Source organism: Mytilus galloprovincialis, chromosome 2, assembly GCF_965363235.1.
Source record: "Mytilus galloprovincialis chromosome 2, xbMytGall1.hap1.1, whole genome shotgun sequence".
Taxonomy (NCBI): domain Eukaryota; kingdom Metazoa; phylum Mollusca; class Bivalvia; order Mytilida; family Mytilidae; genus Mytilus; species Mytilus galloprovincialis.
Genome location: NC_134839.1, coordinates 39,872,520 through 40,016,698, shown reverse-complemented (window position 1 = coordinate 40,016,698; position 144,179 = coordinate 39,872,520). Strand labels below are relative to the sequence as shown.

At 32.2% G+C, this 144,179-nt stretch overlaps 2 protein-coding genes and 4 long non-coding RNA genes across 6 annotated transcripts; 3 read left to right on the top strand and 3 right to left on the bottom strand.

Annotated features, from left to right (window-relative positions):
- Positions 1–15,637: 15,637 nt before the first annotated feature.
- Positions 15,638–16,675, bottom strand: LOC143063585 (uncharacterized). Its single transcript, XR_012975053.1, has 2 exons — positions 16,443–16,675; positions 15,638–15,855 (listed from the first exon to the last, which is right to left on the bottom strand). It is a non-coding gene; the product is annotated as an uncharacterized LOC143063585 (long non-coding RNA).
- Positions 16,676–55,290: 38,615 nt separating this feature from the next.
- On the bottom strand, positions 55,291–59,662 carry LOC143063584 (uncharacterized). The gene is made up of 2 exons (XR_012975052.1): positions 59,477–59,662; positions 55,291–55,820 (listed from the first exon to the last, which is right to left on the bottom strand). It is a non-coding gene; the product is annotated as an uncharacterized LOC143063584 (long non-coding RNA).
- LOC143063583 (uncharacterized) lies at positions 59,629–81,702 on the top strand. The gene is made up of 11 exons (XM_076235802.1): positions 59,629–59,734; positions 62,498–62,755; positions 63,874–65,459; positions 66,339–66,450; positions 66,906–67,124; positions 67,520–67,623; positions 68,264–68,397; positions 70,976–71,159; positions 72,255–72,542; positions 72,880–72,999; positions 75,542–81,702. Exons 2-11 carry the CDS (start codon positions 62,538–62,540, stop codon positions 77,242–77,244), a joined length of 4,668 nt encoding a protein of 1,555 aa, XP_076091917.1. The 5' UTR covers positions 59,629–59,734; positions 62,498–62,537; the 3' UTR covers positions 77,245–81,702.
- A 16,852-nt stretch (positions 81,703–98,554) lies between these two features.
- LOC143062034 (uncharacterized) lies at positions 98,555–136,450 on the bottom strand. The gene is made up of 6 exons (XM_076233886.1): positions 136,145–136,450; positions 121,247–121,384; positions 120,061–120,224; positions 112,818–113,040; positions 111,983–112,126; positions 98,555–98,867 (listed from the first exon to the last, which is right to left on the bottom strand). Exons 1-6 carry the CDS (start codon positions 136,368–136,370, stop codon positions 98,722–98,724), a joined length of 1,041 nt encoding a protein of 346 aa, XP_076090001.1. The 5' UTR covers positions 136,371–136,450; the 3' UTR covers positions 98,555–98,721.
- On the top strand, positions 125,685–128,601 carry LOC143063582 (uncharacterized). Its single transcript, XR_012975051.1, has 3 exons — positions 125,685–125,851; positions 126,963–127,152; positions 127,962–128,601. It is a non-coding gene; the product is annotated as an uncharacterized LOC143063582 (long non-coding RNA).
- A 1,240-nt stretch (positions 136,451–137,690) lies between the features above and the next one.
- Positions 137,691–138,968, top strand: LOC143062241 (uncharacterized). Its single transcript, XR_012974629.1, has 3 exons — positions 137,691–138,073; positions 138,598–138,676; positions 138,932–138,968. It is a non-coding gene; the product is annotated as an uncharacterized LOC143062241 (long non-coding RNA).
- Positions 138,969–144,179: the final 5,211 nt, after the last annotated feature.

Here is a 144,179-nt window from a genome sequence, read left to right as displayed (position 1 = left end):
CTGACATGCCAGCTCCAGACTTCAACTAAACTGACTGAAAGATTATGATTTCATCATATGAACATCAGGCACAATCCTTCCCGTTAGGGGTTTAGTATCATACCATCATAACATGTATGAGAAGAACATAACCCGTGTCATGCCAACAACTGTTTTTGAATAAATGTGTTTAGTTCCGATGCAAAGACCTTATCAATGACTCAATGAGTTTATTTATCATCGGTACATGTATCTATTTTGATGATTGCAAGGCTTAGCAAGGATCCTTATGATTTTATAAAATCATTAAAAAATCATCAAGTAATAATAGAATTTCAATGTAAGATTTGTATTTTTCTCTAGCTTTTCGTCCATTTCAAATCTTTAAATCAAGCTTACATGTATGTGTCAGTCTTGAAACTGGAGAAAATTATTTAATACATTTAATATGTATGAAATTGTTATTTTACCCAAAAAATCATATTATTGATTCATAATATTTCTACCAAGTGACATTGGCGCATGCTGCATACAATGCACTTACAAATGGTCTACTTTCATTAGATTAGATCTCTCATTTATTTTTGAATAAAATACTTTTGATATTCCCACTGGGAGATTTCATTTTTTTATAGTTCGTTAGATCTAAGATTTCTCATGTAAAGATACATATAAAAACTATGAATTAATGTGTTGTGTGAAATTAAATAAACAAATTAAATACTGAGTGAAAATCAAAGTCAATTTAAAGATTTAAAAGAGAGGGAGGTTACTTATAAGAAAAACATTTAACGCTAATTACCTGCGATCCATCATCTTTTAATTGAAATGACAATTTTCTGTTGAAATTGAATATAAATTATGATTTGCATGACGAAATATTGTGAAAATTTAATTATATTTTCAAATAAATTAATTACTGTCGTGTATTACTGTTTAATATTTCATGCTTTGAAATTCGATCTGCTATTTGACTAGTTTGTTTACAGATCGTTTCAAAATCAATTCGGGTGATAGAAAAACAACAATAAAATAGCTATTAAAGTCAACATGGTTAAATAATTTTGTCACATAATTATCTATTTTTAATGAAATGAACATCATTAGCGATGATATTTATTCCGCATTTAAATGATGTGTCAATTATAGCATACATACAAAAAAATATTAATGAGAAATTTAAAATGAGATGCCTGGGAATATTTCTGAACTATGAATGCTAACATACATCTTAAACTTATAGAGTTATATAATACACTAGTGGGGCTCTATACAAAGCACAACACATTTAAGTAGATATAAGAAGATGCGGTGTGAGTGCCAATGAGACAACTCTCCATCCAAGTCACAAATTGTAAAAGTAAACCATTAAAGGTTTAAGTACGATCTTCAACACGGAGCCTTGGCTCACACCGAACAGCAAGATATAAAGGGCCACAAAATGAGTGCTTCATAATTGTTGGACTCGGAATGTCTACAATGTTTATGATAGTACAAGAAAAAATCTAGCGTTCAATTGATAGTTGGTAGCTTCAATGTCTACGATAGTGAGCGAACAGAAAATGAAGCTGCATGAATGTCCATTATAGCGCACGAAATATTGATAGGCGATTGTCTAAAATATTGCACGAAACTTTTATTGACGCTGGTGGGCTATAAAGGTGCACGAAACCTGATTTATTGACGCTGATTGTTTATCATAGTGGACGATACATTTATTGACGCTGGTTTTCTATTATAGTGAACAACACATGTATTAACGCTTAATTCCTAAGATAGTGCATTAAACATTTATTGATGATCTAGGATAATGCTCGAGACGTTTACATGTAAAATAAGATGTTGTATGATAGGCAATGAGACAAATATCCAACAGAGTACAAGTGGCATTACGGCCTTCAACAAGAAACAAAACGCAAACCGTATAGTATCATGAAGCTATAACAGACCCCAATATGACAAAATGTGAAACAATTCAAACAAACAATAACATTCATGAAAAATCAATAAATAATATGTGACTTAACATAGCCCGAATAATTCAGTCGTTATATTCCGCTGCTCTAAGGTGGTTACTCTCCTCACGTGGGAGAAAATCGGACACGGCTGGTTTTACATGCCTCGACCATTACCGAGCAGAGCAGGAGCTACTTATCGGCGGACCTGAATTAATCTCGGTTCTTTTGAAAGTATTTGACCTGTTAAACAAACTTCAGGTTTCTTTGTGGTGTTTTGTGAGATCTTGGTTTTCTTATCTTTGCTTTTCTTTCAAACATGGTGTTATCTGTGGTTTGTATTGCACGATTGGTATCTTTCAATCCCTTGTTCCTAGAATTTAACATAGAATGAAATTCAAAACAGTGTGGCTGTGGCCATTGATTGACACATTAAATTCATCCATTGACTGGGACAATTTAGGTGAACGTTTGTATGTAACGACCACTGCTCACTATGTACTTTTTAAAGACACTTAAACTATGGGGTCACCAAAGGTTCTCAACACCTTAATAAAGTAATTCGAAAAAATTAATCAGAAATAACACGATGTTTTGATTTATATCAATTATATAAATCAAAACATAAAGGTTATTCCTGATTATTTTTTCGAATTATTTTATAATTAAAGGCGTTAAGAGACCTTTGGTGACCCCACAGTTTAAATGTCTATCGTAGGTACGTCGCGAACAGTGGTCGTTACAGACAAACGTTCACGTAAATTGTCCCAGTCAATGGATGAATTTAATGTGTCAATCAATGGCCACAGCCACACTGTTTTGAATTTCATTCTATGCATATCCAGCTTTCCTGCAAACATGTCTTGGGTGTTAAAGTAATAAATTAGTTAGGAAAGCCAATTTTAAAAACGCAGAATATCAAAACAAATATTAATATTCAATATTGCAAGGAACATATTAAATTATTACAAACATTAAACTATAATACAGACATACTACAATCGTATATGGAATACTGTATTAATTCGATATTACATTTACAGTCATGTTATATAGAATTTACGGTATACGGTATATATTACATGTACAAGTACATTTAAAACCAATTAATTTTAAAAGTCAGTACAAACTTGGAAACAATCATAAAAGATTAGCCGAAAAAATACGACAAGTCATCACAATGACAACAAGAAAGACAGTCGTAAAAACAAATTAACAAACACAACAAGGAAAACTCAACATTGAGCATATTAAACGAACTCTTAGAAGCCGCTATAGTAATCTTTAATAAATCCCCTTCCCTTTCATGAATGTGACCTACCGAATTAGACTATTTACCGGATTTTTTTTTATCACATAAGCAACACGACGGGTGCCACATGCGGAGCAGGATCTGCTTACTCTTCCGGAGCAGAGATCTCCCCTAGTTTCATGGTGGAGTTCGTGTTTTATTCTTTAGTTTTCTATGTTGTGTCATGTGTGCTGTTGTTTGTTTGTCTTTTCATTTTTAGCCATGGCGTTGTCAGTTTGTTTTAGATTTATGAGTTTGATTGTTCCTTTGGTATCTTTCGTCCCTCTTTTAATCTTTAAAGAAGTTTTTGCTCCTCGAGAAAAAAAGAGATACTGAGGGAGGTAGAAAGTTATGAAATATGTGACTCAATGCGAGATATTAAGTCAGATTTGAACACTGCAAAGGTAGATAATTACATAAATAAGACAACATATGATGCCAAATACTAGATACTCTTTCTTTTGGTAACAAATCTATAATTTTGTTATTTTTAGACAAAATATGACAAAATTTATACACATTTATGAAACAGGTTTTTCTACAATTGGACGCTACTGCTAGAACTTTTAGTATGATTTCATCACAATAAGTCAACTCATAGATCCAAGAAATATCAAACACAAAAGAAAGGCTTTTTCCACTCGAACGTTAGAGATCATGAATAGAAACTTGCACCTCATTTGATTTGATGTCTTCGTCATGAACGTGTATGAAATATTTGCCACTGGGCGTTAAGCAATCAGCAATTAAGCAATTGTTTGATGCCTCCAGCTTTACCTTGCTGCACATTTACACATACCAAAAAACAAAATTTCTACCTATATTGATAGTAGTTATACAATGTGTGTACAAGATACCTTTATGTTCTATGGAACCATAAATGGACATGTTTAAACGTAAAATATGGGGGTTTCTATCACACTGAAACCATTACGTTTCTAGTTTTTTTATTCCAATACAATAAATTAAACCAAATACTTTAATTTTGCGTCTTGAAAGGTTAGAGATGTTTTTTTGTGATTGTTAGTTGTTTTTCCGTACTTACACCTTTACCACATACGCACACCACATAGAGGTCTTTTGCAAGTCTATCGAAGTCCATTGTGCTTTGAGCTAGCTTCCAGTGAATGCAAGTACTCGAATGTTGGTACTTTGTGTCTTATTTATCTTGTTGGTTTGGGTTCTTTTTGTGTTTGGTTCCGATTTTAGTTTTTTTTTATGTCTTCGTAGTGTTACAGCATTGTCTTAGGGTAGAAGTATAGGGTGATCGCTCTCAAAGATGTTGTACCCTGCCCACTTTTTTTTTGCCCATTCAGAGCTATAAAATATATACATGTTATAGATTATTCATAAGATTTAGATATACTACAGTGTACTTGATTTATAAAGAAGAATTTTATGGTTATTTGATTATTAAAGGAATAAAACCCTGGTATTGATAAAAGCTTTGCCAGCGTAATAGAAATAATAAATGATGTTTGACCATTTTAAACCCAAAGGTTTGGCGCGTAGATTGTTAAAGTAAAAGTTCCCAAAAACGAAAGTTTGGAACCCGAAACTTCATTAAAGTGTCTTATAGATAAATTAATTTTGCAGACGTATTTTAGTATCATATTATGATTGCAGTAATTGGTTAAATAGATTAACATTTTTTATTATCTATGGTGTAAATCATAATTAGCTCATAAAATGTGCCATTTTCAATGCACTTTAATGCAGAAACTGGTATGCATATATCTTAATTGGTAAATTAATAGGATAAAGAAAATTGGTCAACTGTGTATCAATCAACAGACACGTCCAATAAAGCACAAAATGTTCATTTCTTTCGCATTATATGTCAATATCAGAACTCCGAAATAGACATGGTAAGCACGTGAAGGCTTTCGGAAATATTTGTAACGGGTTTTGTTAATTACCCAACCTAGACGGCCGTCTTCATTAACACGTATATCCTACACATAGAATCTTTGTCTAATTGAGAGAAACTAATTTATTTCCCAATTAAAACATCATAATATCTCTCTTCATAAGAGAATATGTCGATTTTCTAGCATTAGTTACTGCGAAAACATGTGCCAAAATTTGGCGCGCGTGTCGTAAAACGTTGAGATCTTTATCGACAACCGGCAATGTGAAGACAGCGCCCCTGAGAAAGTGTTGTGTTTTAGTTAAAATTTGACAGTACAAATGTTTTTCTAAGCTGTAAACATATGTATTGGTGATAGAGTTGTAATTAACGAGTTTCAGGAATGATAATTATATTCCCTGAAAATATCTCAGGAAAATATAGTCTACATTATGACGCCTTTTCATTTATCTTCTTGGTGATATATACAATTTTAAAACCGAATTACATGTACATACATGTATGTTATTATATTATACGCATACGAACAGATAAGAGCCGACCGCAATTTCTTGCTGTATTGTTGTGGTGGTCAGTTGTGCTTAACTCTTTGACATGTATACTTTCTACTTTTAAAAGTCATTGTTTCAAACTACTCTGACGAAAAAGCATGTATGTTGATGCATTCCTGTTGTCTATTGCCTTGTAAGCTGGCACATTAACAATAAGACAAAGCTTGTCCGTCGGTGAAGTATATATGTATATCATAAATGTATTTCCCCACTCAAATGCTTTACCAATGATGGGACATTACATACTTGTGTTACAAGTCAGCAATTACTAAAAAAAAGTCTTATTCTATTTCCAATCTGTTTTTCTGATAATTAATAAACATTGACCGTAAAGCACGCCATAAATCATTTTAAAAACTCCTTTCTGATCGTTCGAATGGAACTGCAAAAATTCCTTTCGGTGAAAACATTTAATATCTGAATCGAAAGACTTCAAATATTTCATCCAATATTTCGGAAGGATGTTTTCGAATGCATTATGAGCACTTTTAAATAAAAAAAATAAAATTAATTTAAAATCGTTTAGAAAAATTCAAAACTAATAAATTATTTGAAATGCAAAAGATATGATATACAATTGAACGTTGATGATATTGCAATGATTAATTTAAGTAAATATTCATAACTTTAGATACAATTTTTACGAATATTTTTTGAGATAATTAAAATATGTATTTCAAAAATGAACAATGAACTTATATTGAAATTGCTTTTATTGCTGCGTATTTTATTTATTCCACCAGAAAAAAGATCCGTGTGGCTGTCGCCAGCATACCCGTGATACCGGAACGAGGTTATCTCGAGCATCCGGAATTTCAGTCATAGTCGATTAAATGTTTGTATGATGTTTGAAATTGAGATTAAAGCACCTGGCTAAGAACAATGATGTTTAACTACTGAAACCCTACTGCTATAAAATTTGTCATGCATAGAGCAAACGATCGTATTGTCATTCTGACAACATCATTTAAAACCAAATAAATTGTAGATGAAATGATTTTTATATTGTCAAACCAATATGATTATTGTGGAAAATTGTTTTATTATTAATTTTTCACAGCAAATTATTCAATATATTTACTTTTTATTTCACTATTTATTAGTCGGAACAAAGTTGTTATGTTCAATGATCGTATATCTTCATACAGTTTTTTTCAGTTACAAGCATAAAATTGCTTTTGACAAGCCAACTTGAAAAAGCGACAATTAAAAGTTTTCAATTTCAAATTGTGGGAAACAAACTAAAAAAATCTGTACATGTTTATCAGACAATTTATAACTGAAATGCACCCGTCAAAAGAAGAACTTGACATGCGTCTACTTAATACATGATTATTCATGAACAAATGCAAATTTATAGAATACACAAATACGATAAAAGGAAAATTCTAATGATAAAATGTAATTGATGTCAGATATAAATAAAAAAAATGTCAATAAACCTCATTTAGACAATCATAGATATTATCTTGTAAAAAAAATATAAGTAGAATTATGCATATCACTATGTTAGGCAAAAAAATCTATATTTACAAAAACAAAAAATAAAAAAAAAAGCCAAAGACGTAGGCCACTAAGGAAATCTGGTGTCCAAGGACTTTGATGTAAGATCTGTTTTTGTATGATATAGTTCTTTATAAAACTAGCATTTTCTAAAGTGGTATATTATAACCTGATATTAAAGATTTTTTTTGTTCACTTAAAATTATTAATTGTGGATTGTTTGCTTGCTTTAAAACATCCTGAAATATAGTGCATACTTAAGACATTAGCAAATGGAATTGGTCGATCGAAATGAAGTACGGTAATTTAAACCGTCAATGATATAAGAGGGCTGTACAGGGTATAGAACCAGATCACATACGGTCCCCTATAATATATATTAGTGGCAGATACCGGAGAGAGAATCAAGAAGCTGACAAAATCATTTAAAAACGATGTAAAACGCCGAAAGGACAAACAACAATCTACAAAACACTACATGACATAGAAAAACTACACTCTAAGAAGAACGAACCCCATAAAAAAACCTGGGGTAGTCTCGGGTTTTCCGTAAAAGGTAAGTATATCCTGCTCCAGAGGTGACATTCGTCGTGTTGCGCGTAGTGAGTACAAAGATTGGCCCAAAAAAATACTAGTGTAAAACCATTCAAACGGGAAAACCAAATTTGTCTATTCTTTTCCTCAATTCTTCTTTTGGACTCAAAACCTCAATTGCACATGCAAGTTGACTAATACCAATGAAAGAAATATTTAAGCTTAAAGTTTTAACCTACATGAATTTATCAAAGCAAAGCGTTTATCAAAGCTACGGTCAAATATGTTGGTCTAAAAGAGGTCGCCACGATATTAGCTATTGCCAGATAAAAGGCAAGGAAATTATGATTATTAAACAGTCTGAGTTTCATTGTACGTATAGCTGTGTGTTTGTCTTATCTATGTATTGGCTGGAGGTATGGGGAGGGATTGATATCTCACAAAACATTTATGTTTAACCCCGCCGCATTTTTGCGCCTGTTCTAAGTCAGGAACCTCTGGCCTTTGTTGGTCTTGTATTTTTTTTGTTATTTTAGTTCATTTGTATGTATTGGTGCCTTAGTATGACCTCCATTTTCACTGAAATAATACACATTTGTTAGTGGTCAGCTAAAGTCCGTCTCCGGTGCGGGATTTTCCCGCTGCGTTGCAGACCCAATATTAGCCTTCAGCTGCTGCCTGCTCTTTTGGTTGAGTTGTTGTCTATTTAACACATTCCCAATTTCCATTCTCTATTTTTAGTAAAGTGCTAAAACGATTATGCAAGGTATCAAAATGTCTATAAAATCCTAACTGCTATTTCGTTTGTGTCTTCAATCTCTGCCAACATTAAAAAATATATATTCATCCTTTGCATACAAACAAAATACTATGAGTGTGGTTATAACAATTAATCATTAATTACAGATGATTTGTATTTTGTGTTTAATTTACATAGAAATTTCATGTAAAATCAATGATATAAAATCCAAATTGGCAGAAATCTGGCAATACTGCTGTAAAACATGTATAATTAGGCTACAAGTATTAAAAAGCAAACAGTGTCGACTGCATATACTCTCAGATCTGAACTTGGTGGGTTTTTTTATTGTTAGGGGTGAGGGGTGGATATACACCCTGCCACGTCCTGTCTGAATTTTTGTTTGATATTTTTCTTTGTATTGATCTGATGAGTTAAGCCTTTTCAACTGATGTATATAGTTTGTTCTTATGTTGTGCTGTTACACCACTGTCCCAGGTTAGGGGAGGGTTGAGATCTCACAAACACGTGTAACTCCGCCACTTTCTTTATGTCAAGACCATCTAGTTTAATGATTTTCGTTTGTTTTTTTTTTTTTTGTTTTTTTTGGTAAATTGCATTTTTATATAAGTTTTAGTTTTCTCAATTGCATTGTGTCATATTTTTCATGTCGGGACCTTTTACAGCCGACTATATATACATATGGTATGGGGTTTTCTAATTATTGAAGGCCGTACTCTTGTATATTATTGGTTGCATTCACTTCATTTGAACTCTGGTGGATAATTGTCTCAATGACAATCCGCATATCACATCTCCTTATTTTTATATTGATACCAACTTTAAATACAAAATGAAACTGCGAAAGTTGTAGTTTTGATAAATATCGATGAACGTTTTGAAAATGATCATTGTGAAAAACCAGTACATCTTTACCATGTACAGATTTGTGTTATTTTCATTTAGATGTACCTTTCTTGTAGTACAGTGATCGTCCTGAATGTGCAAGAAACATTCGTCATTAGACGTTGAGTAACCAATAATTGATCAATATATCGCATTTATAACGTTACACTCTCTCGCAAAAAAGTAGGACTTACTCAAGTAATCTGTATCGGATTTGCGTATTTCACGAGACAAACAATTTTGTCGGTGAAAAATCAGTACATCTTCACCTTGTACAGATTTGAAATTTTCATTTAGTCGTACCTTTCTTGTATTACAGTGATCAGTGGCGGATCCAGAGGGGGGCGTAGAGGGCGTACGCCCCCCCACCCTTTTGCTTGGACTTTTTTTTTTTTAAATATGTAAAAATGATTAATCAGACTAAGACTTCGTGAAATTTGCCATTTCCCGTGTATTTTGTTTTTTTGCGACAATTCTTAACTTATAACGATATTTTTCGCTCGTAGCTACTGTAATATACTATTGGTTATGTCAAAGTCATGTGATTCAAAACGGTGGAGCTAACCAGTGCGTCGAAAAAAAACGTCATTCAGTCATTTTGAAATTCAGATTACAGTAACACTTGCTTATGCTGAGGGTGACAAGTATGACACCTTCAAAGCGATAAAGGATTGAGCAAGAACGTACTGACTTCTATTTCATAATTCCACCAAACAGAAAGTAATATTCTATTACACTCTCGTGAAAGTTCCACAGCAATATTATTTATCTACGAAAACATGTTTTAAGCCCAAACGCCCAGCCTATTGATAACATAGCTGAATAATGATCCCCAGTCAGTAAGCTCTAGATATATTTAAGGTCTTAGGTACGGACTATTTGATTTGAGCGGGGAGTCTGAGAAGTTTGAGAGAAAAAAATCTTGCCCAGATTTTTGTCTTAATCAAAAATTCTGTTCGTATATATCTGGATTGTAAACAATAAGTTTGTCCACTCATTTGCTATTAGAAACAAAAATTTCAAACATAATTATTTAGCATAAAATGAACATGATGAATAATAAACGGATGTTATTTTTTGGTGCCGGGGTTTGCATGTAAATCCCATATCTGACCGGAATATTTGTTTCGCCGAACTGTTGTATTGAATACCTTTTCAAGGCCCGGCTGCAACCTGCCTGCTGGGTGTGACCATTATGTCTCCATTTGTCGACCGTCATTCATAAATTCGTTGTCCTTTCAGACTCATTCGTAGACTTTGGTTAATTTGGAACCCTCACTTCCCTTGTTGGCTGAAACATTCCAACCAAACATTTGGACAAAAATGGTTTGTTTGTTTTTAACTCGTGTTTGTCGTATTGTAAATTTCATCGATAGCCCGGCGTATATCTTGTTTACAACAACAAAACAAATGTGAGGTTATACAAATTAAACAAACGAGAATTGTCCATGTCCATTTCTTACTGACAACTCCCACATCAAATATATTAGTACATAGCTTTCGATCTATCCAATCATTTTATGATAGACATTTAATGGGGAGAATACGGCATCAAAAATGTCCGACACTTTACAGCAACTATGAAATATACATGCCCAACTTTAGGAACCGTGTGAAAAGTTCATTGTACACTTATTTTATGTTTTTTAGCCTAAATAAGGTCCCAAAAAAATTTCGCCTCGCTCTGCTCGGCGAATTTATAATTTACTTCGCCCCCCCTTTCCAAAATCCTGGATCCGCCCCTGACAGTGATCATCATGAACGTGCAAGAAATACATGCTTTTGGACGTTAATTAAGCAACCAATAATCAATCAATATGTTGCATTTATAACTTTGCAGTCTCTCGCAAAAAAAGAAAGACTTGCTACATTAATCTGTATCGGATTTACGTATTTCACGAGACGAACATTTTTGTCGGTTCCGTTTGATCACATGATTGTTTACATCTGTTGTACCTTTCAGTGCATGCAATAGATACTTGTAAAAACACAATATGTATAAATCAGTCGTGTGTTCCTCGAGCTATTATATTTAAAACAACCGATTTAAATGATAATAATTATCTTTTAATCACGTATACGTTACTGTTTCTTGTTTTACAATAAAGATAAGATGATGATAATATGATAACCTTTTTACTTTGTTATTTGTTTACTTTATGATGACTAGATTTCCATAATTTGTTTTTATCGGTTATTCCCTGTTTTCTTATTTTTTCTGTTAGCTTTCTAATTGGTTAATCAAAGGATATTGGCGTTAAGACTTTATAAAATACCCGTAAAACAAAATGCAAGAAGTTGTTTATCAATTTGATGACTTTGATATCGAACTGTAATAACTCAAATTTAGATAAAAAGCATCGAAGATATTTTTGTAACATCATGCAAAAATTGGCGAAGGTTTCGCTTTGTTTATACAGCATCACTACTTCTTAACAGTGGGTGCCACATGTGGAACAGGATCTGCTTACCCTTTCGTAGCACCAGATATCCACCATATTATTTGAGGGGTTTCTATGTTGTTTTGTGTACTGTTGTTGGGTTGTATTTTTCTTTTTATCCATGTCGTTGTCAGTTTAATTTCGACTTGTACGTTTGAATGTGTCTCTATGGAATCATTCGTCTCGGTTCTACAAAAGTTGAGGCTTAAACTAACCAAAGTACACAAATAATTTCGCCCATCTTATACGTCTTGTACAGTTACCTCTGATCATTTAGTCCGCTATTCCAACGGCTATGGTTGACCCTGCATCAATTGCAATATTGATTGACAAAAATGTACATGATTAATTAATACATCTGCAATATATGTTTATTGTCGGGAAATATAATTTATTTGTACGAACTTAACAGATGTAGAGAAAGGCTTAAGTATACAACTTTTTTTGTATACTTGTTTTATGTACAGAATAAAAATGACTGGTTTCAGAATATATGTATATGTAAATACATATAGTGACATAGGCTCTCTGATAAAAAACGTAGATATTTTAATATCATCAATGCTTCTAGTGAAACAATGTATATAAGTTTATCTTATCACATATTTGTTATGAATACCTTAGGTTTTGCATATGCAATAACCTCAAAATTGCCCGGGGCAAAAAAGAGTATATTGATATTGTGCCCTCATTCCAAATGACCGATATGGGAGTCTCGGGATGATACCAGGGCCAATATGGAAAAGGGCATGTTATTATCTGTACATATTTTACAAGCTAGAGAAAATTCATGGAGATATGAAACAAAAACGAAAGCATTAGCAGTCGTGGTGCTGTATGGGAAACACATATAATAAAAAGCTGGTTGCTGAGGGGGCAGATATTCTCATCGAGCTGCTAGTATTTGGCTGCAGACTTTTCAAGCTATTAACCCTCAATGACCTTTACATATATGGCAATTCGCCTTTTCAGAATATACAGAACTATGGGTAATATCATTGAGCGTTCACCAAGATGGAAATAAATTTACGCCATTGGTGGAATTATCATTGTTTGTGGCGATTTAAACTAATCACAACGTTTTGGTGTATGTCTTTGAAAATGTTACCTAGAATGCATTGGATTCTGAAACGGCAAATAGTGTTCGTTGTTTCCATTTATCTGTCCTATCCTTTTGTGCTCAAAGCCTGGTAAACCATGCAGTTGACGAGTGGTTTCCCTTGTCCAACTACTTTTTTATATGATGATTCCTGGTCATGATTTAAGACCTCTTTGGAAAACATAGAATTGACATAAAAAAAAATAGATAGTTAAACATTTTGTAACGTTTCTGCTTCTCTTCTTGCTGACTGGATTTGAATAATCTATCTAACACCCAATCTGTAGTACCAAATATAATTTCTGACTTATTGTTAATTTTGTTGTTGCTTTTTTTTTTTATTCATCTGAATGATTACAGTGTGTTTTGTTTTTATAACAAAATGGACTTTTGTAAGACAAAATTGACTTTTGTGAGACAAAATTAACGTCACAAAATTGAAATTTGTCGTCACAAAATTGAATTTTGTCGTCACAAAATTGACTTTTGTGAGACAAAAGTGACTTTTGTGAGACAAAAGCGACTTTTGTGAGACAAAAGCGACTTTTGTGAGACAAAATTGACTTTTGTGAGACGATTTTGTCTTATCAATTTTGTCTTACAATTTAAGTCAATTTTGTCTCACAAACGTCATTTTTTTCTCACAAAATTGAATCTTGTCTCACACAAATGACTTTTGTGTTTTAATTTCCATATCAGGTAACCAAAGTCAATTTTGTATGCAAACAAGTTTATATTTGCATACCTTTTAGACAAAATTGACTTTTGTCATGACAAAAATGAATTTGTCATGAGAAAAATTAATTCTGTCTACAAAAATGAATTTTGTCTACAAAAATGAATTTTGTCAACAAAAATGAATTTTGTCATCATAAAATTAAATTTCTCATAAAACAAGTTGTATCAAATCGTTTTGTAAGACAAAAATGATTTTGTTATGACAGAATTGAATTTTGTACAAAACCACAAGAGTCCCATTCGGCGCCCGTATCCACATCAAGGAAAAGGACTTTATCACACAAATTATCAAATCTGGGAGTTGTTGTGAACTTTTAAGGTTAGCTCAGTATAGTTGGAGATACACTAGAGAATGGAAAGATAATCATCGTGTTTGGTTTAAGACGTTAATTTGCTGCATGAAATCTTCTTTGACGCACGAAAACCGACATAAGAATATAGTTTTGTTTTTTATATAAGCTTAAACTTGATTCGGTATAACATTGCTTATTCGTTCATTTATTGGTTTGTCTATATATAAATTTATTCATATTTGTGCATGTACGTGTGGTGTTTTTTTTAACGGGGGTGTGTGTTTTCCCCGTCCATGATACACAGCTATTTTAGTTTGTTTTGGTGTATTGATATATAAATAAATTTGGTGTATTTGCTGTCTTCTGATTGGTTAAAAGTATTAGTTTTATTTTCAATGTTGTCAATTTTTATGGCGATACGCCCACCCTGACGTTGTGTATTCATACGCCAACATGTGTGTACGTACGTTGTTATTGTTAATATAAATAATATAAAAAGTTCTTTGAGCCTTATTTTTGATAGAAATTTATTTATAATGAATGGCAATAATTTATTTTGAATTTATTGACCCATAAAATTAGTTTTTGACTCTTCACATTTTACATAATCCGCTTCGCGGATTATTCAATGTGAAGAGTCAAAAATTAATTTTATGGTTCAATAAATTCAAAATAAATAATAGCCATTCATTAAGTATGTAAATATGTGTTTTTGTGTAAAGTCGACCATTGTTAAAAAATGGGCATGTTAAAATACGCAGCCACAGCCGATCCATTCGGTCGGGATGGAGACGATTTAAATGCGATGTCTCGTGTTTGGAGGGTGCATATTGATCTCTGCACATAGAACTTTTTCAACAACATGTTTATGAGTGTGTAGGTGGCCTCTGCTCTTTGTTTCAAGAAAATATTAAGCCATATATGTTTCTTATACATGTATTTACCTGGGAACAACGGGCGTAGCTTTGATCGATAAGGTTTGAAAGTAACAGCAATCGTACCAGTTTAGAATAGAAAGCTGATAATCTGTATACAATGAATATAAGGATATATAGGTGTACGTCAATGGAACAACAATCTAACAACTAAAATAACCAAAATCGGTTCCCAATTTAGAAGACAAGAAGCACACAAAGATAGATTCAACAGTCATGTCAATTTCAATGAGATTAAAGTTCATTTCTTGATTGTCATCCCGTAACGAGATTCCAGTCGTATTCCGTAAAATGTATAATGGCAGTAACATGGAAAAATCAAGTGAAAATGTCAAATTAACAAGATATTGGAAACTTTCACTGAATAAAGTTTAGACACTGAAATGATCTAATTAACCCAACACTTTTCTATACAAAGAACTACTCAAGAATGGAAAGTTGTCAACAGGAAAACTTCAACTTCCGTCATAGAACATAAATATAGTTATCGGTTGTTCATCCAAATGAATTGATGCAAAATTATCTCGGAATGACGTACCTATGCTAAAAAAAGAATTGAGGGAAATGACATCAACAATAATAAGTGGACACTTTTGAAAGTACACTCTGGAATAAAATACTTTGTCGCTTTCGGTGTTCATTTTATATTTGATGGCCAACTATAAATTACTGTACTGCTTTGAGAAAGACTTAATGTAAAATAATAATTTTAAAAACTTCTTTACCAAATTGTAGTCTTGTTAAACATGACTTACTTTTTCAATTCATTCCAAAACAAAATTATATAAAGAAAAATTAAAAAATAGCTAAGAAAACATTTTATTTCACATGTTGCATTATTATAATACAAATATTCATTTCTATACATAGTTACAATTATTATCACAGAATTGCTTTTTATAACATTATATTGAATAAATTAACAAAATATTCATATGTACGCATGCGTTGTAATAACAGTCCAGTAGGTAGAGTAGAAGCTGTTGAGCACTGTCTTGTCATAGATATTGGTCATCAATTCCTGAAAATAAAAATAAATTAATTATTTGTTTTTTTAATGATGGCTATCCAATATAAAATATGAATTCTTATACAAGAACAATCACATCGCTTTTTTTTTTTTTTTTTTTTTAGCAAAATGCATTTGAAAATAGTTTAAAATATGTGTATGAAAAAGAATTGCTACAGCTGTATCAACTCTATTTTTTGTATTTGAACGATTGATAATTTATATTTATAAAACATCTTTAAACATCTGAATTGGTTAGAAAATGTAAAGAAAAAAATACTTATATTATGTATATATATATTTCGTTATGGTTGTATCATTTTTTGTGTGTCATGCAGCCTTTTTTAATACAAGTTGTAAGGCTTTCTTCGTATCTTGCAATCCCAAAAATACAATTGTAAGGTTTTCTCAATATCTTGCAATCCCCAAAAATACCAAGAATATATAATGGATTTACATTCTTCGAGCGATAGCGTAAGTTTGTGAATAACCGCAAGTGCAAATTACTTAATATGAAATGAAAGCAATTTACCACGCTCTGTCGCAATACATTCCATTTTTTCTACATATCAATCGTGATAAATAAAATATATACAAACCTTTTTTGCATTAAACGTCGACAGATCATCTTTTCCCCTAGTGGACTTATGTCAGCAGCTCTACTGTGCTTGTACCGGTCTGTTATCTTGACCACTTCTTTATTTCGTCCCTGAGATACTTATATCTATACATATTGGTCAAGTCAAGCGTAAGTACAAGAGACTAGAAATAAAAACATTATTTTCAATGACATCTGCTTTTGTGATGTACTTATCATTCCAAACTCCTTCACATTATTGCTCTTCGTCTCTGCCGGCTGTTACGGTTGAATGATTATAAAGTCCTTGTGACATTAAGTGCATCGCTAGAAGGTTATTTTCACCAGATGATTTCTTGATTTTCGCGCGTTTATTCTGGAACCAAATCTTAATCTGTCCGTCTGAAAGTTTTAATTCCAGCGCAAGGGCCTGTCGTCTGTCTTCTGTCAGATATCGATTGGCTTCGAATTCCTTTTTTAGACGAGATAGTTGCTCGCTTGTAAACGCTGTTCTTGGTCTCTTTTCGTCGACTTTCTTGCTCTTCTTCATTTTTCTGGATCTTGGTCCTACAAACAAAAATTCCTGGACATTTTTACAAAATATTTAAACATAGTCAAGATTTTATTAAATTACTTTTCAACCATTTTTCTCATTCCAAATCACCAAAACCGTAAAGAGTAATATGTTTAAATATTATATATCATTTCTATTAGATTTTAGTGTTTCCGCTATGTTGAAAAATTACCCCGACATTCCAGTTTACAGCAAACGGCATAACATTATTTGGTTGGCGTGACCAATTTAAACTTTTAGAGGACTGGCAAAATTAACATGTGATAAGTATATATTAAAGGTTGTTTAGAATATCAATTCATTTGAGCTAAATGACCATTTGTAGCCTTTGGCGCCCCTAATTCCCGATGTGTATTAATATTGACACTACTATCCCCTACCCGCTATTGTAACCGATGATCATCCTAAAATTAACTGTAATTTATTTGTACAAGAGTTAATGGACCTTTACAGGAGCAAATAGTTAGGTTTATAATGGTGTTTAAATTGACACTTTTGGTCTGAAACTATTGTGCATTGATAGGGTAGGAAGAAAGACAAATCCCTTGGGTCATTAGTCGGACCATATTTTCATTATCTGTCATTATTAACGTGTCACGACTTATGTCATTCCATGCGTCGTTAAAGTACTTATCTTTCCGATTATTCAAATTCAGAAAAATGTTTAAATCTTGGGAGTTAATTTTTGTTTATTCAACATTTTGAGAAATATATCTGATATATACCTTGGTATGCATTATATTTTACAGTTGAAATTTGAAAAGATGATAGTAAAAAGACGTACATTGGAAATTATCTTTGTTTACAACCAAAATACTAATATTTACTTTTTTGCAAAATTATTTCTATAGCTTGAAAAGATGACTAAATTATTGCTTTATTTATATTGATATCATATTTGCAATACATATTGAAACATTCTAACTTCACTTGCTGTGCTGCACGGAATAACTAATGTATCTTTAATTAGACAATTTGTCAGTGTACTGTTTCAATATATTGTCTGTAATGTGCATTTCCATGTGTTCCGAATGGATGTGACATCTGATCGTTTCCAGATATGACACCACGTGTTTTGAGTCGACATCTATCGAATGTTAAATGGGCCGTAAAATGTACCCTAAATCGAATTGTTTTTACATTTTAATTTGATATTGTTGTCGTATTATTGAGTTTAGTGAGAAGTTACTTAAAAATTTTGTCGTAAATTATTGACTTGCATTGCAAGCTATAATCGATGTACAATGGAAGAATGGCTATGGTATTTTTTACCTTTTATTTCCCTTTTTGATACATATTTTAATTCATCGAAGAATTTGTGTACACAGAAATGTTTAAAATCTGCATTTTATCAATTCAATGCATTTTATTTTCAAGACAACAATACAATGACAACAAATTATAGAAAGAAATGATTTATATAGTACTATGTAAAACCTTGAAGTAAATCGAGAATGAAGGGTTTTATTTAGAAGAGAAATGTGCGACATACTATTATAATAAATTTATATTTTAAACGGTTAGTGCACCAGTATAGAAAACTCTTTTTATTGTAAAATTGAAATTGTGTTATTCTGTTTATATAAACTATATATCATTTTTAAATAACTTATAAGTATATTCATATTCAAGGGAAAATTGAATATCCTTTATGTCTTTTAAATTATGACACTCTATATTTATTGAAGTACAATTTCCAAACAAGAGCAGTTATCTCATTGTTGTAAAATGTCTTTATTTTAATCCATAATTCTAAGGTATGTTTTTTTTGTATTTCAATTGATTTAAAAGCATAGCACGTATTCAAACATTTAGTCTAGTTTATATGTAATAAACCTAGACTATACGTGTAATTTTTTCTCCTAAATCCAAGTCATGGTTAGTTATTATTAAATGTTACTGATCGTTGTAGATAAGTCATATACCTAACTCCTAAATTTATATATTTTTTTGTAAAAATAAAAGAAGCAATTTCTTATATAAAACTATTTTTAGCCAAATTCGAATTGAATAGAATAGTGTTCCGAAGAAATGCACATTTCTATATGAAAATTTGTAGCATTATAAAATAATGCTTATGTGAATGATTAACAATAATAATTGCATTCAAAGTAATTCTTTCTTAATATCTATATATCATTATTTTGTTGCAATTACCAATGAAAATATGAAAGAAGACGAGAAAAACACTTATGTATATTTTCTTTTCTGAAACAGGAACATTTTATCAAATTTAAGGTGGAAAAAACTTACCAGATGATGGTCTATCTGAATACCGAGTACAATAAACCCAAGCAGGAAACAACATCGATCTTGATTCTGACCCTGGTGATACTGCTGGACTGGAAGATGATGAAGATGATCCGGACGACTTGTATGATTTTTCAGAACCATTCGGACTAGGAACAGGCACAGGATTGTTCTGTCTTGTAATTTCTACAAAAGCTGATTTTCTTTCACTTTGTATAGACCTCACTCCAAAAGCAGGTCTTAGTATAGCGTCAATTGAAAAGTTTGTGAAAGTTAGTTCCTGGTTTTCATTTGGCGACTCTCTGGAACTTTCATCTGTTTCCATAATGTCAATCGGTTCGTCCTCAGCGTCACTTATGACTTCTGTTTTAATTTTAACACATTCGATATTATCCATGATATGAATTGTTTGTATAAAGTTACAAAGTTTCTGGTTAAAAGTCAACAAATAAATAGATAAAGATTTTACTCTCATGTTCTTCTTATTTCTTCATCTCAAAGATGGGCGGAGTTATCAACTGTGAAATTGTCCTATAAGTAACCAATCTAATAATTCCGTTTGCCGTTGTAGGCGGAGCTTATTGTTGTTCATTTTACAGATAGCGATCGCGATGATTGATGATATTTACAATAATGTGTGAAAATAAACTAATGTCATATTAATCACACAATTTTCAATAATCATAATCATTATTGTTCAACTTATTGGCATCCTTAGATTATAAAGGCAATACATTTTGTGATATTATTTAATTCGAATCGATTTCGGATCAAGAAATAACATAAATCATTTTAGATGACAATTGTTCTTGCGGAGATGTTATTCAATTTTATAGTTGAAACTTAATTAGGTATAAAGATAATCACCCAAAAATAATTTTGATGTTCCTTTTTAGATTTTGGGTCAATGGAAGGCCTTTAGCTTCAAATTTCTAGAAGTATTTGTTTATGCAACGTTTTCTATGCTAAGGCAAATTAAGTCATTGAAACAAAACAGAAATTACCGTCCATCATTTTGTGATATTGTTTTGTAAAAATGAAATTAATTTCTCCTCAATTTACAAAATACATTTAACGACATAAATCACTTCATGCTATAAAACAGTTCAACAATAAAAAAAATATATAAAAAGTTAAATCAAGAGTGTTTAGCATAATAGGAAAATAAAAGTACAAACGAACTAAAAAAATATACTGGTTTCAATTTTCATAATAAGAAATTCTGAATCTGCTTCAGTTTTTAATTATGTCATTTAGTTTTGGCGCTACCAAACTTGTGTGTAAGCTTGATTTCATAAAATGTCTGAAAAAAACAAACCAAATAGTTTGATAAAATTATTTAAAACATTGACGATGAATTAAAATTCTATCGCGTATAGTGTGTTAATTATATTTTAATTCAATATTAACAGTCTGACGACTTTATGGCGCGTTAAAAGTATTTTCAAAATACCTAATTAATATGATAAGTAACGGAATCTTCCCATGGGGAAATGATAAGAATCCGGCAACTTAAAATCCCGTGAAATGTACACACGATAAAAAATGAAGTGTTACTTGTAAATTGCCAGAATCTTAATGTTTAAATTAAAATTAACAAGTTCCTAAGGCTTACAAACAACAGACAGCAATGATTAGAAATGAGATAGGATGTTGCTTAACGTTCACGCAATTGTCATAACAGTAATAAAATATTATAGGTGAATGATTTACGGTTGGGAAGTTAAATCAATGACACTTCTATCCTGAGAATCGTTGTATGTAAAAATGTTTTTGGTGTTTGTTTAAAATTAACATTTACTAATTTTATGCGTACGAAACGCCTTTGGACAATGGTAACTTTGACCTTTAATTAAATGCTGAATATTTTTGTTAAACAAAGTTCAAAAAATTATGCTGCGTCAAACAAATAAATAAATAATCATTTCCAACGAAAAAACCATAGAATCTAAGATGGATTTCGATTGATAAATTTATAAAATTTTGTTGTTATTCGATGAAGCTAAACACTTTGAACATAGATCTATAAAGCATAGTGTTTTGTGCTATTGTAAACCACACTCAAAGAAAATCTTTCTTTTACAAAACAATAACTTTCGCAACGGGTATAAAATCAATTCTTTATAATTGTGGATACCGGCAAAGAGTTGTATTAATATTACAATTTTTTTTAAGTAATCGGAAGTGTTGAAAAACTGCATATTACTTAATTTTCCATGATTAATTTGAGAAACCCGTCAAAACCATTAATTAACCGGTAACTACACGTATTGGTGTTAAACAGTGTGAAATAACATGCCGACCCATCGACACTTTGATCAACATCTCATCAGACGATCCCGATTCCATATTATTAATGTGTAGTTGCGTGACAGTCATTTGTACTAATTTGTAATAACTGTATTTTTTGCTCCTGGATATCAAAAAAGCATTTGATAATGTCGGTTGAAAATATCATTTTATGCAATAATGAGTAAAATATGTTGTTTGTTTTATATTTCGCGTGGTCTAAAGATAACAGTTTGCATATTTATCAAAATCCAAAACGCAGATGCTTTTTTAGAGCTTTGGATGCTCTGTAGTGTTTAAACACTTCCTTCTGTAATTAACAGAATCATGTATGTAAAAAGAAAAATTTCTATAAGAAATTCAAAATGTGTATGGACGTTTTTCTTATATCATACTATTAAAATGCAACGGTATCTAAAATTCTACTTCATTATATCAAAAATTAAAAAGCAATCAAAATGTTCTGAAAATTAATATCATTTCATATTTTTTTTTTTTTTTTTTTAATTTTTCATATGAAATATATAAATTTCTATTTCTTACTTAAATAATTTATTAAATATTAATTCACACCTTGTTGACACATTACATATTTGTGTTTACATATTAAAAAGATTAAATCTGTCAGTGACACGTGAAAGAGATGGAAGACGTTTTTTACAGATATAAAACAATTACTTCCTAATACAGTTAAGCAATATTTTGATAATATCTATTAACATTATCAATCAATTTATAAGTAGTTTGTAGTATTGATATAACTACTGGTATTATTTTCATATCTCATTATTACATGTATCATCAAGCTTGAAATAATTTTCAATATCCAACAGAAAAAAGAATCTAATATAAATTTATAATCATAATTTTAATAAATAAAAAAAACCAACATTTTTTTTATATATAATATATAAGTTAATTATCTACTGATAAAATTGATTTCAAATTTCCATAGACCAAACTAAATGTACTTAAATTAGCTAAATTAAATACAATACTGTATATATGTTTTTGAATAGTATAAAAAGTTCTTTTTATAGTATAGCTAAATCAGTTTAAATATGCTTAGTAAAATCCTCATCAACATGCACTTGTAGGTAAAAAAAAGAATTGAAAACAAAACAACAATTTTATAAAAGAGAGAACAAAGTCAACAGTTGATATCAAAATCAAAAAGGTCAACCATTATTTTTTTTTTAAACAAAATACCATGGAGAACATTTTCAAAGACTAAACCAAAACTAGATAACCATTTAAACCGTTTCCCCCTTCAAAACAGAATGATAAGAGAAATAATTCAACCATTCTAGGCAAACGCAAGTGCAAGAAAAATCCTCATCAACATAAACATATAGGTGTAGAAAATAATTGAAAACCAACCAACCATTTCTGTAAAAAGTCTATATTAAATCAAAAGTCAACATTTTCTTTTAGAAATAAGAGAACCTATTTTTATAAGCACAATAACTAGGAGAACATTTGCAACGTCTAAATAAAATTAGATAACCATTTAAACTTTTTTTATTTGCAAAACAGAAAAAGAGAAACAAGTCAACCAATCATGGCAAACGCAAAAAATAGAAAACCAATTTTAAATTTTCTTTGAAAAGAAAAAAGAATTATAAAACCAAGTTTAGAGTCCAAACAAAATTATAGAACCATGCAAAAATCAACCACTTCTTTAAGAATCAAAATAAAAGTACCAAGTCAAAATTTTGTAACCGAAAGTCAGCTGTCTCTTACAGAAACAAAAACTAGAAGTCAATGTAATCTTTTTCTCCCAGTTTGTGTGTGTGTTTAATCCTTATATGAGGCACAAGTCAACACCAACGCTGCAATCAATTTTAACTTGTTGAATATACAGTAGATAGATATACAATCTGTTTCTCACTATATAGACACATTCTCCATTTCCATTCTTTATTTTAGTTGCAGTAATAACGTGAAATATATTTTTCTTTACATCAAATTAATTTAGGTATCTTGCTGAAAGTATTTTGTGATAATCATAAAAACTATAAGGATTAATTAATGATCAAAATAATCTGAAATTACATGTTAACAATTTGGTTGTATCTTGCCAATTTATTTTTATATCAAACTTATGATGAAAATCTGCTTGCCTATTTGTATGGGCGTGCTGTCATTACATATATACTTTCCATATTCTTGTTTCGCATCTAATGTAATGTATGAACAACAAATGCATTGATGATAGTTTATATATAAATAATGAGTACGATATTTAAAAGATTTTTGACGATGACCTTTAATGTCTAACATTTACTGTCTTCAGAGCAAGGAGACTCTACAACCTCCTTGAGGAATAGTGGAATAGTACAATATATTTTCATCCGTTTGAACTGTCGTTTCGATCAGCTACACACTTTATTGATAGTTCAAAACAATTGTAAAACAAAAATAACGAACTCCAATGTATTAATTCAACAAGAGAAAGTCCATTTAAATAAACTCATCATAGATACCAAGACTGAAATTTTATATTTGAGCCAGACACGTTTGTCTACAAAAGTAACACTCAATCAAAAAATGTTGAAAAAAAACAAATAAAGTACTAAGTTGAAGAGCATTGAGGACAAGACATTCTTAAAATTTTACCTAATACAGCTAAAGTAATCTTTTCCTGTGGTAGAACAGCCTTAGTATTTCAAAACAATCAAAGTAAACAGCTAATTTATAATTATGAACATATCGATGATATGTCAAATCAACACAGAAGTGCTGACTACTGGGATGGTGATACCAACGAATGGCAATATCAACCAACAGAAAAACTGGGAAACAATGGTCATATTCCCAATTTGGAACAGACATTTTCCAAACCTGCTTTTTGGTCTATGTCGCAGATGGTGAAAGAATCGACCCCGAGGCTGTCATCAGCTCAGTAGTCAGTCACATGTGTTGACATGAATTTTCATTGATATAATCATAATTATGAATTAACTTTTTACAAAACTTTTAATTTTTTGAAATACTACTAGTATAAGGAAGAATTTAGAAAAAACCTTTCTGAATTACCCAATGCTCTTTATCTTCAAACTTTATTTGACTTTTTAACTTTTTTTATTCGAGTTATACTTGGTTAATGCGTGTCTGACGTTCACAATTTCAGGCACTGGTATCTATATGAGACTTCATATTTTTTACTTCCATGTTTTGAAAAGAATCTTGAAGTGTACTAATTTTTATCAATGTATGCTCTTTCGTATTATTCCCTTTTTCAACATATATATTTTAGGATAATATTTTAGGAAAATGATATACAAATTATAGTATTCCCTTTAATTATACTAAAATGAAATATCAATTAAGTTCTTTACAATCTACAAATAATCTGCATGCACTTGCACTCCTTTGATATTGTTTTAAGAGCTTTACATTGTCCAACATTGCTCTGACGTCCCATGGCCGGTTTTGGGGACTGATTGAGTCAGTGACGGAATAGGACGTAACGCATTCTAAATTCTTAAACAGTTTTACTTTTCCTATCAGCATTTCTAGATTTGCACGTTTGGTCAAGCTCACATATACACCTCCAATATTAGAACTGAAACAAAATGTATATATGAGAATTTCATATAAATAAGATAGAGATTCAAATGGATTGTTTGAGTAAAGATATAAAATTGCATATTTTTTACCTCATAGTACATTTATTAGAAAGGTCATTTCTACATAAGAAAATGCCTGTACCAAGTCAGGAATATGACAGTTGTCCATTCGTTTGATGTGTTTGCGCTTTTGATTTTGCCATTTGATTAGGGACTTTCCGTGTTGAATATTTCTCGGAGTTCAGTATTTTTGTGTTTCACTTTTGTTTATCAATGTCTGAACTAACCAATATTTGCAGTTATAGCGAGACATGAATCAATTTATTCGAATGGATACATTGTTTATTACTTTCTAAACTAAGTAGTAATACTTGCAGTAATACTGAGACATACAGTTTGAAAATGCTCGTATTATGCATCAAATTAATTAAATCATCTTGTCAAAAATGCCTGTATCAATTCAGGAATATGACAGTTGTTTTCCATTCTTTTGATGTGTTTGAGCTTTTGTTTTTGCCATTTGATTATGGACTTTCCTTTTTGAATTTTCCTTGGAGTTCAGTATTTTTGCGATTTTCCTTTTTCGATGTAGATACATATTACATTCAGAGAACAAACCGTCTTATGTATAACCTTTGTATAGTTTCAACCTTATGTGAAGCCCGATTCCATAACTTCATGAATACTATCCGAGACAAAATGTGTGATATTTATCAGTATAGAATTATGCAAATACAGAAGCACTGGTGACTTCGGGAATGGTACATAATACATATTCCTGGCTAATTTGCTTCAGTTGTATGTTTGTTCCAATTGGTTTACTCTTTATATTTGTTTTTGCTTGTATTCATGTACCTGTCGGAACTGCTCAATTCAACGCTAGCAACCGTTTTAATATGAATGTAGGTTGTACCACATTTGTGTCTGTTGGTGCAATGATTATTGTTTTGGAATTAATGTGATATGTTATTTGACCTTATCAACACTTTTTTTTATTCCAGTTACATGCGAGTCTTTTGTTGATGAATAGTTCATCTGGCATACACAATATTAATCCTGGCATCTATTATGAGTTTATTTCATGAATATCAATAATGTGGTCATTTTTATAAATTTCCTGTTTACAAAACTTTGAATTTTTCGAAAAACTAAGGATTTTCTTATTCCAGGCATAGATTACCTTAGCCGTATTTGGCACAACTTTTTGGAATATTGGATCCTCAATGCTCTTCAACTTTGTACATGTTTGGCTTTATCAATATTTCGATTTGAGCGTCACTGATGAGTCTTATGTAGACGAAACGCGCGTCTGGCGTACTAAATTATAATCCTGGTACTTTTGATAACTATTTAAACCACTGGGTCGATGCCACTGCTGGTGGACGTTTCGTCCCCGAGGGTATCACCAGCCCAGTAGTCAACATTTCGGTGTTGACATGAATATCAATAATGTGGTCATTTTTATAAATTTCCTGTTTACAAAACTTTGAATTTTTCGAAAAACTAAGGATTTTCTTATTCCAGGCATAGATTACCTTAGCCGTATTTGGCACAACTTTTTGGAATATTGGATCCTCAATGCTCTTCAACTTTGTACATGTTTGGCTTTATCAATATTTCGATTTGAGCGTCACTGATGAGTCTTATGTAGACGAAACGCGCGTCTGGCGTACTAAATTATAATCCTGGTACTTTTGATAACTATTATTTACAATTGCATTGGTCGATGCCACTGCTGGTGAAGATTTCATCCCGAGTGTATCACCTGACCAGTAGTCAGCACTTTCATTAATTATAATTGATATGGTCATAATTATAATTCAACTGTTCACAAGACTTAGAATTTTTGAAATATTAATGAATTTCTATCACAGAAATAAAATTACCTTAGCTGTATTTTTTTATACAAAACCTTTCGGAATTTTTGGGTCCTGAATGTTTTGTACTTTATTTGGCCTTAGTAGACCTTTTCAACAACTGTCTACACCTACAGTTGAGCACGACTACGACAGGTAAGATGTGAGGGGTCGTCTCAAAAATAAAAATTGAAAATAATACTATACTTTTCTAAGAGATTTAATGCTTGAAATTTATTTGATTGACAATGATATAACTTTCCAACAGAGTAAAATGGCATGGATGTTTAAATTAAAATGGAAAATACAAAGATCAACTCATTTTCTGTACGGTGAAAAAAAAATTAAAAAAAAAAAAAAAAAAACCCAGCGATCTCTGATCGACCTAAAGGAATAAAATATGAAGGCAAAGCATACTTTTCACCGTGTATAGGCCGTACACAGTATCAACATGTTCAGGACTTGGTTCAGGTGCACAAAACATGCGACGGGGTTTTACTAATCTAATTAGATAAAAAAAAAAAAAAAAAAAAAAACTTCCTTGTGCATGGTCATAGACGAAATTTAAAAAAAATCATTAGTACGAAAAAAAAATTAAAAGATTATAAATCCGGCAAAGATTTGTCAAGGAAAAAAGAAACAGCGAAACAGTTTCTGACCCGTTGACAACAAAATAAAATATAGCAATGACAGTGTAACATATAAAACCAACGATTCTTGATAAACACGGACCCCATAAAACTCTATTGCTAAGCAATTCCCGCTTCTTTCAAGAAACTCAGAGGTCATTTTCGAGAACAGGGGAACGGCTCTAAGATAAAAAGGACAATGTTTGTTGTTTTTTTCGGAACACGGGCAATTATATAAGTCATTGGACTCCCAATCCCTGCGTAGCACTATCCAAAAGGAATTTACAATGACAAAGCTGCATAGTAACTAGTATATTGAATAATAAATTCCATACGCAGGACTGGTATGTACTGCTTAAATGTTGATACATCTCCCCTTATTCTAGAAGGAAATACACCAACTTTAATTTAGGTATCTTGATCTTTTCCTTCGACCTTTGAAATCAATATGTTTTACCCCTCCTAAAATTGAATATGTACATCGGGTAAGGTTAAGATCGTTTACAAAAGTCTCGACCGTGTTTACAAGTGTTATAACATACGGACAGACAGTCCAGTAATAATGTTTCAGAAATTCTCAGAAATTTTCAGAAAAACTTTTACAGATACACATTTATTCTTATTGGCATGCGGCATGATCATAAAGTTGAAGAGAAAGCTAATCAGGATGCAGAATGATTGCAGTAATTTTTTAATCAATTCAACGTGAAATGTCGTGTAAATGCATGTATTAAGAATATTGTATAATAGAGAAATATTCTTGTTTACTTTTTGATTTTTTTTTATATCTTCTGTATATGTTCTGTAATTTTTTTTTATATCTTCTGTAGCTATATACAACCGCCAAACCGAATTTATATATCATAATCAGACGTTTTTGTCATTGAGACAACCCCTCCATTTTACCTGCAAACTGTAGGTGTCATTAGTCGATGTCGAGAGTTGTTGAAAAGGTCTAATAACCTTTGATTCTTGTACACAACCAATTAACAATAAGAAAGTCGTAAATTTTTATTACACTTTTGAAAATTTCATGAAAATTATCAGACATAATGTATCAGTATAGACTACTGGATGAATGGTACATCTAAACCATGTTTTCTTGAATAACTTTTTAACAGAAAAACAAAAGGCAATGTGGAAAACTGAGAGACAATGTTATAAATTATAGAAGAGACATATATGTCTCTGATTATAGACAGCGGATGGTGTGATTGGTAAATGTGTGTTATATAAGGTGTCTTGGACCTGAAAGTGGTATGATGTAATTTCTCATAATTATGAATTTCAATATAAAATAAGTAATCATAAGTGTATTTGATATATGTTGAAAACGTCTATGATACGCGGACAATATAGGGGGATGGCGTTTATAGTTTATTGAAAGATACTGGCAATAATCGACTTTCCTAAAGTAAATAGCAAAAAGCATCAACTCCCTTCGCCTATAGTGGTACACTGTTGAGTGAGCAATTCTCATTCCGATACCCTTTCATGAAGTAATTGATATTGCCATAAAATGTCTGTTTTATATTTATTTTCAACTTCGTATCCAGAATAGTTATTTCTGCTCAATAATTTTGCCATGGATATATTTTAATATTGTTCAGTGCTATGATTTTCTTAATTTGTCATACCCATTTTGTTGCTATGCAGAAATTTAAGCGATATGATTTATATTGTGTTAACATGATAATGAATAATAGATCTAATCTTACTGTTATTGGACCATCTGAAGACAGAATGAAAAAAGAAAAGGATTGAATAATCGATGCAAAATTCAAAACGAGTTTTTACAAGATTATTAGAAGTAAAACAATTACTTTATACTCACTTGTCGATAAAAATCACATAAATCCTCGTTTCACAACCAAGAACTTAATAATTTCTGATATTAAATTTTAAATTTTAAAATTATACTATGTGTTACATGATACTGTAAATCCATTGAGTTAATTTCACTTATGTTTTCATTGTAATGTGTGGAGCATCGTATGGTCCATGGGAGGCGATGGCAATGTTATATAGATTTATTGCATATTTAGTCATAATCTTAAAATATTTATTGTATTTGCATATAATAATTTTCATAAATACGACTTTTGATATTAAAATATTTGAAAGACTTATTTGAAAAAATGCCTAACATCTGAATTTTATACGCAAAAAATGAAATTTATCTTTACAATGTGTTTTTAATTCCCTATATCCTATGTCAGCCTTTTGTAGAAAAAAGATTTGCAATTGTGATTTATTCTCATAAAATTATTTTCATTCAAAAATATCAATGCATTACTTTGGAATGACATACATAACCTGACTTTCTACTTTTAATGTATATTGAGCCATTTCGAAATATTGAGGGATTAGTTGGGGTTCGTGATGCTCAATCTATAATGTAAAGTTTTTTAATGTCTTTATTTGTCTACTTTGCTTTTTTTCTGTTCTTCTTCCAATTTTTATTTTTAATTATCAATTTCTTATATATTCTTTATATATTTATAAGATATATCAAAAAGCGGCCCTTTCGGATTGTGCCTAGATTATAATACCATCTTTGTGTCTTGTTTCGATGAAACGCTCTTCTGGCGTACCAAATATAAGACTGGTATCTAAGATGAGTTGACGCTGGTCTTGTCTTTTTTCTCTTCTGTTTAGTCACAAGACAGCTTCGTTCACACTGTTCAGATATCTTAGGCGAGTTGTCCTACGCTACGGTGATCTAGGTTTGTATTTGACTTTTCCGTTTTGGCTTTATTTGATGGAAGCTTAGAAGAGCTGAAAACAATTGTTATCTAAAATTGGGGTGTTAAGTATCTTCTCGATAATTATTCCAGAAGAAAGTATCGTGCCATTTCATTCAACTCCAAGCAATATCTTACATAAAAGTAATTAAAATACTAACGAAAAAAAAATGAAATGCTTTCAAATAATGTGATTTTGAATATATAGTGGAAAAAAATGAATCCAGCACCTTATAAATTTCAACTTGCAAATTAAAATGTTTATATACCACAGATGTCTTTATCTCAAATGCGACTGTCGTGGTCTCGTAGGAACAGGGCATACTCGTGATTAAAATTAAATATTTTAATGTGCTTTAAATGTCAAATTTATACGAAATATGTAAACTCAAGTATAGTAGCGTTTAGACGGTATTTGTCGTTCTGTTCGTGTTTGTTCTGGCTTTAAATTGACACACAGGGTTTGTCGATAAGTTTGTTTTTTTTTAAATATCTTTGGCTTCACAAACAATTTGGTCTGCAACTGAAGTTATTCTAAACACCCGTATGGTTTTCTTGATTCGTATTTATATCACAAGTCTATATTTCAGAATCCTATTATCTAATCGAGTGTTAATGCTCTCTTTCTTCGATGTAACACCCATATATACGGGTGTCTTTTTCTATAAAATGCGGGTCTATGCTATTATTGGGTGTTCTCATGTTATATCATTATATTCAAACAATATTATCATGGAATGCAAAATTGTATAATTATAATAACAGAGATCATTTAACTTTAAAAATTTACAATGAGAAATAGAAATACATGAAGTATGAATTATGAATTATGCATTTGACTATTAGTAACAAAACATTATAACTATATCTATTTCTTCCTTTGTTGCCAAAAGCAAAATTTATTACAATGCTCTGTTTTTTTATCATGAAAAAGGACATGTTTTCAATCTGTGTCAAATCAATATTTGGACATGTTGTTTTTATAAGTTTGAATTGAAATGTTAAAACAAATTCCGTCTTTGCCAAACACATTTTTGACATTTGTTTATACTATTGAATAAACATGAATATTTAACATGATGACTTAATTGATTCATATCTATAAGGAAATATCTTTAAGATTCTTTGTAATAATTGTTTTTCTTCAAAACTATTAAATGAATAAGGAGCTGTAAATATGCTTGGAAGCGCCTAATTTAATTAATTTTCTCTTGTTTCAAAAATCTAGTGTAAGTGGTTTTTTTTTTTGTCGAATTGTTTCCGGACGGTATAAAAATTAATTGGCGCCAGCTTTAAAGTATGACAGCAATTGAATTGTAAATGACAGATTTGGAAGTACCTTTGTCTGCTGCACTACATATCAAGGATTAAGACGCCAAAAATACACCCGCAAGAGTAGCAGCCTTATTTTTGACATAGTTTATGTCATTTTATAGAGAAAATAGATGAATAAAATTATACCAGAAGAACAAAAACTGAATCAAAATTCAGCTTACGACCATCACGACTTGGCCGAAGTTTTAGTGTGATAACATAACATTACGTAGCTCAACTAGAACTTATTAATCAGTATTACCGTTTTGTTTATTTATTCTTGATAAAGATATTAATATGACATATTTACAAAAAACTCTATACATTATATTTGAAAATATTATAACCACCAAATAATTAAAATGTTATCTGATACCAATACAACAATGCGTCATACAGTCGGAACCCCTGAAACAACGGAAATGTTCGCATTTATCGGACCTAATCGTTGCTACCGGGATAAAAGTAACGACAACATTCAATTTTTGCAGATTATAAAATATTGACCACTTTATATTCTACTGATAAACGGATACACAGACTATGAGTAATTGTAGAGTCACCTTAAAACAATGTAATTATTTATATCATAATTTCCTTTGACATCACAAAGATTTTGGTTTTATGTGATTGCAAAGGTCAATCTTTATATCAAAATGGTTATGTTATTTGCAGGAGATACAAACAAAAACATTAATCAGAAAGCAAACTCCTGTTTGGTATATAACGTAGCTGCATTATCCATCATTAAGCTTTACTGACATATTTTAAATAGTCCCAAGATCATAAAAAGAAATATGAAAAAGAACAAGTTCCAAAAGTGAAGACAATGGCGGTAACGGTAAACCCTTTATAGAAATCTGAAACAAAAGCAGATGTTATTACTACTATAATATCTGAGAAATGGAAGTATTCACGTTCTTATATATGTACCATATTTTGAAATAAGTATATCCATTTCGATCCTAGTAAATTCAAACGGGGTTTGTAGATTAAATATAAATATCAATTTTGGGATTCAAGTGGTCGGATTAAGCTACAAGTATTTGTCGAATCCTTGATTTTATCAACAACGTTTTCCTATTATTAGTTTAGTGAAGACTTTGTGATGGAGTTGATTTTTTTTTAGAGTTGCTGTCTAATTTTCTCCTAGATGTATATTTTTTTCCGATATGTTTAAAACGTTGAACCTGATTTAATTCTAAGTTGCATTTTTATCTGGAAAAAAAAACTGTAATCAAATCGATTCCTCTTTAGGAGTTTCTATTTTCAATGTGTTTCTGGCATTTGATAATGTTTCAAGATTCTAAGCAGAGTTGGACTAGTGTTTATTTGGCAATGTCCTTTTAGTGATTTGTGTAGCTCATACCGTATCTATACGTATTTAAATGCATACACAATTAAGTATATGAATGATGTATGTAGTTTGTTTGCACACTGTATATTTACTATCGGATTTGGAGCCGATTCTAAGCAGAGTTGGACTAGTGTTTATTTGGCAATGTCCTTTTGGTGATTTGTGTAGCTCATACCGTATCTATATGTATTTAAATGCATACACAATTAAGTATATGAATGATGTATGTAGTTTGTTTGCACACTGTATATTTACTAACGGATTTGGAGCCCGAAATCATGACAATATTTTCTAGGTTTCCATTCGTTACATATTGTGTGTAATCTCGAATTAGTTTACATTTATGCAATGCTGTAATTTTGTCTATAATTTATAAAAAAAATCCATCTTAAACTGAATAATAGGATCGCATTGAACTAGCAGAAAGGTGTCGGTGTACATGTTTGCTCTGCGTTTTAGGCCGCATTGTCATTTTGCTATAATGAACTTCTATTAGAACCATGTTATTTTGATTTTGATTTTGTTCAGTGTGTGTTAGACTTTAGTGTTCTGTTTTCAATTATCAAAACTTAATGTAAAAAATTATTTAGGTAGAAATATAGGTATTGAAGTTGAAAATTCTAAAGTAAACTTTGCCTGGAAGTTAAATGAGTACAAACATTAAAGTGTCATCCGGAAATCCAACTAGAAATTTTGATTATATCAACTATAATTAAGATTTTAAATAAGTTAAAACATTGTATTTTGGTCATCTTAATGCTTTAATAGCACTATAACTGTCAACAAACTAATGTTACTATTCTTAAGGTAGATCTTATCTACAGGGACACGAGACAACGTTGACCATCCCTAAGGCATGTTGTTGTCTAACGGTCAGTTTACACAAACAGGAAGAAATGATGTAAATGTGTATACTTATTGTAATTTGTAAAGAAGTTAACCTTAATTAGTTAGATTTACCTGAAAGTTAACTTTGAAAGCTGTTAACCTACGTCTGATATCGTTCTTTTTGTCCGTATTTTGCTTTTCTAAAATAAGGATATTTTCAATCTTTATCGCTGTGCTAACTTCTTTGATTGTTTAAACACTAGACGTAACAAATGAAAGCTACAACTATATATAGATGTTCTACAACTATGTCTTAATGCAGAAAAATTTGTTCTTTTTATCTTTTAAAGTGAAAAAGTATGTATAACGGAGAGGTTTACCAAAAAAATCATTTTTTAACTGTACACTTTTTATTGCAGATACACATTTCAGTAATTATATACATGGAAAGAGGTGTTGGATGAGGCGATGACAATGAGACCCCCCCCCCCCCCCGTGTTGATCGCAATAATACTGTTTAAAAACGACGAAATTACAACATTTAGACAAAACACTACACGGTAAAATAGATATCAAATTTATACACAATGGCCGGTTTACTGATAACTATTGACACACTCGTTGTAATCAAATAATAGAGCTGGCTTCCATTCGGTGATGTTAAAATCTGTTATAGATGCTGTTTTCCATCAGTCAGCTTTATATTGGTCACAACAATACATTACATAATTAAATAAATCTAACGCCATATAGCATTTCTACAAAAATTGTCATTATTATAGGATATTGGTATTTGAACATTTGTTTTACTTTCACATAATTATAATGACATTATCTTTGTTTTGTAATGCTTCTGATGATGACAATTTAATCTAATATTTATCTAAATATTAGTGTAGTATTTTTTTCTCACGACGATATTACAAATAAAAAACATACTTGGTTTTGTAAATTGATTTGATATAATGAGATGAAAATTGTTATTTACCAGATAAATCAGTCGCTACGAATCAAGAAAAACGACATCAGAGAAAACCAAACGCTTAATACGAACTGAAAGCTAGAGATTGGTAGAGATACATCACGGATTTCATGTTATACAGTTTGATTTGGAACATTTTACTACGATAAGGTTACTTTTAAAGTAAAATGATTAAAGGAGAACTATAAATTAATTTGACGATTAAAAGATCTAGAAGGGTTTAACGATAATGAGATCTATGAAAAGAATGTGTGATACTGACACGAAATCAATATGATGATGCACCACGAATGTGTATTGGTTCCGCATGATTTTGCTTATTTTCGGTGTGTATTTATCTAACCATGTTGTGAAAAGAAAAAAGGTTATCATAAAACGCTGTTTAGTCTTTTTTATAATTAAAAGAATATATAGTACTTGTTTCATATTGTAATTACACAAGGTAAACATTGCATTTAGTGGTATTTGGATGTGTACATTAGAAACGGCATATGATAGTGCTAAAAAGGTGTATAGTAGTAAAATTATCCTATGTATTCCACCTACATAGAATTTAGCCATTCCTCGCTCATATAATGTGGCGTTCAATATGTACAAGTTTGGTTTCATTACAACTGTCCAACGCCATCAATTACGACGTCAAACACAAAGAGGTTTCGAAAAGATTTTATAAAAAGCATCAAACCAAAACAAGATGATAAGTTTTATAATCTGCAACTTGATCTCATAATTATTCATCTGAATAAAATATTTATTCAAGATTATTAAGAGGAAATTTTGACATTTCTGACCTTGCATTGAAACACAAGAAAAGACTGTATTGTGTTTCATTATTAGACATTTAAAATTATGTCAAGTTTATCAAATGTGAAGTACAGATATTGAATTGTAATTATATATTTATTCATTTGTATCTATCAATGAACAAAGGCCTTACTTACATTACCCATAAAATCAAATGAAAGTTCTAAATGAGACAGCTAAATCCTGAATCCCATATAATTTATTTCCTACCGTTTACTTTTATTTATTTTTCTTCCACATTACAGTGTTTGTGAGGTTGAATATACTTGACTCTTCCATGATGATATCTTACTAGACATTTGCGGAAACTGGCATACACCTACGATTAGGATTACAATTACACTTATAGGTAACATTTAAATCTTGAACTTTCTCAAAGTGTAAAAATAAACCGTTGATCAAAAACAATGTAACGATAGGGATGTTTTTCTGTAGTTGAACAACAATTTTTTTCTAATATATTTGCAGCAATAATATTTATATAATTATCCCCCATATGAACAAGGATGGGACTGGTATGCTCAAAACATGAGCTTATTTTAACCCCTGTTCCGAGACTGGTACTATTTAAATGAAAATGTAATATAGAGTGCACTGACGACGCAGGAGTCGATCTAGCCATTCAAAAGGGGATTCCAACCCAAGATAAAAAGGGGGGTCCGACGTGTGATATGTCCCTTTTCAAAAACATTGACCAGCAAGAAAAGGGGTATTCCAACCCCCGGAACATCCAGTGATCTCTCACTGCGACGTTGTTCATTTCAACAAAAAGTTTATACGTAAACCTATTCAATTGATTGTAAGGGATAAAAAAATACAAAAGTGTAGCAGGCGAGAAGAAATTGTTAACACAATCACAATCTATTTAAGTCGGCAACGCAACAGTTGAAGATACAAAGTTGTAATCGTGCAGTAGAGTATCATCTGAACAATATTTTTGCTGTTTTTTTTAGTACACTAACCATTGCATTAAAAGTACCCTGTTTCGCGGGGAAAGTCTATTTCTCCTGCTGATAATATATGTATCGTACATCAATCTACACCTTTGGTCTTTATAAATCCGTGTCTTCAAATATTCGGCTTTGTGAGGTCCTGGTGGTAAATCCAGAAAAGCGCTTAGGACACATGAAATTAAACGTGTTGCTTACATATTTTTTCCTTTCTTTTTTTATAGAAGACACCATTTGCTATTTTGTATCTGTATCTGTATTGTTGGTTTGTTTTTGTATTTTTGAGATGACCCTTTGTTTTTGTCACCTGCAATCGTAAACGGGTTTTATTTTTTCAAAACATGATGAACTGAAATGTCCACCACGAACATTTGAACAAGTCAAGTTGTTGCAACCGTGTTCATTGTATGTTACAGTGAATTCAGTTTACTTGGTCTCTTTTTATGGTTGAGGATATATGATTTGAAATACAGTTACACCTATACTTATTTGAGACCTTTAGAAAGGCTTGTTTTTGTATATAGCATGCAGTACAAAGTACTGAAATAAGTATGCAATATTTTAATACAAGTAAGTGACAGAGTATAAGGAAACAGTTGCAAACAGGACATACTATATGATTTTACAATTGGAACTTTTATTCGGTTTATAGATATCTGAGGACCAGTTGTAAAATAGTCTGTTTTAATTATTTCACTTGAATACTTTCGCCCTTTTCAGACCTCTTATGGTTTAATGAATCCAATATATTATATATGAGAGGAACCGTCGTGAACTAGATGTTGATTTTTAAAAATGCTAAAAAAAATGTGTGTTTTACAGCACTCCGACTGATACCAACAAAATAACTGTTCAGAACGATGATAAACTTGTGTAAAATTACATTGTCTTGATAGTTTTGAAAAAAAAAAAAAAAAAAAAAAAAAAACATAGTAAAACTAAATACCGTGGAAATATAACACTATTACCATTTTTTGTTCTTGTATCTGAAATGTACGACCACCAAACTTTTCATTTAATAACTTACGACAGATAAAGAAAAGTCGTCGATTTCTAGACTACATTCGCAAAAAATAACAACTCAGCAATAGAAATATCGAATTTAATATTAAACATTCTTAACTAATCGTGAAATATTTGATACCCACATTGAAGAAGAGAAAAATGTCCGCAATCAATCATGATCAGTTACCCAATATTAATATAGTCAACCAAGTTCACTTATAGGAACCTTACAACAATACGTGTCATCATTGGGCGGTAAATCTTTTCATAATTTAGACATAATACGGATGAAAACGACACTTCGGGATCAACAGAGTTTATTGAAAGAGTCAGATAGTTTCCTAATTACCCTAAATTAATCATATAATGAGTATAATAAGTAGGTATTTGGTTACATCACTTGGTGATTTTTAAGTAAAGACATTTATTTGTGAATTTTATATTAAACATTGCCTGCCAAAAAATGATAAATAACTTTAAATTAGGAGTAATCATTTAAGATTTATATTTTGGACATGATTTGAAAAAGTTGTTATATATGCATGTCATGAGACTGAAAGGAAAATTTTTACTCCAAACGAAACTTTTTGGTGACATATTCATGAAAGCAGTTAAAAAAAGAGCCGGACGTTACAAAGAGGACATTTAACTTATTATAAGTCACAGAGTTACTGAAAACGCCATGGCAAAAGCAAAAGACAAACAAGTATACATAAAACATTATAAAAGGCGTACAATATTGATTTCTGTGTAGTTCATTAGAATTGCCCGATATGTTGGAACGCCAAAAACGTTCAAACAATTTAGAGCATCAAACACTAACATATCCTAAACAGAACAGAAACAGGCGTCTAATGTTAACTCTGCAACCTTATTTTTTTGTATGATAATAAAATTATGAACTGGAAATACACATTAAGCAGCAAAATGGATCATCATTTTAGAAAAGAGTCAAAACTTAGCAGATTCAAAATTTTCCAATTTGCAACTGTTCAGTCTAATCAAAATTTGATATGCATTGAGCGCTTTTAAAACAAATAACCAACAATGTTAGGTTGAAACAATTTAACTCAGTGTCCTTTAAATGTATTTTCTTGTATTGCTGCGTTGCAGTTCCATTGACATAAAAACCTTTGATTACGGTAACTTTAAGGAGAATAATTGTGGTCCCAAATTTTATATAAGACATGTGTCAAATAAAAATAATATGAGACACTTTACTCTTCAACTTTGTACTTTATTTGGCTTTTTTTTTTCTTTCTTTTTTTTTATTAACTTTTTTGGATTCGAGCGTCACTGATGAGTCTTTTGTAGACGAAACGCACGTCCGGCGTATATATAAAATTTAGTCCTGGTATCTATTATGGGTTTATTAACTACCTGGTGAGCTCCCGAGGGGGTTGAATTGTTTTTCTTGTCATCAAACTTTTGGCAACAAATTTACGATAAATCGTATATGCTTCTTTATGGTGGTTTACTTTGCATCCCCCACCTCCCCAAAAAAAAAAAAATGAAAGAATTTTAGCAATCCATGTTTTAACGGTTTATTAAGGCCATAGATCAAATAGAAAAAAATAAAGTTCCGTTGGATTTAACTAACAGGACTGGTTGTTGTTGAAACTTTGTCTCATTTCTTGATAGTCGACTTCCTAAAATTGGTCGAAAATTTTCCAGGTGTTTTAAAGGATACAAAAAAATGGTTTCATTCTATGGAAACAAAAATGTTTGGACTTGAAATAATTCTGCTGAGAATAATGCACATATTTTATTTCAAAAGCTTTTATAAAGATGCTTAAAATCTTAACACGATTTAAACATAATTATCTACAGCATGATAAGGGCATGCGAGGATGCCAATGCACGTTATGTCGGTCAAAATATAACGTGTTTATTTGGGAATTTCTCGCTACATTGAAGACCTGTTGGTGACCTTCTGCTGTTGTTTTTTTCTATGGTCGGGTTGTTGTCTCTTTGGCACATTCCCCATTTCCATTCTCAATTTTACATGATAAAAACCACAGCATATATTTTTTTCGCCGAGCGTAACGAGGATCGCAACGCCTAGCCTTGAACATTGATTCACACCTTCACGGCTATCATATAATTGTTCTATCTACTTTAAGTTTAAACGGAATGAAACTTATAATATTCAGAGATGAATACAGCAACTTTCAAAGATAAATTTGCAAAAAACGCACACTTTGATTTCAAGAAAGAACTGTTAAAGTAATCGTGTACTTGTGTCTCACTTGTGCGCTTGAACTCATTTTAAACAATTTGTCAGAATAGTTGTTAAACATTGAACATCAACACTCATCTACTGACAGATGTATAATTATTTTTCCATCTTTAATGAACAGAAAGAAAATAATTGGCAAATAACATCCATACATCTATGTTATGATTTTACAAAAAGAGAGGAAATTAAATGTTAGATTTGTTTTGACAAGAAACACTAACATTGTTCCAGAATGTTGTAAAAAAGGAGTAAAAATAAGATAATTAATGGCGTTCATTAACTTGTTTCTATGAATATTCTCATTATTGATATGTTTTCTTGGAGTTTTTTTGTGGTATTTTAAAGCCAATTGGCGTGTGATTGGATCTCTTATAGAATTACTAATTCTTTCTGTACATCATTATAAAAATAAGGAGATGTACATCTTGTTCTTTATCTATTAGAATCCATTATTTCATCGGCCAACACTATGTATTGGATACCTTAAACGGTTTCAAAGGTCTTGAAACACATTGGTTATTTATTTGCACACATAAAAACACCAAGTATGTATCAAGACGTAGAAATACAGTTTTTAACAAAATACAATTGTCTATGTAATATATGTTAAAAAGCTTTCCGAGTCTAGTTTTAGTTGGGGATTCAAAATTTTGTTTGCCACAGCAGGCATCACTAAAGAAAATATGATCTTGGAAGTTGCTTATATATAAACAACAATAATGCTTGGTCGGCTTTGAATAAAACCGAAGTTAATTCTTGAAACAAGAAATTATGGACGGCGAAACAGTGGCAGTGAATCCAAGCAAATTGAGACGAAGTGCATTGAAAGGAAACATTTCCCATATTACAATTTAAAATGGAACCTATAGCATTTGATTCCACTACGCGGAACTTTTAGAAAGCATAGCAGAGCAAAAACATATAAAGTAATAGAATTTCAAACCACAAGCTGTTTTTCAAAGGAGAAATAAAGAATACCGATTGAAATCGTTTCGACTAAGAAATCATTATTTAGTAGACCATAAAACAAACATTAAAAAGGTAACAAACAAGAAAAAACATCAGTAAATTTGGAGAATCTAACTTATAAATGGAATCAACAGGTAGCTATGCATATCGTTGTCTTGTGGCGTATTTTAAATTTAAAATATCTATTAATGGATCGAATAAACCGATTCAAATAAATGATTTCAAAGAATTTTAATCAATTCATCATTTAAAGATGTGGAAGATTTTTTTCAGTCAGAAATTAGAAAAAATAACATTTTTAATTTTTAAAATGTTCAAAAGTATAAAAAGAGATGTTATCATATTTATCATTCCTTTCACAGGATTTAATGCCTAGCATTTCCTGTTAGGTGTCTAGGTTTTTTTACATATTTATTCTTTTCTAACAAAATGTTGGAGTCGTTTTCTTCATTTAAAGAATGCAATTAAAACGTTACAAAAACAACAAACGCGATGTAAATTTCAGTCAAGATTGTTGTCAAACATTACTTTAACATGTGCAAAGTGTGCATAACAAAAGGGCAGACGTCAAAACATAGACTAAAATCAATCTTGCTTGGAACAGGTGCACGTGCCTTTTTGAAGCAGTATTACGAAATTCTATTAACGATAATTTTTACGACATTTTAAATCTATAACTGTTAAAATTAAGAGTCAATGCTGGAGACAAATAAAAAAAAGTTATGTAAGCGTGAAATGTAAATGCAAGTTACTAGTCCTTGGAATGTTTTTTTTTTTTTTTTTGGTGCATGCAAGAAATACTCATGTCAATCAAGTGCATACACTTTGCCGCAATTTTATATATGTTTATTTAACAAATCTAGGTTTTTATACATAAGAAGTGATGATTTAGTGTAACATTAAAAATGTACCAAAATATGCAAATTAGTTTAAAATCGTATACATATAGAAATGTACTTCATATGCAAATTAGTTTAAAATCGTTTACATATAGAACTGTTCTTCATATGCAAATTAGTTTAAAATCGTATACACATAGAAATGTTCTTCATATGCAAATTAGTTTAAAATCGTATACATATAGAAATGTTTTTCATATGCAAATTAGTTTAAAATCGTATATATATAGAAATGTTCTTCATATGCAAATTAGTTTAAAATCGTATACACATAGAAATGTTCTTCATATGCAAATTAGTTTAAAATCGTATACATATAGAAATGTTCTTCATATGCAAATTAGTTTAAAATCGTATACATATAGAAATGTTTTTCATATGATACCATTAATAAGTTAATAGTCCTTTTTAAAACAACACTATTTTAAAGCATAACTATGAGTGACATACATTCTCTTATAATTGTATAAGAAGGCATACCTTTAAAAAAATAATTAAACTTTTATTGTCTAACTGTAAGATTATAAATGGTGAGATGTAAATAAACTAGGAATGTAATTAATAGATCGAAAGAATGGGGTTCGGATTTCAAGAAATATGATATAAGAATGCCAGCTCTAGCATTTGAATTTTCTGTAATAATCAAAAGGTTTGTTTTTTTTTTTTTTTTTCGAACCAAAAATATTCTTATAAGTTCTAAAATTTTGTGTTATAGAAATAGTACAGATTTTATAATTTTACACAAGATCTATATTTATAAAAAGTCAATAAAATCTAATTTATCTTTTGATTCTATTTTGTTGTTTGGTTGCTGTATCATTTCCGTATCCCCACATCTCCATATGTTAGGAATAATAATTATGTTCCATCGTCTTTCTTAAAATCAAGAGAGCTTATTTATCATATATAGTTGTACATGGGATTTTAGATAGTAAATGCTTTTGTTTAATTATAAATGACTTTCATCAAAAAGCTTTCATAAAAAGCGGTATTTATATATTCTTATAATTAGATTTAGCACTCAAAACGTATAAATGTCGGCTTCAATGCTCTTCAACTAGTGTGGTTGAGTCTTTAAACAAAACTCGCGACTAGCGTATGAAATTTTCAGCCTTTTATAATATTTTGTAATATTCATTCAATATGGTTTTAGAAATTCCTAAGCAATCGATTCGGCACTGCTTTTTCATAATTGTCATAGAAACGTGTTGATTATGTGTTTTCTAGGACACTGAAGCTTCAATATTTTTTATAAATTAAAACAAAAGATGCTACTGAACATCACAAATTTCCCTCAATATTATATAGTGCTTCCGTTCAGATTCGTTTTATAGTTGCAAACAGTAAATTTTATAACAATATATGAGTTCTGCTGACGGGTGCATAATCAAAATAAAAGTATTTGAATTATCGTATGAGGTTAATATTCAACCTTCAAGTTTATTTGTAAAGTTGCATGTATTTGTATAGTACATTGTCTCATCGTTAGATAAATATGCATCTTACTAGAGAGAAAATTAACATTTAAAGTACCAGTAGTTGTATGCGATAAGATATAATCCCAAACTTGTACCGTCCAATCATGAGCCGCACCAGATTTCATTCTTAGTATCATCTTTTAAACTAATAATCCGTATAAAACCAGAACTGAAATCGGTATCATACGGATATGACAGGCGAAAGATACCAGAGGGACAGTCAAACTCATAGATAAAAAAAACTAACTGACAACGTCATTGCTAAAAAATAATGATAAACAGACAAATAATAGTACACACGTATAACAGGTAACTCTAATTGATATTTGATTGATTGATTGATTGATTGATTGATTGATTGATTGATTGATTCTGAATTCTACATGTAGGTCTTGTGATAGATTGATTGATTGTTGATTGAAAAAGCAGGACGAGAAAAAAATAAACAAAATGAACACAATAGATATATCCTGTAATAGAGACAGAATAAATTGATAATTTCGCCTTATTTTTTTATTATAACAAAACATGAAGGCAATATGTTTTATAGTCATTTAAAATATCGAAAACGCATTTTTCAGCTAACACCTGTGTTTTTTTCATTTTAAACGCAATGTTTTTCACTGAGATGGTCAAAATGTACTTTTATTTTCAAACCGATTTAAGAAATAAACAATTTAAAGAGTGATTGTTAATTTATCAGTCTTGATAACGATCATAATTATATATGATTTATGTAGACTAGAATTTAATAAACTTCTATCATGAGCAAGAACTGCTTTCTAATGCTTTCTATTAATGACCATATTATTGTTACTGTTGGTTACATGTCACAGTCTTGTTAAAATGTGTGGTTAAATAATTGAGTTTCAGAACATTAATTACCCAACAAAATTGACACTTATTGAATAATATAGTCCTAATATGAGGGAGAATATAAAATGATTTGGCTTCAGCACTTTCTACTCAAACATAAATTATGCATATACGATGACCATAGATAGTATGATATTCGCTTATTTCTTTCAGTTGTCCATTGATGAAACCCGCATTTGTACTGCTGGATTGAAGAAGATAATCACATAATGATTAAAAACTTGACAAATGTTCAGGACTGCAGTCGTGTTGGGAAAAATTATGACAATTAACATAAACAAAATTCTACAAGTCATCACGATAAAATATCAATGTACAGATCTACAGCACAAGATCCCATAAGGGTTTTATCAAAGACGACAGAATGACGGAACGACTTATACACGTGTAACAATGTATGCTCCCGGAAACTTAGTATAATAAGGCATAAAAAAAAATACAAAATACTTTCGGAATGACTGATGGTTGGTTTGGTAAACGTCAAGAGGAACTATTTTTTGTTTATTCTGGACAAGAACACGTTTAAAATATACCTGTATCTGGAATGTAATAAGACTATTCGATCTAAAAAGAACTACCATTTGAAAAATAAGATATAGGTAAATACAAAACCTATGACATCTTGTGATGGGTTGTTGCCATAGTTCTGTTACTTGCAGACAACTGCAACTTTCCAAATTTTGGCTTAATGTATCCGCCTTGTTAGAACGGTTACGTCTTCGAAATATTTGTTTTTGTATCTTCACATTTTATAAAAAATAAAAAAAAACAGCAAAGAAACTATACAAAATACCAAACATTTATCAATGGTTTTTTTCTCTTTAAGGGTATTCTACTTTAATTTGTTACAGTAGCTCTTTTTGTATTTTTCTACAATGTTTGATATCTAGTCCTCCAACAATTCCGATATCAGCTCAAGATGACAATTTAATGACTCGTTAAAAGTGTCTTCAATCTTTAAAATAGATCCCTAGGGTGCTTACTAAATCTGATAACACTTAAGTTGTGAATTTATATACGATTAAAATGTTTATGCTATTGTAAATGATGAAAGGTTATCATTAACAAATTACAGAAACGTTCCTAGGGGTAGATAAATTCCGAGTTACAGAATCTTTCTGTTATACTGATCACCGTTTTTTTCACGGAATAAAAAATATGATAAATAAATGAAAGCTATCGTTAGAAGTCAATGAAAAAAGCACCAAAATTAAAACTAAGAATTATGTGGTATAATTGCCAATGGAACAAGGTAGATTAACTGTACACCGCCATCTTGGATTGGATTGTACAATAGCAGTACATTATCGGTCTAGTTCCTAGCCTAAATCTGCAAATTTTTAGACAGATGTGCAATTTATGTGTGATAATATTTATTTCTATAAATAATAAGTGATTTATGTCCATATTGTAAATGTCGTCTAAACAAATACTAAATGTTTGTTTTAATTGCATGGATCCAATTTTTTCAACTTTTAAGGGAAGATAACTCTTATATTAAAAAAAAGTCTGGAAAGATAGCGAAATTTTCATTTTTCATTTGCAGCGGTGATCCTTTTTCATCTTGTTATTTTCTGAAAGGTATAATAAAACCTATACATATTTTCCAATTCCCCACCCCCATCGGCATGAATCCGCAACGTCACATAATCTATATTTCAATCAAATTATTTTACAGATGTAACTGACTTACTTTCAATGGTTAATGCATGTATACATCTTGCGTGTATGTATGTTATATACTTGTTTTATTAGCGAATTGAGTTTATTTTCTTATTTACGCTTTAGTAAATTAATACTTGATAATCACTGTAAAACAAATACTTGTTAATATAAGACATAATTAGAAGATCAAGAGCTCGTAAAATGTTACATAATTCTTATTAAGTTTTCATTCATTATTTTGTGTTGTTGTTTTTCTGTGATAATTGAATAACAGCTCCTTTGCAACAAATTAGTCCATATTTATTTATTAATGCATTCTTTGCGAAATTAATAACGCTAATTTTTTCATCCAATAATACGGGACATTGACGCTGAATGAGTTAATTAATTATGTCTATACACCGAAACCGACACAGGAACGGATATGTTTATTTAATGCGCAATGTTTACAAGTGCAGCAAAATAAAGATTAGTTTCTTCAATGAGTTGAACATCTTGTAAAATTATATTATCGCTTTTTTACTACAACTAATTATACTTCTGCTGGTAAAGTCATTACTTACGAACTGGTTCCCGCCATCTTTTTAATTATGGTAACCAGATCGTCATAACGACAGTTCGGAACATTTCTGATGATAGAGTAACTATCAATTGTAACCAATAATTTCTGCTTTTCATATTTTAGCCAGGAAACACCCGGTGTTTGTTGAGAGATACTAGCCACACGCAAAAGGAACACAATTAAACTTTTAACAAAAAAAGTGTTAATTTGTTTATCATATATAACATTTTCTCAAAAGTCATTGAGCCCCAAAGTAAGTAAACCGAATTTTCTTGTATAATTCTGGTGCAACCGGGTTTTCAATCACAAAACTTACATATAAACACGTTTCCATCGAACAAATTACTTGCTTGTGTTGTTTGTTGTTGTTTCGGTCTCTGTTTTGAGGGATTTGGTTGTTATGGTGATTATGACGGGTGCATAAATTTGGCTTGAAGATTTGGATTTTAAAAAAAAATATATATACAGTTAAAGACTTAATCTGTAGGATGATATGATAGAAAGAATAAAAACATGGTACTTAGTATTGCAAATGCAATTGAACCTTGGACAAATACTAGTATATGACGTCTTTACATTACACCCGAGGGATGTGGACTTATTGATACTTTAGTCTGAACGAACATTACATTGAGAATGTGTCAAAGAGACCACAACCCTATAAAAGTGCAGAAAACAGTTAAAGGCCCATCGACAATGAGGTTTCAACACAGCGACTGCGAGAAAATCTCTCACCCAGGTGGCGGGCTTAAGCTTGCCCCTCAACAAAAATGTACTAGTATACTAGTTCAGAGCAAATAGATGTCACACTAAATTCCAAAACATATAAATAAAACAAAATCAAAAAATCAAAAATATACAAGACTAACAAAGGATTCAACAGAGGTTCCTGTCTTTGGACAGGCACAAAAATACGACGGGTGAACATGTTAAGTCTCCACCTTCCCTCTATACCTCTAGCCAACTTAAATAAACAAAAACACAGCAATACGCAAAATGATACTCAATTGAAAAAAGTCCAAGTCCAATGTTAGAATAGATAAATTAAAAAAACTAACCACAAGAGTGCACACACTGAAATGTCTCGCCTTCTTTACTAATCATTGATATTATGTTGATAGTCCTAAATATAAAGTTTTATTACTACAACTGTCACATAAACTTAACATTAACCAAGGAAACTAAACATTGACCAATGCACCATGAAAATGAGGTCAAGGTCGGTTGAACCATGCCAGACAGACATGTACAGCTTACAATTGCTTCCATACTTACAAATATAGTTGACCGATTGCTTATAGTTTAATAAAAACAGACCAAACCCCGAAACTTAACACTGAACAATGAACCATGAAAATGAGGTCAAGGTCAAATTAAACCTGTGCGACTGACACATAGATCATAAAATATGCCCATACACCAAATATAGTTGATTTATTGCATATAGTATTAGAATAAAAAAAAGACCAAAACTCAAAAACTTAACTCTGACCAGTGAACCATGAACATGAGGTCAAAGTCAGATGACACCTGCCAGCTAGACATGTACACCTTTCAATCATTGCATACACCAAATATAGTAGACTTATTGCATATAGTATTAGAAAAACAGACCAAAACACAAAAACTTAACTATAACCACTGAACCATGAAAATGAGGTCAAGGTCAGATGACACCTGCCACTTGGGCATGTACATTTTACAGTCCTCCCATACACCGAATATACAAGACCTATTGCTTATAGTATCTGAGATATTGACTTGACCCCCAAAACTTAACCTAGTTCACTGATCCATAAAATGAGGTCGAGGTCAAGTGAAAACTGTCTGACGGGTATGAGGACCTTGCAAGGTATGCACATACAAAATATAGTTATCCTATTACTTATAATAAGAGAGAATTTAACATTACAAAAATCTTAACTTTTTTTCAAGTAGTCACTGAACCATGAAAATAAGATCAAGGACATTGGACATGTGACTGACGGAAACTTCGTAACATGAGGCATCTATATACAAAGTATGAAGCATCCAGGTCTTCCACCCTCTAAAATATAAAGCTTTCAAAAAGTTAGCTAACGCCGCCACCGCCGCCGGATCACTATCCCTATGTCGAGCTTTCTGCGACAAAAGTCGCAGGTTCAACAAAAATGAAAATGATCAACATAAATTATCAAAGGACTAATAGCAGCTACCAGACCTTAATTAAACTGATTGAAAGATTATGTCTTCATCATACGATAATCAAGCACACTCCCTCTCATAAGGGGTTTAGTATCATAACATCATGAAATATACGAGAACATAACCCGTATCATGCAAACAACTGGTTTTAAAATAAATATTCTGTTTTATTCATAAGTTGTTATTTACTGACACTAGCCTTTATGATATCTGATATGTTTCTTACGTCGTAACTACAATCTCCTTCCCTTTTCATGAATGTGAACTACCGTATTAGACTATTTACCCGGTTTGTAATAACACGAGCAACACGACAGGTGCCACGTGTGGAGCAGGATCTGCTTACCCTTCCGGAGCACCTGAGATCACCCCCAGTTTTTGGTGGGGTTCGTGTTGCTAAGTCTTTAGTTTTCTATGTTGTTTCTTGTGTACTATTATTTGTCTGTTTGTCTTTTTCATTTTTAACTATGGCATTGTCAGTTTATTTTCGATTAATGAGTTTGACTGTTCCTCTGGTATCTCTCGCCCCTTCTTTGGTAACTTCGAGTACTCTTAGAGCGGTAAATTGTGTCATTTGACTTCATGTTCGTTGGGTTTTTTTTGCCTCTCACCAGTAAATGGGTCAAGCCGCTTCAAACTTATTTTTAAAGTTTGTTCGTATGTTGTGTTAAACTACTGTTTGGAGTGAACAGAGTGTTTGGTTAGTTTGTTGTTGTTGGTTTGTTTGGGTTATTCCAAGGGGGGGGGGGTATTAAATAATCTTTATCATCTTTTCTTACGCATGTATATTTGTCTTCCCTTTCATTCACATTTATTTTACGCATTTTGATTAGTAGATTGGTTGAATACTGGTATTGTCTAAAGTTATTCGTTTTCATCTCTTACTAGGTCATGATATTAATTGTCAACGCCAACCACCCCACCGATTCCCTCCCCCGAAAATCAAATGATCGATCGTCCCCGAAAATCATGCAAAAAACCATGCAAAGGATTATACATGGCCCTTAATCCTTTTTCGTCCTCTGAAAATATTTCAAGTTTTTTTTTTGTTTGTTTTTAAGGACAGTAATTTGAAAAGTGTTTTATTCAATTAAGTAACACCAGCCAAGGTCGTTAGACACTCCGATGTTCTTCGCCAATTTTGCCCCCAAAAAATTATGAATGTCTAGAAAAGTTGGGCATAAATTAAACAGACTATCAAGAGCTGTCTTCAAAATCATGAAATTTAGATAAAATAAAAAAGACACGCAGATTTTACTTAAGACATCATGCACGAACGAGGTTCCTGGTATGGGAGAGGCATATGAGAGGGTATTTTATTTATATCTGTGTTATAATATAATTATATAATGCAATTGAAACTCTAAAAGTGTCCTATACTTATTTACAAACAGATGCAGTGTACACCAGTAAAATATTGATTGATTGGTGTTTAGTGCCATTTTCAGCACTATTGTCCTATATCTTGGCGGGGATACCGGAAACAACCGCAAGAGAACACCGTCAACCTTCGGTAGAAAAATGACAATCCTATTCGATTGAGATTGGAGTCGAGAGCATCTGCCACGAGCGCGAGATTCCAAACTCGCAAACCTCAGTGTTGCCGGGCTAGTGATACAGTAATTCGATTACACCACATCGCGGTCATTGAGGTCCCCAATTATTAAAAAAGGTATTAGATTAGTGCAAAATCACAACTATACGAATAAAATCTAAAAATAGTATTATTTTAAGCATTGAGTGCTTCTTTTTGTAACTTCATTGGGGTGTAAAAGCGTTGACCGAAGTACATTAAATGTGCGCACGGTCAACGCTTTTACAACCCTAAGAAGTTAAAAAAAGAAGCATTTAAGACTTATAACTACATTTTTTTAGCTAGGATCGTGAAAACACAAATTATATATTTTTTTAAATTTCATTCACCTGTGCACTTTATTGCGGGAACACGTGTTATCCTGAATAATAAGTTTTATTGAGTAATACAATAGCTGAAGGAATTACACGTGATGTGCAGTTAGTCAATCAGAATACAGTATTATAATGAAACATACATCTAATGTAATTATAACAATATAAAATCATTAAAATTATATGTGTGGGGTATTTCTAAGAAACATATTTTCTAATTGACTTAGTCTCAAATGATCCAACTCTTGAGACAATTATAAGGGTTAGATTGTACTTCAAGACGTATATCAACTATTAAAACTGCCACATGTGGAGCAGAATCTGCTTACCCTTCCGAAGCACCTGAGATCATCCCAAGTTTTTGGTGGGGTTCGTGTTGTTTGGTCTTAAGTTTTCTATGTTGTGTCTTGTGTACTTTTATTTGTCTGTTTGTCTTTATTATCTTTAGCCATGACGTTGTCAGTTTATTTTCAATCTTTGAGTTTGTCTGTCCATCTGGTATCTTTCGACCCTCTTTTAAAAGCTTTCCGTATTTAATTTATTGAAATGAAATCCCAAACTTTTTATAAATAGATTAAAAACTGTTGTATATGCATAAGTGACGTTAATTGTTATGCTAAGACGTTGATATGCATTACCTTCCGCCAACATTTGCATTAGCAATTGAAAAAAGTCAATGAGGGCGTTTGTAAACCTAATCCACAGAAATTTATATTTCGTTTGTTTTCTTACAAACTTCTGTTTTAACATGTCACTTAACGAGTAGTGTAAGTTATCTTGACACTTACAGAAATTTACTGAAAATGATTAAAAGCTTTCGCCGACGTGCTGTCATCCCGTGTATGCTGCCGTCACGCTTCATTTTCAATCTTAACAGGCGTTCATGCGAACCGTACTGTAGTTAACATGCCGATATTATCAAGAATGCGCGTGTAATTTCGCGGTTTTAAATTAAATTTCTATCTTGTATGTTTGCAGTAAAAACTTGTGTCTTTTGAGAGAGAAAAACACACTTTTGTAATTTATGATGCATTAAGATACGGTAAATGAAGACGGCCTTCTTTTCAGTATCAAATTAAATCAAGTTGCTTTGCAATACAGGAGTGTCTAAATACCAAAAAAATACTAGACTTCGCGTTAAAAAATTACTGAAATGGGGATATTTTACATACAATTTTATGGAAGCGATAAAAAAAAATCCTTTATACATTTAAACTGACGGATAAACCTCTTTTTGAAGAAACTGTTTTATATATATCTTCATCTTTTCATTTATCTATCTCTAATCAGATTTCATTACAGAGTTTACAAAAATCAGTTTTCTTCAAATAATCACATTTTAAAAAAAAATATATTTTAGACTGATACTGCAGTTTAAACGAATCCTGGTTTTCTTTTTCTCGATAAAAAAACGTTGGATATTTATATAGGTGTTACTGTTTATAGCATTCTTTCGAAATCGACTCGTAAATCGATAAATTGTATAACACTGCAAGTCATACAAACGTAGATTTACCACCCATATAGGTTTCGGTCACAATCTGTCTTACTGTAACTTATGTATATGATGTGTTAAATTAATTTAAGATATTAAATGTTAATAGATCGATCTACAAATAGTCTTATTTTTTATCTGAATTTGAGACTGTGATAAGTTGAAAATACATACCACAAATATTTCTGTAGCAATTTTAACTGTCATTTGTAACATTAAATCTGAAATAATATAAAATGACTCTATTTAAACCAATCCTTTCAATAAGAAAAAAAAAAGATTCACCCGAAGAAATTTGAGATATAAATGTCACAGCGAGGAGAGGTGACATGATTTAAATACACTTAATAACAAAGAATTTTCATGACACCGAGGCAAAATGGCGATAATCCATTAAATAGTTAGATCTTTATCTACAAATCGGAAATGAGATACCAAACACTAGATCAAATTATTTCTAAAATTAACCCAGAAATATATTTTATTTATCTATATACCTTCATTTTCTTTTGCACTTTCACTTTATGACGAAGGCATTAAATAATTATTTCATAATGAAAAATTGATACACCTCCTTTTGAGTTTCAAAATATATACAAATAAATTGTTGATGTCTTAAATTAAGGTGACAGTACATATATATTGTTTGATTGATTTTGTAAAGCGTCCAGCGGAAGATGTTACATACATTTTCATGACGATTGCATGTAAAAGAGAAATGATTTTATCTTGCCTTCTTGTGGTATGAGTTGTAATGAACTACCCACAGAATAACCAGTAAGCAATTATGGGGCATCGTACGGACTGAAACAATTAGAAAATCCCATACCGTATATTCGGCTATGAAAGGCCCTGACATGGAAAATGCGAAACAATTCAAAACTAACAGTCGGCCCTTATTCATTACAAAATAATTCACAAAAACAAATATGACAGAGAGAAACCAACGACAACCACTGAGCTATAGACTACAGAATTTGGATATATGCATATATATATAATGCGGTGGTATTTGACATGTGTGTGAGCTCTCAACCCGCCCCTAACCTGGAACAGAATGGACAATAGGCAATAGACACATAGTTTGTTTTCATTCATAAGGGTACACATTCAGAAAAAATTTCATATGTCTAATTTGAATATTAAAGAGTTTATTATATAAATTTGAAAAAAGATTCAACAATTACACATTCCAATTTCAAAATGAGGACCGCAAATATTGCTGTTGAAGAAGACCGCCTTTTTACACGGCTTTGTTAAGTTTGGCATCGAATGACATCTTTAACATATCTGATTTATCAAAGGGGCATAAGCACCAAATTCCTGTTCACTGATTTAACTCAAACTCTCATATTTGATTAATTATATACTAAAACGTATATCCAAAGTATTAAAAGTCTAAAATAGGCAATTAACAATGCATGTGCTCAATAATATGGATCCGTATTGCGTTTGCATTTTAGTCTAGAAGCCATCTAATTAACAATCGAGGTGACCACCGAAGACTGCCGACGGTCATCTAATCCGATATAAAAATGAATAAAAACAGAAAGCGAATTAGTGCAAGCGGATTTTTCTTGTTCTGTTTAAATGAAAAATGAGAAAATCCATACCGTATAGTCGGCTTAAACTCCCCTTCCCCCCCCCCCCCCACCTCTGAAAAAATTAAACAGTCCAAGTGAGAAAATTTAAGGGCCTGCATGTATATCTCAGAATTGACAATGTCCAGCTTGACACCTAGCTCAAACATGTAAACATTATATACTTTTAAACCTAAGTGACTCTCAGTTTTATATTAGAATTGATATACTTTTAAACCTAAGTGACTCTCAGTTCTATATTAGAATTGATATACTTTTAAACCTAAGTGACTCTCAGTTTTATATTAGAATTGATATACTTTTAAACCTAAGTGACTCTCAGTTTTATATTAGAATTGAGTATGAAGTTCCTGCGTTGCCAAGGGGAAATACCATAAAACATATTCACGATGTAACAATAAATGTTTTATGTAAATTGTAAAATGGTGAAGTTCAGTGTAGTTTTTATTTGATTGACGCAAATGAAATACAACCTTGTGGCGCGACTCAAAGACTTGATTTTTTGTAAAAATTGGAGCAAATGTTATACGCCCAAAAAAAAAAAATTTAACATGCCATTCAGTTTTTAAGGTAACAACTCCATGTGTCAGTGCATTAAGGATACCACACTGCTGGGCGCGTATCATTTACGACAACTTTTACAAAATCAAATCTTTCATTTGCGCCACAAGGTTATATTTCGTTTGAGACATTGAATGAAAACTGCATTTGCGCCATATAACAGAATACATTAAAGATTTGTCTGACAAAAGCGAGACAACTCAAATGTTCAAAATGTCTAGTTACCGTCATGATAGTGATGGCTTGTCGTTCTATTCTTTTTTTTTTTTTTTTTTTTTTTTTTTTAAAGTGGACTTGTTTGTTTGCATTGACAATAGGACATATAACGTTAAAAATCCTGTTCCTTTTATGAATATTGTTTTCAACTAAGGTCGACCAATTTTTTTGCGGCTAGAGAAAAAAAACATGCTCATTCCATATAAGAAAAATGGTTGGTGCTTTACAAAACGGTTGAAAACCGATGTTGTACTTTTTATGGCAGCATAAGATATTAGCGGGGTAACTTTATAAAGTAAATCCCTACACCTCGCAAAAGTTGTGTAATTATCTTGACAAGAATAACATCATTTTGTTTCTTGAATATCTGAGGATATTTTTCATTGATTAATTTTTGGAAGTGTTATCATTAATGCACTATATTTTGTGTATATCAATGGTAGTGATAAACCTTGCATGAAGATAAGGATATCAAGTCAGTACCATAGGGTTTTGATTGATTTCATGCAATCCCCTTTCCCAAAAACGATGAAAAGGTTAACAATAGTTCACAAAACACAACATAGAAAATTGAAGACTGAGCAACACGAATCCAACCAAAACTGGGGGTGATCTCAGGTGCTCCGGAAAGGTAAGCAGATCCTGCTCCACTTGACGAATCCTTCGCGTTGGTCTAATTCGGTAGATTACCTAGAGGGAACACACTTTCCCTTGTTCTTTTGGAAAGAAAAACACTATTGCGTTACTCCGCTACTCATAAAAGATATTGTGAATAAATTAACACATAAGACATGGTAAAAACTCGGTATGTTGTATAATGTAGGCTGTTGTCTGCCCTATGGTCGGGTTGTTGTCGCTTTGACACATTCCTCATTTCCTTTCTCAATTTTATTAAAACGGGTGTGTTTCGAGTGGAAATCAGCTCCAATGTGTATTTAAAAGTAAATTATTTCCAGGCAAATGTGAACTGAAATATATTTTCCTAAGACAAAACAAGAGACCCCCTCAGCTTCTTCGATCGTAAAATGTTCGATGCTGTAGATTTAGAAACACATTCAACGGATCATTGCATGGGTTTTTTATTTTCATTTTGCTATATCGTAAGAATTTTTATTTAAGGCAATCAAATTGTTTTGGTGACACGTACACACTCGTTGCACCCTTGTAATTGTCGACAGTGGAGTAGACAAGCAGTGTTCCACATACTTAATTATATCTGCTCTCTACCCATTATCATGAGAGGCTCATTACAATGGAAAATGGTCTTCTGCTGTGGGTCGACGTTTCCTTCTAAACGATATCGTAAAAAATCCTAGTGACCTGTTTCGTTTATTTCTTATGTATGTTGGTTTCCATTCCGAAAGTAATTTGGCCACTTCTTTTGAACATAGCAGAAGGGATGTTATGTGTATGGCCTTTCAAGCTGGGTAATACGTTTCAGAGCCACATGTTTAAGCATTTTGTTAGGTGAAAGCAAATGGTGGAATTCACCGATTTCTTCATCAATTCGTCAAAAACGCCATTAACTACGCCAGTCCATGTGTACCACAAGACACGGAATTTGATCAGCACTGGTTCTTGTTGTGCATCTATCTGAAGAAGAAAAAACAAGAAATGAGTGATGACATTCAAATCAATTTTGCTATACTGATACGTTCATGACATTTCAACTTTAAAAGTACCTTACCGTGCTACAACTGTTTTAAAGACCGCTAACATATGCCTCAGATGAAGGGAAACAATTCTGTTTAAAATATTGTCCAAATTTCAATGATTGTTCTGCCTGAAATCAGAGACATAATACAAGTATATATATAGTTGTCGCTGATTAAATTGCCGTGTGTACATGTCTTCAACAGGTGCGTATTCAGGGGGACACCACCCTTCTATCGTAAAACAAAATGTGTTTTTATACATTTTTCAGATTTATACTTTTTCGATGGGTCCTTCTGCTGTCTCGTCCCTCTTTTTAGGGTGAATCTTCAAACTGCTATATGCCTTAAGCGATGTTTTTATTGACACTTAATTTAATTTAGGTATCCAATAAAGTGAAGCAGTTGGTTGAAATTCCAAAGAAACATGGAACAAGCGATTATTCAAGATGTCAACCATGATAAATGTCTTTGGCGTATCTGTTGAATTGTCAATAATTAATTCATATACACCAAGCAGTTTATGTAATGTGATTAGAAAGATTGGAAAGACCATCATAAATATATTTGATTATGAATATGAAACTAAAATGATCTGGCTTCTTTGATATTTTTTTGTTGAAAAGTATCGAAAATAAGAAGAGGTCGGCAAGAAGAGGCGCATAGTTCGTTCAAAAATCTGTTGAAAAAGTCTGCCTCCAAATTAAACAAATATGTTGTCAATAAGAAACTCCAGCATACTGATCACTTGCTCCTCTGTGTAGCATGTTTTACCTTTTTGTTCAATATCAATATATCGTCGCTGTTATGCAAAAACCTCGTATCTAAGGTTTTGATAATTTTACACCAGGCAGTAAAAACTGAAATCTTTTTATCGATTATTTAAAATTAAATATGTATGTTCCACTGTATGCAAAAATATCTGACCTTCTAACCAATCAATTACCAAGACGAGCAAAAATTTCTGCACCTATATATTGTAATTTCAAAGCTTTTCATTATTTCTAAGCTATATTAGAACCTAAAATTGATAAAACTGTACCTGTTATAATGTCAGCTGCCGTGACATGTGTTTTTCTTTTGAGATACGATATTTTCGCACAACAAAATGTGTCATCAATCCGACTACACTTTTTCGTCACATGTCAGAATTCGGGTTAATGATTGGTTAGAAGATCAGATATTTTCGCATACAGTGGAAGATACATATTTAAATTCTAATTAATCGATAAAAAGATTTCCGCAAAAAATTGAGATACGAGATTTTTGCATAACAGCGACGATATATATATACCATTTTGTATCCAAAGCAGGGGCGGATGCAGGAATTTTCGAAAGGGGGGGTGCTAACCCAGGGCACCCAGGGCAAAGGGGGGGGTGCAAAACATATGTCCCGATACAGATGCATTGATCGGCAAAAATAAAGGGGGGGTGCGCACCCCCGGAACCCCCCCCCCCCCCCCTGGATCCGCCACTGCCAAGTAATACATTTATAGGGTATGCTACCATATAATGTACATGCTTTTTCACGATTTTTTGTGTCCTTGAGTTACTGTCTCATTTACATACATAGTATGATATACACAATATCCGTGTATGCATGCTAAATAAAATGTAGCTGATACACATTCAGATATTTTAGGAAAGAAACGAAGCGTAGATAAATCACAAATCTACTATTCATAACATCAAAAACTAACAAAACAATCAATAAAGAATTCCGTTGCTAAGGGTCGTCTTACACTTGCAGTGAGTTTTTTTGTGTTTTTTTTTTCTTTCAGCTTCATGTTGAAAGCCTCACTGCATGCGACTTTGAAATGAAAGTGACAGTGCTCACTGTTCCTTAGCTTTTTGTGTGTTTTGTTTTGCTTTGCATGTACTGGTTTTGCGTCATGAATGGATACCTCATATCTTTTGTTTTTCTTACTTTTAGCATACGCCTTAGATTCGTACAATGAGAGACAACTCCATCTTTCTATAATTATAAATTTGAGTTTGTAAAAAGAAGACAAAAAACCAACAACATATTAATACTGTAGGCCTACTCAAGGCTTTGTATAGTATACAAATCCTTGGCATACAATATCAATCTGAATCAATAAGTCTCTTAATTTGACAAATATTCATTTATATATTTTTGTTTTGCTCGAGAAGATCCAATATCATGTATATTAAAGTTAGGTTCAAACTCAAATACATTTTTTTTTTATTTCTGTTTATTCTTTTAAATTACTTTCATCTGAAATTAAGTCCTTTTTTATTTTTACTTATGTTTTTTTAATATACTAATATGTAGCTGTTTACGATTTAAGTAAAAACTTTAATCATTGTTTAAAATAGCTTGTGAATACAACGATTGTAACATGAAGATAAATAACCAAAAATAACCAAACTCCAGGGAAAATTAAAAGCGGCCAAGTATGGATTCTAGTTCACATACACCTTATTTTTTGTCTCTTTAAAACTATATAAGAGAAGGCCAAGGATTTGTTAACTATACAAAGTCTTGAGTAGATATAAAAAAGAAGAATGTGGTATGATTGCCAATGAGACAACAGTCCGCAAGAGATTGATTAGGCCTACATTATTAATATGTTGGGTTTTTTTTCAGAAACAAGTGCATTTGTTTCTTGGATGGTAGTTCACTCAGTGACAAATATAACTTCTGATTCTTAAAAGGGAGCAATTCATTATCATCATTGTATATATCACGGGACTTCTAATATTATGTGCTTAGTAGGTTTCAGTTACATCGGATAACTTGTATTAGTTCTCTTATCTCACGCCTAATCTATAATAATACCAACTCTTTATATTTAACGATATGTAACAAAGCAAAGGTAAACTTCATACCACACAGCAGCAATATGCAGACCTTCAACGAGGGTCCCTGACAGGCATGAAAGTGCACTGCATGACATATCTTACGCGAAATATGCGACAGTCGATTTCGGCGTATTCCCTCTATGGTACCTCTTACATTAGTCTATACGTTTCATCCAATCAGACTATGTGTAAGAAAGAACTATTGTCAATTTATCCAATGAAAATATAGCTTACTAAAAATTAGGTTGTTCTCGAGGAATTCCTCGAAAATGTATATTTTTGAGAAACATTATTTTTCAGAAAAAAGCATTGTTTATTTGTCAAAGTGATACTATACTTGACTCAAACAATCCATGTGCATAATTGTAAAATGCATATATTCAAAAACGTTATATTACTGGAGAATTTTAGTGTAACAAGAAGGCACTACTCGGGGATCCATGTTACTATATTTAGTAATTTAAATCATCCATTTCAACGTTAACAGGGTTTGCACATACAAACTCATGGAGCTCTGCGATAGCGCACTACTTATCCATCATCAATGTATGAAACATCTAACTCTGCGAACTGAATTTGCAGTATCAAACGCATTTTCTTGATTTAAACATGAAATAAATTTTCCAATGAAAGGGATTCCCTTTGAAATTATGTTATGAATCAACCTCAAAACTTGGATGTCCCGAAACTTATTTTTTGTAGCGGAGGAACCTGTGTAAAAAGACAGCTATTTAGTATTGCATATTTTCTGAAATTATTAATGAATCTTACCTTTCCATAATTTGACAATATTTCCCCCGGTCAATGTTTACATTGTGGTCGATGAGTTACAACACAGGTGTCAAAAATGTGTCCCACAGCTTTACACATAGTACATGTTTGTAAACAAACCCTTAAGTGGCCTCCCAACCTCATAAATATTCATAATTTACACGCATATCTTGGCAGCCATTTTGATGGAAGACATTTGCAATCTAAAAATATTTCAAATATTTTGATAAAACATCATAATAATAAACGATGTGACAGGTGAGGCACCGAAAAACTATCCCCTAAAAACAGATCTATATTTCGGATCTTAAAAAATCCAGTTATTAGCAGTTGTTCCAAATATTTTTTTAGGGAACCCCCTTTGACTACGGTGTTTTTTCATCAATATTTTCGTTGTTTTTAAAGGAAAATTATGAAAAAGGAAGGTTATTATTTCGGTTAAGTCTTTTCTTACAATTTTAATGGACTTACTTCATTTTATCAAATGACTTTGACGTCACGATGTACACTATATGATCCTATATAACACAATCATTCGTGTTTTTGTTCAAAATGAAAATGGTTTTGGGAGTAAACGTCTAAAATGCGTAAAAGCGAAAATAACAACTTTAAATAAGTGAAATTGATGAATCTCCCTCCCTTAAAACAGAAATGTCCTTCACCAGTTCCTCAGACAGCTGTTCGTTTAGTACGGTTAGACAGTGGCCGAAAATCTGTATTATAAAAGTGCAATCACTTCACTTTACACAGTATAAAGCAAACTTCGTTGATTTAAAATACTTCTTGTAACAGTTACTTTAATATTTTGACATCCAACTTTTTTGACACGCAATGTTCTTTCCATAATGATATACTGCAGTCCCGCAATGCCGAATCCATGACAAATCGCCCCACTGGCAAATCGCCCCACACCTAATCGCCCCATTTTTTCACAAACTCGCCCCACTTTCTAACAAATCGCCCCACTCATGTTTACCAACTGGCCCCACTTATGAAAAAGAGTAAAATCCCATTGCAAATAGATAAAATCAAATCTGCTGTTACTCTGTTACTGAGTAATTGGAATCCTTCAATTGTATGAACAGGTTTCCTTTCAAGTGTTATACAAATAACTTATATAAGCTTACAAGTATAATGTTATTCTCAAATAATGATACGAAAATGTATTTGCAATAATATTTTAAATATGTAAAACATCATTTAATTTAAAAAAAATAATGATTTAATAAATTTTGGGTTTTTCTTATTCTGTGTAGATTAGTTTTTATTTAGTGGGGCTAGTTCATAGACCTGAAAATTTGATTTTTATCATACTGTATCCTCTGGTTAAAAAAAAAAATGGCAATATAAATAATCAGTAATCACCTTCAAATAGATTAAAAATCTAGAGGATCACCCCTTGAAATTTGAATGCCAGGATGCCCGGATCTGAGAATACATTGAAGTAGATTTTACCTTTTTTCAATAAGTGGGGCGAGTTGACAGGGGGAAAATTAACGGGATTAAACCCTTTTCACAAGTGAGGCGATTTTTTATAAAGTGGGGCGAGTTGGTAAACCAGTTTGGGGTGATTTTCTTAAAAGTGGGGCGGGTTGGTGAAAAAGTGGGGCGATTTGGTGTGGGGCGTTTTGCCAGTGGGGCGATTTGTCCTGCATCCGCAGTGCCTACATGTACATATATGTGCCGTCACAATATTTTGCGACTACTACAGCACTTTGTTATGCCTAATAGTCTCTGTAACGTAACATGCTGAAGAGATTATACTGTTGCATGTAAATTTTCACATTCAATTATGAAATGATAACTTTCATCATATTGCAGATTGTCTCCCGAGAAGTAATGTAGTAGATTAGCATTGCACCATATGTTGCAATTACTGATACATTACCTGTATTGACCTTATGAGGACACACACATTTTTGACATAGATTATGTCAAATAGATAAAGATATATATTTTTTACAGTTTCAGAGTACAATATTTCACCTTTTCGCTAATATCCACCCTGACAGAAAGTCAGAATTTACTCTTGAGGTGATGGCTTCCCTGGCTATTGTGATGTTAAGTGAGCAAACATCATATTAAATTTCAATTTAAACTTGTCTGTAGTTATTTATTGTGTTTATTTTAATCACCAATACCATTGTATACCATGGACATAGTTTTGTTTAAAAAAATGGTTTATTATTTAGTCAGAAGAAAATCAAATATATGCCAATTTCTGCATTGAAATACACAAAACTGTGACCTTACTGCTTGTCTTGAATACCCCTTTTGACTGGGGAATAGAAATATGGTCACTTGGTCTTCTTCCAAACGGCAGTAAAACGCTTGTTGAAGTGGGGCGTCCATTTGGCTGTGCGGTATGTATCAAGTTAGCAGTCACGTCCGGTCAGAAGGGGGACGTTAAATCCGATGCCTCGTGTAAGGAGAGTGCTACGCTCTTTGCATGTTAAGAACCCTTGCAACAACTCTTTGAGGGGTCCGTAGGTGGCCTATTGCAAGGCAAATTTTCTGGCCTATCCAATATACCCTCATTTTCCAGTGGCAGTCCAAATTTCCCCAGCCATCATCCAAGATGGCCTCTATTATGACAAGACCTACCTAGTAGTATTTATTGTGAACTTGTTCTTGTCCTGAATATGCATGAAATATTTGCCACTGGACGTTAAGCAACCAACAATCAATCAATCAATGTTTTGTTGTGATGAGAGCAATAAGCTTTACCAGGACTGTGGGGGATCTTGTTGAGACTTTTCAAAAACAAATTTGGAATACATGTATTGTAGCTTTGTAAAAAGTCGGGAAGCATGGGAAGGGTGGGGGAGAAATTGTTTCAATTGTAAAACTTCCTAGCTTACATGTAAATTTAAAATTAAACGCAAGAAAACCTCAAAGTATGTTACCTAATACTCTCTTAAGTTCATGTCTAATGAATTCATGTATTATACATTGTAAGTACTTGAATTTAAAAATGTTTTTAAAAAATGTAAAAATTGGAACTTTTCTTTATCTTTTCAGGATTATATCAGTCGCTTACTTTTACTCCGCTTAGGAGATAATGTATGAAGGAAAAAATATCCATTATTCCTCATTTGACAAGAAACCATTATGTTCCTTTAGTACTAAAGTATGTAATCAACATCGCTTGAATGGCTACGCCTTTTGTGTACGACACATCTTAGAGGATCCTACAGCACCTTTCAGAAGATGCTCTTATGTTGCTAAATCTAGTGGACAAAAATGTACCCAGGCTATTCCAAAGCATGAAGACAGAGAGTAAGTTAGTTCTTTTGAACAATGAGTAATTGAATTGATTCTGATTGTTGTTGCACTAGTAGAAACATACTACAAGTTATAATATGGTTCGCTACTGACCCCCTATTTGATCCATAGAGGGTTAGTAAAATCCATTTTCACCCTCTATGGTCTGTAGGGGGTCAGTAGTTAACCAAATAACGAATTTATGGCACACAACTTTTTCTTCTGCTTTTTGTTGAAAAATAAACAATGAAACACAAAAAAATTAATAGATGACGTCACCATTAACAGTAGACCTGACGTCATGAACCCCCTATGAAATTTACTAACCCACATGTGACTGCTTTAAACCAATCAAAACGTGATAATTCATCCGTGGTGCGATAATTATGCTTATTCATGACAATGGAAATACTACTGCAATCTAGTGGACTTGTATGTTCATCGGCTTTTAATTACCACACGAAAAGAGGTCTATCAAAAGTTATATATATATATGTCTTGCAGCAGGACACTTCTCATATACATGTATATTACAGACCAAATAAAGAGTGTATCCAAGAAAGGTCATCAGACTTAATGTCCCCATTCTACCATAATATGGCAACATGTGTTTTGTAAATAATTGTGGCTGAATGTCTTTAACCATGTAAACAACTCCATGTACATATAAAATATTGCTAGATCATCAGTAGATGATCTTACACCTACATGACCTATTGAGATTTAGATTTCTAAGATAAAAAAAATCTTCATGGTTGTCTTCAATTGATTTCAGCTGTTAATTCAACAGATTATACTAGAAATTTACATTTTTATCAGAAAGACAGTGTTAAGCTTCATGGTGTTCAACATGTTCAAGTAATTATACATTAAAAGTAGAGTTCAACATTACTTTATTCCTGGAATTGTCTTAACTCCACTTAAATACATTTGTAGGTCTGTCACCATCATAAATAAGTTTTTGAAGTATTAACCATGTTAAACATAATAACTGAACATATTTTAAAAAACAACAGACTTAATAACAAAAACATTTGTACAATCAGCATGTTTTCAAGGGATTATTGACGTTGGTACTGTAGGTTTCATATATATATATTAAGTATACAGAACTTTTAATATGTTTCTTACAGGTACTGCAATAACCATATGCAGGTTCTTGGAATGATACCTAGAAAAGAAAAGAAGGTGAAGAAAGATAAAATTACAGAAAATATGTTGTCTGATGTAAAGATACCGTTCCAAGATCGAGTTAAGTCACGATTCAATATTAACAAGCTTCAAAATGACAATGTTTTGCACTCAAACCCTGCAGATGACCCAGACGATCCGTATGCATTTCCAGATTCATCAGGAGACTCAAAAATCATTACAACAATTGTACAGCCCACAACACCTTCATCAGCAGGGGATTCCCCTTCATCTGTCTATCATCCGTTTGCTAAGTCACCAGGTGACTCCTGTGGCAGTGGGTCATCTATTGCAAAATTTTACCCGGAGTTGGCTGAAAAGTTGGAAAAAATAAGACCAAAGAATGATGCTTTAAAGCTGAAAGACAAAGGAAAAGACAAAAGTTCAAGAACTATGAATAGTTTACAAACTAGAATAGCTCAGAATAGAATAAAGTCAAAGCGAAGGGGTACACAAGATTCTTCGTCTCAATCACAGTCTCCTTTGCATTTAGGGAAATCCCCATTACACCCAGGATCATTAAATGACATATATTCAGGTTTTGCTAATCATATTGATTTGGAGAAGCCACAGAAAACTCCTCCTGCTTACAATCATTTTGATGGTTCTCCAACAGAGCCTACAAAAAGTGCTAATATTCCTGGAATAGAATTGAAAAGGCCTCCACCTTCGTACTTTAGACAACCATTTGACAGAGCTCCTGTCATGGCATCCGTAAATTCGCCGGTTGTTTCTATGGAAGAAAAGGTTGTGAAGACACCGCCAACTGTAAGTTCACAGAAGTCAGTTCAGTCAATCAATCATAGTGTTCAAATGGAAATACCACATGGAACCCCTTTACAATCACTACCTGGTATGTCTAACAGACTGCCCATTCCAAACATGCCAAATGCATTTAACCTGGATATGGCAACGTCTTTGCCAAACTTTGCTGCCTACTTGCATGCCATGCAAAATAAGAATTCTTTTTTAACAGGAGTGCCACCACAACTTATTCCTTCATTGAACCTCCAGCCTGGATCAGTTCCATTTATAAACCTAAATTCAGCGTTAGCTGCAGGTAATTTAAACCAGAATGTCGGAGAAAAGTTGGTTACTCCTCAATCCATTCCACAGCCAGACATTATTAAAAGGCCATTACCACCACCACCCCCATTATTATCGCCTTCAGGTCTTACCAATATTTTTCCAGCAGTTTGTGGAGGCTCTACAACTACGACATCAGTCACCTTTACAGCCCCGTCACAACCGATTAGACCACCACCTCCGCCATACAGCAGTGCTGTGGCTCAGGCTCTGAACAAGCCTCCTGTTGTGGCCGTAGCCACCAGTAAAACAACATTTACCAAACCTGTATTGAATGTGATACCTAGTGTTAACCCTTCACTGATGTCTGCCAAACCGGCAAAGATGAAACATGTTCTCTCAGGAGAGGAAATTGACAAAAAAATCAAGACAGAAATGGCCAAGAAGTACTACAATGCTTACCTCAAGAGGAAAATCTACAACCATTCTCTGTTGAAAGCTGGTGAGTAGAAAAAACAGTCATGTTAAGTGGGAAGTCATCTTAATAAATTTTTTGCTGCCTTATTTGCTTTTCATTATCTCAATTTTGTAGAAATTTAGGGAAAAACCTTAAAGCTTGTGGATCATACTGCAATTTTTGTCAGCATAATTTTAAAGATTGGTTAATCATGTTAATGGGTATATATATACACACTTATAAGGGGTATATATACACACTTATAATATGTAAAAACAACTACAAAATATGATTGATATCTGCTTTTGAATAGAAAAGAGAAGGGTTAACATGTACATGTATGTGTATGTGTCAGTGAGACAGGAACCCTTGTAAAGTTGTACAATGTTATAAGAAATTAAATTTACATGTCAGTCGACCCATTCATTTATATATTTACAATGTAGTAAATATGTTTTGAAGACTAGACATCTAGAAATGATATCGACAGTCAGTTATATTTTGTATTCTAGTTATAATTAGAGTTTTATAATTTGACTAGCACAAAATGACTAGTGAAAAATTTTAACATGAAGTCTGATCTGTAGACAACAGTTGTTGTTCCTCATGTTCCTTGAAAAGTCAAAACTTGACTATCTAGTTTATATTTCTGATCATTGCAGGAATGCACATCACCAACACACCTTTGGAAAGAATGTTTTTTTAACAAGTTTAATGCCATAAGCATCACAAGCATGATAAGAACAACCATACAATTAAAAACAAAATTATTTTATGAAAAGTAATCTAAACACATGTTTTGTTATTCATATTAACTACAATTCAACCCGCATCCCTTTTCTGGAACAACCCTATTATTGTACTGTTTAAATAAGTTATGATTATCTAATATAAAATTTGACCAACAATCATATGTTGATTCAGGCATAGACAGTTCAGATGATTCCAGTGATGATGAGAATAATGGTTTGTTACCTTGGCAACCTAAATGGTTTTGTGCATCATCTGATGAAGAAGGAATGGACGAAGAAGAAGAGTAAGCATTGTGTTAAATTTATATTTAATTTGATATGGAATGTTCAATGCTTTTTTAAATAGAGAAAATGGAAACAATGGTGTTACTGTTTACATGAAAATTAAAACAAGAACACAGTACATTTGTCACTTAATAATTGCAAAAAACTCTTTATTTTCTTATTCCCACCAGACACACGTACACATTAAACATGTACATAGATTTCAATATTAATAAACGAGTGATTTCAATTATGTATATGTACAATGTATTAGTTTACGGAATTCAAGAAATATTTATTGTTTTGTCATCGTCTTTAATGTGCCTGAGATACATGTATTTGATACTGGACATTATGCTAACAACAAGAAATTGTTTGGTCACTGTCTCAATGACTTACATTGTACACCACATCACCTTTTATTTATCTTAATCAATAAACAAACTATTTATTTTGTTGGTTTTCTTGTCTTCAGTCAAAATGATGTTATACGAACAACCAAGCTTGCATTATTGCGGGCCAGATTACGGAGACATTGTTCCCAGTCTCGGAAAGCCTTTAAAGGGAATGTTCATGAACAAGGGTCCAGTAAATCAGCTACCATGTCACTCATACAGTCTGCTAGAGAGAGTGGTAAAGCTACTGTATGTGTCATAAAGGAGAAGACACATGAACCACAACCAAGAGTGTTTAGGTGAATATTTGTATAATATGTACTAGGAGAAAACAAATATGTTGATTTTTATAGTTTTGCACAATTGAAAAACTCTTTGATACTAATTGAAATGCATGTTTTCCAATAGTTTACACATTTTTGAACTTATGTGATGTTTGGTCTTACATACATGCTTATGTCTTGCATATTTTAAATCTTCATGTATTTTTGATTTATTTATATTTGTAAAAGATCAGCAGCGGTAGAGAATATTCTTGGTAAAACGGTAACTTAAGTTTCAAAAGAGTGAAAATAGGAAGAATTATGTGCAAAAAAGGATTGCATAGGACAAAAAGATATTTTTAAAGAATATACAATTAATGATTTGACTGCAGTGATTAAAACAGGAAAAATACATTGTTTTATATTTTTAGGTACAAAAGGCGAGGTTTGGATAGAAGACAGTGTCTCTATAAGAATGATGAGGAAGAACAGTGCCCAAATTCAGTTGTTCCTTGTGCTAATCATTGTCTAAAACGTATCCTTTGAACAGCATTCATATATTTGTATATATTGTTCTTTTATATAGTCATTTAGGCCATCCAACAAGATGTTAAGTTGGATTGGCAAGTTATAGAAATTTTTGTATGAGATTTATTATCAACATACAATGTATTAGCCAAAATAACTAGTCTTTAAAGACTGTTGTATTATAACCCAGTCAAAAGATGTCAGGTGGGCAATATTGGGTATCCATTATAGCATATCAACTTCAATCTTGAGATTGATTTATAAAAGTTTTCCAAATTTGATTCAGAATCTCATATCTGAATGTTATGTCAAATTGTACTACTTGCTACTGTCATCACTGTTATAAATTTTCATTATTTAATATTGTTTCAACTAATTTCCATCATTTAGTATCATTTATAATGCAGCACATATCTAAAATATGCGTCTCACTTGAATTTATTTGATAATTTAGAAGAAATCTTTTGATAGTAAATTTAATTCCTCTAAAATTGCCTAATACGTGAAAAGGATGACAGTTAAATAAAGTAATTTCAATTTTCAATCTGAAACCTGCTTGAATTTTTCAATTTATTCAGTTGTATGGCAGCAAAGGAACAACTTTTTCCAAAATTGAAAGGAATATTTGTTTCCTTAACTGTGTACAGATATCATGTACAATATTGACCAGCAGTTATTTGACTACTGTACAGCCAAGACAGCAGACAATGTACAGTGTTGTATTCCTGTGATAGATATCAGCCATGAACTACCTCTCTGTGTTAAACATGCCAGGGAAGTGGTAAGTAGATATCAGCCATGAACTACCTCTCTGTGTTAAACATGCCAGGGAAGTGGTAAGTAGATATCAGCCATGAACTACCTCTCTGTGTTAAACATGCCAGGGAAGTTGTAAGTAGATATCAGCCATGAACTACCTCTCTGTGTTAAACATGCCAGGGAAGTTGTAAGTAGATATCAGCCATGAACTACCTCTCTGTGTTAAACATGCCAGGGAAGTTGTAAGTAGATATCAGCCATGAACTACCTCTCTGTGTTAAACATGCCAGGGAAGTTGTAAGTAGATATCAGCCATGAACTACCTCTCGGTGTTAAACATGCCAGGGAAGTTATAAGTAGATATCAGCCATGAACTACCTCTCTGTGTTAAACATGCCAGGGAAGTTGTAAGTAGATATCAGCCATGAACTACCTCTCTGTGTTAAACATGCCAGGGAAGTTATAAGTAGATATCAGCCATGAACTACCTCTCTGTGTTAAACATGCCAGGGAAGTTGTAAGTCAAAATAGTACAATTGAAAACTCCACATCTTATATAAAAATGGATAATTATACATTCTTTTGTTTGTAACTGTGGATTCATTTATTTTCGTGGGTTCTAACATTTGTGGATTCAATAAAAGATTTATTTTCAAATATTTTATTTGTTGATTTTACAAAGACTGAATACAAGCCTATACAAACTTGACACTTTGGTAAACATTTGAATTGTATTTAACTTTAACCCACAAAATCTATGAAAGTTGGTACCCCATGAAAAACAATCAATCCATCGATATTTTTTTTCGATTACACATTATATAGGTATTAGTGTTGTCAACGGTTAACCGGTTGAACGACCGAATACCAAATACCAAAAACGCTAACCGGTTAACCGGACTTTTTTGATAGATTTGATATAAATTTGTATTGAAATCAATAAATTGTTATGTTTTATTTAAAAATTGGCGTTGTGGTAATTATTTTGACAGATCAATTATCCAGTATATTGATTGGTATTGTTAATCCTAAAAACATAAAATTAATTAGAGCTCGGGACAGGATCTTAAAGAAACATAATTAGTATACATGTTTTTTTACAGTAACTTTAAATCAGTAGTGCGATTAAATTTTACTAATTACTTCAATTTATTTCGTTTTTGATCTAATAATGTGTAAACCTACATCTAAATGTGATACCTCCGTAGTGCAAGGCTTAGTCTTACTTTAAAAGAAATGCTAACTCAAAAATTGTGAAATACAAACCAATGTGAATGTACTCAATGTACATGTATACGTGATAGTACGAGTAAAATGCTTAAAGAAACAAGCAAACAAAGTAAAGAAACATGTCGTACGGTGACCTATAGTTGTTCATTTCTGTGTCATTTTGGTCTCTTGGGAAGAATTGTTTCATTTGCAATCATACCACATCTTCTTTTTGATCATTAATCATTTCAAATTGAAACACTCCACATTATTTTCGGAGACAACAAGAGAAAAGGAAAGAATAATCGGTTTCAGACATATTAAATTCTACGAGATCAAGAAGTTTTTTTTTTTTTTTTTTTATGCCCCACCTACGATAGTAGAGGGGCATTATGTTTTCTGGTCTGTGCCTCCGTTCGTCCGTCCGTCCGGTTAAAGTTTTTGGTCGAGGTAGTTTTTGATAAAGCTGAAGTCCAATCAACTTGAAACTTAATACACATGTTCCCCATGATATGATCTTTCTAATTTTAATGCCAAATTATAGTTTTGACCCCAATTTCATGGTCCACTGAACATAGAAAATGATAGTGCAAAGTTCAGGTTAAAGTTTTTGGTCAAGGTAGTTTTTGATGAAGTTAAAGTTACATCAACTTGAAACTTAGTACACATGTTCCCTATGATATGATCTTTCTAATTTTAATTCCAAATTAAAGTTTTGACCCCAATTTCACAGTCCACTGAACATAGAAAATGATAGTGGGAGTGGGGCATCCGTGTACTATGGACACATTCTTGTTCAATATGAAGTTGGTACAAAACGCTATAGTTAATATGGTGTATTCGATTATTACAAGTCAACCTTCGCCCGGAATCCTCACAGACAAGCCTTATAATGCCAAAGGACAAACTTCAATTCCATAAGCGTAAATTTATGACTTGGATGAAAGGTTGCCAAATTGACACTCATACCGCATCTATGTGTAGGGTACTATTGACAAGGCTTTCAAACACCAACTCAAGCAACCGGTTAATCGGTCAAACGAATATTCGAGTAACCGGTTAGGAAAAAGTGTACGATTTGACAACACTTATAGGTATTAAATAATCCTTTGTTTGAGATACATTCAAAGGAAAACTTGATAAATTCAACTTATAAAAAACATGACCCAGTAGTCACAGTAAAATAAGATTGGGGCAACTGAAGAAACAAAGATGACATTTTTAATCCATGTTTAAAAAATTGTGAATGTGATTAAGGCTATTCCATAACATCAAAACGTCTGAAATGTCTTACCAGATTTTAATGGATGTTGAGATGTTAGGCTGTTTATGTCTTTATATTCTTCAAAATAATTTTTATGGGTTTATAATGTTTGATCTATTTATTTTAGGATGACAGTTACAAATTAGAGGAAGAAGAAATCAAACCTAAAAGACCCCGCAAGAAGACAAAACCCTCAGCTCTAACACGACCTCCAAAGAAAGGAAAAAAGAAAAAGAATCAGAGAAAATCTGCAGTACTTCAGGCTAACATGGACAGTATGGATACAACAGAAGAGCCACCAACTGCATCAGGTATACATATAAAAATGTTAAATGTAGGGGGCAGGGTTTGTATGTCAGTCAGTGTTGAGCATTTTATTAACTGGTACAGGTAACTAATTTTAGAGGTAGAGTTATCTCCCTTAGTCATCAAGATTATGTTAACTTTTGAAAGTAACTTTCAGTAAGAGTTGTATTTTCTTCAATTTTTCAATTTCTTTTGGCTTCATTGCACTTATTATTTGTGCTTTTAAATATATGTCTTAAAAAATTCATCCTGACCATTAATATTCTAGTATTTTACAATGTCATGGACAATGGAAAATTTCATTGTCTGTTATTTTCAAAATACTACCTATTTAGATACAAGTTGAAACTAATTCAGAAATTTTTATGCAAACCTGGAGATAATATGTAAGGAATTTTTTACTTCTTCAAATGTCAAATTAGAAGTTGTAACAAAAATTGTTGAAATAAGAAAAAAAAATTGGGGAAAAGCATAAGGGGAGACTATTCCAACATTGAAAAGGAAAAATTTAATTTTGACTAATTTACTTATTCAGGTAAATTTTTATTACATCTTATGAAATAATTACTATATGTGAAACTAGTAATGGACCACAGAAAAATTGTGTGTAATATTTGCAGTTCTATTTATAAAGAAGGGAAATTAGATAGACATACATGTAACAACAATCTCATAACAAAAAAAACAAGAATGACAAGGCAATAACCAACATATCACTAGAACAACATTTATTTTTTATTTATATTACTTTCAACTTGACATTTTTAAATTCTTCAACATGTGCAGTAGGATGTCCTGAGTTCAGAAATGCTACACACTCTCAGCCAAATACATGTAGGTACAGTTGTGACCTTTAAATGCATGGTAATTTTTTGCCTTTACACAACATGATCTTTTATATTAAAAAATAGGGAAGTAAAAATTGATGTGTATTTTGTACACTTCATGATCAAAATATTTGCTGTCATCTGCATAATTGTAAGATTGAAAATTATAATTTCCTGTTTCTTAGCTCATGTGTTAACAGATTTGAAATGTGAGTCCAATTTAAATAGTAAAGATTTAGTTTTCTAAACATTTCAAAAATATCTCTTTTAAAGAAACAGCTGTCTCAGGAGATGTGGAAATGGATGCTAATTCTGGTAGTGGAAGTGAAGAGTCAGATGAAGGGGAGACAACTACACCTCAGGTCAAAGATCCCAGTTCAAAACCTCCAAGTCCTGTGCCAGTACCTGCTCCTCCTCCTGTAAAGGTTGAGGTGTCAAAACCACAGGCACTGCCATCACCACTTACTCGTCCGCTAACAGTGACAAGACCAAAAGTAGTGCAACACAAGGATTTCTTGGGAGAATTACCTGATAGTGTGTTGGCAGCCAACTTGCCAGCAGGTAAGATTTGGGAAATATATTCAGACATGACATGACATACAGAGAATTGGACAAGTATTTGTGTTTAAAATAGTATTACTCATTAAGAAGTCATTATTCAGAACAAAAAAAAAAATAATGCTGTATTAGTTCAAAATTATGAATCAATATCAAAACTTATTTTTATTTGAAAATAAAAATCAAGAGAAAAGCTGAACTTAATATTTCTTTAACTTGCAAATAGATTTTCTCTGCCTCTTTAAGCCTTACTTTTAAAACAAAAAGTAATAGATTTAGTATATTGAGAAATGTATGAAAGAAAATCTCAATTGGTCATTTCAAGATATTTTTTTTTCAGACTTGAATTTGAACAAAGGACTAGAGCTGCCTTTAGAGCAGGCTTCCAGGTTGTTAGAAGAACATGATTTTCAAGATGTGCTCAACAAAATTCCAGATGATACATTTGATATGTTTTCAGGTATTAATCATTGTTTTGTATATGATATGTTACATTACTGAGGGTGGGGGTGGGGGGGGGGAAATATCAAACTTTCATCAGTTTTCTGCGATTCATGACCTGTAAGTATAACAGTGTTTTGATGCTTAATTTCTTAATATCTGCATTTATATTTGAATATTTGTAGTAGATATTAGGCAGAGAAAATAAAAAACTGAGTTTCCAGTAACCCGACCAACCCTGTTTTTTAGCCTGACCCTAATTTTTTTATAGGATCTTCAAGAAAAAAAAAATGGTATCAACAGACCCTTTTTTTTTACACAGGCTTCTGTTAATCAACATAATAATTTATCTAAACTTGCTTCCACTGGCACAGGAAGCCAGCAAAACATTTTATTAATGTCAAAAGGTATTCCAAATAGGTTAAAATCCAAGAAATTTGCACAACAGGTGCTTCAAAAACATTGCAAATGGCTGACTTCCGGTATTTGAAACTAATTACGGACTCGGACTTGGGAAAACCATGATAATTTTCCAGATTTTGTTTACAATGTCAAAAAAAAAAAAAAAAAAAAAAAAGAATTCCGACATACCGACCCTATTTTTCAAAATAATGTTACCGGAGACACAGATTATTTTTTTTTAGGCCTTAGTAATATTTTACAAGCATGAAGTTATTCCTGATGGTATTTACATTGTGACTGAATGATTTAAGTAGATAACCTACAGTGATCACTAGCCTGTAACACTAAGCTTGTGGCAAGGTGCATTTTGATCTAGCCTTGATCATGTTAATTTATTAGGGTTGTTCCTTTTTCTGCTGAAGGTCAAAGCTTCTTTTCTTTTCACCTTGTTATCCTGCACCAATAAAAACATGCTGTAAAATATTGCATTGTGGGATGAATGAAGCAGAAAGCCCCCAACAATCAGTTAACCAATCTTGGTATGACAGTATTTATTTTTACTAACAGAAAAGCACAATACATGTTTATTAAAGAATAAATCCTATCATAGGTAGTATAATAATGTAGTATCATATAAATGTTTTGGAAAATGTAACAAAATATAAAACGTCCTGGACTCCAGCAGAAATATCATTTAATATTCCTGTAAAAACATATTTATATTTATACCATGATTATTTTGTAGTAACATGAGTAATATGTAATAAAATTCTTCATGCAATTTAAAAAAAAAAAAAAGACTTTTGAAAGTGAATTCATGAAAATGGCCGGTAAATGTATTTTAGAAAGCATTGACTACAAAGGTTCACAAAACACTGATTTTTAGAGGTCACTTTATGGTCATCAACAACTGAATAATGAATACTTCCAATATATTATGACAAGTCTAGAACATACATGTAATATTTGCTACTAGCTATATAGACATCAAATAAACAGCAGTTAATGAATCAAAATAAAACTGGATTTAATTCAGCAGAGATATATCAGTACCTAATTCTAAAAACATAAAACAAACGGCAACAACCAATTACTGAGGATTCATTAGGCCAAATAAAAAGTATGTGTGGTTCCAGTTACATCTGAAAAAAAGTTAGGGTAGGTAGGTATGGTTTTTTTTTTTATTTTATGTTTTTTTTTACATTGAGTCTATGGGAGCAACATTCTGACTTTAACAGTGCTTAATGAAAAAAGACAATAAAATCGTTAGGGTAGGCTATTTTTGAGGCGAAAAAGTAGGGAAGGTAGGGTTACTGGAACCATACATATATTTTTATTTGGCCTTAATATTTGTGGGATACCAATTTTCATGGATTTTGTGGGTACAGGGCAACCTCACATTTCAATGTTCAATGAATTAAAAATATTATAAAGGAATGTATGCAGATTTTGACAAAACCATGATATTAACTACAACGAAATTGTGACTTTTTCCTTAATCCATAAAAAATTGGTTCCCAGGAAAATAAATTAATACACAGTAAATGAAAATTATTTTAGGAGAGGCTAATGAACAGGTGTAAGGTTAATCATTATGTTAAGGATGTACTTAGGTGATGTTTTAGAATTTGTGTCAAATGTTCGGACTCCTTGGTGTTTTTCCATACAATACAATGTAAAATATTTTGCCCCATAACACCCATTTATTTTTTCATATAAGACTTAATAGCTCATGAAAGATCATTTACCAAAATTTTAGAAGATTCTTGATTTTCTTTCTTTTGTTTTGAGACCCAAATAATACCAATGCAAATTCCCGCCATATTTTAAATCTCAAATATCTCGAAGAGGAGGTCAATGACCTATCAATATTTTTAGCTTAGCTTTATCCTTAATTGATGCTCTACTAGCTTATACTATCAATTTTAATTTCTTAATTTTTACCTAACCTCACCTAAGTTACATCCTTAATATGTATGCAAGAATTTCCTGAATAATAATACCTTGATCAATTCTAGAACCAATTATTCTAGTTATATCAAACATTGCATATCTATATATGACAAAGCAACAAGTTTCAATAGTTGATGAAAGGTAGATAAGAAGTGTGTGTTTCCTCACATTAATGTAATTAAACATTTAGATATTGGTCGTTTTAGGTGGAAAGAATGGTGAACCAACAAAAGAAGAAATGGATGAACTTGAAAGGCATCTTGCTGCTGCAAACATGGATCTAAACTCTGCCCAAGAAGCATTAAGTACTGTAACAGACTATGACGATCAGATCAGAATTTTAGCTTCCATTTTAACTAATCAGCCAACTTCTCATATGGGGGGTAATGTAGTTAACGGCACAACAGATGAACATGCACAGGAAAACATCAACATGATAGCTAATAGTTTGGCCTCATCACATTCAACAAATACCATGGTTTCTTCTGGTCAAGTGTTCCATCAAAATCAAATTCCACAGTTTGTTATTTCTCATCAGAATAACCAAGCAAGTTCTTTGCATCATTCTACTGTTATGAACAATATGGCAGCAGTAAACATTGGAAGGGGTCAAGGCCATCAACTCTCTCAAGGCCAACAACGTGGAAGTCCAGGACCAATTCATTCTCAACAGTTGAGCCCTGTCAACAATCAGATGAGGAGTTCACACCGAGGAAGTCCAGTTGGTCAAGTTAACCACCAAGGAAGTCCAGTTGGTCAAGTTAACCACCAAGCAAGTCCAGTCGGTCAAGTTAACCACCAAGGAAGTCCTGTTGGTCAAGTTAACCACCAAGGAAGTCCTGTTAGCCAGCAAGCTGGTCAGGTTCAACGTGTGCAGAGTCCAAGTACACCACATCCTGGTAGTCCAGTCCAAAATTTAAAGATGCCAGTTCAGGTAGCTAATTCTGTTCACCAATCTAATGTTCACAGTGTACAGAATATAATACATCATATAAGACCTGGTACTGTCTTACCGCCTGGAATTGGAAATGGAATACAACTTCAAAATCTTCAATCAGTTGGGCATCGTCCAATGCTTGTTCAAACTGTTAATTCAAATTTAGGCCAGTCTGTTACACGTCCCTCCGGACAGCAAGCTTATTCTCATCCAAATCTGTCGGAAAGGATAAATAGTGTCCAGACCTCAGTTCACATGTCACCATTAGTACAGACAGCTGGTCACCAATCAAACTTGATTCATGGTAGTATGAATCAACAGTTGAATCTTGCTCTTCCAGGAAGTGTGCTTCATCAAAAACTTATTCAACAAGCAAGTTTAGGAAATTTATCAAATAAAGCCCATATTCAACAAAACTTGTCAGGAAATGTGCAGTATTGTGTAACAACTATGGGGAAAACTACTAACCAGTCTGATGTTGTTTCTTCAAATGTGATACAATCACCCCATGTTTCATCACCAGGTCATGTGACAGGAAATGTGCAATCTACATCCCATAATGCTTCATTGCCATATCATATTTACCAAAGTAACCATCTGATACAACAGTCCCTAGGACAACAGTCTAAAATATTATCAAGTATCACAAATGTTGGGACCAAAACAACTCCTGTTTTACAACAGACTAAAGCGGCCATTTCGACTTCTGTGCCAACAACAGGCACTTCAAGAACTGCCTTTCAAAATGGATACCCTGCTCAAAGTGCTCAGTTTACAAACAATGATGTAAATAGTGGAAAGTATGTGATGTCTGCTGCTCATGGGGTGCAGAACTGTACTGATCAACAGTTGTTACAAAATATAGCCCAAACCCTAGTCACGGCACCACATCACATTCCACCGACTTTTGAAAATCCCAAAAAAACTCAAATTACTTCTCAAAGGATAGCACAGACTGGAACTGGTTCTTGATATAGACTGAGATATTATTTTATGTATCTTTCCAATTTTACTTTCAAGATAACAGTCTTTTGAAAGATGTCATATTCTTTCAAATGATGTAAACAATTTTTGTTTGTTTTACCTACAAAAGGCTGACTGGTTGGTATATCTGTTGATGTAACTATGTCTCATTGTGATAATTGTATTAAAAAAAGAATTGCATTTATATTTTTATATACATTCAGATTATTAATTTACTATAGTAATTGCTAATTCTTTTTCCATTTTTTTCATTCATTCCATGAAAAGGTCTATGTAAAGTTTTAATATCGATTTTTACTTCTGATAAACCATGCAACATGTTCAAAGAACACTTTTAAGATGATAAAAATTCTTATGTTGAATTTTTTTTTATTAAGTTTTTATTTTTTCAATGGTCCAAATCTCCAAGATCTTAACAATAAAAATGAAGCCATTGTTTTTGTGAAACAACTTATTTATAATGGTGATTCATATTAGAACAGTTACAATTGTTATGTATGTTGTTTTTTACTGCTAAAAATTAAAGCGAAAAAATTAAACAAACAAAATTTTACATAGACCTGGTGTGAAAGTGTACTTTTATATCATTCATCCTGTTGATGTATTTTTGGTGCTATATTTTAATGTTTTTATAGATTGCTTTCACCAATATCAGAATCTCATTTTGTTAAAGATATCTGTAACAACTCTTGTTTCTTTTCATGTTTACGGCACACTTGTATCAATTTGAAGAGTTTTTGCATTTTTTTTTTTACAATTTTGAAAAATGGAAAAGATTGATTTCACCTCAATTGTTGCCACTGAAGTTTCTACAGCTTAACTTATATGTTAGATAGACCATTAAATCTTTCAAGGTATTTAACTTCGTGAGTTTAGTCAAAATAAATGTTAGACAATCAAATCATTGAACAGGTAATAATTAAAAATGCCTTAACCCATATGTTTTATGTGGCTTCATCAAAATTTTGTTCTTCAGCAAAAAACAAGAAAAACACACTCATTTAAATCACCTGTAATAATATACAAGTTCTTATTGCCAGATTCTGTTTTTGAAGGTCATATGTGCTTGGTTATTAAATACTAAACGAAGTTAATCATTTAACATCTTTGTTTAAAGGATTTATTTAAATTTTTTCTTGCAGGCATTTGTTCCACAATTACACTTATTTTGATTGAGCAAAGAAATTAATTAGGTTTTTGAAAACATTAAGTCGCAAATGTCTTGACCAAGAGTATGAAGAGGAGATAAAATCTAATTGACTGGTCAATTTATTGTATCCTGTAAATTCTTAACATCTGTTTTTGTGAATACAATTACAATGTGACATTTATTGGGGGCCAAATACACTTATTATACTTTCAATTGAAATCATGTCTAAGAAATTAAAAATGTGAAATTGAGAATGGAAATGGGCATGTGTCAAAGAGACAATAACCCGTCTAAAGAGTAAAAAACAAACAGCCAAAGGCCACCAATGGGTCGAAAAGTGTTTGCAAACTTTTTTTTTAGAGTCAACAATTGGTTAAGATATGCCTCTTTTTAATTAAACATTGTATTCCAATAACTAGCTGTAAATTTCTTTGTACCAGATGTTTTGTCTATGTATTTATGTAATTTGGAAATAATATTAATACTATTTAAAAGACAATTTTACCTACATGACCTATATTTATAGTTTTCAGCTGTTGTCATAGGTGATACATATTTATTTGTTGATAATTTAATCTTTATGGAACAAAGGCAGCATAATTTTATGTCTTGTGTAATAACCACATTAATTTTCATCGTCACTTAATTAGTGGGTGAAGATTGTATTAGTTATATAGTTTAATCAGTTACCTTCTTTTCTGCATTCTGTCTAAACAGCAGCATTTTTTAAAACTTTTTCATTTTTTGCTTATCCAATTTAATCTTGATTATTTCATTTTCCGTAAGGGAGAATTAAAAAAAAAATATATTATAAGTTTATGCTTAACAAGTATCTTGCTGCTATATAGTTATAACTGATAGGCAAACTGTTTTCAGGCAATGCCATTGTTTAGAGCTACATGTAAATAAGTGCTCATCTGACTTTGATAAGGGTTCTTTTCTATATACTTGTACTACATTTTGTTACAGCCCAGTTCAAACTGTTTTCAACTTTCACACAAGGCGGTTAAGACAATTCTCAGTGTTAACTTTAACCTCACAAACCAGAATATAAATGAAACTTTATGTGGTTATTTAGAAGTCTAGATTTCTCAAAAGGTGAATTGTAGATGAAAATTACATTGTTAATGTAATGTTCCCTCACCTTTTGAGCTAGACAGTTGAGATGACAAGTGGTTTTCTATTAAATGTTGTTATATGGTTGTACATAATATAATTAAGACATGTAATGTGCTTAATGTTGGAACATAATTATAACTATTATTTAACTCTAGTCTGTCTGACGTAAACAGATTGTTTCTACTCTTTAAAATGTGTTGAAAGTATGACTTGTAAATGTCGGAATTCTTGAAGTGAGAGATTGAGTGAGTCAGTTAAAATTTCATAAAAATGGCATTTATTTTCGTATCTACACATTGGCAAATTAATTTACTTATTAGGATTTGTTATGAAATTAAATTACATTTTGTAAATATATTAATCAGTATTAAATTATTCCAATTCAGAATTTTTTAGCTATTCTTGTTTTATGGTTAAACCACAGCTTTCTTCAAAAGAATAATTGCTTTGAATAATGGCAATCGAGGTGCACATTTTAAAGAGTAGCATAATTATATAAAAGAGCCGTTTTATATTTTTTTTATTTAGATTTATTAGTGCATTGTTTCGTTATGTGATAGATTTTGTTTTTATTTTGTTACTTTTGGTGTGAATGTTAACATTATTATCTGAAATTTTAACAGTACTGATTTACCTCAGAAAAGTATATATATATTTGTTGTAGAAAGACCTCAGAACAGTCTATAATTGTTGTTTGATGTAATATTTAGAAGTAAGATATGTTCTGTTTTGAAAGAAAATCTTTATGCTACAAATTATGAATGATCTATTGAACGGTTAGAATTATATCACATGTTCTTCTGTACCCATGGGATATAAATAAGTTATAGAAAACAGGAAGAAATGATTTTAGGACTGTCTCGTTGTGTACACCTTATATCATGTCTACATCCCCACATCTTTTGCTTTACTTCACGTCTAAAAAAAATTAATGCAGTTATTTGCTTTGAAATAAATTCTAATTCGTAAAATAAATAGCATGAATACATTGTTTGTAATATTTATACACACAAGCAATCAAAAATAGATATAAAAAATAAGCTGAGATGTTAGCAAAACCCTTTTCTCAGTATATCTTTCCTATGATAACCTAGTCTTAGTCTTTTACGCACAACTTTTCAGTTTTTAACTCCGATGCGGACTTGTCTTTTGATTAAGCTTAACCCAAATAAGTAACGCAATAATTTTGAATGTTACTTTCAAAAGTTAACGACTACGGACGACAACGACAACGCAGAACGCAAAGTGATGAGAAAAGCTTACTTGGCCCTTTGGGCCAGGTGAGCTAAAAATGAAGATAAAATATAAGTGTATTTTAATGATCTATGTTTTTATCTGTCATTTTAGACTTCCATACATTTTGAACTACATTTGAGAACAGTCCTGATTTCATTTCTTCTCTATTAAATTGCATATATGAAAGCTAATTTATTGTATTAGTATGCTTTGGTATGTTGGTGGTTATTTACAGTCAAAATTTAAAATTTTATTCTCTCTAATAGCAGATGGACCAAGAAAAGATTCACAGACTTTTCTATGTCCAAACAAGGAACCATTAAAACCACATTCATTATTGGTTAAAAAAGATACGAAAGATTTTTAACCTTGCCTTAAAATACAAAATAAAAGTATTTTCTTGAAGTTTTCTAGTGAAATATACCATACAGCTTTTACTGCATTTAGAGTATCATTAACCATTGAAGATGTTGTTAAAAAATAAATCATGTATAAGTCAAAATCATTTACTGGTTAATAATCAAAACAATGTTTAATCATGAATATAAATACATGTATTATGATTGATAATATAAACTCATTAAAGCATTACTATTAAATTCAAAAAAAATTGACAATTTAAACAAAATTGAAGAAAAATACGGTTGATAAATTTTTTGTATTTATTTACAATTTTTTAAAAACCTGTGTGCTTATTTTTTCTTACTAAAAATAGTTTTTTTTTGTTTAATAAGAAAAAAATGAGCACAGAATAACTCTTTGAAGTAAACCTGGCATTACTAGTACAAATGATATTGTGATGAATGTTCTGTAAAATTGGGAGTATGTGCGAGAGTCGCTGATCAGGTTAACAAAAGTATGAAACAGAAACTTAATTTCTAATAACTGATCTCATTGACATTGTTTTGCATGTTTTGTAAAATAAATATATTTCAATGACATGAATTCTTGGATTATATGCCTATCCATATTCTTGCAATAAGAAAAGTTAGAAAATACCAGTGGATAACAAGCCACAGTTAGAAAAAAAACCTACAACACCATTCATAACAAGAAAAGACAAGATTTAGATATACAAAGACCAACTTTGGCTTGTGGAATTAAATCTGAAAATAAAAAAATGCCTTTTCCAAAATATTAATGACTTGTCAAACTAAATGAACATTTGTATAGAAAGCACATAAAATCCACAAAAAACATTCAAAAATTTGTCATAAAGTCACCAAAACTATTTAAAATCCATAGATTTGCTGTTTTTATACGACAGCAAAAAAAATTTGCCTCATATATTGGTATCAAGTTGTCGTCGTCCGAAGACACTTAGTTTCTGGACAATAACTTTAGTTTAAGTGAATGGATCTCTATGAAATTCAAACACAAGGTTTGAAACCACAAAAGGAAGGTTGGGATTGATTTTAGGTTATGATCCCAATAGTTTAGGAACAAGGGGCCAAATAAAATGAAGTTCACATTAGAAAAAGAATTTGGTGAAAATCTTTTTAGAAGCGACGGGACAAGCAATTCAAGTGGGGTAGCGATATGGATAAAAGATAAAACCAAATTCAAATACATAAATGAACATAAAGACTTAGAAGGGAGAGTCATTATGATTGATATTGAAATCGATGAAAATATTTACACATTAGTTAATATCTGCTCCGAACAGATTGAGAGAAAGAAATGGTTTTTTTTTTAAACAATAAAAGTGGACATTAACAAATACGGACTTGGGCAAGTCATTCTAGGAGGTGATTTAATGACATTTGGTAACTGCTAGATACAAAAAATAAAACTAAATCTTCCAAAAAATTTGATAAACCTGTAACAAGTTTAAAAGGGCTTATAAAATCATGTAAACTAATTGATATTTGGAGAATCAAAAATAAAAATACTAGGCAATTTGCTTGGTGTAGGAAAGATAGAACAGAAGCTATCAGAATTGATTATTGTTTTGTTTTTAAAGAAGTACAAAAAAACTGCAAAAGTTGTGATATTAGACCTATTGTCCAAAAAATAACTGACCATAATGCAGTGTCACTCAAAATAAATACTGAAAGAGGAAATAAAGGACGGGGGTATTGGAAGTTAAATGCTAGCATAATGAACAGTGAAGAATATGTTTAAGTTATTAAAAAGCTAATATCTAAATATGAAAAAGAATTAACCAACTGTGATGATTTGGAGATTCTTTGGGGATTCTTTGGGATAATTTGAAAATAGAAGTAAGGGATGCAAGTTTTGACTATTGTTAAAGAAAAGCTAAAGTAAGAAAAGATGAGATAAATGTTCTAGAAACAAAGTTGAATAACCTAAATAATGAAATAAATGATAGTACTGATAAAAATAAAACATTACAAAAAGAAATAGAGAATGTTGAAAATAAGTTAGATACTCTGTATAAAGATAAGATTAAAGGCCAAAAAATAAGGTCAAGGGTAAAATGGTTTGAAGAAGGTGAAAAACATAGTGCATATTTCTTGGGGCTAGAAAAGAGTCATCAAACAAAAAAAGTTGTTACTGAATTATATGATAAATGGTTTGGCTACTAAAAATCCAAGTTAGAAGTAAAATACTATAAAAAACTTTATGAATCAACTAATCCCTGTGATAATGAGGTTAAGAAGTATATAACAGAAACAGAATTATCAAAACAGCTAGATGAATCAGAAAGCAATCAATGTGACTGAGAAAGAATGTACAGAAGCAATCTTTAAAATGAAGTTAAACAAATCCCCTGGCCGGGATGGTCTGACGGTGGAATTTTATAGGCAATTTTGGAATAATTTAAAAAATATTATGGTTAAAGTATTCAATAATAATTATGAGAAAAAAAGAACTTACCAATTCACAAAAAAAAAGGTGCGATTTCCTTAATAATATAAAAAAGATGACCCGCTTTCATTAAACAATTACCGTCCAATTACATTACTTAATTTAGATACAAAACTACTGGCTTATGTGTTAGCACAAAGACTAAAAAAAGTTTTACCATCTATTATGAGTCTAGACCAAACTGGATATGTGAAAAATAGATATATTGGCTTTAATTTAAGGCAAATTAAAGACATAATTGATTATTCAGAGAAATTTAATATAGAAGGAGCAGTACTGTTTCTAGATTTTAGTAAGGCTTTTGATTTTTTAAAATGGATCTTTATGACAGAAACTCTCAAAAAGTTTGGATATAAAAGTTGATTACAGATGGGTTGAAACTATGTATAATGATATCAAAGGGTGTATTTTGAATAATGGGTAGGTCTCAGGTCCATTTAAAATATACCGCGGTATACGACAAGAGTGTCCGATTTCTGCTTTACTGTTTGTAATAACATAATGGCCATAAGATTAAGAAAAAATAAAGAACTTAAGGGAATAACAATAAAATTAGACGGACAATCTTGTAATTTAAAAATCTGTCAATTAGTAGATGACACAACAATATTTTTTCAGTCTCGTAAAGATATAAAGTTTGGCTCTCAGTATAATAGAGACATTTGGAAGTCTATCAGGGCTGAAACTTAATAGGGATAAAACAGAAGGAATATAGTTAGAGAGATTAAAAAGCAGTAAAGATAAATATGAAAATATAAACTGGACAAATAAACCAGTCAAAAGTCTAGGTATTTATTTTGGATATGATAATAAGGAATGTCAAGCATTGAACATAGAAAAAATCTTGGATAAAATTACAAAACTTGTAGACAGATGGTCGAAAATAAATTTAACATTGCTTGGAAAAATTTTAATTGTAAAAGCTCTTCTGCTACCAATTTAACTTATTTTGCTACTAATGGTATTATTACTAAAGATAAGTTGCAACAATATAATTTATAGGTTTGTTTGGAATGGTAGAAAAGATCAAATAAAGAGGTCAATATTAACAAAAAATTATGCTGAAGGGGGCTTAAAAATGATTGATCTGGAGTCTTATATAATGTCAATACATATACAATGGATTAAAAAAATAATACAATCAGAAAATGCTAACTGGTCGGTGTTGCCTAAACTATACCTGAATAAGTTTGGCAAAAATTTGCTAATTTTCAAGATAAATATAAGAAACATAAAATTAATTGATAAAAAAATATGGCACACTACACCACTATTCTATCAAGAACTGATAAAATCATGGATACATGTAAATCTGAATGAAGCTAAAAATAATAAAATATGTAACTTTTTAGAGATCAGAAAGCAAATAATAATTATATGGGACAATAGTTTGATAATAATTAAAGGACAATGTCTGTTTTTTGACATATGGATTGAAAGTGATATTCTATTTATAAATGACATAATTGATAATAGAGGACAAATATCAGAAGATGTAATCAATTTAAAACTAAAAAACAGCAGAAAGCTCGACATTGTGATAGTGATCTGGCGGCGGCGGCGACAGTGTTAGCTAACTTCTTAAAGCTTTGTTTGTTAGAAGGTGGAAGACCTGGATACTTCATACTTTATATATGGATGCCTCATGTTACCAAGTTTCCGTCAATCACATGACCAATGTCATTGACCTCATTTTCATGGTTCAGTGACTACTTGATAAAAAAAAGTAAAGATGTTTTGTAATGTTAAATTCTCTCTTATTACAAGTAATAGGATAACTATATTTGGCATGTGCGTACCTTGCAAGGTCCTCGTGCCTGTCAGACAGTTTTCACTTGACCTCGACCTCATTTCATGGATCAGTGAGCAAGGTTAAGTTTTGGTGGTCAAGTCCATATCTAAGATACTATAAGCAATAGGTCTAGTATATTGTGTGTATGGAAGGACTGTAAGGTGTACATGTCCAACTGGAAGGTGTCATATGACCTTGACCTGATTTTCATGGTTCAGTGGTTATAGTTCAGTTTTTGTCTTTTCGTCTGTTTTTCTTATACTGCATGCAATATGTCTACTGTATTTGGTGTATGGAATTATTGTAAGGTGTACATGCCTGCCTGGCATGGTTCATCTGTCCTTGATCTCATTTTCATGGTTCATTGGTCAATGTTTAGTTTACTTGGTTAATGTAAAGTTTATGTGACAGTTGTAATAAAGCTTTATATTTAGGAATATCAACATAATATCAATGATTAGTAAAGAAGTCGAGACATTTCAGCGTGTGCACTCTTGTTTTGGTTTATTAACCCATCTTTTCTTTTTGAAAAACGTCAAAATCAACGTTTTACAGCCTGGATATGGATGACAATTTTGTGGTTTTTTTTATGCCCCCTTTAAGTATAAGCCTTGTCCGTCTGTACGTCCCAAAGTTGGTTTCCGTTGACTAACTTTAGTTAGATTCAATCAAATGTTATGAAACGTATACTCAATGCTTTTTACAACTAAATACAGATCAAGTTTGAATTTTGAAATTTTACTGTGCTAGAGTTATGCCCGTTTTACAAATGGAAAAATTGCTGAATTTTTCGTTTCCGATCTTTTACTTAAGTTTGCCTCAACCAAATGTTATGAAACTTATACACAATGCGTATAACCACAATATACAGATCCAGTTTGAATTTTGGTGCTGTCACTTTTACTGTTCTAGAGTTATGAGCTCTACAAATGGAAAAAAAATATGAAAATTGAAGTAATTTTTAGAATTGGAATTATCTTCCTTTGTCCATGATTATAGTTGAATCAACTACAATCAATGCTTTATACAATACAATGTTTAATTTTGCCTTCCACTGAAAAATTAAAGCATTTTTTACCCTTCATTTCTAAAAATGATTTAAAGACTTTCTAAAATTGAAGTTATCTTTCTTTGTCCATGATTATAGTTGAATCAACTACAACCAATGCTTTATACAATGCAATGTTCAATTTTACTTCCTACTGATAAATTTCAGCAATCTTTACCATTCAGTGCTTTCTAGCGCTTTGATTACCGTTCTAAGGTTATACACCTTTACAGATGAAAAAAATGCTGCAATTTTCGTTCCCGTTCTCTAACTTGAGTTAACTGAATATAATGAAATGATATATACAGCTTTTTATTACAAAACTCAGTTTATGTTTAACATTTGGAAGAGTCACTTTACAGTTATTGAGTTATGGCCCTTTATAGCATTATATGCTTGCGGGGGTATCATCTGTGTCCCTATGGACACATTCCCCATTTATTTTCACCTAGTTCATCACAAAGTTGATGACCCTAATATTATTTATATCATTGAAATGGTCAGTTTTGTACCAACAACATAGTTTTTGTCTTGTCTGCGACAAAGGTCAAAGTTTGCAAGACAGGGATAACTATAGGGTTCCAGGTATAAACATTTTGTATAAAGCTATATATTTCAGAAGGTAGAAATCCTAGATGCTTCGTAAAATCATTCCTTGTATAAAGATGCCTTATGCTATGAAGTTTCAGTCTGTCATATGTCATTGACATCATTTATATGTTTCATCGACTGCCTTTTATGTCTTCTGAAATTCTTTCAAATGATGTGTAATAGGATAACTGTTTTTGATAATATATGTGTTCCTTTATGTATCATGTTTTTTTTTAACTGATCCCCCCCCCCCCAGCCCGCCATACATCCCCAAATCAATAAAATCAAAAACCAATTTTTCTTTCGGACATTTGTCTGGATTTTACTATTTTTCATCAGTGGGGCGAGCTGGCTGCCCGTATTTCATAGAGATTTTACCTGTTATGTATTAGGGTTGAATTCTGTTCGAGGTCGGCGCTATTCCAGGTAAGGGTGTAAGGTCAGACCCGTAATGCTGTTTTTGATGTTTTTGAGTATGAACGTGCTTATGGAGAATAAAGACGTGTTTGTAATGATGTCTTGTCCAGTTATTTAGTCCCCGTAAAAGGCAAGACCATCTCATGGTGGAGGACTTCAAATGGATTAATTTGTTTTGTAAACCGCTTTTGACAATTTGAGAATTTACTTGCTACATGTATAGGGTAATCCTGATCGTTGGTAACATAATTTTGTAAATGACTTCAAATCAACTCTTGGCAAATTTTTCTGATGACGAGTACGACAGTGAGGTCGAATTTGGATTGATATCAATTAAGTCGCCTGAAACCCCACTACTGCCTTTACCCGTTTCTATATCACCATTGTCCCAGTACTCTGACGATTCCCTAGAATTTGAACTTGAACAACCAAACTCTGTTCTATCAGACGAATTTTTGTCGCTAAATCAGCTTCGGGAGCCAGATATTAATTATTTACTTACTCCGTCCCCAAAACTACCTTTGAACTTTTCAACATGTAATTCAAATCTTGCCATTTCAGACACGATGGACAAACTAGCAAACTGTCGGAAATTTGGCGGCTATCCCCATGAAAATGCTGCATTATTTATTGCTGAGTTTGAATCATATGCAACCCTACATAACATTTCACCACTGGACGACAACCGCATAATAGCGGCGCTTCATTTACATTTGACTGGTCCAGCATTAACCTGGTTTAATTCACTATCGTCTGAACATAAGGCATCATGGGAAGCTATAGTACATTTGTTCAAAGATAAATATGTTGATTTAGACTGGCAAAATCCTCCAGTTATGCTTGATAGTAAAATCTTTGAAAACATGTCTTTATCGTCAGGCCAGTCAATTGATGATTTTTATTGCCAACTTGTGGAAAAAGCAAATACATTGAAAAAAAACTGATCACGAAATTTTAGTTAAATTCATTAAAGGGTTACCCGAACAACTAGCATTTTTTGTAAGAGCCGGTCACCATAGAGACAGTCCATCGGCATTAGCAGCCGCTAAAATGGGCGAAGCTTATGGGTATAGGAAGGCTGAGCTACAAGTAGCTGCGGCAAGTAAACAGGCAAAAACTAGTGATAAACGTGACTCCGAGTTCGCCTCCTTACAGTCACAAACAGACACTCTCACTAAGGCAGTCCAAAATTTAACTGCATCTAAAACTGATGAAAGTACAAAACATAACAGACGTACCGATCGATTTGCTTATAGTCGTCAGCAGGCAACTTACCCCCTCAGGCAACAAACAGTCGTCAGCAGGCAACCTACCTCCCTCAGGCAACAAACAATCTTTGTTTCAATTGTAATTCGCCAAATCATATTAAACGTTATTGTAACTGGAACGGACAAGGAGTTAGCAGTTCAGATATCACATGTCAGTTGTGTGACCAAATTGGTCATTCAGCGGTTAATTGTAAGAGACTTTCGGGAAACTGAACAGTCCCGGGGGACACCAGGCACGGTCTTTCGGGAGAACTGATATAGGTGCCAGATGTCGTAGTCGTTCGCCTTCTAGGTCATTTATTAACACTGTTCAACTTCTTGGAATTTTGGATCCTCAATGCTCTTCAACTTTGTACCTGTTTGGCTTTATAACTATTTTGATATGAGCGTCACTGATGAGTCTTATGTAGACGAAACGCGCGTCTGGCGTACTAAATTATAATCCTGGTACCTTTGATAACTATTTACACCACTGGGTCGATGCCACTGCTGGTGGACGTTTCGTCCCCGAGGGTATCACCAGCCCAGTAGTCAGCACTTCGGTGTTGACATGAATATCAATTATGTGGTCATTTTTATAAATTTTCTGTATACAAAACTTTGAATTTATCGTAAAACTAAGGATTTTCTTATCCCAGGAATAGATTACCTTAGCCGTATTTGGCACAACTTCTTGGAATTTTGGATCCTCAATGCTCTTCAACTTTGTACCTGTTTGGCTTTATAACTATTTTGATATGAGCGTCACTGATGAGTCTTATGTAGACGAAACACGCGTTTGGCGTACTAAATTATAATCCTGGTACCTTTGATAACTATTTACACCACTGGGTCGATGCCACTGCTGGTGGATGTTTCGTCCCCGAGGGTATCACCAGCCTAGTAGTCATCACTTCGGTGTTGACATGAATATCAATTATGTGGTCATTTTTATAAATTTTCTGTATACAAAACTTTGAATTTATCGTAAAACTAAGGATTTTCTTATCCCAGGAATAGATTACCTTAGCCGTATTTGGCACAACTTCTTGGAATTTTGGATCCTCAATGCTCTTCAACTTTGTACCTGTTTGGCTTTATAACTATTTTGATATGAGCGTCACTGATGAGTCTTATGTAGACGAAACGCGCGTCTGGCGTACTAAATTATTGAACTATATTCAATCTGAACATTTTCAAACTTCCGATGATGAAATGCAGTGTTCTACATCAAAAATGGAAAGTCGGAATAAGTTTATTTATTTGCCTGTACAGATTTTGAATTTGAAAATTGCAGCCCTAGTAGATACGGGAAGCTCAATAAATGTAATTTCACAACAATCATTTAATTCAATACCTGAAACTCACAAGTCATGGGTAAATTCAACTAGTGAGAAAATTGTTTTAGCTAATAACCAATCTGTTAACATTATTGGTGTTTCACGAATTAAAATACAAATTCCACAAGGAAAACATTGGATTTTAGTACATGTATTTTCACAAACATCACATCCGTTATTATTAGGCACAGACTATTTGGTCTCGAAGAAAATAATGCTAGATTTTTCAAAGTTGACCGTATGTTCCCGTTTCTGTTAAGTGAAAAATCAAAAGCGTTTGTCAGTTTTGCCAAATTCTGAGATGATTGTATGGGGCAAAGTTCATAATGATATTTTACATGGTATGCAAGGAATATGCACGAACCATAATTATTTGTTTAAATTAGGTGTTTGGACAGCAAAATCGGTAGTTTCTGGAAATAAAGATAAACTGGTGCCTGTCAAACTGTTTAATTCTACAAGTGAAATAGTTGATATTCCAAGGGGTCAGATTGTTGCGAAATTTGAGATACTTGACAATGACTCTGATTTAATAGCTAAGTGTGAAGATGGGGAACTTAGTGGGACAAAATTTTTCTCCTATTTTGATATTCCAAAACATTTATCTGAGTCTGAACAAGGACAATTGAAAGGGTTTTTAAAATCGCATGACAACATATTTGTAACAGATGAAAATCCTGCTTTAGGTTTCACGGACGTAGTGCAACACAAGATTTCCGTTATTAAATTCTCAGTATCAGCAGTTTTTTTATGGACTACCAGAATTACAGGATTTAATAGAGTCTTTCTCAAACAGGACCCCGAATTTCATAACTCATATCGATTTAAGTTCAGGATTTTTTCAGATGCCTATATCTCCAGACAGCCAACGATATACCGCATTCAACACTTGTTACGGTACATATCAATTTCTCCGCCTACCAATGGGTTTAAGTTCATCGCCAGGATCATTTCAACTTTTAATGGACAAAGGTATTTAATCGTTTACAAGCCGCTGGCCTAAAATTGGGCCCTAAGAAATGTCATTTTGCACAGAAATCTTGTTAATTTCTTGGCCACCTTATTTCTAAAGACGGTATACAACCACCGCCTGATCGAATTACAGCAGTTCAAGAATATCCGTCACCCCGATCAGTACGTGAACTTCGCCGTGCACTAGGTCTGTTGAACTGGTTCAAGAAATTTATTCCAAATTTTAGCGCTGAAATAGAACCTCTAACCAAACTTCTTCGGAAAAACGCCAAATTTCGTTGGACATCAGAACAAGAAAATGCATTTACCAAGTTGAAATCTTTATTGACAAATTCTCCGATCTTAGCATTTCCAAATTTTCATACTGAGTTTTATTTAGCAGTGGATACCACTTCTAAAGGTATAGGATACATGTTGTACCAGTATCAGGAGACAGCTAGCGGTAGTAAGGAGGTCAGTGTAATTCGTTTTGGTTCTAAGTCATTAAGCAAATGGCAAAGATCGTACGGACCTACAAAATTAGAATTACTAGGGATGGTAACAGCTATTTTAGATTGTGCAATGTATTTGAGGGGTCGTAAATTTATTGTCGAGTGCGACCACCAGGCCCTTCGGCCTATATTTCAAAAACAACTTAAAGTGGCCATATATGAACGCTGGGTATCAATATTGCAACAGTTCAATTTTGAACTACGATATAAACCGGCAAAAGATATGCAGGTTGCAGACGCTTTATCTCGGTCAACTCGATTGACTAGTTGTGAAGGTATTGATAGTCCTGATCAAGAGGACCCATTTTTTCCGTACGTTCCCGAACATGTTGGTGATATACAATTTGAAGGAAAGCGTGTTAAATTTCCGAATTTTATGGATTCTGAAAGTACTGATTTTCAAGAACACAATCTACAGGAAGTTAACAACGTAATGCAAAGTCACGACTCCATTAGGAATTTAAAACATTTTAAGCGCAGTAAACAATTTCAAAACAAACAATTAGATTTTGGATATGACGCTGATACAGAAGATTACGATGTAGCAGATCAAACAATTTCCAAAATAAATAGTCAGTTTCCAGATTACATAAAATATCCATAGGCGGATGCAAAGGGGGGGGGGCGGGCCCCCCTTTCGTGGGAAAAATTTGGTTGATTATATAGGAAATCACTGAAGCATGACTGGAGCGGGCCCCCCCCTTAGGTCAGTCTTCGGGCCCCCCTTAGGAAAAGTTCTGGATCCGCCACTGATATCAACAATTCACGGACAAATGTGACTCTGAAGACCGTAATATAACAGCAGATACAGGAAACCGTGATATACCGGAAACTTCATCTCAAAATATTGACACTGAAAATCAGTCAGAATCAGTCGATCACAAAACAAGTGCTAAAAATCAGAATACAGAAATTTCTACGGAAAAGGAAGATCATTCAAATTTGACAAAGTTAAATACCGATGGTGACGAAACCCAAACTAATCTTAGTACAGAAACGGCTACAAGTGAGAACAATACGCAAGTTAAATTCACTGATTCAATTGAAATTTTTAGACATGGTGATTTTAGTAAGGACACTTTTCAAAAACTGCAAGTGCGGGACCCATACTTTGGACCTTTATATCATATTTTGAACAGAATAAATTACCCTCTTCACAGAAAGCTGCTAGAAAACTTCTACTCGAAACTCCAAATTATGACATGGTGGATGGATTGCTTTTTCATACTCGTACAGCAAAGTGTAAACGGACAAAACTTTTCACTTCGTATCAACTAGCGTTACCCGAGTTCGCTATTAAAACCGTTCTTCGATTGTACCATGACTCACCGTTAGGTGGACACGGTGGCATTCAACATACAGCGGACATGTTAAAAGAACATTATTATTTCCCGAAATTATTACAGAGTGTGACGGATTATGTTAGAAGTTGTCACGATTGTCAGAGCCGAAAAGTTACTCAAGTTAAAACAAAAGCAGGTATCGTCGCTTTTAAGACACCTGAAGCGCCTTTTCAGGTTTGGCAAATGGACCTATACGGACCTGTACCAGTGTCAGCAAAAGGAAACTCTTATATATTTACAGCCGTCGATGCGTTCACAAAATTTTTAGTTGCAGAGCCCATACCAAATAAAGATGCGTTGACAGATGCGGAAGTCTTGTTTAAACTTGTATCTCAATATGGAGTTTGCGATACTCTGATCAGTGACCGTGGTTCGGAAGCCACCGCTCGTGCAATTAAGGAAGTGTGTCGATTACTGGAGATAAATCAGCAATACACACCGAGTTTTACTCACCACTGTCTTGGTTTGTGTGAAAGAACGCATAGAACGTTTGCAGAACGCATGACGCCTTACATTCAACAGGGAAAACATTGGGAGGATATGGTACCATCTATTTTATTTTTTATTAAATTCAACTGCCAATGACAGTGTAAAATATTCACCTTTTGAAATTCTTTACGGCAGTCGCCTTAAATTTCCTTTGTCGGGACACGTTCGAGATTTGAATTTAGCGTCAATCCCAAAAGATTATCATGACTATCTTAAACAATTTTCCGAAAGATTAGATATTATTCGGAATGAAGTAAAGGATCACGCCTAAAGTCGCAAACAGCAATGATGGAACGCGCTAATCAAAAAGTTCATAACTTAACATTAAGACTTGGCGACTTTGTATACATGAGTAAAGACCCGACAGGTCCAGGACATAAATTTAAATTCAAATTTGCAGGACCATATGTTGTTGAAAATTGTGAAAGTCCACACTTATATACATTAGAAGACCAGACTACATCTAAAATTTTCCCGTCAATCCATATTAACAGACTAAAGCCGGCATATGTTCGCAAACCTAATCAGTGTAACTATTTCATGGATCCATTTATTACAAATGTCAATCAGTTCACAGTAGAACACGATTTACTATCAGATGAAGATTCGGAACACAGTGAGAACGATAGTCCATGAAATGATCTTGTTTCATCCGAAAATAAATTATCCAATGTCCCGGATGTAAGCACATCAGAAAATAATTTACCCGTGCGACGTTCTAATATAAAAGGACACACAGAAAACCCATGCGTTTCCGAGACACTAATTTTACGACACCTGAATCGTCCACAGATAGTCATATCAAAGACAATGCTAAAATCAAACGTATACTAGCTTGTAAAATAGTGAACGGAACACATAAATATTTAGTTCATCTTTGTGGCGAACCTGCACAGAACGCACGTTGGATGGATATTTCTGATCTCAACGTTAAAGCCAAAGAGATTATTAGTAAAAGGCCCCCGCCTATAATAAATAAGTGTATTATAGCTTAATTGGGCGTGTGGAAATTATTCCGCCGCTTACAATGAAATAAATGATCAAAGTAGCGCGGTCTGCTTGTAACTGCATAAACGTGTTGGATTTTCACTGCCGCTTATTCATAAGTATCCAGAGATAAAGTTTGCGTAACAAAGTAATGTAAGAAAAAGAAAAGAAAAGAATCACCAGCATCATCTCTGTTGCACCTGATATTTGTGTGAGGGTTATCTCGCCGTCATTCGTATTCTTGTATAGATGTCCAACAATTTGATAAATTTTGAACTGTTAATTAAAGCACTTTATTAATATTAATCATTTGTTCAAATTTATTGCATTTCATTATATTTTTGGTTGACTTGGAATAGCCCATTTTTTTTTAATAAGTGTGCATAATTTGCACATAACTGATTTTCATCAAATTTGTTCATGATAACGGAAATCATTTGATAGCGTGTACATTTGATACAGTAGAATGAATGTTCATGTGGAATATTGTCAGTAGCGGTGTGATAGAAATCATAAATTGCCGTTTCAAGAGGTGTTGCTTTTCTGAAACATGTTTTATTAACTATAAATACGGATCCACGAGTCTGTGAGAGAGAGTAAAGGGGGGGGGGGGGGGGGTATGAGAGTGTGAGAGAAACAGTTATGGTGGATGAAACCTTTTGTGGAAAGCTCATTTTCAATAAGAGGTAGCGGTCTCTGTTGGTTCCTTATCGATGTATAATAAACAGCTACAGTTATGACAACATTGTTTCACTTATATATATGCTATTTTACAAATAATTGTATTGTGATTTCATAACGTTATCAAATTTTACTAGAGCATATGGAGTAAGATGTGAGATTGTAGAGCAAAGAGTTGAAACGTATTTCAATAAGATTTTTGCATATGGAGTCGTATTGTACTGGAGATTGTTTTTTATAAATTGATATTTACATAGTATTATGGTTTGAACTGAATTCAACCTGTGGAAAAAAAAAAAATATCCAAATTTTTGCTAAGCGGGGGATGTTATGTATTAGGGTTGAATTCTGTTCGAGGTCGGGGCTATTCCAGGTAAGGGTGTAAGGTCAGACCCGTAATGCTGTTTTTGATGTTTTTGAGTATGAACGTGCTTATGGAGAATAAAGACGTGTTTGTAATGATGTCTTGTCCACTGAGTTATTTAGTCCCCGTAAAAGGCAAGAACATCTCATACCTGTATAATACATGGTGGTCTTGAAGTATAAATTATAGGTACTGACGTTGTATATCATCTTAATTACATGTTAAAGTTCCCCTTTTGTGTGTACTTTATTTATTTAACCTTTACTGTAATCCAGTTTTTATCATATATTTATAACGTGGTACGGTACTTCTACATCCCGCCATTAATTGTGCTATGTTCAATTTTATTAAATTCTTATCTTTGATTTTTGCTTATATACTTTGTCTATATGCCATTTTATCTCTCATTGTTGAAACAGTTATTTTTTTATAGTGATTAAAATTATATTACAATGTTGACGTCTGTATCCCGAATTTTCGCGATTTCACTTGTTATGAACAAGGTTGTTAGTACAATGGAATTCATAGCAACTGTCATGCAAGTGAGACGTTAAGGTGGCTATAAAACCATGTTAAATCTACCATTTTCATAAGTGAGGCGAGTTGGCAGGACTAAATTTAATGGGATTTAACACTTTTTCATAAGTTAGGCGAGTTGTTGGAAAAGTGGCATGATTTGTTGTTGGGTGAATTGGTCTCCTTCCGGCACCTTTCGCCTAACCTTGGACAGGGGTAGTTCTTTTGTATATCTACTCTCAAAAGCTTTATTTACTATACATGTTAACGTCTTTCTATTCTACGTTTGACTTTCATACTAATCTTCAGATTTTACTTTTCATTAGCAACATAACGGGTGCATCTAGTAAAACCTCGGATAGTCCACTTCAATACTTAATTGATATCATAGGGTGTGCAACTGGGGGTTCTATTACCCCACCCTTTTCATATAATACAGATTTTCAATTTTATTTAATGATGTTTTATACCTTTTCATATATTGCATAGGTTTAAATTTATCCTTTTCCCATACTGGTAGAGTTTCTAGCAGGCCAGAATCACATTCAGGCATAATAGAATAATCTCCTTTGCTCGGAACTCAGATCTGAGGCTCGTACTTCTTATGTAATGTTTACGGCGAGACTTGCGGTTGTGTTGCGGCTGTTTAAAAAAGAAGTAATATGAACTTTATTGACCTTATCATATATTTCTGATAGTTTCCCCCACCTATTCAAATATTTCGGTCAAGCTGGAAAATATGACCTGTTCCAGCGGCACATCCTACCCGTGATCTTACATATAAAAGAAGTGTTTCCCCCTCCCCTCCTCTGATAAATTTGAGTTCTAAATACATCAATAAACCTATTGTCACGTTTTTTTCGTGTCATCCACCAGAGATTTCATATTCCTATTAGAATTTGCTGCATATTCATGTACTACTTCTACCCAATAGTATGCGGTTAGGAGACAACCATTTGATATTCTCGGGAGTAGCTCAAGAGTTTATCTCCGGATTAATCTATTGTACACTTGCTTATATTTTAATCCGCGGGGACGAACATTTATTTTCACTCAAGGATGTTCGCTTGTCATGTTTTGGAATTTTTGTCATATTCTTGGAATCCTCTGATTTTATCTATTTGAATGCCTTAAAACATTTGCCCATTGACCCCCTTTTTTCTTTTTATAATTCTTTTAAATGTATAATTATAAGCCATCTGTAAAAGTCTTTTAAAATCCTTGTTATTTTTTGATAGTTTTTGAGCACTTAAACTTGTCAATGATAAAGCGAGAGACTATTTTCCCGCCAAAATTTCAATGGCTAATATCTCGAAAACAAGCACATTGACCTATATATGTCATATTTTTTTTTGCTCTTTTGGTTCCTATAAACCTATAAATATATACTAGTGTTATGAAAAGCTTGTTATTTTGAAACTGAGTAGCGAACCTCCTTAATTAAAACACTCTGTTCTCTGCCATTTTTGTTGCAGGATAATTATTTGTATTCTGTCATGTGCAAAGTTATTTATTTCCAGTTCTTACTAGTCCGATTTATTCATTTTCAAAATCCGCCTGGTCGTCTTAACCTCAGAAAACCAAATTTTCGTCCATTACAGCCGTGTGAGATATGTCCAGTTCTGAGTTGGCTGTATTGCTTTATCAAAACTTCATAATCTGTCGGACAGTACCCATTCTGAAAAACATTTTACTTTTTACACATAGTTTTTGGCGAGACCTGCTATGTCTTATGCAACTGTTAATGTAGGTAAACTATATTTGGGGTAAGGCCTTTGCTTATACATAATTCTGTGTAACATGTTTAATTTCGGTTGAATATGTCAATTTATACATTTTGATAAATTAAATTATCATAGAATCATATTCAAAACAGTGTAGCTGTGGCAATTGATTGACGACCTAGATTATCCATTGACTGGGACAGATTATGTGAACGTTTGTTTGTAACGACCACTGCTCACTATGTACTTGTTAAAGACACTTAAACTGTGGGGTCACCAAAGGTTCCCAACACCTAAATGAAGTTATTCGAAAAATTAATCAGGAATAACACGATGTTATGATTTATATCAATAATATAAATCAAAACATAAAGGTTATTCCTGATTAATTTTTCGAATTATTTTATTATTGAAGGCGTTAAGAACCTTTGGTTACCCCACAGTTTAAATTCTATAATGAGTAAGTAGTGAGCAGTGGTCGTTACAGACAAACGTTCACCTAATCTGTCCCAGTCAATGGGATAATTAAGGTCGTCAATCAATGGCCACAGCTACACTGTTTTGATAATGATTCTATATTTAATCGTTATCTGAAAATGTTCTGTTCCCAAAAAATAGTTTTTTTAAACCTTTATCTCTTTTTACATGATTTATTGATTGTTGCACGACATTCAGTGGCAAACATTTCGTGCATGTTTAGGACGACCATTGGCATGAACAGTAGCTCATGATGGATGACGATACAATTGTAAAGAAAAGGATGCGTTTCCTACAATGGATTATGGCCTTCGAAACTTTGTGCAAAGTCGTACCAGATAAAGGCTATACGTGTATTACAGAAACAATTCATGTATTATGATATTTTTAAATCCCTCTCGACAGATCTAGATTAGCATTTGCAAATTAAAGTTGCAATAATATTTATGAAAAGAATGAGAGAAAAAAATAACTTTACAACGTACAATATAAAATATGCTATTTCAAGAAAATAAATAAATTTTACTACATACATTCAATACTATATATATCCAACAAGTTTGTTATTTTAACGAAGTCTTTGTCACGGTCAAATCACCACCTATTTCGGAATGTAATTTTGTTTGATACATATCCAAACGTAATCGAATTACTTGTCGATTCCAAACAATACGGATGCCACAATGGCGATGATAGCAGCAATGATGACAAATGCAAACGAAAAATGGAGATTTTCCGTTTGTAGACTTGTTCCCTTTGCTCCATAAATAATCACTCCAAGCAGGATAAATGCCGCTGAAAAATAGCAAAACGTAGTTACTATACTATATATAAAAATATTAATTTTCGCGAACCATTTAGGTCACGGAAATTCCAAAATATGGCATCAGTAAGGAGAGTTGTGCAAATAATGTGAATACACAGAACCCCCATCCAAATTATCTCTAGCTAAAAGTATTCATCTTTTTCTATTTTATATGTACTAACAATATTCAATTTTTCTATAATTTCGATTAAAATATTCCAAAACTGAGTAAAAATAGATCGAATGCCCCAAATAAACATTGTCTGATTGGTTGAAGTACTGTGGCGTCGGTGCTTAGCATAATAAGCCTCGATGTAAAGCACACGCTTCACAGAAATAAGGAGAGTTTTACAAATAATGTGAATACACAGATCCTCCATCCTATTTATATTTTGCTGGAAATGTTGCAGTGTTCATCATTTCTGTTTTGATTCTGCTCACAACATTCCATTTTTTCTATAATTCCGATTTAAATATGTGGAACCCGCAATAAAAATAGATGGCCTTAATCACGTGGCCTCAATGATTTAATAGCAACGCAAAAAATTCCATTTATCATGTTGTACTTTGTTACCAGTCGGAACTTCTCGGCCTTTCTGCTTGCACGAAGTGAATAGCCGAGTAGTTCCGATTGACGATGTTACATAAGCCGAATCACACATACAGATCTTTGCGCTCAAATGTAATTCTTGGTGAAGTATACTGGTAACTTGGTTTACGAAAATTTATACACACTTTTTCATTAACATATTACCAGACTTTTGCATATTCACGTTTTTTTTATGCTGAACTGTAGTCGAATAGACCACTTGCACATTGTTTGGTGATTAGTCATACCGGAAGTATGTAACTTCGGAATTTCGAAATCTATATTGACTGTACCAAAAGGCGGGCAGAATTTCCAAATCCGCCATTGTAACCAGGGTAAACAAACACATTTCCGATTGACTACGTGAAGCAATAGGAGTAAGAATTTTTTTCGCGCCAATTTAAGCAGCTTCATCACCATCAACAAAATTATTTATTGTTATTTTCGTGAAATTTTAGTCATATAGTTTATCAATTAGAGAATTTTTGGTAAGTATTACTTATTAATGTTAAGGTTCTACTGATGTGCTTCTCTAGACCTTTTTGACGGTTCGTTTTATCCCATTTATCTCAATACTATCTCCGATGACAGAAATGTCAACCCGACCTATTCGTGTCGAAAGTGAAAATCGCATCTATGATCATCTATTTGATGAAATAATTTCTTCTTCAGCGGTTCATGCATTATTTCTGTAATGTTTGATAACCAATCACATTCACGTTACATGTTTGCATGAAAATGGTTATGTATTAGTGAATTGTAAGGGCGATGCAACATGGGAGGTCAGTGCGCGATCACGTGACATTATTATTTGTAAACATACATGCTCCCCGTGTAACACGTGTCTGAATTATATTTTCAAAGTGTTATGAATCTTTCAATCACTATTTTATGATATATTTCTTTTTGTTTTTAGGTCTGCATATCAGTATAGTCCAAGTGAATTAGTAATAGTTCTGAGTTGTGTGTTTTTTTTTTGTTTTTTTTTTTATAGAATTAGAAGGTAACTATAAGTCTACATAAGTTATATTTAACTAATGTCTAAAAAGATCCTGATCCTGATCCTAAGGTCAATAATTGACACTACTGTTCTCTGTGTGCTATCTTCCTCCTCTTATGGTACACCGTTGCTCGAGGTAATATCTCGCGGTACTTTAAACTCGATCCACTTTCCCTCTATATTTAAAACCGCATACTAATTTAAACAGCATTTGCTCCCCTTGAACACTAATTTGCCCCTTCCCCGTCATTTCCCTTTAAATTTGCGCAAAAGTCATACTTTTAGTCCATTTACATTAATGACCGATTGTCTTTTTTTTTTTCATTTCTATACTCATGTGACATGATACAACAAATCTGAGCACAAAAAGGCTCTTGCAAAGGCTCTTGCAATTAACTTTTCTTGCAGAGAGAATGGTCTGATACAAAGATTTTTGGCTTTTTAGTGAAAAACTTGAATGCAATTTTAGTGTCAACAGGCTTATATTTAAACCACTTGCTATCCTACAGAAGAAAAGAAAGATATGTGAAATGGAACAGGTACAATAGACATTGTAAAGTGCTTTTGGTTCAAATTTAGTGAGGTCTTTATTGTGGACTTCAAATTTTATGTACCAAGAACCCCACTTTTGACTTCATCCAAACAAGGGCGTTAGACAAGGGTCATTTATACAACACATTTTGCACATATTGTCTGAGATAATCTTCTTTCTGTAGATCCTGAGTTCATAAACAAGTAAAGGAACTAGATGAAAAGGCATAGAAACACAAGTATTGACACATGAAAACCTGTCCGATAGAAAGTCAGGATGCCATGTATGCATTAATATTGAAAAAGCCTTAAAATGCCTATTTTGACCATAAAATGCCAAAATTGGTAATTTTTGTAGAAATTCTATAGAATAAAAGTTTGAATCCTTTAGTTTCATGCTATTTGACAAATTGACACCACCAAATCATTTAAGGAAGTTGCCCAAGTACAGATTCTATATTGACAGACTTCACGAACACAATTAATTGGTAGCGCATTTCTTTTAGAACATAAATGAAAATAAAAAAAATCCCACCTGCGCTTTCTCAATGAAACTTTTACAGTGTGTTGTACTACTTTTTGGACAAATTATATCAAAATTGTAGATAACTTCATCGTCTCTAACTCAAAATAAGAACAATTTTATCTTTAGGGCGTCTTGAAATCTTTTGACAGCTTCCGAAGTCCTATATTTCAACCTTTTTCACCTGGAACAAATCACTACTTTCCTTTTAAATTCGGGACCCAAATTTTTTTACAGTGTAATTTCACCCCCTTACTTACAATTTGAGGCATTAAACATGGATAAATTAATTTGGAAGGGGTATTAAAATTAATGGCAAGTAACCCACTATTAACACTAGGGACTTTATTCGTGAACAACGAAAATCAAGGGACAACAATTGTGGTCTCGAACCATTTGTCTGTCTGGATTGTTAAAACCACAAAATCAGATAGTGATGAATATGCAAGTTTTCAACAATCCCGGAAAATACGAAAAATACACCTTATCGCTATTTAATCCAATCTGGGAAAGACAGTCAAATGTACAACTCCCTGTTTGGGTCATGTGGCTGAAAATAGAGTTTTTTTAGTAGAGAGCTGAGGGAGTAAAAACTTTAGAAAGCGATCATCAAGAAACTTTAAGGGGGTGGCGGGTCTAAATCATTTATATAGGATTTCTCTATATTTTTCTATAAATGAACTTTATATTATAGTTAATAGAAAAATTAAATAAAAAAAGTGGGGTCACCCTTCATTTGCGCTCATAATCAGTCTTCCAAAGAAGCATACATTTATGTAAAAGTGGTTTTTTTCTGTTGAAGTAATAGGAGAAATAAAGTTAATATCGAAATAAAAAAAGAAATTTATTACAGAAATCGCTCAAATTTTACAATAATTTAGTTTAAGTACAGCTTACATATGGAAATGATATTAAAAAATATAGGTCACAGATGAGTTGAAAAAGATATTTCAATTTTAAAGCAAAAAAATGACATTTACCCACCAAAGGGAGATCATTTGGAACTTTTTCAATGATGAATACATTCTAAAACAGGGACAAAACTTAAAGGGGGCCCAGTCGCCCATGGCTCCTACATTTTGAGCTGGGCCCCTAAACTTTCAGTTAAATTTTAGTTGAACATATACAAACTAATTATGAAATATCTGGTCTGGGCTCCTAGCTTGAAATTCCCAAGTTTAGTCCCTGTAAAAGTCATCTGGGGCCAACACAAATTTATTGTTTTGAATGATTTTTGTACCATATGATAAAGTAACAACTACAAAAGGTAACAAATAAAATTTGTAATGAAAAACAAATGTTTATTTTTTTTCTGAAAATTTTATACCCTCGAGGCTCCTTAATCATGTTGATATAGTATGATCCACTTTTTTCGAAATTAAAATTGAAGTAAAAAATTATTTTGTTTAAAGTTTTTACGGTAAGGGACGACATCAAAAGATCAATGTAAGATAAAAAACTTAATTCAAATAGTTTGGGGGTTGGACTGCGGCAAAATATATCCATATGGGTCAATAAGTTTTTCCCAAATTAAGTTAAGAAGGGGGTAGGGGGGTCAGTGAAAAAACTATGTGAGGCTTAAATTAAAATATTGTTTGTTTGCAGTTTACCGACCGACCCTTGAAAATCCTCCCGACTGTGAAAATTTTATTGCTTTAAATTTGAAGAAATTTTTTTTAATACTTCTTTTGACGCGATCCGGAACTTTGGGTCCTTTCCGGAAATGATTTAAAGTCTGGGTCAATTACGCATTTCAAGTTTGGTTTTTCTTATAAAAAAAAAAAAGTGCCTAACAAGATTTTGTGAGGTAGACGAAATTGACTTTAAAACGATCGTATTGACTTTTGATGTGCAGAAATAGGCAGATCGGACATATTTTGACTTTAGTTACTTACTTCTTAAGTTTGGGATTAATTGTAATCAACATATTCAAATGAGACTGAAAAATGCTTTTTTTTATTATGATAAATAATAATTTTACCTGCCGTAGTCGTGCGTAAAATATATTTCGGTATTTCTCTTACGAAAATGACTTGTTTAATGGAACAAAACGCATTATTTGTAAACTTTCTCTTTACTCTTCACAATAGGCTTTTAAAGAATAACCTTTCCAACTGTATATTCGGAAAATTTTGTGAAAATCGAATAAGTGGCAATTCTTACCTTTCATACCTTAACTTTCATTGATAAAACATAATATTGACTCGTCCAGTGTCCAGTTTGAAGGTCATTCTAGTTACCGGTCACATTCATGCACGTTCTAATTAATCAATAGTCATGTATGAAAAGCATAAACAAGTTTGAAGGTAAACTAATAACAACTTAATCCAATCAAATTGCCTACGATTCAATAACAATGACCAGTCCACATCATAAAAATGTATAGGGGTAAACTGGGTAGGGAGAAAATATCAGATATGTTAAGTTCATTATTTTGCAATAACGAGTAAAAATTTGTTAACCAATAGATTTGTTATAATTTCATAATCATGTCGTTATGTATTGGTATAGTTTTTGGATCTTTCATTAGCGTATTTAAGGCTGTAGAAAGTTTGGGCTTCAAAAGTCAACATAATCATTGACTTTATAAAGAAAATTCGCCTTTTTAAAACATTGAATGTTTCACAAATAATACGCGACAACAAAGCAAAATCATTTCTTAAAACACAGCAAAAAAAATAATTCTGATTGATGCAGTGGTATTGTCATAAATTGCACTGGAGTGAACAGTGGTACATCAAACGTCGAATTCCCTCACACAATGTTATCACACACTATAGCTTCCCGTCAAGCGTTCATGTGACCATTTAATGATAAAGCACATGGAAATTGTTTAGGACAGGTATCTATGAAGTCACGGAGGAGTACTTTACGCTGTCGTCTCGTGTCAATTTTAAGACAAATAACAAACAAACAAGTTTATTAGTAAACTGTTTATACAGATTCAGGCACATGTAATGATGTGTGATGATATCATTGACGATGATGCAGCGGATATTCATAACTGACACGATAACCATTCTGTCTCAAACAAATCGGGTACAGAATCTGTGGAGCCTGACTTTATGGAACCAATTTCAGTGGTTAAATAATTCGACAGCAGATGAAACCACTCCTCCGTGACTTAAATCTTCATGGATATCTGTAAACACACCTGTACGGAGGAAGGGCTCATTTGAAATGTTAATGGATATAGATCATGCCAAATCAATAAGAAGCAACCCTATTAACTACACAAAGATGTAGAGAAAATGAATGGTTAGCTTGAAAAATAAATATACTCTCTCTATATTAAATTTATCTTCGATTGCAATGAGTATGCTCCTTTAGGATAAGGGGGGCTGCCCCACTCATTGCAATTATTCTCTTTCTTACAATATTAAATATACCCAACTTGACTGTGTGGCCTGTGTGAATTCAATTAAAACATGTCCTTAGGAGCTATGCTGCCAATTTTTTTTATGCATTAAAAACATTTCAGTACAGACCATTTACTTTTAATGACCTGCTATGGATTTCACCCCAAACTTTAGATTTCTTTGGTTTTCATTAAAGCCTGACAAAAATATAACCTTATCACATATAATTAAATATTGTTAGAAATATGAAAACAGTCGAATGTCTAAATACTTTTTTTTTCAAGTTGCCTTTTTTTTCAATTGAGAAAGATTAAGTGTTTTTTTTTTTATTAAAAATACACTCTTTCATAGTTATCAAAAGTACCAGGATTATAATTTTATACACCAGACGCGCGTTTCGTCTACATAAGACTCATCAGTGACGCTCAGATCAAAATAGTTAAAAAGCCGAATAAATACAAAGTTGAAGAGCATTGAGGATCCAAAAATCCAAAAAGTTGTGCCAAATACGGCTAAGGTTATCTACTCCTGGGGTAAGAAAATCCTTAGTTTTTCGAAAAATTCAAAGTTTTGTAAACAGAAAATTTATTAAAATGACCATATGATTGATATTCATGTCAACACCGAAGTGCTGACTACTGGGCTGGTGATACCCTCGGGGACGAAACGTCCGCCAGCAGTGGCATCGACCCAGTGGTGTAAATAGTTTTCAAAAGTACCAGGATTATAATTTTATATGCCAGACGCGCGTTTCGTCTACATAAGACTCATCAGTGACGCTCAGATCAAAATAGTTAAAAATATTTATGTCATAAATTGGATAATGACACTATGTTAAAGTTTCAGTTTTGTTAAAAAGTTTTTTATCTGAAAATGCCTGTTCATTTGATGTTGGTTTTCAGCATGTCCAGTGTTTGTTGTTTTAAAATGTTTTTTTTTTTCTTCACAAGAAACTTGGTTTAGTGTAACTGCTTGTTTAAACTGTATTTTGGCTGATAAAATAAAATATTTTTCCTACCTACCGACCCTTCGGTCTGAAGGTACAGTCGGAAAACTGCAAACAAACATATTTTTAAGGTTGGCCTGAATTAAGTTTTTTATCCTTCATTGAACTTTTGGTGTCGTCCTTAAGTTAAAACAGGTCTCATAAAAAAGTATTGTGCATCAGTTTAAATTTCATGAATTCTTAAATCACATGTATATGAATCATGGACTATAATTCTTTATAGCAATGTCTGTTAGCCATTTAGGGGTCTTTTGCATTTAAAGTTCAGATTAAGTGGGTTTATTTTGCGAAAAATGACCTCAATATAAAGGACAATATATATATATATATAGACAATATATAGACTCAAAAAATGGTATATCAAACAGAAGACAAAAAAAGGGAAAATATAGTGAATTTTGGAGAATTTATATTATTAAATGTACATGCATTTGAAATATTTAAGATCCATGGTGACCTAGCTACCAGTTTAGAAAACAGTGATTTAAATGCTAGTCTATTAGAGGGATATTTCATTTTCATTGGTAGTAGATATAGAATCTTATTTTATCATGAAGTCCAATTTGAAAATGACTTTGGGGAGGGTTGGGATCCCGCTAACATGTTTAACCCCGCTACATTATTTATGTATGTGCCTGTCCCAAGTCAGGAGCCTGTAATTCAGTGGTTGTCGTTTGTTTATGTGTTGCATATTTGTTTTTCATTCATTTTTTTTTACATTGTCTTATCGGGGCCTTTTATAGCTGACTATATATGCGGTATGGGTTTTGCTCATTGTTGAAGGCCGTAGGGTGACCTATAATTGTTAATGTTTGTGTCATTTTGGTCTTTTGTGGATAGTTGTCTCATTGGCAATCATACCACATCTTCTTTTTTATATTTGGGTATGAAGATGTAGTAAAGGCTGAATGCCAGTTTTAGTCTTATATATGTACTTTATAATTTTAGCCTTACATGTATATAATTACATATATATATATATGTATGTGTACATATATCACTGATTTAGTGGCAATGATAAATAGACACTGACAAGTCTTCAATGGTGGATCAGAGCTCCAGATAAGCTGCGTATTTGCGTGATCCCGCTATACAAATAATAAAAAACCCAATGCAATTGCCCATTGTTGGGTTCAATAACCCAATTAATTCAAAGGGAAACCCAATTATATGCCAAAAACATTAGTTCTCAACCCTTTTATTTGCTACAGTTTACGTTATTTACCCTTATCTGTTTACAGTCGTTGCGTATTAAATCTTTTTTTATAATATTCATAATTGGAAATTTCCTTTCGTCCTAAAAATAAATCCCTGCATCAAGTAGCTGAAATGGGTCCCTGTTGGAGTTTTCCATTGCTTAATAAGTACACATGTTTTTTAAAACATTTCAATCTTCTCGGCGTTTATCTATTAGCATGTGTCATGAAGTCATATTTGTTTCGAATTGCTCGGGATTTATCATAACATACATTGAATTCAAACAAAAGTGTATGTCCGATAAAAATATTGAATAGAAGCATGTTTTCTGCTTCTTTTGAAAAGCTGAGGGAAAGTTCTGATGATAACAAGACCCAACCAGTTTTATTAGGAAGCGTCCTCGAACGCACGGGCGTGTATGCATACCTTAAAAAGAACATTGCAATCAAACATCAGGTTTTCGTCAAAAAAAAAACAGTTGGAAAAAGTGAAAGGCCAAATCAATTATGACATGATAAACATGATAAAGCACCAGAAACCTAAAGTTCTAGTAAAAGACAACTAAACCAGTAGATTTATGTAAATTGAATAAAACTTAAACATTCATGTATAATTAGAGTTCTTATACTATTTTTATTTCATTTTACGGTTAATTTATGAATACACATATACAGGCACTGTCACTGGTCTCAGAATTTATTATATAAAGGTACATGACGTGTGCCTGTGAATACACATATCCATTTTTGTGAGAAAACACAAAACTGGCAGAAAGTTTAAAACGGGACACAAATTGAACCTACTATTGCTCCTCAGTGAATAAACCAAATAAAACAGCTAGCAAATAACCCTAAACCAAATAAAACAGCTAAACAAAGAAAGAAACACATTTAAGATGGAAAAAAATCTGGGGTTGATATTGCCTAAATATTCAATATTGTGTTGATGAAAAAACCCAATACATTAAGGAGCTTGGTGGTGAAAAAACCAATTTGATATTAACATGAGGGGTGAACTGGAATTGATAATGCAATAAAAAAACTTTATCACCCAATTATATAAGAAAATGGTGGGTAAAAACCCCAATTTGTGAATCCTTATCTGGAGCTCTGGTGGATCCAGAACTTTTCATGGGGGGGGGGGGGGCAGTCATGCTTCAGTGAGTGATTCCCTATATAATCAACCAAATTTTTCCCATAAAAGGGTGGGGGGCGGCCCCCCTGGATCCACCTATGGTCTTAGATAACATTTTATAGTTATGAATATTTTGTCAGTTGACTAAAACTAGATGGAGGTGTGTGTGTTCTTATTTCCAACAGATGTACACTAAACCTATATCAATATGTGCATAAAGCAAATTGATAGTTGCTAGATACTGAATGATTATACCACAAGAAAGTTTTAACCTGTGCATATATATACTTAAAATACGATAAAACAATCATGTCTTTTTCAGGAATTCTGAATCCAACCATGTAGTATGGAATGTTCTTGAGATATGGTTTTGGTCGATGGATGTTCACGAAGGACCTGTAGTACAAAGTATATCACTGGATTTAGCTCTTTGTCTAAGTGTATTATTAAATTACTTTGCTTTGAGCTCAGTTCATTGTTATGCAATTCTTTCTTTGTAAAATAAAGATTTGAAAGACAACTCTCATGTACAAGGATTTGTCAAAGTAGTATCACCTCTTATGTACAATGTAAGTATTAGGGAGATAAAAGCATTCTATTTTAATTTGAACCAAACATATTATGTTTGTTCAATTATGTTAAAAAAATGATAAGCTCTATCTAGGCTTATCGATTTCTTAAACTATATTTCATTGTTCATGCTTGAAATTTTTATACAACCACAGAAATTTTTGCGGTCCTAAATAGGTATCCTGTCGTCGTCGTCCGAAGACAGATGGTTTCCATATAATAACTTAACTATAACCAAAAAGAAATAAATAAAATTATAACACAATGTTTATAACCACAAAAGGAAGCTTGGGATTGATTTTGGGGGTTATAGTCCATAAGGTTTAGGTTCCAAAGGTGCCCAAAACAAGCATTAATTTAGTGTCAGTACAATAAGTTGTGTATAAGTATTTCAATTGCTCTGAAATTGTACCATAATGTTTAATACCATAAGTAGAAGGTTGGGGTATATTTTAAGGGTTATTGGGGCAAACAGTCGAGGAATTGAGGGCCAAAACCAAGCATGTTTGTAGAGTCGAGACCATAAATTGTCCAGAATGGTTGTTGAATTACCTAAAACCAATGCTTTATGAAATCTTCTTTCAAAATTAGAGTTGTCTTTCTCTGTCAAGAATAGTAGTTTAATCATCTTAAATTAATGCTTTATACAATATACAATGCAAAATTCACTTTACTACCAACTGATAAATTAAAGCAGTCTTTAATAACCATTCAGTGATTACAAGCACTTTGATTATCATTCTAGGGTTATGCCCTTTTACAAATGGAAACATTGAAGAATTATTTAGTCTTAACTTAAGTTTGTTTTAACTAAATCTAGTGAACCATACCAATAGTAAGCAAATACATATGAAAAAGATGTGGTATGCTTTCCAATAAGACAATTCTCCACAAGAGACCAAATGACACAGAAGTTAACAACTATAGGTCACTGTACGGACATAAACAATAGGTAAAGCCAATACCGCATAATCAGCTATAAAAGGCACCGAAATGACAATATAAAACAATTCAAACGAGAAAACTAATGGCCTTATTTAGTAAAAAAAAAAAAAAAAAAAAAAAACTTATATGTAACACATAAATAAACGACAATCACCGAGTTACATGCTCCTTATATCATGTTCTCAAATCTAGATATCATCTCCGATATAGAAAAAATTAATCTATTATGTGTTGCTCTCCTAGATACAAAATGTATCCAAAATCAAAGATGTAGAACATATTCTATCATAATCATTCGGTAACTAGTGTTATTACTGTCTCCTCCATGCCTGTCATGAACATAAAAAAAAATATTAAATAAATAACAGTTCTAATGCTCAAATTGGTTGTCACCGTGCAACACAGTTAATAATATAAAAAAGAAGATGTGGTATGATTGCCAATGAGACAACTATCCACAAAAGACCAAAATGACACAAACATTAACAGTTATAGGTCACCGTACGGCCTTCAATAATGAGCAAAGCCCATACCGCATATATAGTCAGCTATAAAAGGCCCCGATAAGACAATGTAAAACAATTCAAGCGAGAAAACTAATGGCCTCATTTATGTAAAAAAATGAACGAAAAACAAATATGTAACACATAAACAAACGGCAACCACTGAATTACAGGCTCCTGACTTGGGACAGGCACATACAAAAATAATGTGGCGGGGTTAAACATGTTAGTGGGATCCCAAGCCTCCCCTAACCTGGGACCCCTACAACATAAGAACAAACTATAAAAATCAGTTAAAAAAGGCTTAACTCATCAGATAGACAAACAAATAACACCTTAAAGGAAAAACATAGAACTCCTTTTGTCATAAGACACTGTCAAACATCCAAACATACTATCCACACTCATCTGTGTCCACACTTGTTACACTATAATAATGATTTTGAAGACGTTGCAATAATATCATAATGTATATATATGCTATGCTGTTTTATAATTTTGTAAACTGATTATTTCTTTTGCAAAAATAAAATAATTAGTATTAATATTTTTTAGGTGGAGTAGTAATTTAACTTCTTAAAAGGGTAAATTTAAATGTCCCTTGGATCGATATAGTTTGTTAGATTGTTTGGGTGTACTTTACTATGCAATATAATAGGATAGGCTCAAGATATATCCAAGATATGCCAGATGGCAAGGACCTATTACCGTTCTTGCTTATGTCCATATTCATGTTTATATAGTCTGTTTTCCTGAATGAAAATTCAATTAAATAAACGTTATGACGAAGCCCTTATCTAGCACATCGAATAAAAAAATCAAGACGTGAATCAATCAACTAATATCATTTCGATTTTAACAAGACATTCAAACTTCTTCTATCTAATATAAACTGTAAAACAATCATTTAGATTTAGATTTGTGCCATAGCAGAACCAAGCAAGATGATATATCTAAATCTGCAATATTGTCTATGAAACAAAATACATTGGCGGGTCAAGGGGATGGAGTGGGGGTTCTGGGGGGTTGGACCTCCCTTTTATTATTAAGTTTTTTTATATAGATATATGAACGTTTCATGGTGTTCCGAGAGATGGAACTCTCACCTTGTGAAGATGGCTGGATCCGCGTCTGTATCATCTGTATATATAAGTCTAGAGAAAAATGCCTGTGATCTCGTATATTATTTTTGGCATCATTTAAAGATAAAATCTTTTTTTCTGACGCCGAGTTCAATACGTCATTGGAGCATATCGTATATTACATCTGCGATGCAGTATTGCATTTTTTTCAAAAGGTTAGTGAAAAACTACATCATAGCATTAAATTATCTTAAGTTGAAGCACAATTTTGGAAGGATTGCAGGAATTTAGACTCCTTTTCGAAGGAGAGAAAGCCGTTTTTACAAATGTTGCGCACACGTGTCAGTGATCTCTCGGTAGATATATAGTTTACAGGTCAAGAAATCTCGGTAATTCAAGAAACTTATTTTAACCTCATAATCACACTACGGTGGCGAGGTGGGAAAAAAATAAATAAAACTCTTTTTTTCTGAAACTGAAAAGGATAAGTCACAAATACTCAAAGCGGGATTCGCTTTTTAAGAAAACGCCTTTCTGACAGACATAGGCTTAAAGGTTAACCGATTATAGTTTACTCATCTTTAAAACACTTGTCACATTAGAATAAAAACATTGATGACATAATGTGATATATCTCTATTCATATAAGTGTTTAAATAATCTTACCTGCTGCTGCTAGACATGCAATGCCAACCAATTTGAGGACAGGTTTATCTTTTAAGACGAATAATTTGAGTATGACAACAACAACAGCAGCTATTAGACATAGAAAACCAAGTGTTTCCATGGCTTGAACGGCTTCGAACCAGGCTTTAAATAAATAAACAAACAGCGTTTACATGAATGTTAATAAATTCAATATTCCACTTTTCCTTAACAAACTTAAACTAAAAAGTTGTACAACATTTGTAAGAGTTATAAAACTGTTTAAATATAAACATGTATGAAGATTAGTTTGGTCAATAAACTTGAAGACATTTGTGACACTGGTGGTGCTGAAATATTAACACGAATATCAAATGAACTCCAAGCAATTTTAAATTCATTTAATGTTCAGAAATATGGCACATTGTTCAGTAGTATCTTTAAGCAGACAAAGAAAGCTTTCATACTTTTATTTTCGGTAAAGATATAAGTAAAGGCAAGATGTTTGAAAATAACCATATCGGCGAAACAAATACAAGGAAAATATAGCCATGCATTCTCCAAAAACCAATCAAAGGAAAAACAGCAATTTAACTTTAAAAAATAAGTTGCAATAACTTAAATTTACACATAATTTGAAAGTATTCATTTGACTAAAATAATAATGAGATATTATCACCAAGATCTCCATAATTTGTGTTAACTGTTTTGTGTATGACGACATACTGAATTGATTATTTTTTTTGCAGAAAATGTTAATACTATATTTTGTTGTATTATTTCTCATAAAACGTTTATTGTATATATACAACAAGTCTTAAAACTCGACTCTCCTATTTTACTAATCTTTACTTACAACCGTAATTTCTGTCTCCTGTTGATATACATTCTGTGGTACCGCTTCCTGTTTGGCAGTATCTCCAAAGTCCTTCATTAGCGTCAATATTTACCACAGTTAAACTACCTGATGCCCAGTATGGGGTAGCAAAACCAATTAAATCGAAAAATGCGGCGACAATTGTTAGAACAAAGCCAACAAATGTAGGAAGGTTTATTCCAGCAATTTCCATCGTAAAAGCCTAATCTTTTAACCTGAAATTGTGTCTGAATATCAATATAATTGGACAAATTTTAAGAGTATAATAATCAACACTATGAAGCGGGTTTTTATGTACTGAGAAAAAACCATATACAATCGTAGCTAAGCGACACACAATATCATCAATTTCTGCATGATTGCAATTATTCAAACAATTTGCATTAACTATGTAATCAGTAATTATGATGATTGTTACCGTAACAACTTGTAGTCGTGGTCCTATAGTTTCGTTTTACAAAAAGGACACTGCGCAGATTGTGTTACGTCCACAATTAGGTTAGGCATTTAATTTTCAAAAGATCAAATTCTTTTCAAAATCAATATACATATCACAACGATTTCCAGAAAATTGAACAGCTTGGTTCTTATTGTATGTTTAGATTTTCAGAAAATAAAACAGGTTAAGGTTATGTATAGTTGACCAGACGTGGCATGTTTGAGATTATTGTAAACATCTAAATTTACTGTAGATATAACGATCTGCCACTTTAAGATTGAGTAAATATGACTCTAAACAAAACATTTTTTTTGTATGACGCATAAAACACACCTCTGGACGAGTTTGTCATATCAGCATATAGAATTGGTCAACTAATCTCTGTTTTATTACTTTTTAAATATCCGAACTTTTGATAGCACCCTATGCATTTCAGACAAAAGAAAATCCTGTATCATCTAAAATGTGTTTCGGGGAAGATTACCATTAAACGAGTATTGACCTGAGTTATGCAGTGTGAGTGTGAACAAAACATACAGACGTAATGGGTAAAAGTGTAAAAAATAGAGGTACAACAGTCAACATTGGAAATTTTGTGAAGCAACATCATTTACAATAAAAATGTACGAGTTTAATTTTAAAGATTTGATTTACTTCAAACTTAATGTGCATTTTTGTACAAATTTTCTAATTCATTTTTTTATTCAAGAAAATATTATTTGAAATTTTAGTTTAAAATGAAGTGTGAGCAAAATGTTTTGAAATAAATTTGATATGCTCTTTACATGCAACTATAACTTGACCTGAATGAGTAAAGAGCAGCGAAACCAATTAAAAAGAAAACTCGACAGCAAATATAACAAACAAATGTAAGGATAATTGTACCTTTTAAAACGTCGTAAATTTACACTTTAAAAAAAAACAAATACTAGTATCACTTTTTCAGTAGTACGGAACACGACTAAAATATAAGAACTCAAAGTTTAATCTGTAAGTACAACCAATGCGGTTATATAACCTCCTTGGTACAACAGAACTTTGCACAGGGACAAACAAACTATATATTTGAGTGTATTGTTAGATATACCGTTATATTATCTTTTTGCTTCAAACCTATTTAAATTTATGCTTAAATGGTCAGATCTTTTATACAAAAGAAATACCACTCCAACGCCATTTGATATGATTTACATTGTTAGGGCTATATTCTAATTTTCAATTATATCAATAGCGATTATTCAGTGGGTTTTCAATTTGGGAATTCCTCACATAATTAAATTGTATTTTTGTTATGTCTTTTATCAGACAGTTAGACATGATGACCGATTTAACCAATACAATTCTGCTAAATACACAGTTATCATTTCCCTCATTGTTTGTTTGTCACTCAACTATTAAGGACGAGTGAGGTATAGTGCGGAACCCGAATGGATATGGGTAATTTTAAAAATTACAAGTTTTCGGAAAACCTATGCTTATTTCTTTCTTGTTCTATGTAAATGAGAGTGAACAACACTTTATAAATGAATTGCGTTCGAAATATCTTTAGCTAAAATATATAGAATTGGATACTGATTGCATTTCATGGAAATATGTATATTTAATTTCCTATGTACATAGGGTTTGGTACATTTAGATTTTGACCCTGTGTGTGAGTAAAACAAATGCAGTTGAAATTTCCTGTAGTCATTTTAATTCTATGTAACAAATCGTCACATAAAAATTCCGCGTGCAATTCAGTTATACCCTTTTGATTTTATGTATTCCTATACAAAATGTGCAAATTGATAAATAAAAAAACCTTTCATTGTCCTGGGATATAGCGGGCTTTATAAGTGTAAAAATGGCCTACTAAATTCACAACTGAACAGCATTTACAAAAATTGTCTATCCTGTGTCTATGAATGAAGTAATAGGACTATATTTGTTTGAAACGAATTTAAATAGTGTATAAAATTAAAATGTTATTTATGTTTTATCATGTTTATTCAGTTAAAGATCACAATATCTTTATCTTCGGAAGTTACCATACACAATATTCAATATAGTAGAATGGTCATATGATAGACAATTACAATTCCTTTGGTAATATTTGTATGTATCGCAAACGTACGTGTTTCTTGAAAATAAAGTGACTAACGCAAACACATTCGACACACATCTGTAGAACTGTAATATAGGGTAACGGAATCTGCCGAAGTTTGCCAATTAACATACTCGTACCCCATTATTTTATTCTTATAATGAGACCACTTTCCATTAGGAAACAAAATGACATAAAATGTAAGCAACATTAGCAACCCATACGCCCTTCAACAATGAGTAAGACCAATTAAAAAAATCAGGTCACCGGGTTTGTACTCGCTTTTCTCATTTCTTCCTTTCCTCTTAAAAGAAGTGTTTGGTTTTTTTATCCAATCATATATGATTGCGAAAAAAATTAAAATTTTATTCTGCAGACCTTTCATTTATGGAGAAATGGTTCTTCTAAACCTACAAATCTCTAATTTGACTCTAAACCTCATTCATCTAAAGCTCGCAGCTACCAACTTATACTATATATGTATATTTAATTTAAAGAAGAATGAATTGCATAACAGTGTTTACATGAACACCTGGTATTTAAATGATGTCGTGTCGGTCACTGCATGTCGACAACAAGGTGACTTTTAATAGGGATGTTCATAATTTATACATGTCCATTGTTTGAATGAAAGTTTATAGGAATTTGTTTTGAATATTTTAATATACTCACACCAAAAAGTTTTTTTGAAAGAATACGTATATTCAGAGTTGATATCACTAAGTAATCGAGAGAAACACTCAATATTAATACGTACGTTTTTCTTGCACAAACGGTCATTTGCCCATTAACAAAAATACGAAAACATTTATTCGTACGAGTTGACGTAAAGTAACCTACGATCAGTTTTCATTTTTAGAATATTATACCGCTACGGAACAAAGTCTCGTAGGGTATAATATTTTAAACCTGTTCGTCTGTCCGTTAGTCGCCAGTCCGTCCTTCAGTCCTGTTCTTGTCATCGCAACGTCTTTCTGAAACTACAGAATGTTAAGAAACTTTGTAGATAAAATGAACATACCATGTAGATATGCTTATATAAACATGCTAATATCAAATTATGATTAATTTTTTCTTCTTCTAAAGTTATGTCATTTTGAGCTTAGAAATATTGCCCCAAATATACTAGCGACAGTTTGTCACCGCAACTTCTCTCAATTTCACAGAACTTTGTAGATACTAAGGTCATGCTATGTAGAAATATAAAACAACACGTTTAATAATTTATTGCGTCCGAAGCGCTTTTCTGGATTTACCTTCATCAGGAACGCTCAAAGCCAAACAATTGAAATCCGAAGATGTATAAGTACCGAAAATCGTTGAAGAGCTATATGTAAAAATACCTAAAATAAATAGCCAAATTCATCTAAAGCCAACTTTACCTGAGGGAGTTGAAACCTTAGTTTCATAATAATTTCAAAATTTATAAACGGACAATTAGAAAGGACATTATGATTCAACATTATCTTCTATAAAAGATAGTCTCTCTTATCTGAGAAATGTTGGCCAACAACTATAGAGTTTTTTACCTTAGGTATCAGATGATATTTCGTTTGGCATGTGACAATGGTGGGCCATGGGGTATGAGAGCGTGCTCCCAAATCATTAAATAAAACAAAACTCAGTATCTATAAATATCATAGTGTATTGAGTTATGTTGTATTTGATATGTTTAAGATTTGGGATTAAATCAATTGACCAAAACTTACCTATATTACTGAGCTATTTTACACAAACAATTAGTATGGTACAAATTATTGACCTAGACAAATATAAAAAAAGAAGATGTGGTATTGATTGCCAATGATACAACTCTCCAAACGAGACCAAAATGACACATAAATTAAGAACTTACTATAGGCTACCGTACGACCTTCAACAATGAGCAAAGACCATACGGCATAGGCAGCTATAAAAAGCCCTGAAATGAGAATGTAAAACAATTAAAACGAGAAACTAACGGCCTTATTAATGTACAAAAAATGTACGAAAAACAAATAGAATGAAATTCAAAACAGTGTGGCTGTAGCCATTGATTGACACATTAAATTCATCAATTGACTTGGACAATTTAGGTGAACGTTTGTATGTAACGACCACTGCTCAATGTGTTCTTTTTAAAGACACTTAAACTATGGGGTCACCAAAGGTTCTCAACACCTTAATAAAGTAATTCGAAAAAATTAATCAGAAATAACACGATGTTTTTATTTATATCAATTATATAAATCAAAACATAAAGGTTATTTCTGATTAATTTTTCGAATTATTTTATAATTAAAGGCGTTAAGAAACCTTGGTGACCCCACAGTTTAAATGTCTATCGTAGGTACGTCGTGAACAGTGGTCGTTACAGACAAACGTTCACGTAAATTGTCCCAGTCAATGGATGAATTTAATGTGTCAATCAATGGCCACAGCCACACTGTTTTGAATTTCATTCTATGCAACACATAAACAAACGACAACCACTGAATTACAGGCTCCAGACTTGGGACAGGCACGTCTATTTATTAACCGACATATTTGTCAACACGATTTCATAACATCATCTTCATATATAACTATATTGTGTAATTATTTTTGTCCCCTTTTTATCACAGTATCGCCTATTCTAAACATAGATCCGGTACATATTAAATTTGCTGGTTGATCCTTTTTAAAGACTTCTTTATATATAGGTGCATGCCCTATGTGTTCATTGTACCGTTGTGTATCATATTATTATTTAAACTAATCATCTTAATAATAACCCATTGCCAGTCGATAGGGTTTGTTGATGTGATATCAATTACAAAACACAAACTGCAAGGAAAGGATTCGACTCCCAGTGACGGCAAAATAAAGTATTAAATTGAAAAGCATTCTGGACCAAAAATTGCCAAATGAAGCTTAGATAAGCTATTTCGGAGGTAAAAAAAAATTAGTCATACGAAAATGTTAAGGCTTTTAACAGTACAATCACTAAAAAAGAGAAAAATAGAGAAAAACAACTAGAGGTCTGAATATTTTAACGATGACCATGCTTCTTAGTCACATTTTAAGCTCTTACTACTTTATTCAGATAATAAATGCAAAAATTAACATTTCGTGATTGAAAATAATTATAGAATTACTAATCGCAGTATTCAATAATTGAAAAATATTCAACGAGCGAACGAACAACAGATTACTTCACGAAAAAAGTTTCCATTGGTCGAGATGGGGTGAGTATGTTCTAAAGATAATGAAATATAAAGCATACGAAGAAAACAATTGAATGTAATTTGTGGAGTCAATGTCAGCGACAAATTTAGAAAGCGTTGATTCTAGAAAAAAACGTAAATGAAAACACTGGCAATAGTTTTATTTTATATTACAGAAAGGAAAAAAAATATAGTTGCTGTAAACACGTGCACGTGCATATCACATCATATGTTTTTTCTACCACTGGGCCAGTAATGCTAGAGATAAACTATTAGAACACGTGAATACCAACTTCGATCGATATTAACGTGATGTAAATTATATTTTTTTATTGTAAATTTCTACCAAATAGAATAACGTTATTGTAATAAAACTTGCAACTACTTTACTTAAAGTTTACCTTATACTGTTTTGACTGTCCTGTTCAGTTTAAAATAAGAAGATGTGGTTCAATTGCCAATGAGACAACTATCAACCAGAGACAAACGACGTTGCTGTAAGCAAATACAGGACAGTGAACAGCCTTCAACAATGAACAATCCATACCGCATGAAAGTGAGTCATTAAAGTTTCCAAAATTACCAAATGTATAACAATTCAAACGAAAAAACCAACTTACAAAACAATAAACGATGTAACAAATATCATCGACAGAGACCAACGACAACGGTTGAATTGCAGCCTTCTGATTTGGGATACCGGTAGACACATACAGAATGTGGCAGGGTTAACCATGTTTGCGAACGTTCAACCTTCCCCTAACTTGGACAATGTGTGACAATATAAAAACAAGGAGATGTGGTATGATTGCCAATTAGACAACTATCAACCCAAGTTCAAATGAAGTGGACGTTTCTGCTCTGAAACGTTTTTTTTTTATATCATTTTTAACGACCTTCTTTTCTATGTTTATTCTTATCACTCGATTTTCACTTTTCATTAACCACGGCGAGTGCATCTTGTGCAACACTAGTAGACATTTTGTAAGTGTTTTTTTTTGTGTCATTCTTTAAAGATTTCCCATCCTGTAAGACGTATTATTGCATATTGATGTATACTGTAAGGAGCGACCATTTGATATTCTGGGGACAGGGTAGGACAGAAGTTTTTTTAAGGGTTTTTAACGTTCATAATGTGTTGCATTCTCTCTCTCTCTCTCTCTCTATCTGTCTAAAAGAAGATTAATATTATACGTCCCCGTTCTAACTGGTTTTTATCAATCTTACAATGTCAAATACTATTCAAAGGAAATATTTCGTTTTACGTCAAAAACTAGTCATAACTTGTTATTCTTTTTGTTTAATCACAACTTCTTTGGTATGTAGTTTTATACTAATTTTTTAATACTAAAACCCAATTAAATTAGTACAGGGAAAAAAACGACAGTATCAAGTTCGAAATGATTAAAACTGGCTTTCAAAATTTCAGCAGTGGTTTTCTTTTATAACATTGACTCATTCGCATTCACATTTTTTCCAGTGGTCAAGTTGTTGCAATAATAAATTCACACATTAATCATATCTGTATTTCATGTACGTGTAACCGCCTAAACATGCGTATGCAGCAAAGGCGAAAACAGAAGCGACGATGACAAAATAGAACGCAAAATCAGTATTATCCGTTCGTAAACTTGATCCGTTTTGTTTATATATTCGCACACCAATCACGATAAATGTCTCTGAAAAGAAAGGAGTAAGACGTAGTTGATATGAATAAGCATAACAAGATCTGCTCAAGAATGCAATTTTTAAAGTTGTTACAATGATATGATAAATTAAATTACTAAGCAACGAATTACTGTATTTGGAGAAATACTTTATCTGTTCATTACTTTCTCTTTGCGTGTTCCTAATCATATAATATTGTACTTGATTTAACATCAGCTTAATATTTTTTTGATTGAAGACCATCAGCAACTTTGTACGTTTCTACATGAGAAAATGTCTGTACCAAGTCATGAATATGACAGCTTTTATCCAATCGTTTGATGTGTTTGAACATTTGATTTTGCCATTAGTGTTACGGACTTTCCATATTGAGTTGTCCTTAGAGTTCGGTATTTTTGTAATTTTACTTTCGATATGCTGTTTATGCAATTTTTTAAATTGCTGATATGTTACCTGCGGCGATAGTAAAAAGATTTTTTTTCCGTTAGAGGAGTTACTTAGTAATTAACATTAATTAAATAGAGACAAATTCAACCCTAAGATCAATAAATTGTGTTTTATTATTCGAAAGTAGATTAAATACATAAAATGTAGACACATCACTGTCCTCTGACCTTTTATTTATTGTGTAATAATAAGTATATTTTACTATTTCTCTTTTAGGTATGTTTTTCAGTATCTAAAATTTACCTATAATGGAATTTGATGCGACTGTCATTCAAGTGAGAGGTTTAGCACTATAAAACAAGGTTCAATCCACCATTTTCTACATTTGTAAATGCCTGTACCAAGTCAAGAATATGACAGTTGTTGTCCATTCATTTTTGTGTTTTATCATTTGATTTTGCCATTTAATTAGGGACTTTCCGTTTTGAATTTTTCTCGGAGTTCAGTATTTTTGTGATTATACTTTTGACCGTCAACTGTTAACTGATAATAGTTTAATCCTCTTTAAAACATCATCACTTTAGTATCAAGTATTGATGACATAATGTGATATATTTCATTTTTATTGCAATTGTGTAAATTTTACCTGCTCCTGTTAGACATCCAATGCCAACCCATTTGAGAACGTCTTTACAGACGAAAATTCCGACGAAGAGAACAACAACAGCAGCCAAGAGGCACAGAAGTCCAAGTGTTTCCGTAATTTGAACCTCTGTGAACCACGCTTTAAATAAAATAAAAAAGAAAGCAATTAGATAAATGTGCATCAATTCAATGTTCTGTCTTTTCCGAATTAAATTTTAGATCAATGACACATTAGTTTAACCTGGTACAATTTATATATCAAGAAAGTATGACTATAAAACTTGTCAATGAACATGAAAACATTGTGCCACGGGTGATGATCAGTAGGACAACCGGAAGCGCCTGAGTAAGGATTTCGCCGCTCAGTGATACGGTTCACTAGACGACGTTGTCAATACGTAATGGCGGCCATTATTTGACGTTGGATTTGGCATTCCACGCTGAAAAGTTGCATTAATGACATTCTTGGATGCTTAAACTTTATGCTAAACAACACAAAAGGTAAAGGTTTATTCCAGATATTTCAGTTGATTTCGAATCCAAAGAAATGATTTAAACGGCAAAAATAAAGTATAAAATTCTATCAAACATGAAAATTGAAATCCAATATATCATCATTTCCTTTTCTGACATACACTATCACTAGTATTGAATCAACTATTTACTGGTGTATTACATTCGGATTTCGGTCTAAGGTATCCGCACTTGTCTCCGGAAATATTATATGGAACGCCATGACTGCCTTATGTTAATGATCAGCATTATATGCAGTGCTCACACCATTATATTAAGTGCTCACAACATTATATTAAGTGCTCACAACATTATATGCAGTGCTCACACCATTATATTAAGTGCTCACAACATTATATTAAGGGCTCACAACATTATATTAAGTGCTCACAACATTATATGCAGTGCTCACACCATTATATTAAGTGCTCACAACATTATATTAAGGGCTCACAACATTATATTAAGTGCTCACACCATTATATGAAGTGCTCACAACATTATACGTTTTTTGTTGTATGATGAGATTGTTGTATGATGAGATTGATGTATGATGAGATCATTCGGTAAACATCGTTTTTTAGCGGAAATTACCGAATCCATAATTTGTAAATTACGGTAATGCCCAGCAAACAAATTTAAACAGTTATTACTGTTTGGTGCAAAAAAAACTAGTTTGTGAATTTAAATTCTTTTAAGAATATAATTCGGACTACGCCGCATTTTTGCGCCTGTCCCAAGTCAGGAGCCTCTGGTCTTTGTTTTTCTTATATTATTTTAATTTTAGTTTCTTGTGTACAATTTGGAAATTAGTATGGCGTTCATTATCACTGAACTAATATATATTCGTTTATGGGCCAGCTGAAGGACGCCTCCGGGTTCGGGAATTTCTCGTTACATTGAAGAACTGTTGGTGACCTTCTGCCGTTGTTTTTTCTATGGAGTCGGGTTGTTGTCTCTTTGATACATTCCCCATTTCCATTCTCGATTTTATGCTAGTATACATAAAAGTCAAATTAGTTTCGACAATTTTCCATTTTTTTCCCCGTGAGTGATCCCTATCCACGAGAAAGAAGCCCCACAGAAACAATCAAGATCCGCCGTCAAAAGTAACTTTCCAGATAACGAAAAAAATATTCAGATATGAAATTTTCAACCTTTTAGATTGATCCTAACATGGGATATGGAAAAAAATTGGTAGCAAAAATAACAGAAATCCTCAGACTATAGACAAGCTTGTATGTGAGAAGAATTAGAACGCCAATCACAACAACGAGAAGAATTCACAGTAAAACAATACTAGAAGTTCTCCATTAATATAATTATATTACAATTATATATTGACATAATAATGAGTATCTTTTTTTTTGTGCTTCCGTTACAAAATAAATTGTGTGGACTTTAAATAAAATCAAAGAAGTGCTCAGCAACAAATAGCATTCCTCTTTTTTGTGTTGTTGCTATCATCTGGACCTAAACACAAATTTGAATCTTTTTTCGAGGTCCATTGTTATCAATGAAGTGCGATCTAAAAGATATTATTCTTCTATGACTTGTAGTTGATTATATTTTGTATCTTAATGTACCTTAACCAGAATTAATTTAGGTCAAGTAGTTATCAAAGGTACCAGGATTATAATTTAGTACGCCAAATGCTTGTTTCGTCTACATAAGACTCATCAGTGACGCTCATATCAAAATATTTATACATCCAAACAAGTACAAAGTTGAAGAGCATTGAAAATGACTCCTTTTTCATGGACAATCGTTACTATCCAATAATAGTAAATCATTCTATTTTACTCACAGTTTGTTTCAATCTTTACCTAAATGCAAAACTTAGATGCATGTTTTTTTTATTAGTTGTTAGTGGCTTTGAACTAGCTGTCAGTAATTGCGAGTACTCTCAGATCAGTACTTATAGTGTCTTTTTGTTGTTGGGATATAGAAGTAGCCGCCCACGTCTACTCTATTTTCTGGTAGATGGATTTATATTTGTACCCATCTGATGAGTTAAGCCTTTTACAACTGATTTTCATAGTTCGTTCTTATGTTGTTCTGTTACGCCACTGTCCCAGGTTAGAGGAAGGGTTGGTATCCCGCTAACATGTTAAAACCCGCCGCACATTCTGTATATGTGGCTGTCCCAAGTCAGGAGGTGCCTTTATTTCAGTGGTTGTCGTTTGTTAATGTGTTATATACATGTTAGTTTTTCGATCGTTTGTTTGTACATAAATTAGGAATGTTTTACGTTTATCATTTCGGGGCCTTCTATAGCTGCATGACTATGCAGTATGGGCTTTGCTCATTGTTGAAGGCCGTACTGTGGCCGTTTAGTTGTTAATTTCTGTGATGTCATTTTGTCTCTTGTGGAAAGATGTTTCATTATCAAGCATACCACTTTTTTTATATATATTAACCGTGCAAAATGACGAACAAACGTAGTAAACGTTTTTCATCCCCACAAACTCAGTTTTCATAAGAGATGATAACTTTAAATGAAAATAATGTTAAACTGGGTTTTGAAAGGGTAAAATTTATGGATTTTTTTGAAAAAAAGTGTGTTTCCAGTTTTTGGAGAAAAAAATAATTTGTTTTTGATTCTGAGAAAAAAAATTGGTTGATTCACCCCTAGCTGCCAATATATGTAATGCTAAAATTGAATTAAAACAAATATTTTCGACTTGTCGCGAAAAAAATAAAAATCAATAGCCCCCCCCCCCCCTCCCCCCAAAAAAAAATTAAATGGTTGCTGCCTAAAGTTATGTTAAACACCTACAATGAAATGCTTTAAACTGCATTTTCCATATCTGTTAGATACTTATTCATGTGAAATGACAAATTCTGAAAATGGATGCCAAAAATGACTCAATCATGACATATATAAGCTAGCGTAATATGACGCTTATGTGTTATAGAAAGCTGACTGTTTTATTTAAAAGGTAATTAAGCTTTTTTTAAACTGAGTACGGACTATAAAGTGGCACCTTGCTAAAGTTCTTCAGTAGGAAATGAACTCGAGGAATATGTCATACAAATTTCCCTTCGATATTTCATTAAATAAACTTTTTATTATTTCACTTACATTTTGCCATTCGTATTTCTTACGACGAACAGAACTACTTTAATCATTCACTTCTTAGTTTCATCTTTTCCTTACTTATTTCAATCAGTTTTAAATATTGTATACTGCCTTATGATCACATGACTTTAATAACTGTTTAAATTTGTTTGCTGGGCATTACCGTAATTTACAAATTATGGATTCGGTAATTTCCGCTAAAAAACGATGTTTACCGAATGATCTCATCATACATCAATCTCATCATACAACAATCTCATCATACAACAAAAAACGTATAATGTTGTGAGCACTTCATATAATATTGTGAGCACTTCATATAATGTTGTGATCACTTCATATAATGTTGTGACCACTGCATATAATGTTTTGAACACTTCATATAATGCTTTGACCACTGCATATAATGTTGGGAGCACTTAATATAATGTTGTGAGCACATAATATAATGTTGTGAGCACTTAATATAATGATGTGAGCACTGCATATAATGGTGTGAGCACTTAATATAATGTTGTGAGCCCTTAATATAATGTTGTGAGCACTTAATATAATGGTGTGAGCACTGCATATAATGTTGTGAGCACTTAATATAATGTTGTGAGCACTTAATATAATGATGTGAGCACTGCATATAATGGTGTGAGCACTTAATATAATGTTGTGAGCCCTTAATATAATGTTGTGAGCACTTAATATAATGGTGTGAGCACTGCATATAATGTTGTGATCCCTTAATATAATGTTGTGAGCACTTAATATAATGGTGTGAGCACTGCATATAATGCTGATCATTAACATAAGGCAGTCATGGCGTTCCATAATATTATACCAACACAAGTTGTCAACATCCGTTTTCAAACTGGTCAAGGTGTTCTTCACGATCTCCATGGAAAATATTCACGCAATCACTTCTTGCTCAGATAATAGAACATTGTAAACCTCTAACTGCAAATACGGACCAAAATGAATAAAATTCGAAAGCACGTATGATCAAGTTTCATGCCGATTGTAAGTTCTCTAAAAAGGGGGGTAATTTCAAGGCTACTGAGGCTACACGAATTCTGCTGAACGTCTCGGGTTTAACTCAAAAGTCCATGTACTAAATCATTGGAATGTATTTAGACACCTACTTTCACTGTTGGCTATTTTATACCTGGTATAATATTTCATTTGGAAAAACATTTGTGTCCCTGATTTTATATACACCAAAATGTGATATATTTAAAATAAATCTTTCATAAACATAAAATACAAAGGGAAAGCGATCACAGGCACAGACTCCTCTTTCCCATATACAAAAAAAAAAATAAAAATTAGATGGATGGCCATTCTCTAAATTCATATCTCATATTCTAAAAGAAATTTACTCATTGAAATTAACCACTGAATCAACCACCCATTTGAGAGCTTACACATGCATTAACATGTATCCCCATGACCAGGAATGGCAGGATATATTAACAAATTTAATATGCCTGTACAATTTCTTTATATCCATCAAGTAAAACTGTAATATTATTCCTATAGGCTATAGTCATATACAATGTATTTATACAGACTGTTTTATTATAGTATTTAGAAATGATAATCCATTGACAATACATTGTAGTAATTACTTTCAAAAAATGTTCTCCAACTTCATTAATATCATAATATTATCCAATTAATGCTGTTATGACAGTGGTGGTTCATGAATTTAAATTAAAACTAGGTTGTGTCAGAGTGCCCCCAAAATGTATAAAATTTCAGCTTGCATTGTACAATGGACATGTTAGATATTTATGTACACTGTTATATGTTTTATTTGCCTGTAACTTTTATGTTTTGAGCAGAAATGCTAGAGGCATAACAATTTATAATACATAATAAATATATAAAATTGAGAATGGAAATGGGTAATATGTCAAAGAACCAGCAACCCAAACAAAGAGCAGACAACAGTCGACGGCCACCAATGGGTCTTCATTAGAGCAAGAAAATATGTTTTTTCTTGGTAATTTATTTGGCAAATTTGTATTCATGTGTTGATAATAACAATGCAAAATTTAATTTTGCTTTGAATAATTTTGTATATTAAACTGATTTAGTAATTGTATGTACATTTGCTTTATATTTACAGGATGAAGAAAGATGTTCACTATGAATCAGAAATTAAAAACAGAGGACTTTTATATACATGTATCATCAAAAACAATTGCAGTACATGCACATGTATGATATACATATTCAAATAGAGAGTCAACGACGAGTAATGTTGAAAGCAAAATTATTTTGTTAATAGAAAGCAATATGACTAGAATATATTTAGGGTAAGTAATCCAAATGTGTCTGTTCAGGGTAACAACAGTGGGCTATTTACAATGCGCTATGATTTCAATCCCTCAAATATGTAACAAAAACATGATAGACATTATCATGATTATGTATTAAAACTATTTTGATAAGGAAACAGGCCATTAATTAGGAGGCGGTACCCGGTACTTTTACCCTCCTATGCTATTGTCAAGTACCATCTAAATGTAGAAATTTTTATATAAGATATTCATAGAATAAATTGAAAAGTACCACCTAGAAACATGGAAAGTACCAGTCAAGATGAAAGATAATGAAACCCCTGAGGAAAGACTGAAAATATTTTACATTTAACAGTTAGACAAGAAACTGCCAATGGAATAAATTGGGGATGGAAGTTAAAATTTATAGTTTATAGGCCAAATCATACACAGACTTTAAGGCCAAATGGTATACTTTTAATACATTTATTTAGTTTAAAGATTTTATACTATTATCTATGCTGTATAATTTCAATATAGTTTCATTTTGGATTTAAAACCAAATTTCAAGAATGAAGGGTACAGTAATTTAAAATTGATTTATAAAGATAAAAAACAATATAAGGGAATTAACTCTTACATGATGTGCATCATATCCATGAGAATGAAGTGGTTTAATAAACTTGACCATTTTCTTCAGATAAGAGAATGACTTAAGCAGACCATATTTTGGTCAAAGATGCCAATAACAATGAAATATAATATATTATAATTATCATTCATCATTACTTTTCAATTGAATCAACAAACTTAATTTAATAACAAAATATTTCTTTTATTTTCAGTATACAACACATCCTGTCAGAAGAATAATTTTACTGGAGGATGAAAATTTTGATACCTGGAATCAGCAATTTATATAAAATTTGTTATGAGAGATATATAGAGAATAATACATGGCAAAATCTGTATCATATGTCGTATCATCCCGAGACATCAATATCAGCCCAAGGGCTTTTAGGCCCGAGGGATGATATTGGTCGAGGGTGATACGGCATGTGATACGGATTTTGCCATGTATTATACGCTTTATCATATATTTCAACAGAAGAGTATTATATTATATGATCTGTTTTCTGATCCATAGCACTGGCTTACCTTCAGTTTTGCTTTTGTCTTGTTTCAAAGCCTTAAAATAACTGCTCAATTATTTATACGAATCACCTGGGTTACCTTACAATCTGTTGTTTTAAAAATATTTTGTTTATTATAGTATTTATTTGAGTGTTTGGTATTTTTCATAGTTGCATTTAGTGTGCCAAAAATATGTTGTGAAAACTTGATGTTCGTGACGTCACAAACAATATGAAAACTTGATGTTAAACAGCCTGCGGTTTAATCCATATCGCGCAACTTTCATGCGCATCCTTTATCACATACCCTTTATCACACCCCTACCCTTTATCGCACCCCTATCCTTTATCACACCCCTACTTTTTTTTTTTTTTTTTTTTTTTTTACATAAAGTCCGATTTGTTTTTTTTCCCTCAAAATAGGTCAATTTTTTGAATGACGTCATTGTTTAGTAGGTGACGTCACGAACATCAAGTTCTTTATATTGTATGTGACGTCACGAACGTCAAGTTTTCATATTTTTTGGCACACTAAATGCAACTATAAAAAATACAAAACACTCAAATAAATACAATAATAAACAAAATATTTTTTAAAACAGCAGCACGCAAATTGTAAGGTAACTTAGGTGCTTCGAATAAGTAATTGTGCAGTTCTTTTAGGCCTTTGAAACAAGTAGAACTGAAGGTAACCCAATGCTATGGATCAGAAAACAGTTCATAAAATATTATACTCTTCTGTTGAAATATATGATAAAGCGTATAATACATGGCAAAATCCGTATCACATGCCGTATCACCCTCGACCAATATCATCCCTCGGGCCTAAAGGCCCTTGGGCTGATATTGATGTCTTGGGATGATACGACATATGATACGGATTTTGCCATGTATTATTCTCTATGTACAACATGGTAATCGAGGTGGTTCAAGTGTTTATTAGCAGACATTATTGTTGAACTTGTGCAGGATTGAATAAATGAAACTTAAGCTGTCTATGGGCTCAATGTGTAGTAAAAAGAGGATTTTGAAATATGCAAGAATCATCAACATTAAAATGTGCATAAGTGAAATGTCACCATATTTAATAAAAAAAATCAGATTATTGACTCAGTTGTTTTCATGAAGAAAAAAAATTTCAAAGCAATATCACTGTTGTATAATTAATAAAATTCCTCATTTTTGTCAAGCCTGTGACTTTTGTTGCAGAAAGCTTGACAAAGGGACAGTGATCCGGCTGCTACGGGGGCGGTGTTAGATAACTACTTAAAAGCTTTATATTTTAGAAGGTTGAAGACCTGAATGCATCATCCTTGGTATATAGATGCCTCGTGTTAAGAAGTTTCCATCAGTCACATGTCCAATGTCCTTGACCTCATTTTCATGGTTCAGTGACTTCTTGAAAAAAAGGTGAAGATTTTTTGTAATATTAAATTCTTTCTCATTATAAGTAATAGGATAACTATATTTGGTATTTCATACCTTGCAAGGTCCTCATGTCCGTCAGACAGTTTTCACTTGACCTCAACCTCATTTCATGGATCAGTGATCAAGGTTAAGTTTTGGTGGTCAAGTCCATATCTCAGATACTATAAGCAAAAGGTCTTGTATATTTGGTGTATGGAAGGACTGTAAGGTGTACATGTCCAACTGGCAGTTTTCTTGGTTCAGTGGTTATAGTTAAGTTTTTGTGTTTTGGTCTGTTTTTCTTATACTGTATGCAATAGGTCTACTGTATTTGGTGTATGAAATGATTGTAAGGTGAACATGTCTAGCTGGCAGGTGTCATTTAACCTTGACCTCATTTTCATGGTTCAGTGGTCAAAGTTAAGTTTTTGAGTTTTGGTCTTTTTTTCTAATACTATATATATGCAATTGTTCAACAAATCATTTTGTTTATTTTCTTTGGTTACATCTTCTTACATCAGACTCGGACTTCTCTTGAACTGAATTTTAATGTGCGTAGTGTTATGCGTTTACTTTTCTACATTGGCTAGAGGTATAGGTGGAGGGTTGAGATCTCGAAAACATGTTTAACCCCGCCGCATTTATGCGCCTGTCCCAAGTTAGGAGCCTCTGGCCTTTGTTAGTCTTGTATTTTTTTAATTTTAGTTTCTTGTGTACAATTAGGAAATTAGTATGGCGTTCATTATCACTGAACTAGTATATATTTGTTTAGGGGCCAGCTGAAGGACGCCTCCAGGTGCGGGAATTTCTCGCTACATTGAAGACCTGTTGGTGACCTTCTGCTGTTGTTTTTTTTCTATGGTCAGGTTGTTGTCTCTTTGACACATTCCCCATTTCCATTCTCAATTTTATATTTGGTGTATGGAAATATTTTATGATCAGCCTTCAACATTTATTTTAGCAGAACCAATAATGTATAGTAAGCTACATTTACAAAAGTTCCCTAAATAATATGACACAAGACGACCTGAAAAGGAATATTCTGCGTCTGTATGCAAAAGTGAAATATATTTAGAAATAAAAGCATATGATGCAATGGATGCAAATTAATAAATAGTCAATCTAGAAAAAAATCCTTCTATAGATCTCCAATGTTATGGTTTATGCGGTTTATTAAAAAAGTTGGCAACAAACTTTTACATACTTCATTCAAATAATTTACATTAAACAAAATAAAAAAAATGAGCAGGTACCGTTGAATGGATATAAAGGTAAAGCACCTAGGACAGACAAGCACTAGTACAAACACACCAGGATTCTCTTCGAATTCCCACCACCTAATCATACCTAGAAAAGCAAATGGTTGCCCCCTCCCCCTATGCATAGTTATATTACTATATATATATGTAATACTAATATAGTAATTATAAATAATCATTGACCTAAGAAACTGCAGATTTGAAATAAGTAAAGTCAAGTAGATATTGAACCTTCACTGCAAACCAGAAATTGAGAACCATAAGCCCCTAAAAATCATGTAGCCTTTGATAAAATTAAAAGAACCCCCCCCCCCCTTTTTGACAAAAAAAAAGAAACAAAACACATAACGATAATTGTATTAACGAACGAAAGGAAAATTATGAAAGAAATCGATATGACCAAACAGATAAGTTGTTCATTTTAAAAACTCAGTGGCCGGTAATAATATGCACGAAATGAATCTTGATCAACTATAAGTACGATGTCAACAAGTCAATCTCATGAATGATGATGATGATGTGGCCTTAGGGACGGTGCATTATTTATCAAGCAGGGGGGACCGGTGCAAATGGTAAGGGGACATGTACTTTTTTCAACGTGCAAAGTAGTGGGACCTGATGATTTTTCATTATCTTAATGCATGGGACATACACTTTTTTCAAATGCTTAAATAGTAAACATTTTATTTTAATTAGCCCAAAAAATACACACAAGAAACATTCAAACAGAAACAGAATATGATAAACAATTTTAGTTTTGACTGGTGTAAATCAGCCCATCTAACTAAATTAAATATTGATCTTACAAAATTCAAGCTTATTAGGTAGTTTGATTTATTGCTGTGAAATGAAAGAATTTAATTTTACAATAGGTAAAAATAAAAATTATTATATAAATTCAGATAGGCATGTTAATTTTTTATGCCCCATTTAGGGGCATTATGTTTTCTGGTCTGTGCGTCCGTTCGTCCGTTCGTCCGTCTGTTCGTTCGTCCGTTCGTCCGTCTGTCCCGCTTCAGGTTAAAGTTTTTGGTCGAGGTAGTTTTTGATGAAGTTGAAGTCCAATCAACTTGAAACTTAGTACACATGTTCCTTATGATATGATCTTTCTAATTTAAATGCCAAATTAGAGTTTTGACCCCAATTTTACGGTTCACTGATAGAAAATGATAGTGCAAATTTCAGGTTAAAGTTTTTGGCTTCAGGTTAAAGTTTTTGGTCAAGGTAGTTTTTGATGAAGTTGAAGTCCAATCAACTTGAAACTTAGTATACATGTGCCCTATGATATGATCTTTCTGATTTAAATGCCAAATTAGAGTTTTGACCCCAATTTTACGGTTCACTGAACATAGAAAATGATAGTGCAAATTTCAGGTTAAAGTTTTTGGCTTCAGGTTAAAGTTTTTGGTCAAGGTAGTTTTTGATGAAGTTGAAGTCCAATCAACTTGAAACTTAGTATACATGTGCCCTATGATATGATCTTTCTAATTTAAATGCCAAATTAGAGTTTTGACCCCAATTTTACGGTTCACTGAACATAGAAAATGATAGTGCAAATTTCAGGTTAAAGTTTTTGGCTTCAGGTTAAAGTTTTTGGTCAAGGTAGTTTTTGATGAAGTTGAAGTCCAATCAACTTGAAACTTAGTATACATGTGCCCTATGATATGATCTTTCTAATTTAAATGCCAAATTAGAGTTTTGACCTACAATTTTACGGTTCACTGAACATAGAAAATGATAGTGCAAATTTCAGGTTAAAGTTTTTGGTCAAGGTAGTTTTTGATGAAGTTGAAGTCCAATCAACTTGAAACTTAGTATACATGTGCCCTATGATATGATCTTTCTAATTTAAATGCCAAATTAGAGTTTTGACCCCAATTTTACGGTTCACTGAACATAGAAAATGATAGTGCAAATTTCAGGTTAAAGTTTTTGGTCAAGGTAGTTTTTGATAAAGTAGAAGTCCAATCAACTTGAAACTTAGTATACATGTTTCCTTTGATAAGATCATTCTAATTTTAATGCCAAATTAGAGAATTTATTCCAATTTCACAGTCCTTTAAACATAGAAAATGATAGTGTGAGTGGGGCATCCGTGTACTGTGGACACATTCTTGTTTTATAACTTTTTCAAATCAACTTGGATTTTCATCAAACTATGCAGCTATCTTAGATATATAGTAAGCTATACTGAATCCCAGGTCATTTTGTTTTTGTTGTATTGCTGTCAAATTCAAGAATTAAATTAATCTAGGTAAAAAAAGCTAGAATTTGCATTTCGAACAAAATAGAGATAGTACATTTTAATTATTTTAATAACTTTTTCAAATCAACTTGGATTTTCATCAAACTATGCAGCTATCTTAGATATATATTAAGCTTACTGAATCCCATGTCATTTAGTTTTTTGTTGTATTACTGTAAAATTTAAGAATTACAGTAATCTTGGTAAAAAAAAAGCTAGGATTTGCAATTCAGACAAAATAGAGATAATATACTTTAATTTTTTTAATAACTTTTTCAAAACAACTTGGATTTTCATCAAACTATGCAGCTATCTTAGATATATATTAAGCTTACTGAATCCTAGGTCATTTTGTTTTTTGTTGTATTGCTGTCAAATTTAACAATTAAATTAATCTAGGTCAAAAAAGGTAGAATTTGCAGTTCGAACAAAATAGAGATAGTACATTTTAATATTTTTAATAACTTTTTCAAATCAACTTGGATTATCATCAAACTAAGCAGCTATCTTAGATATATATTAAGCTTACTGAATCCCAGGTCATTTTGTTTTTTGTTGTATTGCTGTCAAATTCAAGAATTAAATTAATCTAGGTAAAAAAAGCTAGAATTTGCATTTCGAACAAAATAGAGATAGTACACTTTAATTATTTTAACAACTTTTTCAAATCAACTTGGATTTTCATCAAACTATGCAGCTATCTTTGATATATATTAAGCTTACTGAATCCCAGGTCATTTTTGTTTTTTGTTGTATTGCTGTCAAATTTAACAATTAAATTGTAAAGTGTACTATCTCTATTTTGTTCGAACTGCAAATTCTAGCTTTTTTGACCTAGATTTATCTAATTCTTAAATTTGACAGTAATACAACAAAAATCAAAATGACCTAAGATTCAGTAAGCTTAATATATCTCTAAGATAGCTGCATAGTTTGATGCAAATCCAAGTTGATTTGAAAAAGTTATTAAAAAAATTAAAGATGCCTATCTTAATTGCAAATCCTAGCTTTTTTTTACCAAGATTACTTTAATTCTTAAATTTTACAGCAATACAACAAAAAACTAAATGACATGGGATTCAGTAAGCTTAATATATATCTAAGATAGCTGAATAGTTTGATGAAAATCCAAGTTGATTTGAAAAAGTTATAAAAAAAATTAAAGATGCCTATCTGAATTTATATAATAATTTTTATTTTTACCTATTGTAAAATTAAATTCTTTCATTTCACAGCAATAAATCAAACTACCTAATAAGCTTGAATTTTGTAAGATCAATATTTGATTTAGTTAGATGGGCTGATTTACACCAGTCAAAACTAAATTTGAAGGTCAAGACTAGTCGAGAATGTTAAAATGATTGTCAAAAACATTTATATCACAATAAATATTGTTGCTTTACGTTATTTAAGGTACAGATTGTGTTTTTATTCACTCAATATATTCATGATATTCATGGGACACATACTTTTTTAATGAATATAGGTCATGGGACATAACTTTTTTTCCTATCACATCAGCATGGGACAATACTTTTTTCCAAACAGGTTTTGCGATTTGCACCGGTCCCCCCTGCTTGATAAATATTGCACCGTCCCTTAAACTGATAGTTTACCAAGTAAGGCCTGTTTTGGTATAACGTTGATATGAAGTCAACATATTGCATGACTTTCTTGACATTAAGATGAACAAAATTGATACAAAGAAGAGAATATTCCAACTTTTAATGACATTTTACGTTGACATTTTCGGCGCCGGAAATTGACAACGTTTATCTATGTATTGACACAACATCGGATGGGGTCGATTCCGGCATATTCTGTTAAAAAAACAGTAGCACTTAAAATTTATCGATGTCTTAAAATATATTCATTTTGTTTCAACGATATTTAGTTGATAATTAATTTCGAGAGATGAATAGCTACCATGTACTTCAGAAACAAGGTGAAAGGAGGACCACGCCCCCATAGTGGGGACATACAAAATAAAGATGACCGTTCTCCATTTCTACTCGATAGAAGTGCCTAATTCTTTCATAACATCTGCATTATGTACCAAAGATTACAAAATGAAAGTATAAAAAAAATCGAGGCGGAGATTTTTTAAAATCATCTAATAATTATAGCAGACCAATAGACGTAATAGAGAAATAGGCGAAAATGGCGCCTTCTTCAATTTCGAAAAAAAATCTATAATTTTACAATTTATTGACACATATTGATATTTTTATAGGGGTTACATATATAAGGATTCAGCTATTCTTGATAGTTGAATGAATATTTACTTTAAAAACAGAATCTTTTCCAATTTCTAATTCTACCCGCCATGCAAGGAAAAATCTTCAAAAAAAGGAGACCCCTACTTTAAAATGGGTACAATTTTTTGCCCTTCTTTGGACACCCCTTTTCTTTACGGATTTCGATGTGAAAAGCTAGCGAAATTACGATGTGAAAAATTTAAGGTAATTGAAGGATATGCTTTTTTTTGTACCCCTTTTTAATATCGCTATTTAATTCTACAGTGCAGAAAATCGAAATCCGAAATTTTATGTTCAGATGTGAAAAAATAAGATTTTCTTTTATTTTTTTGTTCAAACATGAAAATAATAAGTAAACTCATATATTTTTCTTTTATAAATGTGCTTACAATCAACAGCATTTACCGCCGGTACTTTGCTGTAAACGAAAGATATTCTTTTACAAAAGCGCGCCATTTTTCAGCTGACGTCGGCCGACGCAAAAAAGTCCAATTTTCGGCGTAGGACTACTGAGCGCCGCCGAATCACATTTTGGCCAAAAAGGCACATCCGGTTGTCCTACTGGATAGGAATTGTACTTTTGAAAATTTTTTAACAAAAATGGTAAAAATCAAATTATACATTTTATAGAACTATACTCTGTTGTCATTTTCACCCTAAAACAGTTTCTTTTGTTTAAACAAAAATCATAAAACCTTCTCATCTTTTATACTAATGTTTACTTACATCCCAAATCTCTGTCTCCTTGTGAACCACAAGATGTGACGTTAACTATTGTTAGACAGTATCTCCAAAGTCCTTCGTTATGTTCAAGATTTATCACTGTTCCAGATATTGATACAGATTTATCAATCCATGACCAATATGGGGCAATAAACCCAATGACATCGAAAACTGCAGCTACAATTGTCAGAACAAAGCCTACCACTGCGATAACAACCTTGTGATGCATTTAACACAGTAGTCAAAAATCTGTCTAAATATCATTAAACTGGTCGTATTATTTTGAGAGTATCAGAGTGTAATGATAACAAATATATATAATCGTAGCCAATCGACAAATTATATTCCTATTTCCACATGATTGGATATTTAAATTTGGAATCTTTGCTTTATGAATTTGAGCAGTAGATCAAAGTCATATAGTTTCATATTTACAAAAGAAGAACCGTATATGTAACTGGAGGAACACAGATATGATTGTGTCACGTCACAATTATGTTAGGCATTTAATTATGAAAATACTACATCTTTTTTCAAAATCAAGATACATTTCATAATGCTTTCCAGAAAACTAAACAGTTTGAACGTGAAATGTTTGGATTATTCTAATATTTCCAATAATAAAGAAAAAATATCAATATTTTGTTATTTCCAGCAAATGCATTTTGGGGGAAATATGAAGTTTTTCTTTTTTTATATAATCATTTTCTGCTTACATTGATTTAACAAAAAGGCAATCAACATTTTCAAGTATTAACGTTTATAACTGATATGTATTTTAATAGATTGTGGAATGGATCTTTTGTTTTTGTATTTTTTTCAGAATCATTATCTTTGATAAATCCCTGTTTCAATATCATGCTTAATCTACAACATATCTTTCACGAATTTTTGCGAAGAGGTTTCCACCTAAACTTAAGCAAAATAATTTTTAGATTGCTTCGTTATCTGAAGTTTATGAGATAATTACCATTTACCTTATCTTAATCTTAAACAAATTTAAAAAAGTCTTTAAAAGAGTTTGCTGTGACTCCTTTTTATTGGAAAATATTGCTCTATGAGGAATCCATATGGATTTAAGGCCAATCTGAGTAGATATCAATTATTTTGCTCGTCGAAACGCCATAAAAACGTCAGATGCAACTTTTTTTTTAATCAAATTAACTTTTTTATTAGCAAGGAACATGACTTAAGTGTAAATTCTGAAGGACAAGAGAACTGTATAGGTGAGTGTATTGGTATATGTACCGTTTATTTAATCTCTTTGTTTAAACCTATCTTATGTTCAAATGACAAATGGACCATAAATAAAGGCAATAGTAGTATACCGTTGTCATCAGCTATGACACGTGACGATTATCAATGCAAGGCTATATTTTAAATTTTAATTCGATCCATTGTGATTGTTCAGTGGGTTTTTAATTCTAGAATTCCTCACATAATTATATTTCGTTATTCGTGTTATTGTGTGTCTTTTATCGGACAGTCACGCACGCATGTTGACCGATTTAACCAACAAACTCCAGTTATATACACTGTAAAAATAGTGCTTAGAATTTAAACGTGTTGCAAGACTTATGTGCTTAGGAAAGTGTTTAATTTCTAAGCATTAAAAACTAAACATATTTTGGCTCTCAGCACTTCGCACTAAACATGTTTTGGCTCTCGGCACTTTGCAATAAACATGTTGTTGTGCTAAACATGTTTAGCTACATCGTCAAGTATATGAAGCTAAACGTGTTTAAATTCTAAGCACTTCAATATTTAGACACTTTCCTAAACACGTTTAGAATTACAACACATTTAGGCCGAAGACGGGATGCATACCACGTGCTAATTTTTGAGCGGGAAGAAGAAACAAAGAACCCGAAGTCAAAGGCCACGCTGTTTACTTCTGGCCATAACTTACCGTAACTTAACTGTTTCAGAAAGGTAAGGAGTTATAATTATACTGATTTTTATTTTGTACTGCCAATTTTAAATGATTATTGACAGTTATAAGTATTATTTACAAGTACACTACCGTATAGTCAATGCAGGAGAAGAAAAAGGGGGAACCATCCCACTAAACAAGTGCTTGTAAGAGCTTTTAGTGTTCAGACTATCTTGTGTAAAGATAAGAGTTGTTTAATGTTCTATCATGCAAGCTAGCACTTATTATTTTATATGTATATAGATATATTCTTGGAAAGGAGTTTGTGAGGACAATTTTCATTTGGTACTCCTCGGCAGATTATAATGGAACATGAAGGGAAGTGGAATCTGCCGAGTGCATCATTCGCAAAACCAGTGTCATATCGAGTTCATTGTTTTAGTAAGCACTTCCTAAATGCACAATCAACTGCCATTGGACATATGCTCAAAATAAATAAAAAGATGCTTGTTTTTCTTCAATAGTTATAAGCGGTTGTGCCTTCTTAATTATATTTTTATTGATATGTATTGTTTTATTCTAGATGAGAGAAGTGCAGAGGAAATCATTTGTCTTGACATGCTAAAAGAGGAGATAATGCACAGTAGCAACTATATTGCTAGGTAAGAATCCGAAGTGTATTTGATTTTAAAAATGTCAATATATATTTGATCAAATGAATGATATTTAGCATGAAAAGAAGTTTTATATTAAAAATATCAATTGACTCATCAGTACATTTATGCTTTTATACCAAGGTTCTAATGTTGTTATCTTGATCTTAAATCATGCATTTACTTTTTGGTGTTGTAGTTCGTATACTTATATTTTTAGATTAATTCTACTTAGTTGCTTATCAATATTTTTCTATCTTTCAGGCCAGTGACCAGCAGTTGGGTACTACGAAAGGAGAAGCTCTTATTGACTTGTAAAATGAAAATAGGACATTTTTCAAATTGTTTTGATTGGTCAATATAATGTATATGTACGTTGATATGAATTTATGATTTTATGAGTTTATATTTGATTGTGTTCAATGATTAACTGGAAATAAACAATTACATAAATTCCTTTGTTTCATATGTTGTAATTTTGTTTTTAATCCTAATAATAATAGTCTTTTATTCAGAAGCAATACAGCTTATAGAATTTACATATACAAATATAATAGCATCAGTGAATAATTACATACATGTTTTATAATTACAAACAGTTTGTATCAATGGCGGAGAATGACAACAAATAATATAAATAATGAAATATAAGTATAATATTATGAATAATAAAATTGAGAAAGGAAATGGTGAATATGTCAAAGCGACAACCACCCGACCATAGAGCAAACAACAGCCGAAGGCAACCAATGGGTCTTCAATGTAGCGAGAATTCCCGCACCCGTAGGTGTCCTTCAGCTGGCCCCTAAAATATGCATAATAGTACAGTGATAATGGACGTCATACTAAACTCCGAATTATACACAAGAAACTAAAATTTAAAATCATACAAGACTAACAAAGGCCAGAGGCTCCTGACTTGGGACAGGCGCAAAATTGCGGCGGGGTTAAACATGTTTATGAGATCTCAATCTCAATAACGAATCTTATCAGCTAAATAAAGGTATTTACCTAGATTGTTAAGCTCTTTGATGTTATGAACAGACAATAATTGAACAAGTTTGTAACTAGATGGTTTTTTCCAATAAAATGGTTTTATATATGTTTTCCTTATATCAGAATATTTCTCACATTGTAAAATATAATGGTATTCATCTTCAATCATGTTTTTATCACACATATTACATAATCTGTTTTCTCTTTCAATATTACAAAATCTACCAGTTTCAATGTTAAGGCAGTGTGCAGACAATCTATATCTACTAATATATGGCTTAAACACATAGTTTACAGGTTTTTGTAGGTAAAATTGTAGAGTATCTGGATCGTGTATATATCTATAAAAATTACACTTTGATGACTCATTGAAAAAGGCATTCATTTCACTGACAAAACTACCTTTCATTCTATTAACAATTTCTAGCAAAAAATGATCAACATTAATAACATTTTGGTGTAACCATACATCTTGGCAACCATAACGAAATAATATGTTTCTTATTTCACATGCCCAATTTTGTTTGTCACGAGGTTTTAATATCGATCTTTCTAACATTTCTTGGTAGCAAGATTGTAAAATACAGTTATCTGTTTTCAATAATTTAAACCAATATCTAAGCATTCTGCAATATCTCTCTATGTACAATGGATATCTACCTAATTCACTATATACCATATAATTAACAGTAGTTGTTTTGACTTTCAATATACGTTTTAAAAAACTTAAGTGAACTTTCTCAATATTTTCGGCTTTGTGATGTCCCCAGACTTCACAACTATAATTTAATATACTAGATACATATGTGTCAAAAAGAGATAACATAGTTTCATGGTTAAAACAATCATCATATATTTTACTATATAAACTAAATAATGCTTTTCTACCCTGATTAGCTAACATTTTCTGTGTATGTACAAAGTTACCATTGTATTTAAAATTTTAATCCTAGAATTAGTATAATAATAATTTCTTTTCAAAAGTTCTAGACTGTTTAGTGAATATTTGAAATGAAGAAAAAATGCAATAGTCGAATGTCGACAATTGAATTAAAGAAAATACTCATTCAGATTGAAAAGGTATTAGTCACAATCAATTTGATTTGGAAATTCCAGTTTCTTAGTTTGATGCGTTTGGCTCCTTTTTTGATGTTATGAAAACATGTAGTATTGAGAGCTATCAAACGTTTTACAGTCTAGCCTTCCGGAATATTAGTTTATTTGGGGTCTAATGAAGTAACGGCTTATCGCACTAAAACGATAAACATGTTTCTTCACGACCCTTTATGGTCTAAACATGTTTACATTCAAAACACTTCACAGCTAAACGTGTTTCCTGACAAAACACTTCAGAGCTAAACATGTTTCCAGATACAACACTTTACAACTAAACATGTTTACAGTCTAAGCACTTTTTAGCAAAACATGTTTCTAGTCTAAACACTTTACATCTAAACATGTTTACAGTCTAAGCACGTTATAGCTTGACACGTTTAGGCTGTTAGCACATTAAATATTAAACATGTTTAGATTTAAAACATGTCAAAAATCGGTTTCACAAATGTGTTTAGGAAAGTGTTTAGGCTCTAAACACAATTTTTAGAGTGTATAAACGTTATCATTACCCTAATATTATGTTTGTAAGTCAACTTTAGGTTGCATTTCTGTAAATATTGACAATGCAATTTCCCATAGGAACTCCTTTTACGGCTAAAACTGTACCACTTTTACTATGACGTTTTGAAAAAAATCTTATCCTAGAATTAAAAGTTCATATGCACCACAATTTTTTTCAAAGGTCAAAATATAGGGCTGTGCGGCATATTTTCAACGTTTATATGCCATGAACTTCTCAGAGTTTAAACTAACACTAATTTTCTTAACTACCCCTACCTCGAATAAAAGGTTACCGCAGGTTTCAATGTCAACAATATGCACTTGTTTATTTACTGGTAACATTCCCAAGTTATGTCTCTGTGAGATGGAACACAGAGAGCATAACTGGAAACCAGTATGTAAACAAAATTAATTTTCTATGAATATTCAAGTTCTCCCCAAAAGAGGCGTGTTTTGAGAAACAGCTGTATTTACAAAGTGCAACCTTTAAGAACGAATGAGGTATAGCATGAAACAATTATGGACATGGGTGACCCTAATTAAAAAAACATATGCAGTAGCCTTGCTTATTTCTTTATTGTTATTTGTGAAGTAAACAAAATCCACTTTATTTAATAGTTGCGTCCGATGTGCTTTTATGGATTCACCATCACCAGAAACGCTGAAAGTATGAAACGAAAGGGAATGCTGTACTGTGAGTTTATTTATTTTCGTGGGTACCGATTTTCGTGGTTATACATAAACTTGCATGTTCGTTGGTAACTTATTTCGTAGTTTTGCCTAAGTCTGCATATTTTCTTATAAAAGATGTGTGTTATCGGTGAATATTTTAGTTCGTGGTTTCTCTCTAATCACGAAATCTTCAAAAATTGGTATCCAACGAATAATCATAAATTAATAGAGAGTAAATGAAACAAGACAAGCTAAAAAGCTATATGACCAAGTCTCCGTGTTGAAGACCAAACTTTGACCTATAATGGTTTTTCTTTTACAAATTGAAACTTGTATGAAGAGTTGTCTCATTGGCACTCATATAACATCTTCTTATATCTATATACAAAGAATAGTTAAATAGATCAAGGTAAAATTTTGTATTAGGCTGTTGTAACCTTACTTTACATAACATTATACAGAGAAAATTCAAGAAAGAGTTGTCGTGAATATATTTCCCATCAAGGCCTTTTTCAAAACATCTTTAAGACTTTTATGATATTCAGAGTATCACTGCTCCAAAATTTGTTCTTTAAGGTATTTACAATATGTATGCTTATTAATAAACAGATCGTATAATTATAAACACTAGGCGATAGCCAAATACTGCATTTATTTTAAAGTTTTAGTAGTGGTATTAAAAATGACTTCTATGAGAAGGAAACACAACACAAAGTATGTTTGAAGTCAAGCTATGTATTGTCTTTCGTATAAGAACTAAGCATTTCGGTTCGCATCGTCCTTCGATGCAAACTATATATTAATGTAAATTAGCATAATGTATCAAATTGCCTTCAACTGTAATATAAAGCACTGAATAGCATTTGGATTTCATTAAATATGTAAAATGGTTGGAAGATATTTAATTCATACGATATAGTATAATATCTGAATATTTAATTTCCTGAGTATAAAGGGTTTGATACATTTAGATTTTGACCTTGTGAGTAAAACCAATACAGTAGAAATTTGATACGGGCAAATCCATCCTGATTAAATTTAATTCTATGTAACGACTTCGTAACAAAAAATAATCCGTTTGAAATTCAGTTTACTTTTTGATTGTATGTATTTCTATTGAAATTGTATCTCTAAATAAGCAAATCAAAACATACAATGTTCGAAAACCACAAACACAAAATGCAATCTCAATGATACAAGAATACATATGCTAATGCAATTTGGATGTAACAATTTTTTCATTGGCTAAAAGTTGCCGTCAAATCCACAGTTGACCATGTGTAAATAAGGAGGGCCCGCCATTTTGAATTGATGAATCAACAAATGTTCGATTACTACTATATAATCGAAAATAAAACAACACCTACCTCGAATTCGCCGTGTTAATGTAATTTAATCCGAATTTGAAGCGTACAGGTAACGTAATAACCTCCAGTTTGTAAGTTTTCATTTGTATGACGTCACGTTTAGCCATGACGTCTTTGTGCCAAAATCATTCATGAAGTTTCGCGGATTTTTTTTTATTTGACAAATTTAGACATTTTTCAAGTTTTATCGTATTTTTTCTTTTTGCAATTCATTAGAATCGGAATAACAGTACTGTAGTTGAAGAGTTGCCACCGTCAATTTTGATTTGACGATCGCAAATCTCCGTTTTACTGTCTCCGCTACGCGTCGCCAGTAAAACTGCATTTGCGACCGTCATATCTACAATTGACGGTGGCAACTCTTCAACTACAGTACTGTTATTCCTTTACTGGAGCATCTGTTGATTGTGGGTGCTGTATTCTGTCTATCCTGTTATCCTTTTGAGACTTAATTTTCGGCTTTTAAGTAAAGGATGAATTTCATATTAGGTTTTTCGATTATTGTTTGGTACACAAATCAGGCCGTTATTTTTTTCCTTTGAATTGTTGTGCATTTGTCATTTCGTTTTTTTTTATAGCTGGTTAGGCGTTAAAGGATTTGCTCATGATTGAAGGTCGTAAGGCGAGCTACAGTTGTTGGCATTGGAATCTAAATTTTGTTGTGTCATGCATGGCTAAGTGCATTTAAGCCTATATGCAGTCAATCCTTTGTGTTTTGAATAATTCAAAATTTGGTAAACAATAAATGTATACAATTGATCGTATCAATGATACTTAATGTCAACACAGAAGTGCAGACTACTGGGCTAGTGAAACCATCGATTACGAACCGTTGACTAGCAGTAACTTCGACTGATATG

Excerpts from the sequence above, each read along its gene's own strand:
- LOC143062034 (XM_076233886.1), bottom strand. The coding sequence starts at position 136,370 with ATGCATCACAAGGTTGTTATCGCAGTGGTAGGCTTTGTTCTGACAATT. Across the intron at positions 120,225-121,246 it reads TGGATGTCTAACAGGAGCAG|AGACATTTATCGTGATTGGT; the intron begins GTAAAATTTACA and ends CTTTCTTTTCAG. Across the intron at positions 112,127-112,817 it reads AGGAGACAGAAATTACGGTT|CCTGGTTCGAAGCCGTTCAA; the intron begins GTAAGTAAAGAT and ends ATTTATTTAAAG.
- LOC143063583 (XM_076235802.1), top strand. The coding sequence starts at position 62,538 with ATGTATGAAGGAAAAAATATCCATTATTCCTCATTTGACAAGAAACCA. Across the intron at positions 67,624-68,263 it reads TGCTAATCATTGTCTAAAAC|ATATCATGTACAATATTGAC; the intron begins GTATCCTTTGAA and ends AACTGTGTACAG. Across the intron at positions 72,543-72,879 it reads GGCAGCCAACTTGCCAGCAG|ACTTGAATTTGAACAAAGGA; the intron begins GTAAGATTTGGG and ends TTTTTTTTTCAG.